This window comes from Rosa chinensis, chromosome 6 (assembly GCF_002994745.2).
Source record: "Rosa chinensis cultivar Old Blush chromosome 6, RchiOBHm-V2, whole genome shotgun sequence".
Taxonomy (NCBI): domain Eukaryota; kingdom Viridiplantae; phylum Streptophyta; class Magnoliopsida; order Rosales; family Rosaceae; genus Rosa; species Rosa chinensis.
Genome location: NC_037093.1, coordinates 14,502,651 through 14,629,785, shown reverse-complemented (window position 1 = coordinate 14,629,785; position 127,135 = coordinate 14,502,651). Strand labels below are relative to the sequence as shown.

Genomic DNA, 127,135 nt, shown 5'->3' with positions numbered 1-127,135 from the left:
AATTGATATATGATTAGCTATATGATTGTCTGGGTTTACTACTTTACTATATGAGTGTCTCGTGTTAATTGATATGCCATCATTATAATAGTTGTGTTAATTGAGTGATTGTCTCTTGTGTATGAGTCAAGTACACATTTTGAGCTGCAGGGGAGAGAGATCAAAATAGGAGATTTTTCTTTTTCTTTTGGTAAGCTGCACATTAGGAATTTGAGCTTTTCGATACATGCATAATGTATAATGTATAATGGCCTTTTGGCTGGGGGCAGTAGGGATCTTTTCGCTTCCTTGGCTCATTGTCTTTCGAAATATGCCAAAGGCCATCCCTTTCTCATTTTTAAATCAAAATCCCAAGTGTCCTAGATTTTGACTCTCTCGTCTGTCTCTATATATAAAGCCCTTCATTTTGTTGCTGTGAACTGTATTAGGTTCATTATTGATGAACTGAGTAGTATTATGAAGTCTTGGTTGGTGGTATCTAGGATTTTTATGAATCTCATGTTGTTTTAAGGCTCTCATGGACCTTGTTCTATTTTAAGGCTCTCATACATTGCTCTATATCATTGACTGAATATGTTGCTCTGTATCATTGAATTGCAGACAAGATTTGAAGGTACAAGATTTCAAGATTGTTGTTCTGTATCATTGACTGAATATGTTGCTCTGTATCATTGCTCTTTATCATTGCTTTGTATATGTTGCAAATCTCAACAATATTCTCGCATTGTATGTCCAGGTACTGGATGCAAAGCCTCTTTTGAAGGAGGCCCTTCAAGCCGAGGGTAAACAAAAGGATGTACTTAAAGCTGCCGGTGCATTGTTTTCACATATTTGTGAGGTTTAGGCAAGGTTAATGTGCATCACATTTATGGACAAGTATTGTGGGGGTTAATGTTGGGATAGAATGACTTTGTTGGATATTTGGATGAATGTATCGAATCTTTACATAAATAAATGTGTTTTGGGTTGTCATTTGGATCCCATATATGCAGAATGTAGGTCTTTTGAATGTCTCTTGGACCATTCTATTCCAGCTAAAAACTATTGTCCAATAATTGATCATCATAAAATGCCTAACAAAAACTGTTGTATGAGTCCTCTAACTATAATACTCGAAGGACTAAAAGAACGAGAAAGTCATTGTCCAGCAAAACAACAAACAATGGTTTTGTTTAGAAATCTATAGTATCAATAATAGATAGACAATGGGATTTGCAAGTACATATTTTCTGATCAACCTTCAGACAACAGCAAGCATATAAGCCCCTGTTGTCTGGCACAGCCTTCAGACAACAGTAAGTATATAAGCTACTGTTGTTCTTCGTGGTATTCAGACAACATATATGATAGTAGCTGCTGTTGTACTAAACTTTATCAGACAACAGTAAGTATATAAGCTGCTGTTGTTCTTCGTGGTATTCAGACAACAGACATGATAGTAGCTGCTGTTGTACTAAACTTTATCAGACGACAGTTTTCTGGTATTGTCTGATTATGTATCAGACGGCATTGAGATAGACAACAGCAATGCCTATAATCAGACGACAGTGAAAAACTGTCGTCTGATTGAAAAATTGGTGTAGTGCACTCAATACAACACAAAGCACACAACCGTTTTAAAGTTCGAAACACGAGAATTATAAGCCGAATGAAACGTCAATCGAGACGAAACCCCATCGGAGACTACCTAAGGCCTCAAAAACACTTCTAGGATCAAACCATCCAACCATAAGGATGATACATTAGTCGGATCCTCACGAATCGAAAACCTAACAAACCGAAATTGCAGATAATTCAACTTAACCAAAAAGTCTAGCAAACACAAAAGTAAACATACTCACATGTTTGTATCGATGAATGGAGGCTAGCGGAGCAAAGAGCTACCCCTAGAATGGTCTGACGCGCCACTGCAGGCGGCTGCACATGAAGCCCACGCACTGCTGAGTCAAAGTCGCTGTCAGGACAATCAACTCCGATCAACTTCAAGATCTCAACACGACGAACAACATTCATAACTAGCACCAAGGCCGATTCAGCCTAGATCAAGCTAGATTGTGCCCGAAAAATCATAACCATTGACCTTCAAACTGTGATTTCTCGCTCCACACTTCGAATCGATCTTCAAGGCTTACATGGATTGAACCAGGAGGAAGAGAGTTTCAACATTACCTGTTTTAGTTGCCGCCGTGGCCGGAGGAGAAATTTCAATCTGGGTCAGTGCCGCCTTGCTTTCGCCATTCGGTCTGCCGTTTGTGATTTGATACAGTGAAGCTACTACCACGGGGAGGAAAATTTGAGTTGGTTGGTGGTGGTCTCGCCGCCGGAAGAGGCCGAAAACGCGAAATGGATTTGGATAAGATCAGTTCTTTCCTTCCGGGTCGAGGTTTTGGTGAAAAATCCTATTTATACTAAAATTTTCAAAAATAGAAATAACTTCCACCGCACATAACTTCTTCATACAATCTCCGATTTTCGTGTGCCACATGTCCACGAACTCGTATCAATGTGCTCTATGACTTTCCTGAAGGAAGTTTTCAAAGAAACCTAACAAATAAAAAGTCAACTCTTGACCCCTCGAAAATAAAGCGTTTCGAGTAAATATTCTTTCGAAATTCTTCTACTTCTCGAACCAACTAATCACAAACAACCAACAAAATAAATTCCAGAAAACACTCAAAAATTAATAACTAATTTTCGGGGTATTACAAGAATGACTAAGGTTTTAAATATCGGTATCTTCATATATATCGGTGCTTTGAAAAAGGGAGATATCGGAAATGTCGGGGATATATCGGGGATACAGGGTAACAAAATGTCGTTTTTGAAAAAAAGTCAATTTATTAGAAATTTAGAACTACATATAAATACATATGAATGTCAAATTCATTTACATCCAAAAAGAGACTAGGCGGTTGAAAAGCCGCTCGCTAGTCTACGAAAATGCAATAATCAGACCAAGACATATGACCCATAGAGTGCGAATTGTAGTGATGAACATGATAGTTATAGATCTCTTTAGAGCTGCTGACTGTTTCCCCTATAAGGAGATAATAAGGATGAACCCAACTGGATGACTGATCATATACTTCTCCATATTGATTATATCCATAAGCATCATAACCAAATTGATTGTTGCCTTCATGAGATTCATTTGAGATCCCACTGCGCTCTGTGCCTAAACTGATAGAGTCAAAACTTAAGGCAATTGAAGAAACATCAGATGAGGTACTTTTATCATCAGTTGCACCTCTAGTCCTCCTCCCATATCTGGTCTTCTCTTGAGCACCATGACCAGCTGTTCTCACTCCGTGGTCTTCATCTTGGGTAGTATGATCAAAATTACCTTCACAGGTTAATTGGAATCCTCCATCCACAGAAGATTGTCCATATTCATATCTTTCACCTCCACCACCTGTTCTGCTTCCACCCTCTCTACCATCATCAGAACTATTTGGAGTTGCTGTACCACCCCACGCATCATCACTATCTGAATTATCTTCTGAGTTTTTAACAACTTCTTCAGATAAGACTCTCTCTACGTTGATTCCAACATTAGTTGCAGTTTCTACAACTTGTGGAAGAGGTCTTCCAGCTTCATCATCGAGGTGTGCAGGCATAATCCTATCATGAAGTGGATCAATGCCATTATCAAGCGGCTTGCTTGTAACATGAAGTAGATCTATATAGTTGTTTTCATTGACCACATTATTCTTTGCATGTTTATCTCGCAGCCGCAGCTTCATGTTGTAGTAGCAGTATACAAGCTTTTATCTTCTTTCTATTATTCAACTACAGAGTTACAAACTACATATAGAGTTACAGACATAGTCACAGACTACACAGTACCAAATCTCTCCTCACACAGATTTGCATTTAGACTTTTAGAGAATTACTTCTCACCCAAAATCGCTTTGAGGGTATTTCTCCTCACCTAGATTCGCCTTGAGGGGATTTTTTTCCTCACCTAGATTCACCTTGAGGGAATTTTCTACTCACCTAGATTCAACTTGAGGGGATTTCTCCTCACTCAGATTTGCCTTTAGGAGATCTCTCTTCACACAGATTTTCATTTAGAGAATTACTGAGTTTTTTTTTTTTTTTTAACATCAAATTTTACAGATATTTCTTCACTTTATCGGGGATATGTCTCAAATATCTAATATATCGGGGATATTTGACGTTGTCAGAGAAATTTCACAGAAACGGTAAAAGATAAGATATTTACCCCCTAAATATATCGGTCGGTTGAAAAAAGGAGATATCGGGAGAGATATCGGAAATATCGCAGATATTTAAAACCTATGACCACCACCGACTAGAAGACTTGAGTTCACGAGCACCATGACTTGCAACCCTGCTGAAAAGAGACAAAGCGAGGACAGAGAAGGATCCACGATGAAGAACAGAACCACCACAGTCACTCGAAGAATGAACAGATAAGAGGGAAGACCTAGCCTTTTCGGTCATAGGTATAGCACCGCCACTAGGTTTAGCTAGCTGCAAACGAGAATACTTTCGCAAGGAATCAGAGAGGAAAAGACGGCATTGAGGTTATAGAAATGAGTCCTTAATCTACAAGGAGAGTGAAATTCACACTCCTCATTTTACAATCCACACTCCATGTTTAATTTTTTTAGTATATTAATTTTTGTCTTTTTGTGGTATGGATTGTAATAAATGTGATGTTAAGATATTAAAATACGAAATATAGGGTGTGAATTTCATTCCCCATGCCATTTTCAATTTCAAGGAATAACAGTCTCATATGTTTTACCTTCTAATGTTGTTCATAATTTTTTTATTTTGTCTATTATAATGGAAAACTCTATATAGTTTTTTTTTTTTGTATGTAGAATTTCCACTAATATATAATGAGAAATTTTATATACACATCCCTTTATACTAGATACACACCCCACTTTTTTTTATAAATTTTTATATTCCTATTTCAACCCTCTTCCCCATTCTAATCGAAAAAAAACACTACTTAATTGGCGGCCCTGCTCCTTATTCAAGTTTGTTCGGCTTGGGTTTCGCGTGCCAACGAATCGACGATTATGGCCTCTCCAGAGATCAAGAAAGGGACCGTAATAAATGGTCCACAAGGACCTACTCCAAATTCTGAGTTTGAGCATTCTTCAATCCTTGCCACAATAAAGAAGATGTTTAATCTCTCCTCGAATTTATTGACTCATAGGGATGCATGCCTGCATGGGTTGAGACATTTGAACAAGTTTTTGGACTATTAACTTCTTTGAGGACAGATTTCCCAGTGATATTGCTGGATATGACGCTTGAGGACCACAGGGGCAAAAGAATAACAGTGGTCTATCTGAGTTTCAGGGGGTGGTAGACCAGTTAGCTGTAGTGCTTAATGGAGATCACTTCTTGAGCAGCTTCCCTTATGGAATGAGCAAGAAGATGAGTGTGAAGGAAGCTCATGAGTATGTAAAGGGTGCTGTTTCAAGGTTCATCAAAGCAAACAAAGAGGCTATCAAGTTAGGAGCAGACAAATCAGCAATAGTAGATATAAGATCTTCCCTCACAAATAGTCACAATAAGGTCCAAAACTACAAATTAAAGAAATCATCCCGTGGTCTTTATACCTTAGCTATATTTAGATTACATCACTGAAATCATGTTCCACCTTACGAACTTGGGATTTCTGTTCTGGTTGAATTTTGTGATAGTAGAAACCAATATGAGAAGCAGCTATTTCTGCAAGAAAAAAAGTGAAAGGATATAAAAGGAAAAATGTGAAAAAAGAGATAAAAAAAATTAAGGGATGTGCATTAATAAAGAAGAATTGTGTATTTAAAATTATTCATATACAATCATTGTACATCCGATATTATTACACAAGATAGCTAAAATGACTTATCTACAACCCAAACAGTAAAAAAATAGAAAACATAAACGCATTTTTTACTACCGCCTAAATTTAATATCTTTTCTTGAATTTCTCCTAGTAATTTCACTAATTTCTAAATACTCAAAGATTGTTTATTTTCTGGTCGACGGGGACTAACGTTGGTGTGGGCTTGGGCCCCTCCATATCCCCCTCTTTGTCCAGATCATAACCCGAAATTTCCAAATCTTATGGACATTGTAACGCGTAGCCGTTGGCAATTTGAATTTGTTGTCATAACTGCCTTCTTCCATCTCTGACCAAAATGCCCCCACAATTCAAATCCCAATACCGCGACTCTCCCTCAATTTCAAATCCAGATCAAATCTCAGCCGTCCCTCTTTAGCTTTTCCCACACTCCCAGTTCAAAACCCCAAAACCGAACCACAGTCACAGTCAAACTCTCAGAAATGCTCAGAGCTCAAAACCAAGCTGGACGGAGAAGAAGACTCGAGATTCATCACCAAATTCAAGTATAGGACTTCGCCCGCTTCGGATTCTGTTTCTCAATTCGTCTTTCAGGTTTGTAATTCCATCCACAAATCCAAATTTTATATCAATCTGCTTCTTCAGAAACCCTAATCTCTTTGTCTCTGTGTTGGATTTGTGTGCATCAGGATGATGAGGGATTTTAAATTGTTGCGATCGAATTCGGGAAGAAAAGAAGAGGCGGAGAACGTGCCAGTGAACACTAAGGAGTTAGCGGCGACGGGCCGAACAAGCTCGGAGTCGTCGAGAGCTCCGTTTAACCCGATTCAAGACCCGGCTCAGAACCCTAAGCCGGAACAAGAGTCAGGAGTCCGGAGTAGGGTTGAAAAGACGCCGACTAAAGCTTCCAAGGCCAAAGCTTCCGATCCGGGGTTGCCTCTCCGGACACCGGAAAAGCACGGTGCTGCGTTTTCGGCTCGGAAACGGTTCGGGTGGGCTCAGAGGAATGATTCGGGTGATTTTCATGAGGATGGGGGTACTTGTACGGCCCAAGTGAGCAGAGGAGGTGGTAATGGAAATGGGGGTTTGGCAAATTTGACTCCTCGGATAGCCAGGACGGTTGGGAAATGTGGTTCGAGTTATTCGGAGAGTAATTCGACACATACTACGCCAACTAAGAGTGTTTCGAAGCCTCCGAATTCGGGGTTTCGGAATAAGGTGGATGGAAGTGTTGGTGGTCGAGGTGGGAGCTTTGCTGCATTGTACAAAGGGATTCCCATTTCTAGTGGTCCTTCTACTACGGTGGTGAATTCGGTTGAAGTACCTCACTTTGATCTCAAGGAAGACACATCTTTTTGGATGGAGCACAATGTACAGGTAAAAAATCATCTTTGTAATCCAAATTTTCCATTTATGTCGAGTCTAATGAATATTAGGACTTTATGTTGTGTTATTTGATGATCAAAGACAATAGAATTTGCGCATTTTTGAGTAGTATATTGCAAGTCAAGCTAATGTGTAAGTTTGTTTTAGGTTCTTATACGTGTGCGTCCTCTGAATAGCATGGAGCGAAGTACACATGGTTACAACAGGTGTTTGAAGCAAGAAAATGCTCAGACCATTTCTTGGATTGGCCAACCAGAAACTCGATTCACATTTGATCATGTAGCATGTGAAACAGTTGACCAGGTGTGGGTTGAGTCAAGGTTACAATATGATATCCATTTTTATGCCTTTAAACTGTTAGCTTTGGTTTGAATTTTGAGAGTTTCGCAGGAAATGATTTTCAGGACGGCTGGTTTACCAATGGTAGAGAATTGCTTGTCGGGGTATAACAGCTGTATGTTTGCCTATGGTCAGGTAAAGAATATAGTTAGGTGCTGTTTAGCACCAAGTACTGTTATGAATTTATACTTTGAGATCCATGAACTTTCTCTACTTTTCTGGACTTAAAGTTTGATGTTGAGACAATTATTTTAGGACTGCATGTGACCCAAATTGGTTTTACATACGTAATTACTTGAGAATATGCCTTACCAAGTTACCACCTAGCAGACAATGCAAACTTTTGTACCAATATTAAGGAAACTAATATGGCTTAAGTTTGCTTTTCTCACTGCTTGAATTTCATATTTTGTGCCACTAAATGGAAGCATAGATATATCTTTGAAGCCAACCTAGTACAATATGTTTAATCTAGTTACTCTATAGAGTACGTTATTATAGTATATCAATTTCTTTTTTTGAGTCTACCCTATTGGCCTATTATTTATATTATTACTTGGAATGATCATGCTAGTATGAATCATATAGCAGACATGTTCCAACTAATAAGACTTAACACGGATGTGTATGCAATAGCATTGCCTATGACCCTCGAAACTCAATGACTTTCTCACCGTTAGAGCTTCTTGTAATCCTAGTTGCTTCGTTTTTCCAAAGTGTTCATACTGTGGGCTTTGATCATGCAGACAGGAAGTGGGAAGACATATACCATGCTTGGGGAAATTGATGATTTAGAAGATAAGCCCAGTCCTCATCGTGGAATGACACCGCGCATTTTTGAGTTTTTATTTGCAAGGATTCAAGCGGTAATATTTTATGTTTGCTAGTTTAATTTTAAGGTTGTGTGAGAATGTACAAGTTTTTCACTATATCCTTCTACTTATTCTGTGTATATTCAGGAAGAGGAAAGTCGGAGGGATGAGAAACTAAAATACAATTGCAAGTGCTCTTTCCTAGAAATTTACAATGAACAAATTACGGATCTCCTTGATCCCTCTTCTTCCAATTTGCTTGTAAGTTGATTCTTCTACAAGTGCCATGACCTTTGATTGTCTTGTAGTTTTTTCTCATTGTGTTATTGTTTGTTGTGTTTTAAGCTGCGGGAGGATGTGCAGAAAGGTGTTTATGTTGAAAATCTCTCTGAATTTGAAGTTCGTACCGTGAGTGATATTTTGAGGCTACTAATCCAGGTTCACACCATTAATCATAATCTTGCTAAGATTGTGACATGAATCTCTCTATTATTTGCGGCGTGCATCACTAACTGAACTAAATTGTAATTTGTTGTATGTAGGGTTCTTCAAATAGGAAAGTTGCTGCAACAAATATGAACAGAGAAAGTAGTCGTTCACACAGTGTCTTCACTTGTGTAATTGAGAGCAGATGGGAAACGGATTCAACGTCTAACTTGCGCTTTGCTAGGTTAAACTTAGTTGATTTGGCTGGTTCAGAAAGGTATGGTATCAATCCCAACCTTGTTTAAAATCAGGACTCATCTGTATAACATTACCCCTTTATAAAAAAAGAAGAAGATCTGTATGACATTAACCCTCCGCCCTTTTACTCTTTGTAGGCAGAAGACTTCTGGTGCTGAGGGTGAGCGGTTGAAGGAAGCAGCTAGTATTAATAAATCATTATCTACACTTGGGTATTTTTATTTTTATAATTTACATTCCTTTGCTTTTCTTATACAATATTCATGTGTTTCTTGTTTAAGATCTATTCGGTGATAATGGGAATGTGCCTTTTGTAGTCATGTCATCATGGTTCTTGTGGATGTGGCACACGGGAAGATAAAACACATACCTTATAGAGACTCTAGGCTAACCTTCCTTTTACAGGTTAAGTGTAATTTCATCTATTCTGCCTTAATCAGTCTTAGTTTTCGTAGACATGATTTTAATCTTGGTACCAAATAATTGCAGGACTCACTTGGTGGTAACTCAAAAACAATGATCATTTCAAATGTCAGCCCTTCTATCGGGTTTGTTTTTCATCTATAGTCATTTGGTTAACTGCTTGGACTTCATTTTCATTTATACACTTGGCCGCAGAACTTGAATGAACCTTTTTTAACAATTTGACTTATTCTTCGTTTGGCTACAGTTGTGCAGCTGAAACGTTGAACACGCTTAAATTTGCCCAGCGAGCAAAACTTATTCAAAACAATGTAAGCTTCACACAAAAAGCAGTGTTGATAAGCTATATCATTGAATCTGTTGAGCATCAGTCGATTATTGAATTAATATATTTTCTTGTTTCAACATGCAGGCTGTGGTGAATGAAGATTCTATAGGAGATTGCGTTGCTCTACAACACCAAATACGACTTCTAAAGGTGGATCTGGTTGTCTATATTACATGTGTTTTCACGTATCAAATAATTATAGTTAATACAATGGGTGATTTCTGGAACAGGAGGAGCTCTCCATTCTTAAACGTCATCATGTCTCCCGGTCGTTGTCATTTGGTTCCACCAATTTTGAAGACAGTCAAGTCCAGAAAATTGATTATATTGGAAACATATGTAACATGGACCTACAATGTCAGGATGATTTTCTTGATAATGATGTGAAAGGAACTGTGAGAATGTCCACCAAACAGGTCTGCTTGCTTTGCTAGAATAAATTTTTCATATACAATAGCAATTTTATGTGTTAGAAGAATGTTCTGTTATTGATTAGGAAAATTATATTAGCATATGCTGTCTATGTTGTTTCTTCTTTGGCATTAAGCTAAATGTTGCTGTTTCATATTAATGACCTAAAAGACGTGCACTCTGTAGGAAAGCATCAGATATTCGCATTCTCAAACAAAAATAAAAAAATAATTCATCACCCATTAGCTTCACATATTCCTCTTTATTTCCATTCTTTTAGTTGTAGGACTGCAAAACTGCGTCTACTGTGTTTCCTGGTAATACAATCTGAACTTATGGCTGAAAATTATGGTGAATCAGTTAAAGTCTTTGGAGAAAACACTTGCCGGTGCCCTTCGCCGGGAGCAAATGGCAGAAGCCATCATCAAGCAACTTGAAGTGGAAAAAGAGCATTTGAACCGCTTGGTATATTGGGAACCTTTTTTATTTTATTTTTTCTTAATTGTAATTCTTTTTGAGTGTTTCCTCTAAACCATGGCTTGACTCTTTACATTCATTGCTTCTTAGGTTTGTCAAAGAGAGGAAGACACTAGATCCACTAAAATGATGCTTAGGTTTCGGGAAGACAAAATTAAAAAGATGGAGTCACTACTGAATGGTTCTATTCCTGCGGAGGCTTATTTACTTGATGAGAACAGAGCACTCTCAGAAGAGATTCAGCTACTTCAAGCTAAACTTGATAAGAATCCTGAAGTGACCAGGTTTGCATATGAGAATATAAGGCTTCTGCACCAACTTAGAAGGTAGTATCTGTTGACATGAATCAAGTTAAGACCTGTTCTGTTAATTATACCCATCCCTTAATTGTGAACATGTGGCATTCATAGGTTAGAAGAATATTATGAGGAAGGAGAGAGAGATTTACTCTTGGATGAAGTATCGAAACTGCGAGATCAGGTACTTACAGATATATAACAAAGTATCTTTGGTTCTCTTCTTGAGATTTTATTTTGGTTCAATACACTTGAATAAATGAGGATGTTCTTTTCAGCTCCTTCAATTTCTTGATGAACCCTCGAAGCAGCATAGCAATCCAAATTTTAGTATGGAAGCTCAGGTTGGTTACTTCAGTTGAAGTTTTTACCTCTTTATATTTCACATTTCATCCATTTCCAGAATATATGGTGGTAAATGGGGAAGGAAGATGGGAGTGGCTTTCTATTTGCTCCTCATGCATTTTATGTACCTCAAATTTTTCAGGAGTCAATTGCAGGCCCAATATTTGTTTATGTTTGGTTTGAAATAACTTTTTGTTGCCTAATTATATATCTTTCATTGAAGCAGGAAGCCATGTGCACCAACAAAGAAAATGATCCTCTCAGTCTGAAGGTTCAATTTAGTCCCATCTTAGTTTTCTACAAAACATCCAAATAGTACCTTAATTAGTTTTCTCATATCCATATGTATGATTTTCATTCGTTTCAGTTAAAAGACACTTGTGAAGAGTTAGATGGATGCAGGCGCAGTTTAAATGCTTGTTTGGAGGATAATGCAAGACTCAGTCGGTTAGAACATTCTTTCCTCCTGTTTTTCCAATTCTGGCGGTCTTTGGTTCTCTTGGTTATTGCTGTTTTTCTTATGTAATTTTCTTCTTTCCAAATTGTTGCAGAGAAATTGATGATCTACGCAAAATGTTGAACTCTCTCAGATCTACACCCATTCATCAAGATGGTGATGCGGCTTCAGAGGTATATGCATATATGACTTGGTTGGTTTCCTTGACTGTTTGTAGTATGGAACATTAAAAGAAGGGGAGACCAATATACTTAATAAAATGAAGAGAGAACATAGACTTAATAAAATGAATCCTGTGGGCCTAATTGTATAGTTCTTTATGCGACCAATAGATTGTGACTACCTGGTTTATATGGTTTGTGTGTGTTTTGCATTCTTCACATGCTTTAGATTCCTGTGTTCTATGTTAATATTACTTTGACTCACTAAAATCTACCCTTTGATTTAAGGTGCATAATGCTATTCACATTGAGGAGATAGAACGGGAACATGCAGAAGAAATACTGAGTTTGCAGCTGGAATTGGACATAGTAAATATCATTTTAAAAGAAGAGAGGACTTCTCAAGATGAAACAGTATTTTTCTTAAATAGAGATCTTCAGCTCGCAAAAGAAGAACTCTCTCTCAAAAGCAAACAACATGATGATGCAAACAGCAAACTGCAAGAGGCTAAGTGCATCATTGCAGCTTTTGAGACTCAGCAAATCATGTCAAACAATGGGATGGAAGACTTGAGGAATAGTAACAGCCGTTATGTGCAGCTTTTGAGTAAACAGGAGCTTGAACTAAGGGTTCTAAAGGAGCAATGTACTTCTAAGGAGTTTTCAGACTTATCACCTTTAAGCAGTTCAAACAATCATGACTCTCCACTACATGGAAAATTGAAGCGGATGCAACATTCCCTTGAAATGGCCAAAAGAATGAATATGTGTTACCAAAGTGATCGTGCATTTCAAGTGTCTAATGCAGAAGAAATGGAGGAAGTCCGCAGGCAGGCCGAGGCTGAAACTGCTGAGGTAATTGTCTGTATGCAGGAAGAACTTGGCATGCTTCAGCAGCAGGTCCAAGACAGCCAATTAAAAGAACTGGAGGTGAACAAAAATGTATTGATGCTGGAAAATGAACTGAAAGTGGTGAAAGAGAAACTGCACAACTTGTATGCAGATAATGAAAGGTTAAGTAAAGAGCTTGGAGAGAAAGATGGAGAAATAAGAACATTATCAGAAGAATGGACATTATTGTCCAGTGAGATTGAAGAAGTTCTTTCTGGTGGATGTGAGGTGCTAGTTGATGCTTCTGATCAGCTTAACCTAATATCCAACTCCTTTCCAGAGAAAAGAATTTGGATTTCTGAACAAGTTGGCAGGGTTGTACGGATCGTCTCGGAAAAGGAATCTTTGATTGAAGACCTGAGGAAGTGTTTAGAGGATGCAAATAACAAGAAAAGTGATGTTGAGTGCATGCTGAAGTCTCTGAGAGGAGCAGCACTGGCCATTACCGAAGCACACCAGCAGGAGTATAGTGAAAAAGAGAAAGAAATGCTCCTTTTGTCAACTCAGTTGAACACAGAGACATCTACTGTGGAAAAGCTGGAGAGTAGAGTGAAGTTGCTTGAAGACCAGATCAATAAAACGTCAGTCTGTGCAACAGTTGCCTTCATTGTTGTGAATAGCTTAGCAGAGACGAATCGTAATAATCTTGATGCATTAGAGCGTAATAATATTCAGCTTAATGAATCAGAAGAGTTGATCTCAATGAAGGTTTCCCTTCTCAGTGATCAGGCCACTGTGATAGCAGAAGCTGAGAAAAAAATTCAGTCTCTAAGTGGGGAGCTTGCTGAGTGCGAGAGAACCTGTGATAATCTAAGAAAGGAGCTTTTTGAGGAGCAGGAACGTGCTTGCACCATGGAACAGAAGCTTGAAGATATTGAAGAAGAAAACATTTCGAAGACAAAGGAGAAATTGGCTGAGCTAAAAACTGGTGTATCCACACTCAGGTCATGCATGAACCCACATGTGGAGCATCATACAAGCTGTGAAAAGGATTCACAAGTAGTTTTTAAGAATTCTGAAGGAGAAGGTGGAGGAAAGGTAAGTTATATTTTTTTGGCTTTCTGATAGTTTCGTCTTGAGGTTCACTTCTAGGTTGTAGAGGAAATCTTTAGATTGTTCTATTTTCTAAATGCTATACCTCGATACTGTTGCAGATAGCTACAGAAATTGTGCAAGACCACAATGGAAGTAAACAGTATGTCGAAGACCTGAGTGCTAATATTTCTGGGTGTTCTCTTGATGTGGAGAAGAGTATTTGCTACAATCCATGCACTCAGGAATATATGAAGCCTTCCAAGGATGTGTGTGGTAGAGAAGTGACCATTATACTTCTGAAAAAGGAAATAGAAGCTGCCCTTGATAGCTTAAAACAGGTACAGGCTGAGATGGACAACCTACGTGAAGAGAACAAAGTGTTGTGGATGTATGAGAAACAGAGTCGGGATAGCATGAAAGTTATTGGTTCGCAGGTTCTTAATCTGCAATCAACCATGAATGAAGTAGAAGTGCAATTCAAAGTGAAGTTGGAAGCTCTCAATCACAGACTAGAGGCATTTGAACAGATTGTGCAGGAATCTGGCTCTCACTGGTGCCAAACAAAAGAAGTAAGTTATATTAGTTTTAGATTAGTTATTTTTTTCTTTCTCATGGGTTATACCCTACTCTATGACAATAATTTCCTATAGCCTATGTGTATCAAACAAACAATAACTTCAAGTGACAATATCGTACGGTTGATCTTAGTCTTTCTCTTATGCTTCTTTCCTGTCATAATTGTAAACATATGCATACTCAGTTACTCAGTCATGGGTATATTTTGGTATGACACAACTTTATCAACTTCTTGTTTTCTCCTCACAGTTGATTAAACTAGAAGTTGATGATGCAAAGTTAGTTTCAGCCCAGAAGTCTGCTGAGGTCGCTTGCATTCTTGCTAAGTTTGAAGAGGCTCAAAATACTATGAAGGAAGCAGATGTAATGGTCAATGAACTGATGATATCCAATGAAAAGATGAAGCTTGAAATAGAGAGGCTGAAGAATCTAGAAGCCTCATTAAACAGTGAGAGGGATGTATTACTGAATGATGTCCAAAGCTTGCAATCTATCAATGATCTGAGCAATCAGAAATTGGAAAATGTTGAAGAGTTGCTTGCATCAGATGTAATGGAAATGAAGGCTTTAGTTGTAGAGTTGGAGGGCATGCTTGCAGGCTTCCAGGGTGCTTACAAGGAAAACTTCATGCTTTTATCCACTGATTTCTGCAGTGTGAAGTCTTTGCTTGCAGATTCCTCAAAGTTTGTTCACTCATTGCTTGAGGACATCTGGTCTGACATAATTGTGAAGGATTGTGCTGTGTCAGTGCTACACCTCTGTCACATGGGAATTTTTCTAGAAACAGTGACTGGGCTGAATGTAGAGAATGGTCTGCTTCAACACGGACTGTGTGAATCTAGTTCTGTTGTAGCTGATCTGAGGGAACACAATAATAGGTCAAAAAGAGAGCTTGAGATGTGCCAGATTCTGAAGGGGAAATTACTGGCTGACATTAAGACCAGTCTTGATCGCATCTCTAGAAAAGAAGAGGAAGCTGGGAAGCTTGATATGAAGGTGACCACTTTTGAGAAACAGATATCAGAACTACAGGTTCAGGAGGAGTTAATGTTGCAAAGGTCTAATTATATGGGATCCCAGCTTGATATTTTACTGAAGGACTTGGACTTAAGTAACTCAAACTTTGGCACATTGATGCTAGATCAAGAGAAATTGCTCAAAGATAAAGAGAAGGCACTCGAGTCTCAAGCTGAGTGTCTAATGATAGATTGGTGTGCGAAAGACTTTGAGTCACTTATCTTGGCATCAGAACTAGAAGAGATGGCTATTCACAAAGCTGACATGGGGAGAGAGAATATAGCTTGTTTTGCGATGCTGGAAGATTTCAAGAAAGAAGTGGTTCTTCTGAAGGTTGATGCAATTTTTAAAGAACAGTTCTTACTGGATGAAGAAGTAGAAGTTGCTTATCTCCAAAAGAAAGTACAAAAGGAGAGGGAGGACCTGTTGTTACAGCTGGAACAAAGTAATTTATATATTGTACGTATAGATAATGCAAACAAGGCTCTTGAACAGGACATTCAGTTGTTGAATGATGTTGCTCGTTCGAATGATGCTTTGAAAGGTGAACTTGGTGAAGTTAAGAAATCAGAGGTGAGTTTGTTGAACCAGGTTCACGTACTTGAAGCTGAATATCAAAAGCTAAAAGAAGATTTGAACATCAAGGAGAGGAGTTCAGAACTATTTTCCAGTCAGATTTCTGCCCTGGATCAACAAAACCAAAGCTTGCAGAATGATATTAACACGTTACAGACCTCATCACATGGACTTCAAGATGCATTAAAGAAGAAAGATGCTGAGCTTAGCAGAATGAACTGTTTGGAGATGGAAAATGACTCGCTTAAGATTGAGATAAGGAAGTTTGAGACAGATACTGATACACTGAAGCGGGAGAATGTTCTCTTCAGAGAACAACTTCGGTCTCTCAAGAAAAGTAGGGAGGAAGTCCTGACCATGTGGAGTGTGACAGTTAAGAATTGTGTTGATTCTATGGAAACAGCTGATTCGATAGGTGATAGACTGCGCAATATTATAAAGGAAGATGGTGCCATGATTTTGGACAAAATGTCTGAAGAAATATATGAAACTGTGGACAGTGTTATAGAGCAGTTTGATTTCTTAGAGTGCCATACTGAGGAGTTGGTGTCCGAAAATCTGTCTCTTCAGGCCGAGTTACTGAGGAAGGATGATGTTCTCAAAGGTTTGTTATTTGATCTGAGCTTATTGCAGGAATCTGCATCTAAAAATAAAGATCATCAAGATGAATTTAAGGAAGTAGTAGCTTCCTTGGAAGCTTTAGAGGATGAGCTTTGTGTAAAATCGTGTGAGCTTGATGAGGCCAATTCTAATATCCAAATGCTTGAAACTCAATTGCAGGAGAAGACTGACTTAATCTCTCGTCTTGAGTTGGGTATATTACAAAAGCATGAATCTCTGAATGTCCTATCCAGTGAAAATGTGGAGCTGAGAGCTCGTATTGAAGATGTCTCAGCAGCACATAATTCTGGTGAGAAGGAGTTGACAGAGAAGCAAAAGATTATTGAGAGCTTGAAAATGGAAGTCCTGGAAATGAGTAATGCTCTTGGCCTAATGAATGACTCCAATGAATCCCTGATGAGCAATCTGAATGAACTAGCTAGTGAGAGGGATCTTCTCCACGTTGAGATGCTAAATTTGAAAGAGAACCTGGAAAGGGAACAGGCACGGGCTGATGAATTTGAAGTGATTGCAAATGAAACTCAACAGGTGCATGCTTGTTTAACGCAAAATGTTTATTTTTATTTAGCTTTTTATTTGACATCTTCTGATTCTAGTTTGCTGCCCTGATTTTCAGATAGCCGAGTTAAGAAAGACCTATGCTGATGAAAAAGAGGCAGAGGTAAAGCTCTTAGAGCAGTCTATAGAAGAGCTCGAACGTACTGTCAATGTGCTACAAAATAAGGTCAATTTCAAGTGCTTTTAAGTGTTATGAATCTTGTTCTAGTTTTCTAAATTATTTATCCTCACATGTATTATGTATTCTCGCTTATTTAGGTTGATATTGTCAAGGAGGAGGCTGAACGGCAACGGTTGCATGGAGAAGAGCTTGAATCTGAACTTCATGCCGTAAAACATCAGATGCTGAATGTTGAAAATGCTAATGCTGACATGAGCAGGTTTGTGGATGATCCTCCCATCAAGTTTACTTATAGACCACTGTTTTAATAAATAGAAACTAAAATGTTTTAATTTTACATAATAGACATATAGATGAGAAGGAGAAAAGCATTCAAGAAATCCAACGGAACGCACAAATCCTCGAGAGGGATATAGCTGAGAAGGATGCAGAGGTGAAGTTCTTTTGCTTATACTACATTTAAGTATTTAACTCTTAACTATGATCTAAGCTGCCAATGTTGAACCAAACTTTCATGATATGAACGAGTACCCAATTGTATCATGTTATCATTATGTTGAAATTTCATTGCTGTTTTTACTTGACAGATTGCCCAATATAAAGCACATATCTCTGAGTTAAATTTGCATGCAGAAGCACAGGCTTGTGAATACAAGCAAAAGGTATAGTAAAAGATTGCATTTGTTTTTTTGTTGTAATAATATTGCCTGGCAGCCTGGCTTATGTCCAATTATGTAACCCTAAAATTTGGAAACAGTTCAAGGCATTGGAAAACATGGCTGAAGAAGTCAGACCCGAAGGCCATACGACTCATGCCATAAGTTCTGCACCTAACAAAACAGAGAAATATGCCACAAAGTCTAGAGGCTCTGGTTCCCCATTTAAATGTATTGGATTGGGCTTGGCACAACAAATAAAATCTGAGAAGGATGAGGAACTTACGGCTGCAAGGACCCGCATTGAAGAGCTTGAATCCTTAGCATTATGTCGACAGAAAGAGGTAGGTCTATATTGTTCTATGCAGTGGACATCAGCTTCACTATAAGCATTAGTATTTGATTTAAGTTGTTCACATTATTTTATCATAATTTTATTCTTTTGTGATGCAGATATTTAATTTGAATGCCAGATTAGCTTCTGCCGAAAGCATGACCCATGATGTAATTCGGGATTTACTGGGAGTCAAGTTGGATATGACCACTTACGCGGTACATCATATAGTTCCAAACTGTTGTCCTAACCAACAATGCTATTAATATGCATTACAACCAGTATAACAAATATAAGAGATATACTATTGTTGCTTTGTAAGGAAATCAGCATGCAAAAATGAACTGCCCTTACGCAAAATGATACAATGGAAACAGAAAGAAAAGGATCTTTCCTTGCCATATTTAACTTCATAACTGAGCTTGAACAATTACGTTTCCATTTCATGAAATATGCTTATCTCACCGTTACCCTTCTTTTGTTAATGCTAGTCACTATTGGATAATCAACAAGTGCAGAAGATCACAGAGAAGGCCCGGATTCATAGTTTTGAATCTAAGGAAAAGGTATTCACTTTTGAAAATATGAAATTTGGCAGGACGATTTTCTCTTCTTTTTCTTTTTGGGTGTTAATGTATAAACTTTAATCTATTATTCAGGAGCAGGAGGTAGTTAAGCTGAAGAAACAGCTTAATGAATTCATTGAGGAAAGAAGAGGGTGAGCACGCTTCAAACTACCAGACTTAAAAGTCTTTATTTATCTATCAGTTATTATTATCATTACTATTATTGTTATTTTCTATGTATCTCCCATGTGTCTTAAGTTTCTTTGAGCTTCACATTCCAGATGGCTAGAGGAAATTGAACGAAAGCAGGCTGAAACCATAGCTGTGCAAATTGCTTTGGAAAAACTTCGACAGCGAGATCAGTTACACAAAACTGAAAATGAGGTGCTCAAGGTAGAGATTGTATTTTGGAAATAATATACTTAAGTAATGTGAATATTCATTCTTTTGATATCTTAGCTTACTTCATTTAATCCTTGTAGATGGAGAACATAAATCATAAAAAGAAGGTGAGGGAACTTGAAGGAGAAGTAGATAAACTGTCTGGGCAGCAAAACATCCAACAAAGAATCCATCATCATGCAAAAATCAAGGCAAGATACTACCAGTATAAATATACATGCCAATTTAGTCTTTCTAAAAGCACATCATTAAGATTTTCTGTAACTATCATTCTTTTTCTAGTCCATCTAATTATGTTATATGCTTATATCTATAATTGAACAGGAAGAAAATCACATGCTAAAAACCCACAATGAAGAACTTAGCACTAAGCTTCGACGGACAGAGGTTCTTCTATCACGTTGCAAGGAAGAGCTTGCTCGCTATCGTGCTTCCATTGGGAGAAACCCTTATGTTGATTTTGATGAGGAGCAACGACTGAGTAACAAAGTGAAGGTTAGTAGGGTTTTGTTACTTTATACTGTTTTGTAAGTTGTAACAGATAGAGAAAAGGTGCAATTTCCACCCTTTTATTATGATTCCTGACAATATATGTGAATTTGCTACAGGAAATTGAGGAGGAGAAGTTGCAGTTAGCACAAAAGTTATTAGGCCTGTGTACTAGTGTTCTAAAGGTATGTTAATTCACACTGAATAAGGAATTAAAAACCAATGGAGTTATGATAGCTCCGTTTAAAACCAGGACTGAATTATGTTTCCTTTTGAACTAACTTTCAGGCTGCTGGAATAACAAAACCAATACCCCATATAAATCCTTCCATTGCGGAAGAGGCACTCGAGCAACTCAAGACCAAAGTTACTTCATTGGATAGAGAATTGCAAGATTTAAAGTTTAAGGTATGTACGTCAGTTTATCTTTGATAGTGTCTTTTTTTTTTTTTTTAAGTAGATGTACATTGCTATGATCTGAAAAACTGTTTTGTTTCCAATTCTTTTTGTTACAGAATAAGATAACCAGTGAAAGACTTCGATTGTCAGAGCTCATGCCACAAACTTCGCCAAAAAACTCAAAACCAGATGAGAATTGCCAGACTCCAAGAAGAATGTCCCAAGCTCCATATTTTTCTACTTTAGATCGATGACTGTATTCTTAATGTAAAGAATCATATATCTGGTTAGCTTTCTGCTAACAATTATAAGAATGAACACAACCAAAAGGTCTTATTTGGTAATTAAATACCGCCCAAAAGCTTCAGTAGTGTATGTATATCTTGTGCAGTTGTGTAAATAGATACCCTGTAACCCTGAGTATAAGTTAATGTAATTTTTTTTAAATTAAATTCTGTTCCTCTCTTTGCATGTTCTACAAATTCCACTGTTTTTTTGTGTGTGGCCATTTTAGGCCTCCATGTAACCAAAAATAGGCCACCTTTTTTTTATTTTTTATCTTTTTTATTGGATAGATGGGATCCCAAAATAAACAAGGATTAACTGATAGTGTTATGACAGATTTTCCCGAATTTCACTCAAATCATGAAGAAGAGAATTGATAACTTGAGAAGGAAGTTGCTCCGTATAGATGATGCCTATATCACCGTCCATGTTATATTTGGATAGAACGTCAGCAATCATATTAATTTCTCTATAAACATGTGAAATTGTGCATTCTTCAAAACCAATCTGCATTTGCAAATAGCTACTAGTAATGCTTTTTAAAATATATAAATTATCCACACTAGAATCAGCATTTGGACTAAAATTTCAAATTCGCATTCAACCACAATTTTGGAGACTTTTAACTGTATAGTCATCTGCAATCCAATGAGCATCCCCCAAGACTCAGGCTGAAGAAGTAGAACATATTAACCCCCTTTATCCATGTCCCATTTTGGTATTTAAGTACACCCCCGGAAAAAATAGGCCACTATTTCCATTATGGCCCAAAGTAGAAAGTTGAAAACATAGGGGGATTGGAAACCACACCTCATTTCTTGAGTAATTATTAGTAATTGTTCAATAGACATGTGAATGAGAAGAGTGTTGTTTGTAAAGAACCAAAAAAAAAAAAAAAACAATTGAAGCTACAAACTTAAACTTAATAGGTGGTTGAAAATTTCGATTTCAATGAAAATTTAATACTCTATATTTGTTTTCGAGTACTTGGTGCTTTTTTTTTTTTGGTGGGGGGCACCCACAGAGATGATAATGGGCTAGTCCACTGAGCTGATGATTCGGTTTTAGACTTCGATTGTCATAGAGAAGAGGAGTGGGTGTCATTATCTGACTTGACGAGCCACCCGTCGACGGGTTAAAAGTTAAAACGGAAAAAGGCGATAAAAACTTGGGCTAAAAGCCTAAAGCCTAGTCACCTTCGCTTTCACCCATTTGTGTTTTGACCACTTAGGGATCTCTGCCTGATTCTCAACTCTAAACAAGTAAACAGAATCATACCCAACAAAAGAAAAGAAGCCTCTCTTTTTCTCTGACGCCTCCAATTCTCCATTTAAAGCTCTTGGGGGTTTAGGCTTCTTATTCATATTGAAGCTTCTTCAGGGTCTGGTGCAATTTGCGATTGAAGATGAGCTCTGCAACTCTCAGCTCCAATTTTCTCCAAACTGGGTGCCAATGGAAGGTCTTTACCCATTTACTTCAAGTCCTGCATTGTCATTATTCTGTGAATGGGGAACTTGGGTTTGCTGGGTTCAGGGTTATTCATTATAAAGTTTTGAACTTTATTGTTAAAGTTTGGTACTTGCAGGATGGAGTGAAGAATTTAGAGAGAAATGCAGGGAAGGTGTTTGTGAAATGTTCTGTGAATTCAAAAACGCACAAAGCAGAAAAGGAAGTTCGCCTTGGTGTTCTTGGAGCCAGTGGCTACACTGGTTCTGAGGTAAGTGCTCAACTTGTTTTTCATATGGGGGATAAGTTTTCAAGCAAAAAAATTGTATCTTTGTTAAAGGACATGCATTGATTTCTATAAGGCTAGAACTGTGGAATTGCTACTCTTATGCAGTTGCTTTTCAGATGAAAAGAAGCATTAATTTTCTATAAAAGAAGACATTAATCTAGGGGGAAACCGGAAACATATAGTGAACTACAGTATAAGCCTGAATTGCTGTGAGAAAAGAATGTGCTTATGGACTGGATGCTTTTCTATATTTTCCAAAGTTTCTGAATTTACATCAAAGCAAAGGATATATGAAAGGTTGACTGGGTGAGATAATATCGTCTGCATGTTGTAGTAACTGAAAGTCTTTACTGGATTAGAATAAACTGAGGTGATCCTTTCTTTTATACTTTTTTTCTTTATGGAAGATTGTTCGGCTGCTGGCAAATCATCCTCACTTTGGCATTACCTTAATGACTGCTGATAGAAAAGCTGGACAGTCAATTGCATCGGTGTTTCCTCATCTAATTTCCCAAGTAAGAATTTCTATGATTACTGTGTTTCCTTTTAAGTGTCAACACTGGAATATATGATAAATTATACTGATGGATTGGGGTTGTTACTGAGTAGCTATGTGTCTCTTCATCATTATATCTTTCCGTAAAGTTTGGTATGTGTACCCCAGTAACTGGTATCATGGGTAATTTGAATTTAACGTGTTTCATCATGTTTTTATGTACTTTGGAATTACAATGCTCTACTTTCTCAATGTTTCCAGAATCTACCAAGGATGGTTGCTATCAAGGATGCCGATTTTTCTGATGTGGATGCAGTATTTTGTTGTTTACCACATGGAACAACACAGGTTGTTTATTCTTTCCTTTATATACTTGATCCTTTTCTTCTTTACTGAATTCCTTCCTCACAAATTGAAATGTATATGCTTGATTTTTTATTTGCAGGAAATTATCAAAGGCCTTCCAAGGAGTTTAAAGATTGTTGATCTGTCTGCTGTATGCTTTGAGTAACAATACTACGTTTATGATTTGGTTGTTCACATTCTACAGTATATTTGAAACATGAAGTTTTTCTCATCATAAAATTTATGGGATGGTTCAGGACTTCCGTCTACAAGATATATCTGAGTATGAAGAATGGTATGGTCAGGCACATAGAGCGCGGGATTTGCAGGTATGTTGATTATTGTACATGCATATCTATACTTTATGGGTATACTAAATATCACCTAGCATCACTTTTGAAATAAATTGCTTCTAATAGAAACGCTTGCATTCTTAGTTTGTAGAAAATGTATCCTATAAATTTACTTGGACATGGTCATGTTCTTATTCTTTTAGCTTTTTGTTTTCCTGAATCCAGAAAGAAGCTGTGTATGGTTTGACAGAGATTTTGAGGGAGGAGATTAAAAGTGCGCGTCTAGTTGCTAACCCCGGCTGTTATCCGACTTCTATTCAGCTTCCCCTTGTTCCATTGTTTAAGGTGTGTGTCTTATTTATAAGTTCTCTGCAAATTGGATGATTATGATGAATACTTGAGGTAGCCAGGTGACATGGACTATGAACTGTTTTTTTTTTTTTTTGAATTAGGCTTCATGAGTCACTATAATAATAAAAATGTCAGTTTCGAGTCACTGACCTGATGCTAGTTAGGATTTTTTATTTTCTATGGTCCTGGCACATGCTTTATATCCTGAGTTTGTTTTGATTACCCATATTAGTCAATCACAACATCCTGGTTTTCTTAATGGACTTCCTTTGCAGGCTAATCTCATTCAATCTAAAAGTATTATTATCGACTCAAAATCTGGTGTTAGTGGAGCAGGTTAGGATGCACTGGCAGTTTCTTACAGTCCATGCAAAATCTGGCTATATATATATTCTTCATCTTACTTTTGTATAGTAACATGTGCAACCTGGTTAATTGTGCAGGACGTGGTGCCAAGGAGGCTAATTTGTACACTGAAATAGCTGAAGGCATATATTCTTATGGCATTACCCGTCATCGTCATGGTAAAATTTTGAATTTGCTGGAATTTGGATTGTTCACTTCTAGGTATCTACTTGAACGAACTTGAGAAATTAACTCTCTGTTTATGTCTCAAATTTTTTGTATTACCATTGACGGGAAAAATATGCCTCAAAGAATTTTGAAATGAAACTCACATGCTTGTAAGGTCTTCCCATTAAAAAAACTGTATCTTGCGTATCAGATCCCATATCTGAATTTCAGATGCTTTTAAGGAATCTGGTCAAAATGGGGAGATACACGTGATGAAGTTCTTTTCTACACTTTGAATTTGTGATGCTTACAATCGTTAAATTGTTGAATAAACATGATGTTTGGGATTGTAGTCTTACTTTAATTTGGAATATATAATGGCTTTTTTTTTTTGTCCTTCTGCTGACATGGCTGAGTTGGTCATCTCTCAGGTGACATAGTTCTGTTATATTCTGGGTGATCTATTTATTTGATCTTCAACCTGGATGTCTATGCTTCAACAAATTGTTTACCCTGTATTTCTTGGTAGTCATATTACGTTACAATTTTGGGATAATTCACATGAACTTTTGAAGAGTTATCTACCTCTTTAAGAAGTAGAGAGCATTTGACTCTTTTGTTTGACTACCAAAGACAGTGACCTGGATTTTATCTTTGAAATTCAGTTCCGGAAATCGAGCAGGGACTATCTAGTGCTGCCAATTCAAAAGTAACCGTTAGTTTTACTCCACATCTAATGCCAATGGTACTTACTGCACCCATATGCATTCATAGCTTTCTTATTTTTCCAATTCAATCTTTGCTTATATGACAAAATTATATTACTTTTTCTTTTAGAGCCGTGGCATGCAGTCAACTATTTATGTGGAAATGGCTCCAGGGGTAGAAATCAAGGACTTGCGGCAACAGTTGAGGTTATCCTATGAGGTACACTAGTTTCATTTTTGTGCAGATGGTTTGCTACTTCTCCATCTCGTGTAATCGGTGGGAATGAAGCAGTTAAGTTTAGCATTTAAGTGAGCACTACAGACATGCACACACTATCATCTAGTAGTTTGGTTTAATAAATATAAGTTTCTTAAAATCTATGCCTTGGAATGAAGCAGCTTCCTTTCTTAAGTTCCCATTGAATATTTTAGACAACAATAACCTGAATCAGTTAACAATTATAAGCAATGAAGGAGCTATGCCATCGTTGCTTGACTCTCTGCCAGAGTTATGTGTTACTAGGAAGAATGGTTAGTTTAGTTTTTTGTCGTCACTGAAATGCTCCTCTGTAGACACCCAATGGTAATTCGCAAGATGTTGAACTGTGTAATTTCTTCTTGGCAATGCTGTTTTGACCATAGGAAACATACATTCATGTGTGCATATATCTTATCTGCTCATTGACTACTGTCTTTGATGATGAGTTTAATATTATTCGCTTCTATTTCTTTCTACTGTTGCAGGATGAAGAATTTGTAGTTTTGTTGGAGGAAGGTGTTGTTCCTCGCACGCATAATACTCGAGGTTCTAATTATTGTTTCATCAATGTCTTTCCTGATCGAATCCCCGGAAGAGCAATAATAATTTCAGTTGTATGTTTACGTTCCCCATTCTTGCTTTTATAAAGTTGTCTATCTCTTATATGAAGAAAAAAGTGTCCAACTTGTGCTGTACACTTCTTTCTCTCTTCAATAAATTATTTATATAAATGTCAAGAAAGTATAAAGTTTATGCTTTCCATGCAATTGTGAACTGCTATTCTTGTCTAAGCTTTTGAACTGTTGGTGCAGATCGATAATCTTGTCAAGGGAGCTTCAGGCCAGGCTCTACAGAATCTTAATGTGATGATGGGATTTCCAGAGAGCACAGGGCTTCTTTATCAGCCATTGTTTCCTTAACGTGCTCATCACACAAAGCAAGCAGGTTTTTAAACTAAAACTTTCTTTTTGCTTATGTATCTCATTTAGAAATTTCAGATCTTAAGCCATCATTTACTTCCATTCTCATAATTTTTTTTTTCCCACTGCTCTTGTAGTTCTAAACGTGTAATACCACCATAAATATTAAAGACTACTTATATGACTTCCTACATTCTAAAACACCAGTTACCGGCACAGCTGGCTTGTCTCTTTCCTTTTTCGCTGCCTGTTCCAAAAGTCCAAAACATATATTTGTCTATTGGCAATATGCTACTCATCATTATTGTTTGTTTCTGAACATCTGATTTAATATTTGGCTCCATTGCTTGTAACAGCGTGCATCTAAGCATCTGAGTTTCTGATTACCTTCTCTTACCAAGGCTGATAAGTGACATTTTACTGATTGTCGAAGGTAATTAAGGTGGTAAGCAGCTATTTGCAGGAGCTGCTTGGCAAATTGTAAAAGTTTGCTTTAACAACGCAATTTTAGAATCATCCTTTCCATGTTCCAGTTAAAGATTTTGTCCTCTTAGATGCTACAATGGTTGATTTAATGGCATGAACTAAATTTACACCCCTTGGATTAGTGATGATGAGGATCTCAACTTTTTGGATTCGAATATTATGTTATTGATGTAGTATTCTTCATTTTTACCTTTTATTTTATTTTTTTTCTTTAGAGAGGGGAGATTTGAATTTGGGACTTTATCCAGAATGCTTCATCTTTTCATGAAAGATTGCAAATATTGTCCAGAGGAGTGCATATAAACAACATATTGTTTGAAGTTTGAACGACTGGAATAAAAACTGTCCATGGAAAATCCTAATTGTTGTCTTTTTCTTTTTTCTTTGGTCTGGCCTTATTATTGTCTTCGGTTGACGGAAACAATACTATTCACATAAACAACAGCTTTTATATCAGATGCTTCGGCACCATTAATGGGAAGATACTTGGATGTTTGGGTGCAAAGATTGTAGGAGACTGCACTTGCATTATTGGTAACCACAAGAAGCTCGTCAGTCTTCCAAAATACCAATGGAATCTCAATGCCTTCTAAAGGTCCGATGGTGACGTATTTGGTCCAAAAATCCTTACCAGCACCAAAACCTTCCGTTCCCCATACTTCAAAAGTTTTAGGAACTCCATATCCTGCTTCGTAGGACAAAAGAGCAATGGATTCTCTCAACACTACGAGGCTCCTGTAACATCCATCTGTGACATGGAAACTATCTGGAACTGATGTATGATGAAATAACTCGTCACTCATATCAAATGAAAGGATGAATTCCTTGTGATATTCTGGTTCTTCTTGCTTAAATGCATACCAATAATAATTTCCCTTGAAGTACAGACCTGAGCCAGGTGTACTGTAAACTCTAGTTCTGAAATCAGTTTTGATTTCTCTCCAGGAATTAGAACCCAAACTGTATATTTCTCCTCTAGTAGGATGTTCACCATACGAAATAGACAGTGCAATTCTAACAAGCTTGTAATCTTTCGCTTTAGAGTCGTATCCAAATCCGACATGATAAACATATGCTACATTCGGCGGATGGATGAGACAAGACTTGGGAAGAAATTTGAATTCCTTGATTGATGGATTGCATAATGCAGCACGATCACTACCGGCGTGGGTGCTTAGACAAATGATCCCATCGCAATGACCAACGATCTGCAGAGTAAAAGCTAGACCCATAGGAGGTGGAACAGTAAAGTCTTCAACAACAGATTGAAGGTGTGGACCATCACCAACAGTATTGTTGCAAAGATTGAGTAATGACAGTAAAACTTGCTTCCTATCACTGCTATCCCTGAGGACATGATATATTTCTTCTTCTGTAAGCTTCTTGTCCTTGAGTATGGTAAGCTTGAAAACAATGGAAATGAATGAATAAAATTTGTTGTGCATGGAATTGGACAGGTGCATGGTCAGAAAGCTAGGACTACCGATTACCTTGTACCACAATTTACAGACGCATTTGAATCTCATCAAAGACTTGGGAGGCAATCTTGACACTATCTGTGTCGTCACCATCTCTTCAGACAATATACAAGACTTTGCCATTTCTCCTGTTCTACTTTTTTCTCTTCAATCTCTTCGATCTGTATCTGTGCGTATGCATTTATCGCATTACGGACATATCAATCTTCCATTGTCACGGGACCTGAGCTTTCAATATTAAGAGAAAAAGTGGAAGAGAACAAAAATGAGGTGAAGGATCCTAGTTGAGTTTGGGGTTGAGAGAGAAACCAGGGGACATTTGGAGTAGATTACAAGTCAATCCCCTTAACTATAGGGTTAGTCCAGTTTGGTATTCAATAATTTACTCCATAATATTTGTTATGTACATGCCTTGTGATTTAAGCACCCGTCACCTTTTCCTATCCAACTTTTAATTTCACAAATCACGTTCTAAATTGTCATACTGATGTTGCCAGTGCCTCTTCCATTTTCTTCACTACACAATGCACAACTTGTTTTTGTCATCTTAAGCTCTCTATAGTAATTCAAGGTGTTAAGTTGTTGTTGCCGCAAATTCATATTCTTGTCAAAGAGCTTCAGTTCAAGCTCTATCTACAGAATGAGAAGATATTTTCGAGTTTGAGAGCAGAGGTTATGGGACAATGCATGCCCCTCATCGGCAACCAAAAGAAACTCGTTACTCTTCCAAAATACCAAATGCATGGGACATGCCCTTCTAAAGGTCTGATGGTCAAGTATTGTATCGATCAATGTTTCCAGAGGACAAAATAGCAATGAATTATTTCCACTCTACAACGCTATAACATCCATCTCGACCTTTGAAAGTAATTGATATACGATGAAACGTACAGCTCATCACTCATATCAAATGAAAGGACGAATTCCTTGGAATCCATAATATTATTTTCTGAAAAGATCCAATTAATACCAAGGATCCTATGTTAAAAATTAGGGCTGTCAATTCCAACACGACTCGAAACTCCACGAAATAAAGCGGGTTGAACCCGTATGATTAAAAAGTGGGTCAGCCGTGGGTCGGCCACAGGTCAACCCACTAACACGAAATGAACCTGTATAACCCGATTATGCTATACTTCTTCTTGAAATTTTGCACGTTAGGAGTATTTAATATTTCAATCATAGGATTAGACAATTTGAAATATTTTGCTTTTATAATTATTGGATTTAATTATTTATGAATATATATAATTATTTATATTTTTCGTCTTGTGGAGTTTTTAGTGAATTTAATTAAGTTATGCATTTTTTTAGTCAAATGGGTCGCATTATTAACCCTTAACTAAGTCATTTTGTCTAACACGACACAACATATTTGTTAAATGGGTTAAGCAGGTTGGAAACGGGTAACCTTTTTAATAAATAGGTTGGGTTTAGGTTTAAATTTTTGACACGATATTTAATGTTTCGGTTTGTATCTTGCGACACGACAAATACCTTGACCCGACACGACCCATTGACATCCCTAGTTATTTTATTGTTTTTCATTATGTATTTATAATATATAGTATTTTATAACTATGCTACTATTTCCACTCATATAATTATTTTTTGATCAAATGTTATTAATTTTTTAGATATGATTTTATCGTGTCACGTACGTTGTAAGTAATTATTCAGATTCTTGATTAGATTTGTTTGTGTGTTTATCCCGATGTCATCTTGTCAAAATATTCAGATTGGATTTTACGTGCCATATGTCAAGATATAATTCATTTTCGAGATTTTCGACTAGATTTTATGTCCACTTATCCCGATGTCATCTTCTCAAAATTTTCAGATTAGATTTTTCTCGCCACGTGTCAAGATATAATTCGTTATCGAGATTTTTGAGCAGATTTTATGTCCATATGGCATATCTTATCTTCCACTCTAAAACTCAATAAAAGGCATGTCTTGGGTTCCATTCTTCACCATCTCAACTACTTCCTCTTCAATCACTTTATTTTGTAGATATTTTAATCAAATTCTGCAATGAATTCCAATAAGGCTGCCAAGTGGGAGGAGATGACCTCCAAAGAAGAGGAGGAGATGCAAGAAGAAGAGGAGGAGGAAGAAGTTGATGCAAGGCTCCAAATTGCAAATAAAATGATGGCTGATGCTACAAATTGATGGGCTTATGAGCAACTTCACCAACAACAACAGTGGGGTGGCTCAGTTGCAGGTCGCACTTACAAAAATCGACAACGTGGGCTAGCAAACCAAAGGTTGTTGAATCACTACTTCATGGATAATCTGGTGTTCAATGAGTTCGAGTTCAGACAACGCTACAGAATGAGGTGCAAACTTTTCCTTCGCATGCTAGACGATGTTCAAACTACCAACCCCTATTTTAGGCAGTCATATGATAACGTCGGCCAACCCAACTTCTCGCCCCATCAAAAGATAACATACGCACTTCGTATGCTTGCCAATGCATGCTCAGCAGATTCCTTAGATGAATCTTTTAGGATGTATGAGTCAACTGCGATCGAGAACATGAGACAATTTTGTCAAACCATTGTCACGATCTACTAGGGACGTTACCTCTGGGCACCCACCTTAGATGATTTGGATAGGCTTCTACAACGAGCTGAGAAACGAGGGTTTCTAGGGATGATTGGGTCATTAGACTGTATGCATTGGCGGTGGAAGAATTGTCCAACAGGGTGGCAGGGAAGCTTCAGCGGCAAAGCAAAAAAACTCACCATTGTTCTGGAAGCTGTGGCAGATTTTGACACATGGATATGACATGCAATTTTTGGGATCTCAAGAGCGCAAAACGATATCATTGTTCTCGGGCGTTCACCATTATTTGATGACCTCACAGCTGGCAAATCACCACACCTAGATTATGAAATCAATGGTAAGCATCACAGTGTTGGTTATTATCTTGCTAATGGTATTTATCTAAAATGGGCGACGCTTGTCTAATCAATTAGGCGTCCTGTAACTGAAGAAGTGATGCGCTCGAAAGCAAGCGCATAATTTAACCCTGAAATGTCATTAGTAGTATATAATAAATAGGGATCGTTCTATTCCGGGGATTGAGGGTACACCTGTCAATGTAGGACAAACAAACAATTAAAATTAAAACAAAGTATAATATTTACACAATATAGACATATTTACGAAAAAGGGGGAATATTTTTGTCTTTGGTTTTCTTTTTCGAAAATAAAACTAAGTTAACAAAACAATTAAAATGCAAAAACATAAAAACATAAATGGAATGAAAGAACAAAGATCAAAACTGAAATATATGATTAAATCGATTCAAGTTCTAACATTGTTCATCAAGGTCATGCAAGAGGAGTTGATCATGTGAAACGTTAAAAGCAAACAATTTCCCATATTTTACTTTTCAATGCTAATTAATCTAAGTGAAAGCACAAAGACTAATCCTATCAAACATGCATGCAAGCCCTAGAAAGCTAGTCAAACACAACATATTCGACGCAATAAGCACCTAGAAAGGCTATCAACTCAAGTGTGCAACTTAGTATGAAAAAGTCCACCTAATTGCAATTCTCTTTGGTTAAATTCGATCTTTGTCCAAAACCTTTACTACTTTGATTCAAGTTTACACAAAACGAAAAGTCGATTTCATGTTCTTAAACCTAGCACCAATTATATCAAAACCCTAAGTGTTTGCAACCACATAAGATTAAAATACAAAAGTTATCTATCATGCAAATTTAATCAAACACTCACACAAAAGCAACCATAAATCGCAATATATGAATATGAAATTATCAATTAATCATAAAAATTTCAGAAATAATACTTTGTTCATACATATATGTCAACTAGTTCATAACCAACGAAATTCAAAGCAAAGGTTACAAAGGAGAATCGGATTACACCGTGGATGAAAATGAGATGAACAAATTGAGGAGTTGGTCTCTTGAATCTCGAAAGCAAGCTTCAAGGATGGTGATGGAGGATGATGCTCACGGCAATTCTTCTTCTTCCTTTGGCCTTGCTTGAACTCGTGGAGATGACTAGAGGGTGGTAGAACTCATGGCTAGGCTAGAGAGAGTTTTCTGATTTTTTTCTAAAGTGTAAAACACAAAGGAGAGGAACCCTTGACGTTGAGAAGAATGGAGAATATATAGGGAACGGCCGGTCTCCAAGCCGTGCAAACCTCATGGAATTAATCTGAAAATTCCACATAATTTCCTCCAATAATATCTTGCCAAATAAGCCCTATGAGGTGGTCCAACCAATCACAAAATTCCAATATTAATTCCCTAAATAATCTTGCCGAAATATATAGAGATATTTTCTGATTTTATGCTTTTAAATTCGGCCAAAACTCTTTAGGGAATGTAGGAATGTATCTAGACTTCTTTTGAGCTTTTCTTGGTCTCCACCTTTTTCTCTTTCCTTTTATTTTTCCCTAGAATATCTCTTGGCGTCATCTTTGCTAGGGTTTCACGTTATTCCTCCTTTATCTCATAGCTTTGGACGGAAAATCCCCAAGATAATCTCCAAGTGTATTTTCCTTCCATAACAATTACCCTAGAAAATCTCAACCGAAATTCTCTTTGATAATTTCTGATTTTCACGCCACTTCCTTGTTTCTCTCTTGACTTTGGACGGCAAACATCTCTAGGGTTTCTTCATTGCGTCACCCTAATTGCATGGGCTTTTGTGGGCCTTTGATCCATTTGCCGAAAATCCACTTCATTCTTGAGAGTTCTTGGGCCTCCATGCGTCACCTTTATGCCATGTCATCTTCCAACGTCATAACACTTTATTTTTCCCTTTCTTTTTCATAGTAACGTTGGAAACTTCATTGGTGAGCTTTCCTCCTTTTCGCAGGGTTTCCTGGTTGGACCAGGAAAACTTCTTTTCTTCATTTCTGCTCATTTCTGTGGCTCATTGTTCTTCATCTTTGCTCCCCTTAATGTTCGCAAGTTCCTCTTTCCATTTGTGAGCTCATTTCCACTTTTTAGCTCCGAGGTCCTGAAAATAGAAACTAGTGAGAAAAATAGAAACTTTCCAAAAATGAAAAATGGCAACTTTCCTAAACTGAAAATGGGAAACTTTCTAAAAATGAGAAATAGAAACTACCGAAAATGAAAACTTACTAAAAATGACAAATAGAAACTACAGAAATAGAAACTTTCTACAAATAGGAACTTTCCCAAACAGAGTTTTATTAAGGAAATAACGCAGAAAATGTAGGGAAATGCAGTTAAAACGTCGCATTAAAATGCTCCTATCAAGAAGAAATATATTTTTCCACTAAACAAGAGGCATACCGAAAGGATGTTGAAAGGGCATTTGAGATTCTACAAGCACGGTTTGCAATCATTCGACAACCTGCAAGGGGGTGGAGTCTCGCAAAACTCAACTCAATTATGCTTACATGCATAATACTTCATAATATGATATTGGAGGAGGAGCGTCATGACTATTATGATGGTGATTTCAACGATGATGAACCTGATCCACATAGGTCAAGAAGAACCCAGGCAAGAATTTATGATGATCCAAATTTACCTCGCAACCCGAGAACCGGCCAAATCTCAATGGAGGAATACATGCATCGTTATAGGCTAATACGCTTTAGAGCTGCAAATAATGATCTACAACAAGATCTTATCAAGCATCTTTGGGCAACTAGAGGCCAATGACATCGATGAGCACCTACTTATGAGTGTGGTATTTTTTCTTTGTTTTGTTTTTGTGTGTGGTTGCAATAATTGACAATTTATTGTCATAATTTGTAGCTTTTTTTCTCATTGTTATTTTGTTCGCCGGCTTGTTTAATTATGATGAATAAAAGTTGTTTCAATTACGTAGGTATAAGTTTTGACCAACTTGATATATTGGCATTCCCATACAAAACGGTGAAGTATCTTACAAATTGATCTCAAGAGAATCTCAGGTAAATGCATCCATGCATACATGCATAAATTGGTTGTTGGCCTAGGAAAGTATCTTTGGGGGTTTAATGGGTTTAATATCTTTTATTTATTTAAAGATATTTTTCTGTGTGTCAAATTGGATTATTGATTGCCTAAATTTTTTCGGTTTTGGTGTCCTTAATTATTTGTTAAGTATCTTTAACACAAAAGAAGGTTTCCTTGTGGAAGTGGAATTAGGTTACAAATATGTTTTTATTAGGTGTTGCACGACATCTATTGATAGATATATATATAGAGAATATATCCAGCCATAGGGGTGGGCATCTAGAGACGCAAGAATTATGATAGAGTCTTGCATGTTAGTTTGAAATTGAGTCTTCACAAAGAGTCAGACACTTGGTCCATGTATAAGTGTCATTGATTGTGTTCTCATATGCATAAAACTCTCTTGAGATCAGTAGAGAGACAGTGAAAAAAGAAGAGCGAGATTTGGTGATCGTCAAGTGAAGGAATTCTAGAAGGAGGACAAACTTTTAGTTAGATTTTGTCTAAATCTTATAGCCGAGCTAGTGCTATTCAAGTTTGTAAAAGAACATCTCATTTTTAATATGATGATCTTTATTTTGGGTTCTCAAGAGTAAGAGCTCCGCAGTGTTTTTAATCTCATACTTGAGGTTTTCACTGCGTAACCAAAATCTGGTGTTCTGTTTGTCATTTTGGTTTTTGCTGCCCAGTGAGGATTGATCCGTGCACTGCAATCCCCATTTTTCAGAAAATCATATTCTGTCCTTGTATTTTCAAATTATCATCTTTTTTTAATGTATGACCCCAATGTACCTTGAATATAAATATCAAATAAATTTCTTACCAATTTATTTCTTAACTTGAAAAATACATCTTTATAACCTACGACAACTTAATCTTCATAACCCAAACACTTAACCTAAGCAAAAATTTAAATTGATTAAATAAATTAAGCTTCATCTTCATCGGATGACATTTGTGGACAATAGACATCGGATGTCTCACCGGAATTTGGAAACAATTCATGTCATTGGAGTTGGTGGAGAGTTTCTCTTTTCTTCCCATCAAAATACTCTTTACTCGTTGGAGTAAAATTGATGGTTTGCATCATTAAAATAGACTCCAACCTAGCAACCTCTCTTCGATCCTCCCTTTTCTTCTCTCTTATCTTCCTTTCCTCTTCCGCCTCTTTCATTTGTACAACCATTTCTCTCATTCCGGCAACCATTTATTCTCCAATGGCTTTGACTTCTGCCTCTTTGCTCTTTTGCCTCGTTTTTCTTGCTGCATTTCTTCCCATAGGCCTAGGAATTCTCGTTTGAGATGAAGTAGGAGAATCCTCAATGGGATCCTCATCCTCCTCCAAAGAAATTGAGGTGTTTCGTTGAACCGGTGTTAGACCAAATTGTTCTTGAGGTGAATCTTGAACGTCACCCAATCTTTGCACAAATTATAACAATTACCAAACCTAAATGGTTGTCCTCCGGAGTCGTCCCTATAGAAACTCTCAGCTTGCCGTTGCTATCAAATTCAATCAATAACAAAAATTGTCACAAAATTAAATTACACAACAAACACTAAAAAAATAAAAAAATATATGTTTACAATTTTTCTCCCTAATAAATAAAACAATAAATTAATAAAAATAAAAACTCACTATATCTTGGAGATTAGCTCTGCTTTGATCCCTCATTTCGGAACGCTTAAGACATTGGTGCCATTTGTTCATGTTTGGAAATATATGTTTTTTCCATCGAGAATTACAACTCTCTTCCGTTCTTGCCTGCGGAAGTTTGGTGCCTTCATAATACTCCAAGTATGTTTGTTGGATTCATGCCCAAAACCCTTCTTTTGATTGGTTGGTACTTGGTACCCTTCTCCATATCTTCCGAGACTTTGATATAAGCAATAGTAAGAGCTTCATCTTCTTTTGGCATCCAATTTCCTAATTTTTTTGTGGTAGAGGGCATTTTTGAACAAAGAAGATATGAGAGAAATTGTACAATGAGAAACAAGTAGTATTGGAGTGAGGAGGTAGAAAAAAAATATGAGTGAATGTGAGAAATGAAAATGGGAGTGGGGAGGTATTTATAGGAATATTTAGCAGATTTTTTAATTATTTTTTGTCAAAATTAACCGTTGCATTCAAACTGAAAAAAAAAAAAAATACTCAATTTTTAGTCTTTAGCTGACAAAAAAAATAATAAATAAATTCCCAAAGGCTAGTTTTTAGCTGACAAAAAAAAAATTCCAATAGCTAGACTTTAGCTGACATCAGCCATTTAATCTCAGCCATGAAATTTGGTTCAGATTGGATTTTTAGCCACCAACGTGGTCCCCAATACAGTATAAAATGCAAGTTCTAGTATAAAATGCAGTAAATATCTGAGATTTTAGTTCAAACAAAAAATCCAAGTTCTAGTATAAAATGCATACATTTTCATCAAGAATCCATCCACATATGTGGATTGTGGAAATATGATGGAATTTAGGATTCCTAGGAAAGAAGCGAAAATATGTAATAGCAGCCATGCAAATAATATCAAAATCAGGCTCTATCTCTCCAGCATCTCTGACTTTATTCATTTCCTGCTGGACATATTCCACCATCGTCAAGCCCCAAGTTCTATCTCCACCCAAGGTTGCAAACACTCCATCAATGATTGTAGCAAACTTCTCATCTGTTTCATTAACCGAAACCTCAAACTTCCTCAAATTCTTTGGGTCATCAGCTGAAAAAAGAACAAACATAAGTGAACAATTATAAAAAATAAATATTTAATCGCACTTACTCACACACACAATGCAGTTTAAAATGTTGTACGTACGTATCCTGTTCACAATAGTAAATGAATCCATTCCAACAAGCAGCTCAGTTGCAAGCTGAATCCACACAATTGTTGTTCCATGGTGCGAACCCAAATATGAGTAGAACTGATCTTTACCGACCAGTGAACTATCATTGACTGTAGCTACCTAAATCATTCAAATAACACTCAATTATATCAATTACTAAATTGTGAGTGGCATGGTTAAACAGATCTTTAATGGCCAGAAAAGTAAAGGTTAGCTGTACCAAAACAGATATTAATTGGAGAGTTGTGTAAGACATCTGATGAACTTGCGACTGACGTTAAAGCTGCAAATGCCCATATCTTTAATTCCTGACTCTTATTCTGGATAGCACATACAAGAATATTAGTGTCATCAGCTTTGAAGTGACCAATAAAGTTGCATATATTATTATGAATAGATTCCAAATGATATCACCTATAAGTTAAAGACATGTTGAGATGCAAAAAGGACAATGAAAAGAATGTGATTGAAATCATAGACGGTGAGCTATACTTAAAAACGGCGTTGATGGAAAAATATTAAGTTCATCATCCAAGTTCAAGATGTCAGCTCTTTTTGTTTGAACAAATTAGAAGTTTGTAATATGGAAGACAAAAACAAAGTAAAATAAAGGTTGACCTGCTTACCGCATAATAAAAATCGTTTCCAATAGTGATTGCCAAAGTTGGGAACTTGGGTTTGAACTGCTTAGCATTTTCTTCAGCTCTATAGTGTTGGTAATCTTCTTCTCTTCCGTAAAGCCCTATGAGTAGTTTTTGGATGCGTACAAAAATGCGAGATAGTCATGACCATGCCACTAAGTATTAGTACTAGTATGTATCAATGAGCAACATCTGACCACATTATATACCTGAATTGTAGCAAAATTCCGATTTTCATCACGTGTCTCAGTATCAGGAACGTCGACCCTCTCAACATGATTCTTGTCAAATATCTGCATACTAAATTGCATACATCCATCATATCTGACTATCAAAAACTCACTGTCACCAATGGAGTGATTTTCTAAAAACTCCCTCCAACCTGCTTCCTTTAGATATATAGAGCTTCCAGTTTGATGTACTCTAATATTCCATGAACAAATATCTCCCCAGTTGATTTGACTAGCACGTCTAAACTCTGACCACCCTCCAGAAAGTTTAAGTGTCGTATGTCCAGGAACAGATGACTTTCACTTTCCATTTTTGTCCCTTTGAATTTTTCAGCACAATGTGATAGTAGCCCTTAGGAAGATGCTCCCTACTGAAGTCCACTGGAACAACCTTCATGGTTTTGAAGCCCAAATTTCAGACAACACCAAACAGATCTAGAGATTAAGGATACATAATATACATCGGATACTCAGCTCAAGTTGATGGTATTAAAAAGGTAGAGAGAGATAACTGTGTCTAGATTCTATGACATGAATAATGTCTAAACTAAGTCTAACATGTTGCTGGTTTCTTTGCAGCTTAAACATTAAAGATAAAGTATAAGGTTGGCTTGCTTACCACATTATAAGAGCTTTTCCCCATAATACTTGTAAAAGAACGGAACCCAAAACTGAGCAATGTGGCGGCTTCTTCTTCTTTAATCTCTTTCAGTTCAGTGGATTGGTAACTTGGAATGTTTTCACCAGCAATTTACATACAAAGAGGAAACATAAGTAGAGACATAAGGTTATTTCCAGTAGACTAGTAGAGTAACATGTATTTAGCAACATGCATTTTGATCCTGTACCTGAACGATTGCACTTTCTCGGTCTACCCCGAGGCCTCTTAGTGTTGTCAGCCCTAGGAGATTTTTCTAGAAGATTGTTTCTCATGCATGTCGTCTTGTCAAAGATCTCTATAGTAAAATGCATAGGTCTCTCATACCTAAATATTAAAAACTCAAAATCGCCCAAGGGGTTATCTTTTATAAACTTTTGCCATCCATTCTTGATATATTATAGGTACAAGGTTTGATCAACTTGGTATGTTGGCATTCCATACAAAACGGGAAAGTATCTTTGGGGTTTAATGGGTTTAATATCTTTTATTCATTTAAAGATATTTTTCTGTGTGCCAAATTGTATTATTGATTTTCTAAGTATTTTAGGATTTGGTGTCCTTAATTGTTTATATTTTGTTAACACAAAAAGATTTATTTTTCCTTGTAGAAGGGGATTAGGGTAAAAAGGTTGTTTTGGTTGTTTGGTTTGTGCGGCAGCTATTCTTAGAGCTTGGAAAAACAAACGGCATATAAAGAGGACCTGGAACGCAAGAATATTTTGTGATTCTTGCTTGCTTGCTTAAAATTGAGTCTTCACAAGAGTCAAAACACTTGGTCCATGTATAAGTGTTCTTGATCATATTTTCATATGCATAAATTCTCTTGAGATCAGTAGAGAAGCTGTGAAGAAAGGAGAGCGATATTTGGTGATCATTCAAGTGAAGGAGTTCGAGATGGAATACAAACTTTGGATAAGTTTTTGTCTAATCATTGTAGCCGAGCTAGTGCTATTCAAGTTTGTAAAGAACATATCCTTCATCATAAGTTAATTCTTATTTTGGGTTCTCAAGATTAAGAGCCCCACAATGTTTTTAATCTCATATTTGAGGTTTTCACTGCGTAACCAAAATCTTGTGTTATGTTTGTTAATTTTAGTTTCTGCTGCCCATGAAAGATTGATCCATGCATTGCAATCCCCAATTTCCAGAAAACACATTATGTCCTTGTATTTTCACTTGGCATCAGAGCAGGTTCTAAAGCTTTTTAGTTGATCTGTGGTCAAGGATGGAACATGAGTATAACAGAGCCTCCAGTTCGATAAATTGCCCCTCTTTGTTTGATGGTGAAGATTACTCACAATGGAAGATCATGATGAGGGCATTCTTATACTCTCAGGATGAAAATATGTGGAATATAGTTGAGATTGGATGGGAACACCCCACCAAGGCTGAAGACTCAAAGAAAGTAGAAGGGACATATGCAAGAGTTCTTAAGCCTAGGAAGGAATGGACAGAAGAGGAGGTTCGGAATAGAAGTTGTGATTTCAAGGCATAAAATTCCTTGTACATAGCTTTATCCAAAAAGGAGAGGGTGAGAATCAGCCACTGTGACACGGCTAAACAAGCATGAGATCTTCTTCAGGTCACTTCTGAAGGAAATAAAAAGGAAGAAGCCGGAGAAGCTGGCCGGAGAGGAAGAGAAGTGATGGCCTAGGGTTTCGGAGAGGGATAAGCATTCGAGGAAGCGGAGTAGAAGCAGAGAGAGGGAGTCGAGGCGTTAGAGTAAGAGCAGGGAGAGATATAGAGATTGACCTGTACTTCTCTGTTTCTCAACCATAAACGTTAGAGTCGAGGCGTTAGAGTAAGGCGTCATTCCTACTTCCTCTTCTACTGCCTCTTTTGCCTTGTACCTTAAAGATTGACCTTTATTCACTCACCCAAAGGTCAAAAATCTGCACTTTTGCAATAGTTTCAGAGAGATTGCTGTGAAACCCACTGCCCAAGAATTTAAATTTCTTGTTTACTTGCAGCTATCTCCAGTAAGTTCAAATTTTCCACCTTCTAAAATCCATTCATTCTGTTTCAGCCTTTCTATGAATTTGGGTATGATTTTGTTGTAAATTTGGTTTAGGTGGCTGGAATTGCTGATTATAGAGTTGGTGTTAGCATTTCAATTTGGTTTTGCCGTTTGTAGCAGTTGATTGGCTTTATTACCTGCTGAAATCTAAGGCTTGAGGTAGGGAAAGCAAAATTTTCTTTATAGCCTTGATTCTACTTTGGTGTGTATTTAGTGTGATTGTTGAGATGCTTTCTCTATATTTTTGTACGAAGTGTTCATATACGAATGAACAATGATTTGTCAAGTTTGAGTTTTGATCAAACTCTTATTGGTAAAAGTGGTTGCCTTTGGAATATCGGTTTCGTTCCTAATCTGCAAATTTGAATTGGTTGTCAGCCAACTATAAACATGGTTGACGTTCAAATACTCAATTTCATTGTTGTGATTTTACTTTGACATTCCTTTTACCCAGATCTTTAAAATATGCAGCTGAACTATATCTTTATTTTGTCCTTTTCACACAGTTTTACAGCACATAACTATCTCATCTTGTCCAAGTTTCATTCCTATTAAAAAGCTTGAATCGATACTTATTAAACATTTCTTTAGCAAGTTTTGAAAAGAATACCTACCTGTGAAGTTCCTTAAAGCTAAGTTACATTGTTAAATAGCCTTGCTGAACATCTTCCAAGCATATATATTGATAGCCTTATCCGTTTCATTTTGTTTTCTTCTTCTCTTAGAGGATTTGATTGCAGCAAAGAGACTTTTTACTTCATTAGACTACCATCTCTAGTTTTGCTTAATGAAAAGATTGTGTTATCTTCTTTTTCATTCTCTTCTTGTCAAGTTATAATTGTAGTCGAGAATCCTAAAAATGTGATGTTTACCCCATCTTTAGTGTTGCATTGAAAAGCTGATTTACTTTACCTGGTTTCAAAGCAATGGACTATGATTTCAAATGTTATTAAAACTTTTGTATGGTTGCAACTGAGCCTATTTCTAGTCTTTGCTTGCTGTCCATTAGCAAAGCTTCTTCATGAAAACTTCCTCAAGTTAGTATCTTTACTCATCTCCATTTATTTACTACTTATGTCCTATAGTAAGGAAAGTAGAAGTTATTCATGTGCTTACTGTTTTGGTTTTCTTAAGGAAAATATACAGACTATGACAGATTCCTTGCTCCTAGTAGTTTTACTTTCTGTTTTAGTTTTCTTACGAAGCTATTCTATTCGAATTCAATTATGATATTCCTTAGGGGTGCATCTGAAGCCACATTAAGTTATTTGTTAAGGTCTGATTTGTATCAAAAGAATTGTTGTATGCTTCTTTTTAATGTCAGGTTCAGTTTCTCAATGAAAAACTGAGTTACACTGCTCTGCCACCAGCCTTATTTGATCATCTGCATATTGATATTTTGTTAAGGTCTGTTCATCCCATACAATATACAAATAAGGTATGCTTGGAAACAATGCAAGTGACTGAAGAAAATTTGTTGTGCATGGAATTGCACAGATGCATGTTCAGAAAGCTAGCACTATTGATTACCTTGTACCACAACTTACAAACGCATTTGAATCTTATCAAAGACTTGGGAGGCAGTCTTGATCTTCACACAATATACAAGACTCTGCCATTTCTCCTATTCTACTTTTTTCTCTTCAATCTCTTCGATCTGCACCTGTGCATATGCACATACCAATCTTCCAATGTCAAGGGACTTGAGCTTTCATAGTTATGTGAAAAAGTGGAAGAGAACAAAAATGAGGTGAAGGATATGATCCTAGTTGAGTTTGGGTTGAGAGAGAAACCAGGCCACATTTGAAGTAGATTACAAGTCAGTCCCCTTAACTATAGGGTTACTTCAGCTTGGTTTCCAATAATTTACTCCACAATATTTGTTATGTCTTGTAATTTAAGCACCGTCAATTTTCCTGTCCTGCAACGTTTAACTCACAAGTTATGAATTTTTTTATATTATTCTTAAAATAATTTCATAAAATCTTTTTCTAAATTGCCACGCTGAATTTGCCAATACTCTCTTCCATTTTCTTCACAACTCAATGCACAGCTTCCTTTTGTAGTCGTCAGCACTCTCAAGTCTTCAAATCCCAATTTTAGTTAGGATTGGCCTAAACTTAAATTTAAGGTGTTCAATTATTGTTGTTGAAAATTTATAATTTCAGGTCAAGCTCTACACAATCTTAATATGATGTTAGGATTGCCAGAAAGCAAAGGACTTCTTTATCAGCCATTGTTTCCTTGACATAATCATCACAAAGAATAATTGAGGTAATGATCTAAAGTAACTAAATTAAACTTCCTCTATGGCCATGGAAACCCCATCTTCTCATCTAGGAATTTTGGAATCCGAATCCATCGTCTACTTCCATTCTCATAATTTCGTCTTCAGGTAGTTTTTGTAACTGTTAAACTGTAAGAGTCCCAGACCGCCATAAGCATAAAATTAAAAGACTAATTTACATGACTTCTGCATTCTAATTAAAATACCATTTGCTGGGTTGGTTGGCCACTTTTTCCTTATTCATGGTCAGGGCTTTTAAGTTACTTCTTCTTCCAAGGTTGATAGTGATTGTTGTAGACTTGGAGGACAATATAATTAAGGTGGTAAAAGACCATTTGCGGGAGCTGCTTGGCTAATTCTAAGGTGTACTTTGACTATAGAATTTTAGAATCATCTTCTCTCTTCTGTTCAAGTTAGAGACTTGTATCCTCTAAAATGCTATACAACCTATACTGTTTGATTTCAGGGCAACTTGATTAGTGATGATAATGAGGATTGATCTCACCTTCTTTGTTCTAACTATATGACCCCTGATGTTCTTCATTTTTATTGTTTATCTCTAGAGCACGGTGGAATTTGAACTTGAGACATCGTCTGCAAAAAATTTTGTTTCTGCACTCAAAAAGCTTTGTTTCTTCATGAAAGAGTCCATGCAAAATGCTTATTATCGTCTTCCGATGACTGAAACAGTACTATTTACATCAATAGCAACGTTTAATTGTTTAAAGAATCTCGAGCTCGGCTTTCTGCGATGAATAGGAAGATACTTTCCAGTTTGAGTGCAGAGGATGTAGGACAGGCGCGCCCATCATCGGCAACCAAAAGACGCTCGTTACTTGTCCAAATTAAATAATAAATACCAATGGAACATGCCATCTAAAGGTCCAATGGATCATTTCTAAAGGACATTAATTCTTTCCACTCTACGTACAATGCTATAATTAACTTCCATCACGACTTTGAAAGGAACTGATATACGTACGATGAAACAACTCATCCCCCATAACAAATGAAATGGCAAATTCCTTATGATATGTCGGTTCTACTCGCTCAAATACATACCAATAACTTCTTCCTTTGAAGTACATACTTGAACAAAAACTACTGTAAACTAGAGTTTTGAAAATTTTGATTAATTACTCTCGAAGAATCATCCCGTAAGCAGCATGTACTTGTTCTTTAGTAGGAAGTTCAGCAAAGAACCCAGGCAATGCAACTCTAACAAGCTTGTAATCTTTATTAGCTTTGGAGTGGCATGCTTGAATAGGATGGAAATGAATGAAGAAAACTAGCTTTGCATGCATGTCAACTGAACACGTTTTTGGCCTCGAAGCTAGGACCTTGATTGTACCACAATTTAGAGAGACACACATCTTAGACTTGGAGTCAATCTTGACATCCACATTGTTCTACTTTTTCCTCTTCCATCTCTTTGATATATGTGCATGTGCCACTTAAATTGGAAATCTCAACACCACAACTTGAATTGCAAAAAATGAACGAACTTAGAGGGTGATAATTGTAACCTTGTAATTCAACGCTAAACCGGGTCCGGGCCGAACCACGTCCTTTTGTTTCTGCGGTCGGGCCGGTTTTTGCATAAAAAATATGATAATGGCGCGTATACGCTTACAATGTGGCGCGTCAACACCAGATTGCGGCTCCATCCCTTAAAACCCTCCTGCTCGCACCCAAACCCGTCTCCCCTGAAACTCTCCGAACTCCCGAATCTCTTATCCAACAATCCAATCAATGGTCTAATTCTTTGAATTTCGCGGGAAAGGTCTCGACTTTTGAGAATTGTAAGCAATGACGACTCTCTATCCTTGTCACTTGTTCTCTGCCTCCGCCCACCTCCAGGCCTCCGCCAAATTCGCCGCCCTTAACAATAAGCCTCCCAATTCCACTCATGGCTTCAAGGTGACCTTCCAATTTATTATTAATTTTCTCTTTCTTTCGTAATTTACACACTGTTACATAATACTGGAATATCTGGTAGTGAAAATTTCGTTGGTGAATTTGAATTCTTGTTTGAAAGTTGCATATGCTTGGTTAATTACATACATGGATGAAATGGGTAAATAAATGGGTCTGAAAATTTGACTGATAATGGCACATGTAGTAGAGTTGGATGAGGAGTTACTTTCTCATGGAATACCAGCCTCAATATGTTGATACGTATAAGTCTTAATTGATTTTAATGGTGCATCCCTTGAGCTTGGACATAGCTTCCTTTGAGCTTGGGCATAGAAAAACAATGATGTTTTTCGGTAGTAATAGATGTTCTTTGGTTTCTGAACTCTCATGGGTAGTTGGTTTATTATTGGTTAAAGTGGAACTCTTGGGTCGAAGTCCACTATTCCAAATGATGCATAAAACTTGTCTGAGGCCATTTGCATTTAACCAAAACAAATTCATTGTAACTCCGTAAACTCTTTCAAATACATGTAACTGTGGTTTAATCATTTTTTGTGAATGATGATAATATTGAGATTGTTTTCTCCTTTAAACTGTCTCTGAAATGTTCACCGATTAGTATCTTGGTTGAGACTGGCAAAGCTGATCTAAGTTCAATGGGAAAAATGGGAAATGAATTGCCTTCAATTTTAGATAGTAGAAGCATTTTGAAGTTTCGTTATAGCATGCTCCGCTGTCTTAGTGTTGTACTATTTCAACACAATCATATTCTGATTTAAAGGATCATGTTTTAGTTTTTCCAAGGGAATAGATTGAGAACTCCCCGCTCATATAATTTCTGAATTTGCAATTCCTGACTTTAGAAATAAAATTTTCTAGTCTCCAGCTTTGCCAACAGATGTCAAAGCTAGTTGTTATGTTGCTTTAGTTACATGGAGTTAAGTCAGATTATGTTTTTTTTGCTTTCTCTTATAACAAGTTTCTTTCTGTTGTAGAAGGGTTTGGCACAGTTTAGTGAAGTACATGCCTTTGGTCTGAGTGTTAAGCCTTCTCGTTTGCTTCAGAATTCCCGGTACAATATCTCATGTGCTGTGAACATGACTGCTGGACAGTCGGATGACCCTGGGCAGATAAAATTTGATCACCTAATCGCTAAAGCAAGAAAGTTATGGGAAAGTTCTCCACAGCCAGTCAAGATGTTCCCTTGGAAAAGAGCAGGGCTTAACTTTATTCAACTCATCCTTGACCTTGTACTAGCAGTTGCTAAATACTTATGTGTACCTCTGCTAGTAGTTTCATCTCTTAGTGAGATGTCCTACTGTGCACAGGAAAGGAAGTTGTTTTTCGTTCCTGTACCTGTCATCATTGGAATGGCCATTGCTGAAGTTTTGAAACTGGCAGCCTTGGATGTTTCTCCACTTCTGAAGGTAAAGTTGTTTCACTTTACTATTTTTCAATGTTATAGAACGTTGTTTGGTTAAACCATTTGTTATTGCTCAGTGGGAGTCCCCTACATATGGAAGATAGATTTCACCAAAGTTTGGGTGGGTTATTTAGTAATATGGTTCTCCTCAATAAGTGTTAGTAAGAATGACGGACTGGTGATTACACCAAGCTTTTGCTGATTCGTCTTTTGTCTTGTTTTGTCCTATTTTTTTGTTTGCCAAATTTAAAGTTTGTATATGCTTCTGTATTTCCTACTGCAAGACTAAATCACTACAATTAGTTCATTTTTCAGTAGTTTTTCTGATGTCCCGCATTTTTCTGATCTCATTCTATTGGAACAATTCTTACACGGGTGAAGCATGTTTGTTGTCTAGCTTATATGTCTTTCTTTAATTGTCAGGATGCAGAAATTCCCTGGCATCTGTTTGTCATGGCAATTTTCTTCACACTGCTCAAATTGCCAGGTCCATATTACCCATTCTGGGGCCGAATAATAATCCCACACATTGCCAATGGGGGTTTGGTAAGGACATTGTGGTTTGCATTTCTGTGGTACAGAAGACCTCGGAAGGCATCAACAACAGCATCATCACACCATTCTGACAGTGGCAGTCAATCTGAACCAAATGAACTCTAATTGTTTCGAGCAAGGCCGCACTAGGTATTTTTTAACTTTCTCAGGTTTCTCTTTTAGTGTTTACATTGTTCTCCTTTCCCCTCTTTAAGTATGAAGGACATCAAACCCTTCTGATTATGTTAAACTGCAACCTTCTTTGGTTCTTGATTCTGTCTCAACCGCTGATTTTTATTTATACATGATGATCATATCCTCGTGGTTTTTTCTTTCCTTCTTTCTATTGTTTAGTTGATATGATTTGGCTCTTTATGTAACCTGAGTTCATTGTTTTACTTGTCCCTTTCAAAAGAAAGGGATTAGTTTTGGCTGCATTAAATAACCGTGCTCTCCCTTTGTTTTAGGTGAAATGTTGTCTAATGAAGCGATCTTTCTATTGATCAAGAAATTACTCAAAAGCGGCACTGATCTGGAGCTAATGACTAATGAGTGGTTCTTGGACTGCTTTGGCTACTCATGTTTGCCTAATTACAAGCCTTCGTTTTATATTGTTTCCCTCAATTTTTGTTTTGTTCCCATTTAGTTGGAGGGGAACAGTTGCAGGTATTGAAATATTCATGTTGTTAGGTTATAGCAGCCTAGAATGTCGATCATGCAGCTGGCATCAAAAGAAGGTTTCAAGCAGTTTTAAATCAGTGTCAAGAGTCAAGACTAAAGTTGTTATTACTACATTCATAGACTGTCGTAGCTCTGATTTTGTCGGCCCGAATACAAGTCTGCTTCTGCTTGGCCTCTAGGCTAACCAACAGACATTGTGTATTAGAGAGATCAGTTGAGGAATTCTGCTTCATTCACATTGCCATTTTGATATTCAATCCCTTGTTTACCATTTCCTTCCATTTGGATTCACTTTGTACACCAAAATGGGATATATTCCAAGAAATACATGTTTTCTTTGACAAATTTTGAGATGTATATCAGAATATTAATAGCGGAAAATATATGTATTTCATCTCAAAGACGCCATAACACGTCGTCGAATACTAATCCAATCTTAACAACTTCTTACTGTAATGGTCTCGATTCAATTCTTCTGTAAGTAAATAATTTTCCTACACTAACAAAACGGTGTGTTTAGGGTCAAAGAGGCCCAGCCAGTGCGGTATTCGAATTTCACAACTTCGTGGAGAAGCCAAAAATTCGAGGAGAAGCAAAACGGCGCCGTATTAGAGGCGATCTTACATTCAATCAAATCAAATCAGAGCCCTATGTAATCTACCACCAAGTCTTTTCCTCCTCTCCTTCTCTCTCTCTCTCTCTCTCTCTCTTCTCTCTCGCTCAGGGCTTTCTCTCTCATCCAAGTCGCCGGCGAGTCGTGACTCAGCGAGTCAGAGACGATGACGGATGACAAAGATCGACAGCCGGAAACCGCCAGCGACAGTGCGAAGCGGAAGCTGGAAGACCCCGCCGCCATTAGTATTCTACTCGCGAAACAGAAAGCTCAGGAAATCGCCGCCCGACTCGTCACCAATGCCGAGTCGAAGCGCCCCCGAGTCGACGACGAGTCCTTCCAACCCAACCCCGTCTACACCCCTCCCGCTTACCCTGGTACTCTTCCATTCTCCCAATTCGCTCTGCTTTCTAGGGTTTTCAATTTTTTTAATTTCTTCTAATTGATTTTTGCTGTTTTTTATGTCCGAATTAAAATTGAAACTGAGAGAAGAGAGAATTAGAGTTGACCATAGCTCAAGATTTATGGAGATTTTAGGTTTCGAGTGTGTTTGAATGAGAATGAGTACTAGTTACAATGCGGCCCCTTTAGTCTTTGAAACTTTTGGATTTGGGATTTTAGGAGATATTAAGAACTAGGTTGAGACTTAGGCTCCGAAGGCTTAAGCCAGCTCCGTGACAGCTTGAGCTTTCGAGGAGCATTAGCTGGTTATTTAGATAATTATTTCAATCCTTTTTAGATAGAACAGTATGAAGCCATTTTCTAGTCTTTGGTTTCCAAACTAACACATTACTTCAGTGTTCACTGCACAAACAGGTCACTCTTATGGTTCAGGCACCAGCAAGAAAATAGATATTCCAAATGGGAAGGTACCTCTCGTTTTCTTGCAGCTCTTCAGACTTTTTTCGTGGTATAACACCCATATGTTTTTTTTTTTTTTCTGTAATACCAAAATTGTCTTCTGTTATTCCATTTTACAGGTTGGTGTAATTATTGGAAAACAAGGAGAAACAATAAGACAACTACAATTACAGTCAGGGGCCAAAATCCAGATAACCAGGGATTCAGAAGCTGATCTTAATTCTCTAACGAGGGATGTGGAGTTGACGGGTACATCTGAACAGATTAGTAGGGCAGAACAACTTATCAATGATGTAATAGCTGAGGTAAAAATACGTTCATACTTTTTGTAACAGCATTAAGTTTCTTGCTATTTTATCCTTCAAAAATTTGCATTCTTTCTAAAAATGGGTCCTGCTGTTTATGTTTTACAGGCAGATGCAGGGGGCTCTGCTCCATCTACAAATCAGGGATTTAACTCGATGCAACCTGGAGGGGAACAGTTTGTCATGAAAGTTCCAAACAATAAGGTAGGAAATTCTTTTCCCCCCTTTTCTCTTCTTTCACTATGTTGAGGCTGATGCTAATGATTGAAGTTGGTGCTCATGGTTTTTGTAGGTTGCTTTGATAATTGGCAAGGGGGGTGAGACTATCAGGAATATGCAAACCAAGTCAGGAGCTCGTATTCAGGTTGGTATTTTAAGGGGATTAAAATAGATTCTTGGGACTGGTATTTGTGTGATACTATGAACTGAAGCTTAAGTATTCTGTTAAATCCATTGGTTATTGGTCACACATATTATTGAAGTAATCTGCCAACCTTATGAAAACTATAAAGATAATATGGACAATGGTTTCGTCATATTTTCAATGGTGCTACTTTAATTTAATAGGTTTAATGGTTTGCAATAATTAAGAGTTTACATAATATACATGTGCTATGGGGCTGTTGTGTTATTAGAATTCAATATCACTTATGGTTCTGAATAGAGGATTGGAGTTGGTGGTCCAATCTATATAACTGGGAACCAGTTGGTTTGGTTAATTGCCTAGTTTACTTTGTTCTGCGGCTGAGGAAGTCTGAACTCAGGACCCTTTGACAACATATGCCTTTATTTATCTTTCATTGAAAATCAAACAAAACATTACGACTTTACAAATAGAGGACCAGGAGTTCGCTGTATAAGAGCATATGATACACCAAAAATAGATGGAACAATCCTTGCACACATTTCGTTTACATCTTCTTATATCTTATCTTAATTATATTTAATACATTGTCATTATTTTCAGATTGTACCATTGCACCTTCCTCCTGGTGATATGTCAACTGAGAGATCAGTATACATAAATGGAGGGCAAGAGCAAATTGAGGCAGCCAAAGAATTGGTGAACGAAGTAATCAGTGGGGTGAGTCATCATGGTTACCTCTTCTGACATTCAATTTTATTTTCTTTTCTGCTCCTTTTAGTTCAATAATGATCTTATGAACTTTGCGAAATAAATGAAATGCTTTATTCCTAGAAAAATGGACCTTCTCATCATATGGGCAATCTCTTGTTCAGAATGCTGTGGTCACTTTTCATCTTCATCTGGTCTTCTTCTGCATCCCTGTCTTGGTCTGAAACAATTTGAAATTTGTACTTAAACTTGTCAGTACTTTTGCTTGCATTCTTTTGGATTAGAAAAAAATGGGGGTAAAGAACTAATTTGAGTGAGAAATATACAGACCTTATCAAATAAGTTTTGTATGTTGTAAAAGATTGACCACTAATGTTTGTGTCATCTGGGGAAAAATCCTAAAACAATAGTTTCAGGGTCCCAAACCATCTTTTACACAGTACTTTGTTATGCGTAGAGAAGATAGTTTGGAAAGCTTTGCTTTGGGTCAGTTTGAGCAAAAAATATGGTAGTTTTCTTTTTTAGTGGAAATCAAGAGGTTCACGGAAGAGAAAAATGTATTTTGATTCGTTATGGGTTTCAGTTACAACTGCTTTGAAAGTAGCATTGCAATTAGAACTGTTATGAAATCTTAGAAGAAAAAAATAAGAACTGTTTGAAAGAAACTTTCTGATTTAGGGATTGGAAGGGTATTTGGTGGATTCATTTTATTCTTTCCTAGTGTTCTAACGTTTTGACTACTTTTAGTATGTTTTTATTTATATTTTTATATCTGTCATCATTTCTGGATGATTGCTTACATTAGTTCTACATCTTTGAGCTGAGCACCTTTGTATCACTCCCTGCAGAAGCGTTTATTAAATGCCTCTGGAGCCAATAGCTATATGCAGCAGCCATCCTATCCCCCTTCTGGTAATTGGGCCCCGCCAGGACAACCTCCAATTCAGCAACAGCAGCCTCATTATGGGTATACACAACCTGGAGGTTATGGTACACCTCCGGCACCTCCCTCGTACTATGGTAATTATCCGGCCCAGGCAGCAGGTTGGGATCAGTCAAACCAGGTACCTTCTCAACCACCTCAGGATAGCAGTGGGTACAATTATTATGGACAACAACCACCGATGGGGTCAGCTCCCCCAAATCCTGGCTACTACAATCAGACATCTCAGGGTTATGCTCAGCAGCCACCAAATTATGATCAGGGTTATGCTCAGCAGCCACCAAGTTATGATCAGAGTTACGCTCAGCAACCTCCAAGTTACGATCAGAGTTATGCTCAGCAGCCACCAAATTATGGACAAAACATCTCTAGTCAGGCTCCAGCATCTGATCAGCAACAATATGCAACTTCTGGATATGGGCCACCTGCAGTGTCATCAAGCCTAGATGGAAGCTCTTCCGCACAAACGACTCAACCATCTTCTGCCTATGCACCTCCTTACGGCCAGCCAACGGATAACCCTCAGTCTGGGTATTGGTCTCATCCGAGCAGCACAGGCCAACCACACGCTCAAGCAGGCTATTACCAACCAAGTTACGGAGGGCAGCAGCCAGCTGAAGATGCTTCTGCAGCATCATACGGACAAGGTGGGTATGCTCAGCCAGACCCTTCTGCCAATGGAGAGTCACAGCATCAGCCAGAGCAGCAGTCACAGCCACCTACCAATGGATATGCAGACCAGTCGTCAGCTTCTGAAGCTGAAAGGACTGGTGAGAGGAATGTAGAAGGAGATGGATCAGCCCCTCCAACAGAACCTGTTGGTTCTCAAAACTGAAGTTGTAGCTGATCAAGGATGTCATCTTCTACTATTGCCCTGTTTTTATCTTTATCATTTCTTTCTTGGACTGAATTTTCTCATTTGCTCTCACATACCATCTGTGTGGTTGCATAGCATCATATTTCTAGCCTTGAAATATAAGAATATCTTGTTAGACACCCTTTTTGATCTATGTTCATATCTGATGATTAAGCCATCAACAGTTGAGCCATGGACTTGAAGGTTTTGGGAGAGTTATCTTGTTTGGTATTGATTAGTTTCTTTTTTATTCTTTTAGCGTAGGTCCATGAAGTATTGTAATCGATTGGCCCTGGTTGAAATGTGCTGTTGATTTTTGTTCTCTAATATGTTACAGATAATATTTTGCTTGAACTACAATCGCTGGTAATTGGTAAAATTGCATGTGATAAATTTTGAAACTTCGAGTGCTTTGGTCCTACTAATAAGCAGCAGCTCGGTTCCTCTGGTCTACACAACAATGGAAATCTCGGTTTTCCATGCTGCAGTTTAGACATGATCAAATTAATCTTTACTCGGATTAACTATATCTAGCTTGGGTTAATGATGTTACCTTGTTCATTCTCTATGTTTCATACTTGGACTTGAGTTTCTAGCATGGAAGCTGCGCGGCAGTAGTTATTGGATCTCTATTTTCAAACTTTGGCTTGAAAATATAAGGGTTTCATGCTTGCACTTTCTTATTATCTTCTCTAGTTGTATGATACAAATCTTGGATGCTAAATATACCAATGCTTCATCCTAAACCATTCCATGTACATAATTTTAGGATGATAAGACAACTCTTGGTTTATTTTGTTGAAATTTTTATAAGATGACAATTTAAGTTGCTAAAAACTAAAATATGAAGTGTGCATTGTAATATGAGGAGTGAAATAAATTTGAAAATGAAAATAAACTAAAGTCATATATTAATATTGTTCACCTACTTGGTAATTGAGCAAAGAAATTATGCTATGTGATCTTTAGATCTAGATCTGACATTGCAAACAAATATTTTTAGATTTAAGTCATTTCATTTTCTATCGTTGGATTTAGATACATCATTTAATACCTAATAACATTTTAGAAAGAATAAAGAGAAAATTGAACCGAAAAAGATGGCTTTTTGATGGCGGGACTCTTCGTTCTCGCCTTGTTGCTTGCTTATCCTCTTGATGGCGGCAAAGCAGATAGTGTTGACGGCATTGCCCTGCTTCAAGCACCCGGGAAATCGGATTTTGGTGTTATGATATTCGGGCTTATTTTAGCTCTCCTGTTCATCTGAGGAATAGTTAATTATTTAGTTGTCCTCGTGCCAGGCACGTGACCTGCTGATTAACCTGTTTAGCTTAATTATGCAATTAGGATTCCATTAGTGAACGTCCACATGGCCACGTGGCCTTATCTCTTAGCTGCTTCTGGGCTTATATATATACCCTTGTAATCCCATTTTCTCTTCATCGATCAATATATCACAGTTATTTTCCAGCTTTACTTTACTTTTCTCCTGCTTTCCTCTTTGTTAGGGGTTTGATCCTAACAACTCTGGTATCAGAGCCCCTCCGATGGGGAAACTCAAGTGGGCGGGGAAACCCACCTCACCAACTCACCCTCACTTTTCCGACGAGCTTTCTCATATTGAATTTGAGCTTCAAATTCACCGAGATGAAACTAATGCTCATTTGGACGAGATGCAAGCGAGCTTACACGACTCTCTAGCTAGCTCATTTGCTAGTTTCAAAGCTACGCTGCTCGAAGATATCAAGCAACTCACTGAGCTGTGGCAAGCCCACTACCTCCTCCTCCACTGCCTGGAGGCACCGCTATCCCTCAACCTGATGGATATGTACGATTTGGATATCTTCCATCTCCAACAGCACCGCAGATTGGAGCGATTGTGAAATATTCGTCATCTTCATCTACTATGGCTAGATCTGAGGGTAACTCTGCTCTAATCACTACTTCGGTTGCTCCAAATTTTATTACTAATGAAGTTTTACTGGGTTTTTCTAGTATGAGTACTTCTAATCCTGTGAATGCTATGAATGAATTGAGTACTACTGGTATTGGCATGACTAGCAAGGATGTGGGGATTATGGATAACCTGTGTTCAAGGGAGATAAATGATGGGGGCTTTATGGGTCAAACTGATCATGCTATGAGTGAAATGCAAATGCAATTCCAGCCTAATTTGCATTCATCAATGGGCACACAATCCTTCACTGCCTGCACTAAACCCATATTCAACAAGCACTTATACCCTATCCACCCACAACCCTCTCAGGCAACCCACATGGATTCTAATCCTTTTGTTATGACATACTCTGGTCCATACTCTCACACGGTGCATAACTTTGCAGCATCACAAACCTCATTACCTACCTATACAGGCTCCAAAACTCTGCCTTAAAACACCATTCCCACTTTTGCTACTACCATCACTACACATACCCTGGCACCACCATATCCTCATCATACTGCAACTTCACACCATCAATCTTCACACTCACACTACCAGATGCAACAACCAAGTCCTCCAAATAATATGGCCTATGCTCAACCCTTTATGCATCACCCACCGTTCTAGGATCCTAACCTACCAACTATAAAGCAAATGCGGTTAGAGTTTAGTGTTTTTAGTGGGGGTGATCCAGTGGAATGACTTAACAAGGCCGAGCAGTAATTTGAGTTCTATCAAATCCCTGAGGATAGGAAACTCTCCATTGCCACAATGCATCTGTCTGACAAAGCTTTGGATCGATGGTACATGTTCCGCCATAAATTTCCTCCTAGTTGGCAAGGGCTAGCTGACTTGCTCATGAGAGAGTTCAGTGGCTACAATAGAGTTGAGTACCAAGCTGAGTTGGCTAGGATGAATCAAACAGGAAGTGTTGAACAGTACAAGGAGCAATTTACTAAGCTTTCGAGAAGGGCACCAGGGTTTGCTCCAGAAGTGCTCCTCTCTTATTTTATAGGTGGCTTGAAGGAAGACATCAGAGTTGACGTCCAAGCTCAGAAACCTAGAACTTTGTATGAAGCTTGTGAATTAGCTCGAGTGTATGAAACAAGAAATGAAAGTTACAGAAGCTATGCAAGAAGTTCTATCAATAAATCTTCATTTAGTTCCCCAAACATGACTCACGGCAGACAACCATCTGTTAGCACAGGAACTAAAGTCCAGGCACTCCCATTTTCCTCTAAAACTGCCCACAATACTATGACTTCGCCTCATACTTCATCTAATGGCAGCAGAAGGCTTTCCCATGCCGAATATCTGGAGAGAAGAGCCAAGAATCAATGTTTTTTCTGTGATGAACCCTTCAAACCGGGACACAATTGCAGGAAGGGACAGCTAATGGTTATGGAGGTTACTCAAGATGAAACTAATGCTACATTTGAGACTCAACAAGTTCCTCCTATAGTGGACCTTGAGGAACCACTCATCAGGCTACAAGTGATGGGAGATGGGAACAATTATCCTGCCACTATGCAGCTCAAAGGGATTTTTCATAACAAATGTGTGCATGTACTTATTGACTCAAGTGCCACACATAACTTCATACACCCTCAACTGCTCAAGGGCACCAAAACTCAAGTGCATCAACTACATTGAATGTGGTTTTGGCCAGTGGTGCGAAGATGAAAACTCAAGGTGAAGTGAATGTGACTTTGCAATTGCAAGATTTTCCATTTTCAGCTGATTATTATGTGTTGCCTGTAACTGGATGTGAGATTGTGTTGGGAGCTAGCTAGTTAAGGTCTCTTGGGGACATCTTATGGAACTTTGAAACTATGAGGATGAAATTCACAGTACACTGGTCAGACTTTCAGCTGCAAGGTGAAACTGAAGCTAAAGCTAAGGTCATTAGCTGCAAGGCTATGACTCGGCTACTTAGAAAAGATAGAGAAGCTATGCTCGTGCAAATGCAACCAACACTCCAGGCTCAATCACTAACACCACTGCACCCAGACTTGCAAGCTGTGATTAATAAGATCCCTGACTTGTTCACTCCTCCCACAACTCTACCTCCATCTAGAGCACAAGACCACAAAATTGAGCTGCTACCAAATACACCACCTGTAAGTGTTAGACCATATAGATACCCTCATTCCCAAAAAGCTGAAATTGAGAAAATTGTGTAGGAATTGTTGGCCAATGGGGTTATTAAGCCAAGTGTGAGTCCATTCTCTTCACCAATTCTCTAAGTCAAGAAGAAGGATGGAACACGGCGAATGCGCATTGACTATAGGTCTTTAAATTATGCAACAGTTAAGGACAAGTACCCAATCCCTGTGGTGGATGAGTTGCTAGATGAGATTCATGGTTCTAAGGTCTTTACCAAACTAGACTTAAGGTTAGGGTACCATCAGATCAAGATGCATGCTGCTGATGTAAGTAAAACAACCTTTAGGACTCATAATGGCCACTATGAATTCTTGGTCATGCCATTTGGCCTCACCAATGCTCCCTCCACTTTCCAATCTGTGATGAATGACGTTTTGAGAGATTTCCTTAGAAAATTCACTTTGGTCTTCTTTGATGATATCCTAATTTACAGCCCTTCTATGGAAAAACATTTGGAACATGTGGAGAAAGTATTTGTCAGATTGCAGGAACACTCTCTTAATGTCAGGGAAAGCAAATGTAGCTTTGGTGTATCACAAGTGGAGTATCTAGGTCATATCATCAGTGCAAGTGGGGTGGCCGTCGATCCAGCCAAAATTGAATGCATCCAAAATTGGAATAAACCTAAAACAGTTAAGGGACTCTGAGGCTTCTTGGGATTAGCCGGGTACTACAGAAAATATGTGAGAAATTTTGGCATCATTGCCAAACCTCTCACCAATATGCTGAAAATTGGAGGTTTCCCATGGACTATGAAGGCTGAACAAGCGTTTGAAGATTTGAATATGCCCTCATGCATACTCCTGTTTTAGCTTTACCAGATTTTACAAAAGAGTTTGTAATAGAATGTGACGCTTCTGGGATTGGAATTGGGGCAGTCCTATCTCAAGATGGCCCTCCAATTGCCTTCTTGAGCAAAGCCATGGCTCCCCGGCATATTGTACTCTCAGTATATGACAAGGAAATGCTTGCTGTAGTGTATGCAGTCAAACACTAGAGGCCCTACTTACTAGGCAAACATTTCAGAATCTATACAGACCACAGAACCATTCAATACTTCTTGGATCAGAAGATTACCACACCAGCCCAGTAAAAATGGTTGTTGAAGCTCATCAGTTATGACTATTCAATTCACTACAAACCAGGTAAACATAATGCAGCTTCTGATGCTTTATCAAGGAAAGAAGACTTGAACTATGATACTGCCACCATTACTAAGTATGGAGCTCTCTCTGCCCTAACTGGAACATCCTCTCTAGTCCACACGTACATTTTTGAAATCCAACAATCTTGCTCCTCGGATCCGGAGGCTAGTGCTATCATGCAACAACTCTCTCAAGGTACAACCCCATCTCAGCATTACACCATCTCCAATGCACAGTTGCTATATAAGGGTCGGATCTATGTCCCAGTCCATAATAATTGGAGACACAAGATTTTAACTGAGTTTCATGGTGGCCTCAGTAAGTTCTTAATTAAACTCATGACTGCAACGACAAGGGACTACAGCTCCATCACGTTCACCCTAACCTGCAGGATAGACCCCTACACCGTTAAATAGTGCACCAGGTTGAAACAACAAACCCGGTAAGCTTATGAAAGCTCGTGTGAGTAAACTCAAAACAACAAAGAAGAAGCACATGCTTAAACCAACTCAACCTAACAAAATAGTTATACAATTATTACAACAAAAACATCAAGTTCATATCATATCATATATACTCACGTACGTTAATTCAAATCTAAAACCCACATGCTCTGACTCTCAACTGGTGCATTTAATTTTACAAAGGTTCGCTAAACAATCAAACTCAAATAACATTTTAAAACTTTAAAACTCCAATAATCTAATAACATCCTCCATTTATCTCAACCGAATAATTGTCACCTCAGTGATAATTCAAAACATTGAAATCTCAACAACCACTTCTTGAAAATATAAAGCACTTATAAATCAAAATCAAGTCAAAAGTAATCCCTGCATGTGAATTAGTTCAGGAGATAACATCAAAAGTACATCAAGTAAATCATAGTAATCTCTACATGTCGTTTAGTTCAGGAGATTACATTAAAAACAATCAATTCAGAAAACAGTAATTCCTGCGTATAATTTAGTTCAGGAGATTATGAAAGACAACAAGTAAGTCAATAATAGAAATAAACTAAAAATCAATATCATCCATCTACTAATAACACCAAACACCAATCAACAATCTCAAACATCAATCACTCAACAATAATCCATAACCTTTTCATAACAATCACCACATCAACTATCACCACCTTGGTACTACTGTATAGATTATCATCACCTTAGTTATCGCTACTTTGGTACTACTATATAGATTATCACCTTGGTTATCGCCACTTTGGTACTACAGTATAGATTATCACCACATTGGTCACCACCTTGGCTATCATCACACTGTGTATAAACTCACCACTCTCAAAATAATATCGAAAACCTTTTCAAAATATTATTTGCACACCTCAACATTTTCACAAATCGTACATATTACTTTCAAAACATAAATCTAACAACACCGTCATTTCCCTTTTTAAATTCATTTATTTTCTTCAAAATCACCTCTCAACGCAATAGTGATAAAATCACGCAAAACAATGTTTTTCACATCTCCAAACAATTCCAACTATATTTCACAATCTACTCAAACTGAAAATCATTTGTAACAATCATTATTTTTACTTACCCATAAACCGTTGACGATCTAGTTGATATAATTTAAAACAAATATTAATTTTGTGACAGATATGATTTTACAACTAACAGTTTACTCTACTAACTATCACTCAACTAATTTATCACCCCAAAACAATGTGAGATTTACTCACCTCCAAATCTCGCTGCGTCTTCACACGCCATACAAGATAACACAAGCACAACAATTCTTCCAAAACAACCTCGCCACGTATTTAGTCACAACTCACAACAAGGTCACATTTTAACACACGAATCACAATGCCATTAAAGTTCGAAACCCCCATTTCAATTAAAACTCGAAAGTAACTCCAATCAAGGCGGAACTTCATCCGAGATCACCCAAAGTGTTCGAAATAGTCCTATGATCAATATAACAAAATTACAGATCGATTGGACTACCGGATCCTCACAGATAAAAAATCGAGACGATCGAAAATGGTAAAAATCCTAACAAACTCATACAATCTCCAAAAATCATGTGTTATATATCAAAATGCTCGTATCAACGAGTAGATGATGATAAATAATATTAGGAACTGCCTCTAACATGGCCGGAAACTCCGCCAAGCGCCGCCACAGCGCTGCGGGACCAAACTCAAAACCACCCTAATCAAACCATCCAAAATGGAGTTTATACCACGAGGATCAACTTTAATACCTGAGGTTTTGGCCAGTTCGGCCTATATCGGTCGAAATCAAGCCTGCAAGCCAGGAAAACCTCCACCGTTGACTTTTAATTCACGATCTCGGCTACCACACTTAAAATCGTCCTTCAAGGCTGGTATGGATGTGATCTAGAGGAGGGGGAGATTCCAAAAAGGTAAGGATCGGACCTAGACACCGCCGGAATCAGAAAACCCGACCGAGTCTTATTGTAAAATCTTCCTTGGCTCCGATATGCTATTTCTAGAGATATTTGGTGACAATCGAGCCAGCAGGGATGACGGCGACATGGCTCTGAGATGAACTCTGGTGGTGGCGTTGCCGGTGGACCTTGGACAGAAGAGATGCAACCAGGTCGGAACGCCGAGTTTTGCGTCAGGTCGGATCGCGCGGAGGAGAGAGAATAGAGAGAATCAGAGGAGAGAAAAATGAAAAAAAAATAAATAAAGGAAATTCTGGGGTTTTATGAAAAAATCCAGGAATTTTTCCTATTTATTGAAATTTCTTAATTTTCAAACACATATAACTTTCTCATACGATCTTTGATTTGCGAGTGTCACATATCCACGAACTCGTGTCAACGCGCTCTACAACTTTCGTGAATGAAGTTTTCAGAGAAACCTAACGAATAAAAATTCAACTTTTTCAAACCTCGAAAATAAAACGTTTCAAGAACTTATTCGTCCAAAATACTTTCACTCCACCCCTGAACCACACAATCGTCTTAACAATCAATTTACTAATCTCCAAAAAATCATCATACTCCAAAAAATCATCATAAATTAATAATAAATTTTCAGGATATTACAGATTTGCTTTAAGTTTTTCATTCATGGCTCAATATTGTTGTAGCCCAGCTATTTCGGTGAGTCATTTTGTAATGTTCCATACTTTACATCTAATAAATTGACACCCACTTTGATAATAATAATAATAATAGTAATAAAAACTAATAATTTTGCTTTCCCACCACGAACAACAATGCATCTCAAACAATCCATCCGCACCCAAACTGATGTCGGACTATAACTTTTCTGCTACTATTGGTATCTCATGTAGTTCTGCTACCCCTGCGGCTAATTTCAGCTGGCTGATCACCCTCATTCATATTTCTCATCAGGATCTAAGTACTCAAGACATATATACTTTGATATTATTTTTATTTCTCTGCAACATGAATACTGGAGCATGCTAATTAGGTTTTTGCTTATGTTTCCTAATCCTATAGTTTGGATGATAGTTTGCAAATGTATTTTTTTATATCGTTCCTATAAATATTTCCAAGATGGAGAAGTACTGCTCTTATGCTTTCTTTTCTATGCATCAATGAAAACAAAATAATTTTTCTTCAACTACATGTTGTATGATGAGTAGTGCATACCTTTGTATCATTTCCTGTACCTAACGCTTGTTGTAGAAGTCAAATGCAGATTATCATATTCTTAACTGTGACACATTTTGATCAAGATGTGGTGGTTGAAAAACCCGTTCTCCTTTTAATTTAATTGGTGATCACATTCTTCTTTCTCTCTCTCAGTCTCTCTGTGTCTCTTTTTTTTTTTTTTTTCTTTCACATACCAAGTAATATGACAATGACATAGTGGTAAACCGGTCATTAAAGTTTGCAGTTCAATCAAATCTCGCACTTTCTTTGAGGCTATATAAAATAAGCTGAAAAACTTTCCCGATAAAGTACTTTCTGATCAGTCAAAGAGTAATAGAAGAAGCTCAAACACTGTAGATAATAGAGAGGAGACACTGATTCTTTGTTCTCCTTTGTTTTCTTTTTGGAGATTTGCTTACACCGTGTGTGAGCTCGTACTTTTTATTGAATTGTACCTTGGAGTTCTGCAACAAACAAGATGTAAATATCTCCACATTGAAAATGCAAATTTTGATGAAATATGTGGTGCTTAAGAAAATCCATTTTCATTTTTGCTATTATGGAGGAATTCTTAGGTGGAGGCAAGGTTTGAAAAATCGCTAGGCGCTAGTCGGGCGGTGGCCAAGGGACTAGCGCCCAGACGCCTAGGGGGGTGCCCAGACGACGCCTAGGCGGTTTTATTTTTTTAATTTTTAATTTATTTTTATAGAATATATATATGATATATAAAGACTTATTATATTTTATAAATAACAATAACTTATAAGAATATATTTTATTCCTAAGTTCCATAGCAATCGAACACATGACCAATTGGTTCCCTATTCAACGCAAACCCAAAAGACTATATGGACACCAGCAAACTAAAAATCCGAGAACAAAGGCCAGAACTGGACTTGGGTATTCCTTCCTCTTTCAGATCTCATCCCGATTCTTCGCCAGAGAGACCTCGGGGATCATGATCTAGATCGACGCCGTCAGTTGCCTCCATCGACGAGCTCGTTTAATTCATCGCAGCTCTAGATTCGCCAGCCGTCGGAGGGGCCAAGGAGCTCACTTCTGTCTGATTATCTTGTCTTCTCGCTCTGATCGACCATGATGCACAAAAATCGAGCTTCAATCCTCTCTTTCTCTTACCCTTTCACACTTCTGGTCAAGTTTGAAGCTATCTTCATTGCGACCTCAGTTTCGCAATCTAACCTTGTTTGATTGGTGAATTAGATTTCTAAGGTTTTACGACGATGACTAATAATGCTTACTATTAGCTAAATTCTCGTGTTCTTTAGGTTTACGGTGGGAAATTGGACCCTCGAGTGACTGAAAGAGATCTTGAAGATGATTTTTAGATGTTGGGAATCCTTCGCAACCCGCCTAGACAGTGCCGCCCAACCGCCTAGACAGTGTCGCCCAACCACCTAGTCGCTCGCCCAACCGCCTAGGCGTCGCCTAGTCGCTCGCCTAGGACGCCTAGGCGGCCGCCCAATCCCAACGACTTGGCATTCCTCGAGTCGGACACCTGCCGCCCAGCGCCTAGGCGGCCTGGGCGGCCGAGTTTTAGAACACTGGGTGGAGGTTTCCCCACCATGTGGCTTTAGGACTAACCAATCAGAAGAAATTAAATCTTTTTTCTGAAACTATCTCTGCTTCCTAAAGTGCAATACCCAAAACACGACAGTGAATAGTTCATCCCACCACGTGACTTTAGGGCTGTCCCACGCAAGATTCTCTCTGCTCTCATGAATAATGGGTGCTCTCTAGAATTTAATATTACATATGTGTTGAATTTGCATTTCTCTGATTTCTTAGAGTTATGTATGGATGGAATTAATAGTTCTGAGTGTTGGCTACTAGAACAAGCAAGCAATTATAGTGCCAGCCTTTTCTCTCTCTCTGCCGCATTTCACTACTTTCCCAACCTCTCTGAGGAGCTTGTTTGGCTCAAACCTCAAAATGGTGATTCAAATTCATTGCCTCCTGCTCTGAAATCTTCTAATCTGGACCGTTGATTTGCCCAAGTGAGTAGTCCTCCGCTTTATATTTTTGCATCTCTTCCTTTGTCCAAGACAGTTTGTCCTTGAGTGAAAGTTTGAGTCTCTCAGCATTTCTTTCTTTGCTGCCCAATTTAGTACTTCTCTAGGTTAGTACTAGTTGGAATGGAGGGAGCATCCAAGGAGCCTACCTTCTTCAAGATAATCAAAACTGGGTTTAACACTGATGATCTGGTAATTTCAATCCCTGCTACCACCATATCTTAATATCTGCCATTTTATTTTGAATTTTGTTGAGTCACTGCTAAAGGGGATCATGTAAACTTGGTCATATCGACATATATATGTCTTGGTCTTTGTTTTAGATGTATAAAACAAGGTTATATTAGGATTTTGGAGGCCATATATCTGACCCAAAATAAGTTCCATCCATACAAGTTTACAGTTTCTGTTAATGTTTTTGGGTGAAAAAGGAAAAACTGGTTTGTTTAGTTGGGATCCTTTTTTGTTTTTGTTTTTACTAGCCATATATCCATGCATAGGCTCTCGGTATCTAGATTGTGATTAATCTCTATTCAGAAACTTGTTTGACATTGCTCTGGTAGTATGGTTGAATATATACAACAAAATCTGAGCCAGACAATATTAGAAGAAAAAGATGTGGCTTCTCTATTATTGTTTTTGGGTTTTATAGTTTTAAAATGGGTTAACTGATATTGGCTCATTTATTGGATAATTTGTTTCTCTTTTATTAACGTAGAATTTTAAAGGGCCACCTTACTGTATAACTTGTCGCTTCTTGTGTAAAGTAATGCTCAATTGTGAGTGAGCCTCTGTATATTAGGCCTAATCTGCACATTCTGTCCTCATGTTTGCTATTTGCTACTGCCTATCCCCTATCAATTGTACAATCTAAAATTTTAGTTTCTGTTTTCTTTTCATTCACTTTTATAGAGAATCCCCCCAAAGTTCCGGAGGCACATGTTAAATGAACTTTCTGAAACGGCAACTTTGGAGTTGAAGGGTTCTTCAAAATGTTCATGGACTGTTCAAGTGAGTCAAATAGAAAGCGATATATATTTCAAGAATGGATGGCAGAAGTTTATAAAAGATAACTCCTTGGGCGATTTTGAGTTTTTAGTATTTTGGTATGAGAGACCGATGCATTTTACTATAGAGATCTTTGACAAGACGGCATGCAAGAGAAACAATCTTCTGGAAAAATCCACTAGGGCTGACAACACTAAGAGGCCTCGGGGTAGACCAAGAAAGTGCAATCGTTCAGGTACAGGATCAAAATGTTGCTAAATACATGTTACTCTACTGGAAATAACCTTATGTCTCTACTTATGTTTCCTTTTTGTATGTAAAGCTGCTGGTGAAAACATTCAGAGTTGCCAGTCCTTTGAACTGAAAGAGATCAAAGAAGAGGAAGAAGAGGAAGCTGCCACATTGCCCAGCTCTGGGTTCCGTTCTTTTACAAGTATTATGGGGAAACGCTGTTATAATGTGGTAAGCAAGCCAACCTTTTACATCATTTTTCTTTAATGTTTAAGCTGCAAAGAAACGAGCAACCTGTTAGACTGAATATAGACATTATTCATGTTATAGAATCTAGACACAGTTATCTGACTTATCTCTCTCAGACTTTTTGATACCATCAACTTGAGCTAAGTATCCGATGTATATTATGTATCCTCAATCTCTTGATCTGTTTGGTGGTGTTTGAATTTTGGGCTTCAAAACCATGCAGGCAGTTCCAGTGGACTTCAGTAGGGAGCATCTTCCTCAGGGCTACTACAACATTGTGCTGAAAAATTTGAAGGGACAAAAATGGAAAGTGAAAGTCGTCTGTTCTGGTAAAACAGTTAAACTTTCTGCAGGGTGGGTGGAGTTTAGACGTGCTAATCAAATTAACTGCGGAGATATTTGCACATTTGATCTTGTGGGAAGAAGGACCATGGTGGTTCACGTTATTCCAAAGTGATCAGTATGTTATTCAAGATTTTCTAGCCAATTAGACATACTAGTATTTGTGGCTTGTATAATGACCTCTCTTGTTCTGTTGGACTGGTTTGTTGCTGTGCTGTTTAATTAAGCAGTAATCTTATTTTCAAATACTTTAGAAGGGAGGATTAAAATGAAGTGTTAGACAAAAACAAATATATGGATCCCTGATCTGCCCAAAAGCCAAAGAATCCTCGTATAGACAAATGGTAGTTGATTCGACTGAGACTACTTGGTACTTGCACATTTTAGAACTCACCGGAAAAAAAAAAAACACACCCTTTTTCTCTTGGTCTCAGGAGTTTATTCAGACATTTACTGGGGAAATTCCTACTTTAGTCTTCAAACTTGCATGTTACCGAAGAGTCTAAGACATCATTAAATTCCTCTAGTGAAAGATCAGTATTTGAAGCCAAGAATATATCCAAGTATCTAACATTTCCATGTCTTTGTTAAGACAAGAACGGCCAACAAAGGCCATCATCCCCAAAAAAGTGAGCTTTAAACCACCGTTTTCTTCTTAGCTATATGGATTCTCTTATAACTCAGAACAAGATCAAATTCATTAATCAAATAAAGGTCATCATCCCAAACAAACTAACAGAGTGAGATTGTAACTTGCTACTGTTGCAATAGCTACAGTAGCAAGTTACCAGCTTTATTTTTTTTTATCACGTGGTTTTACTTGCTGATAATACAATCTCACTTCTTGTTATAGGCTTATAGCCATGAAGTTGAAACTTAGAAAACCATTAGTTGTAAAGCGGGCTAGCTAATAGTTGATGATGAACAGCTGAAGTCTAATCGCTTTGTATGCACACAGAGATTAGTTATGAATTTGGCTAATACATGCATCTCTGTAGTTTTGCTAGGCTCATTGTCAGTCCAAAAGGGAAAAAAAAATGGTAGGCTGATTGATATCTTCCAATGGAGAAGTATATTTCATTTTGCAATATTTATTGTCAAATTGTCTAAATTTTTTATTAATATGGTAAATATGTCATATGGACTACCATGGCTGATGGCTCTGTGGTTTACAAATATAGCTGGTGGCATTAAATCTCAAAGTTCAAAGCTCAAATCAAACCAGCTGATGATTGATCCTGACAAGAGCAGCACAGTTTGATTATGACTGCTCAGACTTGAGTCAAGGAGCCTCTGAACATCAGAAAGCACTTGAATTATTTACCAGGAAACGAATAAGTGAATAACCAAACAAATTAAGTATCTGAAGCCAGTGATACTGTAACAGGGCAGTAACTGTGAACATTTAATATTTTCCAATCTGTAAAAGAAAAGCCTTATATGGCCTTTTAATGCTTATATAAAATGGAAAATATAAGGCTTTTAAGGGTTTTCTTTTACACAATGAAAAATATTAAATGATCACAACTACTACTGGTTTACAGGGTAGTTTGTTATGAACTTATGATCATTTAAATGTATCATTTAATATTTTCCCGTGCCGTAGTTGATGTATAAAGATTTTTAATGCAGTCCGTCTGTCCTATAATAATAACTCTAAAGAAACAAACAAGTATCCACATTCTCAAAGGGCAGGTGAAACCTTAAGCCTCTGAGAAGCATCACATCTCATTTCTTTGTTGCTCATCCAGTTGTTCAGAGAAGCACCAGTTGGTAAAAATGGCAACAAGAACATTTGGGAATGGTGTTGAGGAGAAGAAGGGGCCAACCTTCTGCACATTTTTATCTCCTGGAATCAGCAACGAGATTTTGGTAACATCAACTGCGTTTTTTGCCTTAATTTCATGAATCTCTCTCTCTCTCTCTCTCACATTTGTTTGTTTGTTTTTTTTTGTTTTCTTTTCTTTTGTACATATCTGTTGTATGTTACTCTGCAAAGTGGGAATGTGGAAATAACTGGCTGGAAATGAACCGAGTTAGCTCTGTCTCTGTTTAAGTGCGTTTCTTCAATTTAAAGGCATAATGAAGATTGAGTTGGTAACAACTCACTAAATCTATTTAGTTTTGCCTGAAATGCTTGGAAAAAGTAATTAAATTTATGGGATAGGAGCTATATTGTTAGAAGGGCTAGTCTATAATGCACTGTAAATATTACTTTTTGCATAAATTCATTTTGAACCTTCATTTTCGATACTGTTGTTGACTGCTAGCGGGTTTTAGCTTATTAAAAGACTAACTTAACAGTAACTAATGTTGTTGGTCGAAGATTATCATCAATGGAATTATGGAATGGTCTGAAGTTTTAATTTTCCCTTACTTTTTTCTTGAAGAAATTCCCACAAAATTTCCAGAAGCATATATTGAATGAGCTCTCAGAGCTGGCTCTTTTGAAGATAAAAGATTCCTCACATTGTTCATGGAACATTAGAGTACATCAAACTGGAAGCTGTATTTATCTGAAGGAAGGATGGAGAGAGTTTTTAGAAGATCACTCAATTGGTGACGGTGAGTTTTTGATAGTCAGATATGATGGACGTATGCAATTCAGTATACAGATATTTGACAAGAACCATGTTGAGAGGGTCAACTTTCCTGATACTGAAACACATGATAAAAATCAGACTTTTGCTAACAATTCAGGTATATAATGTGGTCAGATGTTGCTAATTGATACATACTAGTAGTCTAGTACTACTAATTACTGGAATAACTCATGATTATTTCATTTTTGTACGAATCCAATAACTCATAGAGCTCAATGGAGGGGAAGAAGATTACCAACACTATAGAGCTCGGGAAAATGCTAAGCAGTTCACATCCAAGTTCCCAACAGTGGCAATCACTATCGGAAACTCTAGTTATTATGCGGTAAGCAGGTCAACCCTTATTATACTTTGTTACAGACTTCTAAGTTGTTCAAACAAAAACAGCTGACATCTAGTCATCTTGTACTTGGACAATGAACTTAATTTGATGCCATCAACGCATTATGTATATAACAAGCACCATATGTCGCTCGTGCAGGTATTTCCCACAGAATGGTGTAGGAAGTATTTACCAGCAAACCGCTACAAATTTTTGCTGAGAAACGCAGAAGATTTAGAGGGAAGAACATGGGAAGTGAATGGTGTTCCTACCAATGATAGGGTCATGTTATCTGCAGGGTGGGCTGCTTTTCTACAGGGTAACCAAGTCAAGAAAGGAGATGTTTGCTGGCTTGAGCTCGAGAGTAAAAGCAAGATGGTGGCTCACATAATTCGGAAGTGATCATGTTCAAGCTGTTAGCAGTATGAAGTCATTTAAATTGTGAGCGTTAAGTATCTACTTTCATTGGCGAGATTATTATGCATTGTGTTACTTCTTATTATGGTATTATGGATTGCATTTGGGTATTATGGCTGTATGCCTAGCCTGCATTGTATTTACTAGGAAGAAGTTGGGGATGCATTATGTAACTCATATTCTGATCGAAGTTTAGAATCTGATTACCATAAGAAGCCTTGTGACTGAATGACCAACAATGTTTTTCTCCAGCCACCTGAAATTGGACAAATTATCTTGTTTCCTTGGTCAACCAATTCAAAAGCTAAGTCTTCGGTCATTAGCAATTAGAAGGACAAAGGCCTTCCTAATAATCACATAATTTTTTCATGTATTTCGCGAACAGTGTGCTAATTAAGTAAACCAGTGAAAGTATATGCCCAGGTGGCACATTCATCTGGCCTTTTTTCATTCTGCCAATGTAGAAAGGGCTGCCACAGTTGGTTATGTTGATGCTGATCTAGCTGCTTTATCTACTGAGGCTGGATTTCAATATACATCAGAGAGAAGATGGGTGTAATTAACTTGGAAGTTGACACATAAGATGCTGAGATACTAGACTCAATGGGGGTTACAACGAGCACTTACAAACTTGTCTTGAACAAGCAACCTGTCTGCTCTTTGTGAAACGGTTGTTGAAATGCCAATGTTACTTGGGATGTTATGGGAGGTCTCAAAGATGTTAAGAGAGACTTTAATAGATGAGTTCTGTATCCTGTATGAGCATCCGGAAATTTTTTTTTAGAAATTTGGAATGTCACCCTTAAAGGGAGTCCTTTTCTATGGCCCTCCTGGATGCGGTAAAACTCCTGGCCGAGGCTATTGCCAATGAGTGTCAGGCTAACTTCATCACTATCAAGTGACTTGACTTGCTCACCAATGTACAGGAAATGTTTAACAAGGCTCGTGTCTCCTTTCCTTCCATGAGCTTGATTCACTTGCTAGTTAAAGAGGTAGCTCGTAGTGTAGGTGATTTGATCAGGAGCTGCTGAGAGCGTTATGAACCAACTCCTTACGGAAATGGATGGAGTGTATAGCAAGAAATCTGTTTTCATTATTGGAGCTACCGCAGTTGCTTTACATCCCTCTCCCTGATGAGTTTCAAGTATTCAAGTCTTGTTTGTGGAAATCTCTGCTTTCCAAGTACGTAGACCTCAGAGCTGTTGCCAAGTATCCACCAGGATTTAGGGGTGCTGATATCACAGAAATCTGCCAGCATGCTTGCAAATAGGCCATTAGAGACAAATAACACTGAGAAAGATATTGAAATGAAGAGAGGAAGTCAGAATCCTGAGGTTATGGAGGATGAAGTTACAGAGATCACTGCAGCTCACATTGAGGAATCAGTAAGTGCGCTAGTAGGAGTGTTAATGATTCTGATATCCTCAAGTACCAGGCATTTGCACATACGTTTCACCAAGCGAGAGGATTCGGAGCAGATGATCGAGTTCAAATTTGCAGAGAGTGCTTCTAGAGCAGCTGTTGGATCAAACCCTTTTGCAACTGCTATTGCTAGTGATGCTGATGAAGACACATGTACAATTAGGAATGTGAGGATATATACTTGCATTTTCATATTTTATAACCTTAATTTAGTGATTCTGAACATAATTATCCTAATCTTATTATGGGCCTCACCACCAAACTGGTAGTTCCAACTCTGTTGTGTCTTTGATTTCTTTAATTGGTCAAGATGTCTTTAATTTCATATTGCTTGAAATTTGAAAAGAAAATTTTGTTATTCTTGCGGCTGGTAATGTGATAAACTGGCTCAAAATTTTTATACTCTGAGTTTGAATTAAACATGCTTAAATTGTTGGGCAATTACTCCCCTTCTGAACTTATACTCTAAGAAATTGATGAGAACAAAATATTTACATGTTATTCTATTCTAGTCTGTCATTCGAGTTAGAAACTCGACTGAAATCTGATGTTGAACCATTAGGAAAAACAAATTAATATGTACGGCTTCATACATATGGAAGCATAATGGATATAACTTAGGATCCTGATAGCTGTTAAATAGTTACAAAAATTTGGTTTACATTCTTTTGCTTCTTAGGTTAGTCATGGTGTTCTCTCTTAGAGTGGGGAATAGTCTAATTCCTAAACTCTTATCCCTTATCTAATTTCAAATATCTATCTTGTTAATATGCAGAACAAGTAATTTGGTTCAAATATGGAGGAAGCTGTCTTTTAAGAAATGAAAGGAACCTCCTCTAAATCAAAAAACTAGCCCACACTCTTTCAGGTATTCCTTGTGCCATTGGTTCTATACAATTTGAGGAATCTTTTTATGGAAAAAAAGAAGAAGAAGAAATTGATAAATGTGGAAATAAGTGAAGTGTTTTAAAGCAGATGAAAATAAATAGGGGTATAAAGGAAAATTGAAAAGTTGTCTTTTGAGTCCATTAATTATCTGACTTTTATGGATGGTGGAATTTACATTTTTTTTTTTTTTGAAATAGAAGTTGAATTCATTAGATCAACAGCCAAATGCTAGAGTCTACCATAACTTACAGAAGCCGAACTCAGCAGAAAAAACCGAACTAACTATCTAACCTAAAGTAGATCATTCAAATCTCTGGGACGCTCACTTTTAAGCAAGCGTATCTAAGAATGTAAGAACCTCGCCTTCTACGGAAAGGAAATCATTCAAATAACTCTCCCTTGCCAATCAAACAATTGTGGTACAAGCAAGGAACTAGAAACGTCATAGAAGACTCATAGAAGTCCATGCACTCTCACATAAGCTTCACCCCAATAGCAAAAATTAAGCAATAACTATCTCCTTCCCTTTCAAGTTGGAGTGTTTACCCACAGATTGCTTCCTGTTGGGAGACTTGTGATGTGTATGACCTTCCTCATGCTTTGAGGTCATAGCCTTGTCACCAGAAGATGACTTATTCTTACTACCCGTAGGTCTTCCTCTCTTCTTCTTCATCCTACTAGAACTATACTCTACCTGCAAGACCGGATCCAAACCAAGCTTTTCAGAATCCAAAATGAGGTTTCTCTTACCCACAGCCAAACTCAGTTTCAGCTTCTTAGGGGATATGTTCAAGACATCTTCACGTCCACGACGTTTGCCAGTGAGGCTCTCTGGAGTTCCGGCGGTTTGCTGGAGGTCACGCACCATCACCTGTCTCTTTTGCTTCGGAAACAAGGCACTCAAAGAAGGCTCGCCGCTTGGACCAAGCATTGGAGTCCGAAACACCAAAGATGGGCACGGGGTAGAAATCGTAGCCCTCATACCAATGAGAGCCCCGCCAGTGCTTGCGGTGCCAGAAGATGATGCCCCTACACTCCCCTGCATTGGCATGCCACCCCCATTTGCCTTCGAAGCCCAACCCTGGGATCCCAAAATAGTCCACTCAGCAGCATCATCGTCCTCATCCAAATCCGGCCCCAAGCATGACAATCTAATGTGCGTTACAAGGCCACAAGTGGAACATCGCCCAAACAGCTTGTCATACCGGAACTTGCACCGAAACTCAACTTCGTCCTCCACTAGATATCATCGCTTAAACAACAATGGCTTATTCAATGGGATCTCAACCCTAACCCAAAGCTTCCCAACCTTCTTGGCATTCTTGTCGATCTCCTGAAAATCCCCCAATGTGTAGCCAATCATAGTCATAACTCTTTCCGACCGAAACGTCGGCAGGATCTCCTGGAGGGTGATCCAGTAAGACGTCATGATTAGGGGGACCTTTGCAACTGGCATGATGCCATCATACCACGCCAACGCCACTGGAGCATGATTATAGCCCCATGGCACACGGATCTAGACCCAAAAACGATCTACAGGGTCTGACAAAGTGAAGAGCACCCTCTGCTCCTCCGCTTCCTCCACTTGCAACGCTCCATGAATCCTCCAGGCGTTGCAAAACATCCCCATGAATGACTTGATCTTGTAGTCACGGGCTGTGAGAAGTTTGCCCACCAAGAACACATTTGCTTGTCGCAAACCTTGGCCCTGTGTTGGGTGCAAAGCAATCTGCCTCTTACCTTCAGCAATAGCAAGAGAGGTGGCTAATCTAGCAGCCATGGCATCAACAGAGCTCATCTTGTTGACAAGGAGAAGCAAAGAAACCGAAAACCCTAGCCCTAGGTTGAGAGAGAGTTGGCGGCTTCTAACTAGGTTTTTTAGTGGTATAAGTTTTTTAGAATATATTAATGTAAGCGGAATAAAATGACTGTCTACATCAATACCTGTCAACCATGTATTACCAATTAACCATAACCATATGACTGATTTTCATGTGTTACCTGAACTAGGAACAATTTATTGTGGATGCACTCCTCAAATTTTTTAGAAGCCACTACAAGGTAGTGCACAAGCCACAAGGTGTTTGTGAAATGGACCAAAGAGGGGCATCGAGAAGAATGCATGCTGCCACTGTATTTCAAATGCAGAATGAAAGCTATTTCCAACTTAGAATGAACGGCCTTCCTCTTCCTTGAGAAAGCCTTGAATTTGTTCAAGCGCCTCGAAAGCAATAACATTAGGTGTGATATTGGATGCATCTCTACACCCCATTTTGGCTGCAACATTTTCCAACGAAACCCTACCATCGGCATTGCCATATGCATCCCCCCTCTCTTCAAAAAGATTTCTCAGACGCACAATGGTTTCTCTGTGATGCAAAAGGGGCCGAGAATCAGTTCCGGCAGCTGCGAGTCTCTGAGCTAAGGCCTCCAAGGGCACATCTAACCACAAACTAATCTCTGTCTGCATATATTTCCAGTTCACCGGCCGAACCACCACACCTCCATGGCACCACCAGTAGAGACAACCAGACGTTGACTAAAGACAGCTTATGCAAAACCTCGGTCTCCTTGTCTCTAAAGAAACCATCCCCATACAGCTTGAAAATTTCAGCTACAGATTTTCCACCAACTTCATCCTCCACCAATTATCAATATCAATAAAAGAATAATCATGAAGTGTTTCTGATAAAATATTTCTAACAGTTGTTTCCCAGAGCCCATCATACCAACAAGAAATATACAGCGCCCATTTAGGGCTTCGTCATATTTTTTAGAGGGGAGTGCTAGGCTCACACTCACCTTGAGTGTGGATGAGCCACACTCACTTCTCAGATTACCACGTGTCTGTGGAGAAAAACTCATAAAAATTTGCTTTTCTATTTTCCTTCTTACTCTCTTTAAATTAAAAATTCACTCCTCAAAAGAGTCTGATATGGCTTCTCTGATCCCAACTACGACCACTCACCCCGCGGCGACCGAGTCTTCATCCAAGTCTCCGGTCGACCCAACGAGGAATCTGGATCTTTGCCGATGCAACCCGCAAAATGCATCAAACCCACCTCCAACATCCTCTTCTCTTCCAACTCTGTCTTTAATTCCTCCGGTGATTGCTTTCACCTTGGTGGTAGTGGTGATTACAAGCTACATTATTGCAACAATTGCATTGGAGTGGCTTCGATCTGGGGATTTTCCCATGTTGAGGTCCTCAGCTTTTGCCAGCATCGGCTCTGTCCATTTCTTTGATTGCACATTTACTGCTCTATTTCTTCATATACATCCACCCATGCTGGCGGCAGACCAACAGTAAGTGCAGCCAAATTAAAGAATAAAACACACCGTCATACATCTACAACCAAAACACACAAAATTGCATATTTGCACCATTGATTGCTATTATATATGCGCACAAAATTTAGGGGTGCACTTTCAAAACTATCGACATAGCACTCCTTATTCAAAATAAATTATAAGGCTTTTCCATAGACTTCACATAAAAGCAGGATCTTAAGCCATTTCAATAGCTCATATTGCTAACTTGTAGAAACAGAAAGAAATTGACAAGAGAAAGACTTTGAAAAACAGAGAAGATAAAGATAATAACTACTCTTGTATAATTGCTTGATGTGTTCATGTACAGTAGGATGCTTATTTATACAACAATTGATGAAGACCAAGCTACTACTAGACAGTAGATCACATGTGCTATCTGAAGGAGTTGTCTGATGTACAATTGAAGTGTGTGGTTTGGGTGAAGTCTGAAGCTGACATATAACAACAAAGAACTTACTGGTTTCTTGTACTATAGATACAATGCAAGAGTTGTCTCCTCTTATAGGGAAGAATTCCATATAGTTCCTTTGAGTAAGGATTGCATATGTGCATCCTCATTGCTGAGGCTACTGTGGTGATCATCTTGCTGTGAGATTATAGTGTTATTAGAAATGAACTCAAATCAATGACAATTTCCAACGTCAAATCCTAAAGTCTCTTGCTCGTTACAAGATTCCTTGAACATTCAAACAACCAATGCCGAAATGTTAACAACTCTGATCTACCAATCCAGCCTTTAATTCCAATCTAAATCTTATAATTCAACGTCACCTAATCTGCATTTAGTTCAGTTTGTTTAATTCAAATACAGAGATAGGGATAGAGACCTTGAATTACCGGGATCTTCAGTACTGAGCGGAGCATAGGATCGATTCTTATTCTTAAGCGAAGACAATTTGATGACTGGTCCTCCAACGCCGGAGCTAGTGGACGCCGAGGTGGAGGAGCTGACAGTCTTCAACGCATCCCGGTATTTTCTATAAAAGCGAAGTCCGAAACTCGATAAAGAGTGACTGAGATATGATGGATTTCCAGTCGTGGTCGAGTTATTATTTTGACTTATTGGATACAAAGAGTTTTAATTCATTTATTTTTTTATTTTTATTTTAACGCAAGGAGGTCAGCCCTTTTTATTGATAAAAGAGAATTCAGCTGCTACAGCCGCCACAAGAAAACTAGGAGTAGAAAAGCACTAAATCATTAAAAAGTATCTACATTAATTTTGCATATACCTATCGGAGGAGCCACCCATGTTGCTACCCTGCCTCTACGAGTACTGTTACCCTGAGGTTTGGAATTGTGAAACCTAAACTCCTCAAGTCGAGAAACCGACTTAATGATCACAGCATAGGCCATGCTAGCCTTAGTCTTGTCCTCCGAAGCACGAGAGTTCCTCTCTCTCTCCAAATGCTCCACAATTGACAGAATAACTCACCCAAATCCTTTTGGGACAGTCTACTTGCACAATAGCTCAACCAAAGTAAGAGGTTCAAATTATTCGATTGTGGATGAAAATAAACCTGACGCAAAATACCATTTCGCTTCAGAACTTCCTGTGTGTAAGGGCAGTCCCTACAATTGTGCAAGGTACATTCATTCCCCTGACCACACAACAAACACATTTGGGACTCCAACTCAACTCTCTTTGAAGCTAGTCGTTCTAGAGATAGAGGGTAATATATTGTGACACACCCTCCAAATGTAAATCTTGGCTGCATTAGGAATCAAGACTTTCCAAAGTTTCTTCCAAAAACCACCATTTACCATTAGTTCAAAAGGCCTACGACATGGAGACGTAGAGAAAGAAAACCGATAGGCAGTTCTGACTGAAAACTGGCAATCTCGCTCAAGTTTCCATACTAACCTGTCAGAGACCATTCTCGAACTGAGAGGAATATGTAGAATTTCTTCTGCCTCCCCTATAGGAAATAATCTTCTGATCAGATTCTCATCCCAAACTCCTGTACGTAGCAGATATAAGATCACTGACCATATTAACTTCCTCCACCGCCAGGCTATTACTAGAAGGCTTCCCACCTAGCAACTCTGAGACCCAAGAAGCAGACCAAATGTTTACTGAAGTACGACTACCCACTTGCCAATAAGAACCTGTTCACTTAAAAATCGTCTTGTCCACGTGTCACTGGGCCGAGGGCTTCTTTGGCTTACATGTGTCCTTCTGGAGTGGTGACGTGTGCGCGAGCGTGCCAACTCACGGCTGGTAGGCCAAGCGAGGTTTTGTTCTAGATTGTAGATCTTGCGCCGATCTGACTTCTGATCAATTGATTGTGGGCAGAGGAAGGATCAATCTCAACCGCGGGATTCTCTCTGCCTTGAATGTAAGGACTTTAGCACAGATCGGCCTTAACTAGCCATAGTCTTCGTGCTGTGTAACTCGGTGATTGAGGTGAAAGTGAAGTGATGATAATTCTTTTTGTAATTTTGTATAAAGTAAATGACGTAAAGTAAAGAACAACAAATAAATAGCATAAAAGAAAGTGCAGGTAAAGAAAGTGCAGCAAACAAAGTGCAGGAAGATAGAGAACAAGAATGTAAACCGCGGGGAATAAAGTGCAGCAAAGTAACAAGCAAAAAGATAAATTGCTGGAATGTAAAGAACGACAATGTAAAGTGCGGAAAAGATAAATACCGGTAAAGAGAGCGATAAGATAAACACGTAAAGATTGATAAGTGTTTCAGAAATGTTGAAATGTATTGAGATAAAATTTGAGTAATTGCGTAGAGCATTTGGTCGAGGACCTCTAACAATGAATCCTATGGCCCTTTTTATAGTGAAGCTAAATTACTAAATAAAGGAAAACAAACAATCTCAGCCTTTACAACTAAGACCGCATTGATTACAAATAGAATAGTATTCATGTTTGTGATATTTTGACGTTTTATCAATGATTGATTCTTTCATGAGAAATCAATCAGGTTTTGTAACTAATGATTGGGAATAACACCTCCTGATGCTCATTCATGTTAATTGCCCCAAACTTTGGTAATGTTTCTCCTGACAATCAATCTCTTTGAATTAGCTGCGGTCATTCATTATAATTTGTGGGTCCGCGGTCATTCATTACGACTTGTGGGTCCGCGGTCATTCATTACGTCTTGTGATTCATTTAATCTTAATAACGGCTCTTTGCACAAGTTATCTTCGGTCATAAATTTGACAATATTACGCTTTGTGGGTCGGGCCCACCTATCTGCCACGTGAGCCTTGCCAAATATTGGTTCAAAGAGAACCTTCTTTCAACAAATCCCGTTTTGAGAATATACTTCTCCAAGAAAAAGAGGGACAAGAACGAGGAGCAGCATTCCAGAAAGAGCCATTTAGGAAGTATTTTGCCTTATACATATGAGCAATAAGAGAAGATGGATTATTAACCACACGCCATGCTTGTTTAGCTAGCATGGCCGAATTAAAATTTGATAAACTCCTGAACCCTAGTCCACCCTCCTCCTTTAGATTACATAATGCTTTCCAAGTCATCCCACCAAAACCTAGCGCACATTTGTTCTAAATTGTCACAAAAGTTCTTAGTCAATTGGAATACACTCATATATAGCATAAGAAGGCAAAGCTTGAGCAACAACAGAATGTCTTTACCCGCACCACTCAACATCTTCCCTTGCCAAGCCTCAAGTTTCTTAGCCAAGTTATCCTTGATATATTGAAACGTAGCTGTCTTCTTCCTCCCCACATAAGTTAACCAATTTATTTTTTAATTTAAAGAGGGTAAGAAGGGAAATAGAAAAACAGATTTCTATGAGTTTTTCTCCACAGACACGTGGCAAGCTGAGAAGTGAATGTAGCTCATCCACACTTAGGCCTCGTTTGTTTCGCGGATTTGTGGACTTGGGAAAGGAAAGTTATTCCTTTCCTTTGTTTGGTAACCACAAAGTCCGGAAATGTTTTCCTGACATAGGGGAAAGTTGGGGGTAAACTCATTCCACTCAAACTTTATGGAATTGAGTTTCCCATCCTATTTCCCAGAATATTGCAATAATTTTGGACAATAATATCCTAGCATTAATTGCTTGAGTACTCTTGGTAGTGTTGAAAATTCATTCCAGGTTGTTTTTATTTTAAAATAGAAGGGTATTATTGAAACATTGATATATTTTTACTTTCCTTTCCTGCACCAACCAAACATCGGAAGGGAAATCAAATGATCTTTCTTGGATGTGAATGTGAGCCTAGTACTCCTCTTTTTTAGATGGAAAGTTGTTTTGAGAGCACCAAACCTCGAAACTAACATGTCGACGATGCCAGCTAGATTTTGGTGCTGCAAAAATTGGCTTGCTTTGCTCCAACTTTAGTCTACGAGAGAACCACGCTGAGCCGCTCGGTGGTCTCCTTTTAACCTTTTTGTGTGGATCAATCCATGTAGGGAACTGAAGTCTCTGCGTCGCAACGCTGGCCTCCATAGGTTTTAATTAAAAACTCTTAGTATCAAACTCATCTCCTAGCTAAGAAGTCCTGATGTATATAAAGCACTGACAGATCGAGCCTTGGTTCTACTAAAATGGAAGCTGAGTATTTGTTCATTTTCCCTAGTCAACCCTAAGGCATTTAAGGAATAAAATTCATGGAAAAATTATTCATTTCCTCTTCACCGTGATGATGGAAAATGAACATTCTCGTTTTTATTAACATTGGGAAAGAAATCAGAATTTAAGAGAAGATTGGTATTTAGATTTTTCAGTGTATGTAATTAATGATGGGAAATGGCAAAGGAAACTACATATGAAAGAGAACGGAATAAATCATTTTCCACCATATTTTTATTTGCAACAGAAATTATTTTTCCTACCTTCCACCTATCTAACATGGGAAATGTAATGTTCCCATTAAAGTCCAATTCTGCGACTAACTTGCCTAAGTACTTAAGTAGTGGATAGGAGAATCACAAAATGGTGCTTCTGGGACTGGGTCTACTTTAGCATGGTTGGCTACCTAAGCCTATCTGGAACATAAAATTTAATTGGTGAACTTTCAAATGATCTACATTATTTCAAGACTCTAGTACAACTTCAAAATTTATCCAAGTAATTACACTTTACATAAAATTCTAACAACTATGTGAAAATGTGGATAAATATTTATGATTGAACAAATCAAAGAGATACCAACTTATACTATAAAATATTTATTTTAACTAATTGAAGACAGTAATCAAGAATATCAAGACTTCAAATACCTTTAATTTTTTTTATCATTTTGTAAGCGTAGTAGAAAGTAAATGAAAAGACAATGATAAGCTGATAACAAGGATGGAACATTAGTACATTACTTTCAACAACAAACTCATCCGCAAAACTGTTCCATTATTGTTTTCTTTGGTTATTTTTATCAAATAAGTAAGAGCATTAGTAGTGGAAACTCTTTTTTTTTTTTTACTCAAATTTGGGTCTAAATAAATTAAAATAGTGATTTACTACAAATTCTTAAGGAGAACTGGAAAAACCTAATATGACTCCGACGAGAGAGAGAGAGAGAGAGAGAGAGAGAGAGAGAGAGAGAGAGAGAGAGAGAGAGAGAGAGAGAGAGATATCGCTGGTCTCTTTCTTGGGAAAGCGGCGGCGACAAAACTACTCGTCTGTTTCTCTCTTCGGGTTGCGACGGCGACAAATCTTTTCGTCAGACTCTATCTTCTGTCAGGGGATGCATATTTGCTGTATTTGATGGTAATTGGGCTCTAGCTAACCGGATCTGGTTGGGTGGAAGAATTCCAAAGGGCAGTGGTCTCGATCCGACGAACTGTGCTGGAGGTTGGCATGCGCAGAGCGATGGACTGATTTCCATATCTGTTGGAGGTGATCTCTGTGTCGATGGTGGCAATTTGGTTTGGGTTACCGACAGCATGGTGCGATGCCCAGATGGCTTTGCTGGATTGCGATCGGCTTTCGGTCGGGGATGTGACCGGATTTGGTTTTGTGGAGATGCAGAGAATCCTGATCTTGGTGGCGGGGCTGGGGTCGGGATTTTGGGATGGACGGAGATGACAGCTAGGGATTGGGTCGAGGAAGGCTTCGTTTCTCCTACAAATACGGTGATGGCTTGTCCTGCTGGATGGCTTCTAGCAGAGTCTGTCCATTGCGTCGGTGTCCGAATTGGCAGGGCAGACGACCTTGACCTGTCTGTGTTGGGTAGTATTGACATCGGCGGCGGCTACATGGTGTTTCCCTCGACTGGCGTTGACAATGGCGACGCTGATAGTGGTTGGCTGGAAGGTCATTTGTGGGCTCATTGGGCTAGGGCTTTGGTTTACCCTACTCTTTGGGCCTGCTTTTGGTGTTGTTGGGCCTCCTAGGCCTTGGACTGGCTTGTGGCCCTTTTGCTAGGGGGTTGGAAGGATTGGGTCTCTATGGCCCATATTGCTGTTTAATTTTTTTTGGGTCGCAAAAACCAGTACCTTAGTTGGAACTTTTTTATATAAGTTTCGAGGTTTCTAGGTTTTTGATATAATAAAAGTGCGTGAATTTACCAAAAGGTGGGTGTACTCGGGATTTTATTCTTCTAGAATAGGGTTTCATGAGGTTCTAAGGAACGATTCAACATGTCCCAAATTAAGGATAATTTCCTTGAAAATTTATCCACATCACTAGCATTAATAAAAGTTATGCATCAGAAAAACACATAACTAAGAATAATATAAACAAAATGTTGACAATAAAAACATCCACTACTAATGAGACATCAAAACTACTTTTTTTAGACATGTATATCTTTATCTATTTGAACATTTTCTATCTCGATCAACAATTCATGACCATTTCGTGTCTAAATTAACTGGGTTAAAATAATCACTTTGGGGTTGGTAGGCACGAAAGTTCCTCAAATGCAATCAACTTGGCTCCTTTGCTTTTTGGTTGTTGAAGACGCCCAATTTTTTACATATGCAGCTCCACTCACTTGTGAATTATTTAAAGAACTAGGGCTGGGCATTTAAGCCCGAAAACCCGGAGATTCGGACCGGCCGGTCAAAGCCTAACCCGTACGGGCTGGGCCCTATTTTTTTTGTAAGCAAAAGGGTTCGGGCCGGGCCCTGACTTTCAGAAATGCAAAAACCCGTTAGGCCCGTTTTAGATAACAGAAACATGTGTCCCTATATTATTGGTCATGAGATAAGACTCAAAAGCCTTATCATAGGAACGATCTCACTGTTTTACAATCTTCAACCCTAAAAGGCCCAAACCTAATTTGACTACTTCATTCCACTCCCACTCTACACGATCTGCTGAACCAAACCTAGTTGCCTCTGCTCCTTCAGTCATCCCTCAACACTCATCACGATCAGCATAATCGCCTAGCCTAGCCGCGCCGCCTGCCTCTCCTCCCTCTCCTTCTTCTTTCTCGGTTTCTCCTTCTCCGATTCTCCTTCTTTTCCGCCTCTCCTAGCCTAATCATCAGTCATCACAATCGCCAAGGCTAGCCGCGCCGCCTGCCTCTCCTTTCTCTGATTCTCCTTCATTCTTCGTCTCTCCTTTCTCCATCATAACAATAGCCGAACGACCTCCACAAAATCTAGCTCAAAGAGTCAGAGGCTTCTTACCTACAGCGTGATCTCGGCGCTCGTCGATCCGGTTTCTCCCTCTCCGATTCTCCTTCTTTCGCCGCCTAGCGTAGTCATCAAGACCAAATGACCTCTGTAAAATCCCCGAGAAGCCAAGACATTAAATCGGTGATTGTTCTGGTCTTCTAGCCTAATCACCAGTTGCGATTGTTCTAGTAATTATTCGAATCTTACTTGATTAGCTACGAATGGAGGGTTTTGGAAATTATGTCCCTTTGTTATTGTAAAGTAAACTGATTTGAACTCTTTGTTTGTTTGTTTGTCTATAGCTCTCAATGCGAATGTGCGAAGGATCGTGCTACTCTTGTTAAGGCTCTGGAGGTTTGTTTCTTATGCCAATGTTACTGAATCAGTAGTTTAAAACTTTAAAGGAGACATGATTGCTATTTTTGATTGGCTTCATCATATGAATAAGGTCCAGTTTGTTAGTGGAATTTCGGTGGGGCTCTTGAATAATTTTTTTGTTTTACTTACTGGTTTATTGTGTGCATATGCTTCAGACCTTGGTTGGACAACATTTTGACAAACTGGAATCACCCGAGCTGAAGAAGGCTGGAAAAATGGTTGTGAAATTGGTGTAGTTGAATTAGGACTTTCTATTTCATTGCATATTTGTATTTTAATTTGGACTTCGTATTTAAATTTGGACACTTTGTATTTGAATTGTAGCTTTGATTGTTCTTGATGAGTATTTGAATTTGGATATTATGTATTCTGGATATTCCAATTTGCAGCTTGAACATTGGATCTTGATATTGTGTTTTGATTCAAATCTTCAACAGGTTGATATGAATGAAATCTGGATATATAGCAAAGTAGATATGTATATATATAGGCATATAGCAAAGAAAAAATACAGGTTTTTGGGCCCGAAAGCCCGGCCAGAAATGAAACGGGCCGGTCCCTGTTTGTGCCAAAATGGGCTTTGGGCCGGAACCGTAAGAAACAGGCCGGGCTCGGGCCCAGTGAAATTTAAGTAGGACCCAGCCCGTGCCCATCCCTATAAAGAACGCATCTGAACTAATTTGATAAATAACAAATAAATTGAAGAGTGTTGAGAATAATTTGATGAGAATAACATGAGAAAGGACCTCTATATATAAGCCTTGCTTTTCCTTTCCAAAATACAAAGAGGAATTTTTAAGAGCCTAGGAGTAATTAACATAGCAGGAAATAATAAAAGTATTATATCCAAAAAAGGAAAGGGAATAGCTTCAATCCACATCATAATAGGAAAGTTAATTAAAACTAAAAAAAATTAATAGTTACCACCTCGTCTTATTTGACCCTTTCCTTTCCACATCACAATGGAACTCATTTTGGATCACTAGATTTCCTATAATCCACATGCATCAATATAAAAATTAATATGTTCAAGAGGAATGCTAGCAACCTTCTCCTCTAACCTTTCTCTTTCTACATTCCCCATTCATTGAATGTCATGTGTATTTCACTATCTAAAAAATTCAAATATTTAATACAATTAAAAGACAAGTTTTCACTTCCCCTTTTACCCTTATTTAATTTCACATGCATTTAATTAAGTAATTAATTTCAGTTTCTCAACTTTTTTTTCTTTTGTGAATCCTTTTTATTTAAAATTTATATTACTTTGTGGGCTTACGTACGTATTTACATTAGAAATACATGTACATATATATTTAAGAACATATTTCAAAAAATTTTCAAAAAAAAAAACAGAATTGAAACTAAAAAAATAGCCAAACTTTGCTTTTCTTATATACATATATCAAAGAGAATATTAAAATATAAAATAAAAATAAAAAAGAGAGAGAAAACTTATATAATCATCTAACCTAACATGTATTCTAACAAAAAGGAAAAAAAAAAAACGTTTGCAGTTGCCATGTCAGTAAGCTTTACCATTTTTTTTTCTTTTTGTTTTTTGTGGGTTTTATATAAAAAATATGTCAAAAAAAAAAAAAAACTCAATATTATGGAACATGACCAAATAAATGAAAGAAAAATTTTGGTTGAAAAACTTAAGAAATATAAGAAATGAAAAAAAAACATTAGAAAAAAATTAGAAAAGCAAAAGAGTCGAGAGTTTTTTTTTTCATATTAATAGAGAGCATTTAATAAGATCAAACATAAATAATGGAAATTATTCTATGCACCGACGGTGCAAATGACTCAACACTTATAAGATGATCTCAACCCTTGATATTTATAATTGATATTTTTATTAATAACCTAAGAGTGTATTTAATATAATCTAACCATCCATTTATGTCGGTACACTAAATCCTCCTCAACATAAATAAAGAGTAAAACATGGAATGAAATTAGTTGGTTTTTCAAGATAGTAAATATACTAATATATAGATTGTAATCATAAATGAATCCACATGGCACAAGATAAGTGAGGAAGATAGAAAAAGAAAGGTTGGAGGGGAAGATTACTAGCATTCCTCAATAAGACATCGGACATCTAGTGAAATCTGGTCATGACACAGTTTGTGTGATTCCGCAATAAAAGTTTTGAGAAATTTTGTAAAAATGACCTAATTTTAAGACTTGAATTGACTTTTACTCCTAGCTTTTACATGGATTGAAATCTAACCCAAATGATGCTTGAAAAGGCTAAAATATCCTCCAAAACAGTAAAATCTCTAAATTCCCAGAACACTAGCTCACAGTGCTCTTCTTCAATTTTTGCATTGTCTTTTTCGTGGTTTTAAACTCTTCTGGTTTAGTGCCATTGTTAGTCATAAACTCATAATTGTTAGTCATCTTGTTCACGTTCACGTTGAGGGAAATATGAGAAGGAATATGCAATGAATGAAGATTTCCTACGTAGATCGTTCTTCACTTAAGGATACTCGAGTCTTTTTAACATACTAAATAATTATATTTAACTACTTTCTACATATAAGTTAAAAATCAACTTGAAGGCTCAAAAATGGTCATTTATCAAAATTTCTCAAAATTTTTATAACAAAAATTATTTATAAAAAAATTTAACCTCGAATTTTGAGACATTGAACACCGATATGACCCATTGCCTCAATACTTTTTCTAACCTTTCATAAGTTTAATGTAGATAGTAGATGAACAAAATTATATATAATAGCAGAAATGAAGTATGTATGCTGCTACAACGACTTTAGGCCGTAAATCCCTATGGCAGGAGCTGCTGGCTCTTCGTCAAACTACTACTGTACCTTGGATGGTAATCGGTGATTTTAATTCTATTTTAGGAGCTCATGAGTCCATAGGAGGAGGTTTGCCTAATCGCATTTCTTGTGAGGATTTTCGCAGTGTCACAGAATTATGTGGTCTTACTCACTTGGACACTGCAGGTTCATTTTTCACTTGGTCAAGAACTTGGCTCAATGGTCGGTTGGAACGCAGGCTTGACCGGTCTTTATGTGATGATCAGTGGTTAAGCTCTTGGTCTTTCTCTTCATGTACAGCTCTGCCAAGGGTGGTGTCTGATCATAATTGTCTCATCTTTTCAGCTACCAACATACTTTCGGATGGTCCCAAGCCTTTTCGATTTCAGTCTATGTGGACCCTTCATCACACCTTTAAAGAGCTTGTGGCAAATTGTTGGAAACATGCTGATGTTTGTGGTTGTCCCATGTTTGTTACAGTGCAAAAATTAAAAGCTTTAAAGGCTTCCTTACGGATGTGGAATAAACAAGTCTTTGGGGTTGTTCATCGTAATCTTCACGGTGCTCGTCTTGCTCTTTCTGATATTCAACATGAAATTGCCTCATCTGGTATTACTTTACAACTGTCTGAGATGGAGGTTGCTGCTAAACAAGCTGTTCTGGAAGCTATGCGGCATCAGGAGTACTTTTGGAGGGATCGTGCCCGTGTCAAGTGGTTAACTGAAGGTGATAGGTGCACTTCATTTTTTCATGCTTATGCTCAGGTTAAGCGTACTAGATCTCGCATTAATACTTTAATGGATGGGGATGACGTACTCACTGATTCAGCTGCTGTCTCTAGTCACATAGTGCAATTCTACAGGTCTTTGTACAATTCTAGTGCTTCTAGTGTCAGTTCATTCACTATTTGCGAGGTTATTCCTTCCTTGGTTTCTGATGATGAAAATATCTCTTTAACAAAATTGCCTTCCATGGAAGAAATTCGGGATGCAGTCTTCTCTATGGACCCGTCAAGTGCGCCTGGGCCGGATGGTTTTCCAGGCTTCTTCTTTCAGCACTGTTGGGATATTGTTGGGGAGGATGTTGTTGCTTTTGTGCAATATTTCTTTCGTCATAACTGGTTGCTTCCCAATGTGAATTCAAATTTTATAGTTCTTATTCCTAAGGTTGATGGAGCTAACACAATTTCTCAATATCGGCCAATTGCTTTAGCTAATTTTCTTTTTAAGATTATTCCGAAGGTTCTAGCAATGCGGCTGGCTCCAATAGTTTCTCGGATTATTTCTCCTGAACAATCGGCTTTCATTAAGGGTCGCCGAATCTCCGACTGCATTGGTATGGTCTCTGAAGGGTTCAATCTTCTTGAGAAAAAGATACGTGGTGGGAATGTTGGGATAAAGGTTGATATTGCTAAAGCTTTTGACACTCTCAGTTGGCCTTTTCTTTTCCAAGTACTTCATGAGTTTGGTTTCTCTCAATCTTTTGTGGATTGGGTCCGAACAATATTGCACTCTGCTCGGCTTTCTGTGCTTATTAATGGGTCTCCCCATGGTTTTTTCTCTTGTGATCGTGGTGTTCGTCAGGGCGATCCTCTGTCTCCTATTCTTTTTTGTTTAGCGGAAGAGGTTTTAAGCCGGGGGCTTGCCAACTTGTTTTCTGCCGGGCGTATTCGTTCTATTTCTACTCCAAGGGGTTGCTCTCCAATTTCTCATGTCCTCTATGCAGATGACCTATTTATTTTTTGCAGAGGTGATGGCTCTTCTCTTCGTTGTCTCCATCAGTTTCTTACTCTTTACAGTGAAGCATCTGGGCAACTAATTAATAAGAACAAGAGCACTTTCTACTTGGGTAATCCTTATCTGCATCGTCAGCGTTACTTCAAGCGGTTATTGGGGTTCAAGAGAGGTGTGACCCCATTCACCTATTTGGGAGTACCAATTTTTCGCGGTAAGCCTCGACGTATTCATCTCCAAGCCTTGGCGGATAAGGCTAAATCTAAGCTTGCTGGTTGGAAAGGTAAGCTTTTATCTATGGCAGGCAGGGTACAACTTGTTCAATCAGTGTTTCAAAGCATGCTTCTTCATACTTTCACAGTGTACATTTGGCCTTCCTCTCTTATTAAGCATTTGGCTGTCTGTGCTCGGAATTTTATTTGGTCTGGAGACCTGGCGATACGAAAGATGGTTACTGTATCTTGGAGTCAGGTTTGTACTCCTAAGATTGAGGGGGGGCTCGGCTTACGGGACCCTAAGGCTCTTAACCAAGCAGCGCTCCTTCGGTTTAGCTGGGGAACTCTCACCTCAGCCTCTCCCTGGGGTCTCTTTGCTCGGCGCCGTTTTTTCGTTTCGCGGTTTATGAGATTAAAGTTTTTTACTTCTTCAATCTGGCATGGATTGAAAGTTTCTCTCCCTTTAATATATCAGAACTCTAGATGGCTTATTGGCAATGGTTCTATGGTGAATTTCTGGTCGGATAAATGGTTGGATGTTCCAATCTTAGAGGAGTTGCAACGTGTTTCACTTTCTCCACAACTGCATGCTCTTGTCTCTGACTTTATTGCTAACCAGCAATGGTCCTTGCCAGCTCGGTTTTACTCTCTGTATCCACATATTGCACAAAAGATCCACAACATTACTCTCCCCCTCCAAGCTGAAAGTGATTGTCTCATTTGGGAACACTCCAGTTCTGGGGTCCCTTCTTTTTCTGATGGTTATGAGTTGGTTCGTCAGAAGTTCAATAAAAAGGTTGGGCTACTAGCATTTGGAATTCTTTTATTCCTCCCCGGTATTCCTTATTAGCTTGGAGGATTTTCTATGATAGGTTACCCACTGATTTGCAGCTCCAGCGTCATGGGGTTACCCTTGTTTCGAAATGTCCCTTATGCTCTCTGGGGTGTGTGGAAGATTCAGTGCATCTCTTCTTCAATTGCTCATTTGCTCAACATATTTGGCAGTGGTTAGCTTGTTGTTTTGGCACTTCTTTGCCTTCTCAAGGGTCGCTTGACGACTTCTGGAATGCTTTTATTGGTAAGAGATTCTCTTCTCAATTAGCTAATGTTTGGTTAGCAACGGGTCTTTTTACTCTGATGCAGATTTGGAAGGTGCGGAACAAGCTGGTCTTTGATAATAAGCAGCCCTCTCTCTGGCGTGTTCTTTGTTCAATTAAATCTTGGGTTCATTTTGCGGCACCCTACTTTCCAGGTAGTTCGAAAGGATTACTGGATGTTAATATTCTTAAGGAATTTGGAGTTCAGCCCATTATTCAACAGGTGCGCATCCCTCGTATGGTTAGGTGGCTTTCTCCGACTCATTCCTGGATTAAGCTCAACACTAATGGCCTTGCTAAAGGGAATCCTGGGGCGGCGGCATGTGGTGGTATATTTAGAATTTCTGGTGGGCGTTATATTGGAGGCTACTGTCAGAACTTGGGTTTCCAGAATGCTTTTTATTCGGAGTTAATGGCAGTGATTATTGGAGTGGAGTTTGCTTATCAGTTTGGTTGGCATACTCTCTGGTTAGAGTGTGATTCTATGGGTGTGATTGAAGGGTTGAGGTCTTCTACCTTCAAGCCCCCTTGGCCTCTGCGTGTTCATTGGCACAATTGCTTATCTCGTCTTAATTCGATGCAATTTTATTGCAGTCATATTCATAGGGAAGGCAATTCAGTGGCAGATTGCTTGGAGGGGAAGATTACTAGCATTCCTCAATAAGACATCGGACATCTAGTGAAATCTGGTCATGACACAGTTTGTGTGATTCCGCAATAAAAGTTTTGAGAAATTTTGTAAAAATGACCTAATTTTAAGACTTGAATTGACTTTTACTCCTAGCTTTTACATGGATTGAAATCTAACCCAAATGATGCTTGAAAAGGCTAAAATATCCTCCAAAACAGTAAAATCTCTAAATTCCCAGAACACTAGCTCACAGTGCTCTTCTTCAATTTTTGCATTGTCTTTTTCGTGGTTTTAAACTCTTCTGGTTTAGTGCCATTGTTAGTCATAAACTCATAATTGTTAGTCATCTTGTTCACGTTCACGTTGAGGGAAATATGAGAAGGAATATGCAATGAATGAAGATTTCCTACGTAGATCGTTCTTCACTTAAGGATACTCGAGTCTTTTTAACATACTAAATAATTATATTTAACTACTTTCTACATATAAGTTAAAAATCAACTTGAAGGCTCAAAAATGGTCATTTATCAAAATTTCTCAAAATTTTTATAACAAAAATTATTTATAAAAAATTTAACCTCGAATTTTGAGACATTGAACACCGATATGACCCATTGCCTCAATACTTTTTCTAACCTTTCATAAGTTTAATGTAGATAGTAGATGAACAAAATTATATATAATAGCATAAATGAAGTATGTATGCTGCTACAACGACTTTAGGCCGTAAATCCCTATGGCAGGAGCTGCTGGCTCTTCGTCAAACTACTACTGTACCTTGGATGGTAATCGGTGATTTTAATTCTATTTTAGGAGCTCATGAGTCCATAGGAGGAGGTTTGCCTAATCGCATTTCTTGTGAGGATTTTCGCAGTGTCACAGAATTATGTGGTCTTACTCACTTGGACACTGCAGGTTCATTTTTCACTTGGTCAAGAACTTGGCTCAATGGTCGGTTGGAACGCAGGCTTGACCGGTCTTTATGTGATGATCAGTGGTTAAGCTCTTGGTCTTTCTCTTCATGTACAGCTCTGCCAAGGGTGGTGTCTGATCATAATTGTCTCATCTTTTCAGCTACCAACATACTTTCGGATGGTCCCAAGCCTTTTCGATTTCAGTCTATGTGGACCCTTCATCACACCTTTAAAGAGCTTGTGGCAAATTGTTGGAAACATGCTGATGTTTGTGGTTGTCCCATGTTTGTTACAGTGCAAAAATTAAAAGCTTTAAAGGCTTCCTTACGGATGTGGAATAAACAAGTCTTTGGGGTTGTTCATCGTAATCTTCACGGTGCTCGTCTTGCTCTTTCTGATATTCAACATGAAATTGCCTCATCTGGTATTACTTTACAACTGTCTGAGATGGAGGTTGCTGCTAAACAAGCTGTTCTGGAAGCTATGCGGCATCAGGAGTACTTTTGGAGGGATCGTGCCCGTGTCAAGTGGTTAACTGAAGGTGATAGGTGCACTTCATTTTTTCATGCTTATGCTCAGGTTAAGCGTACTAGATCTCGCATTAATACTTTAATGGATGGGGATGACGTACTCACTGATTCAGCTGCTGTCTCTAGTCACATAGTGCAATTCTACAGGTCTTTGTACAATTCTAGTGCTTCTAGTGTCAGTTCATTCACTATTTGCGAGGTTATTCCTTCCTTGGTTTCTGATGATGAAAATATCTCTTTAACAAAATTGCCTTCCATGGAAGAAATTCGGGATGCAGTCTTCTCTATGGACCCGTCAAGTGCGCCTGGGCCGGATGGTTTTCCAGGCTTCTTCTTTCAGCACTGTTGGGATATTGTTGGGGAGGATGTTGTTGCTTTTGTGCAATATTTCTTTCGTCATAACTGGTTGCTTCCCAATGTGAATTCAAATTTTATAGTTCTTATTCCTAAGGTTGATGGAGCTAACACAATTTCTCAATATCGGCCAATTGCTTTAGCTAATTTTCTTTTTAAGATTATTCCGAAGGTTCTAGCAATGCGGCTGGCTCCAATAGTTTCTCGGATTATTTCTCCTGAACAATCGGCTTTCATTAAGGGTCGCCGAATCTCCGACTGCATTGGTATGGTCTCTGAAGGGTTCAATCTTCTTGAGAAAAAGATACGTGGTGGGAATGTTGGGATAAAGGTTGATATTGCTAAAGCTTTTGACACTCTCAGTTGGCCTTTTCTTTTCCAAGTACTTCATGAGTTTGGTTTCTCTCAATCTTTTGTGGATTGGGTCCGAACAATATTGCACTCTGCTCGGCTTTCTGTGCTTATTAATGGGTCTCCCCATGGTTTTTTCTCTTGTGATCGTGGTGTTCGTCAGGGCGATCCTCTGTCTCCTATTCTTTTTTGTTTAGCGGAAGAGGTTTTAAGCCGGGGGCTTGCCAACTTGTTTTCTGCCGGGCGTATTCGTTCTATTTCTACTCCAAGGGGTTGCTCTCCAATTTCTCATGTCCTCTATGCAGATGACCTATTTATTTTTTGCAGAGGTGATGGCTCTTCTCTTCGTTGTCTCCATCAGTTTCTTACTCTTTACGGTGAAGCATCTGGGCAACTAATTAATAAGAACAAGAGCACTTTCTACTTGGGTACTCCTTATCTGCATCGTCAGCGTTACTTCAAGCGGTTATTGGGGTTCAAGAGAGGTGTGACCCCATTCACCTATTTGGGAGTACCAATTTTTCGCGGTAAGCCTCGACGTATTCATCTCCAAGCCTTGGCGGATAAGGCTAAATCTAAGCTTGCTGGTTGGAAAGGTAAGCTTTTATCTATGGCAGGCAGGGTACAACTTGTTCAATCAGTGTTTCAAAGCATGCTTCTTCATACTTTCACAGTGTACATTTGGCCTTCCTCTCTTATTAAGCATTTGGCTGTCTGTGCTCGGAATTTTATTTGGTCTGGAGACCTGGCGATACGAAAGATGGTTACTGTATCTTGGAGTCAGGTTTGTACTCCTAAGATTGAGGGGGGGCTCGGCTTACGGGACCCTAAGGCTCTTAACCAAGCAGCGCTCCTTCGGTTTAGCTGGGGAACTCTCACCTCAGCCTCTCCCTGGGGTCTCTTTGCTCGGCGCCGTTTTTTCGTTTCGCGGTTTATGAGATTAAAGTTTTTTACTTCTTCAATCTGGCATGGATTGAAAGTTTCTCTCCCTTTAATATATCAGAACTCTAGATGGCTTATTGGCAATGGTTCTATGGTGAATTTCTGGTCGGATAAATGGTTGGATGTTCCAATCTTAGAGGAGTTGCAACGTGTTTCACTTTCTCCACAACTGCATGCTCTTGTCTCTGACTTTATTGCTAACCAGCAATGGTCCTTGCCAGCTCGGTTTTACTCTCTGTATCCACATATTGCACAAAAGATCCACAACATTACTCTCCCCCTCCAAGCTGAAAGTGATTGTCTCATTTGGGAACACTCCAGTTCTGGGGTCCCTTCTTTTTCTGATGGTTATGAGTTGGTTCGTCAGAAGTTCAATAAAAAGGTTGGGCTACTAGCATTTGGAATTCTTTTATTCCTCCCCGGTATTCCTTATTAGCTTGGAGGATTTTCTATGATAGGTTACCCACTGATTTGCAGCTCCAGCGTCATGGGGTTACCCTTGTTTCGAAATGTCCCTTATGCTCTCTGGGGTGTGTGGAAGATTCAGTGCATCTCTTCTTCAATTGCTCATTTGCTCAACATATTTGGCAGTGGTTAGCTTGTTGTTTTGGCACTTCTTTGCCTTCTCAAGGGTCGCTTGACGACTTCTGGAATGCTTTTATTGGTAAGAGATTCTCTTCTCAATTAGCTAATGTTTGGTTAGCAACGGGTCTTTTTACTCTGATGCAGATTTGGAAGGTGCGGAACAAGCTGGTCTTTGATAATAAGCAGCCCTCTCTCTGGCGTGTTCTTTGTTCAATTAAATCTTGGGTTCATTTTGCGGCACCCTACTTTCCAGGTAGTTCGAAAGGATTACTGGATGTTAATATTCTTAAGGAATTTGGAGTTCAGCCCATTATTCAACAGGTGCGCATCCCTCGTATGGTTAGGTGGCTTTCTCCGACTCATTCCTGGATTAAGCTCAACACTAATGGCCTTGCTAAAGGGAATCCTGGGGCGGCGGCATGTGGTGGTATATTTAGAATTTCTGGTGGGCGTTATATTGGAGGCTACTGTCAGAACTTGGGTTTCCAGAATGCTTTTTATTCGGAGTTAATGGCAGTGATTATTGGAGTGGAGTTTGCTTATCAGTTTGGTTGGCATACTCTCTGGTTAGAGTGTGATTCTATGGGTGTGATTGAAGGGTTGAGGTCTTCTACCTTCAAGCCCCCTTGGCCTCTGCGTGTTCATTGGCACAATTGCTTATCTCGTCTTAATTCGATGCAATTTTATTGCAGTCATATTCATAGGGAAGGCAATTCAGTGGCAGATTGCTTGGCGAATTTGGGATTGGCCTTTCTTTCTCTTTGCTGGCTCCCTACGCCTCCAATGGAGATTTTTTCTAAGCTTCGTAATGATGCCTTAGGAGTCCTCCATTATCGTTGATTTGGTTGGATTTTTCTCTTTTGTTTTCTTTTTATGGGAGAGGTTTTGGTCTAGTCCCCCTTTCCCTTTTGTAATTTTTCTCTTTTTCATTAATTAAACCCGGGCGTGGGGCTGAGCCTCCCAGTTAGGCTGGGTTCCAAACCCCTTCAAAAAAAAAAAAAAAAAAAAAAAAAGTATTACTTCTTCCACGGTCCAATCGTCCGTGATAGTATTCCATCATTTTTTTTTTTGGGTAATTTAATTAGGTCCATGAATTTATAGAAGGTATAAGTACGAACCAGAGTTGAGTCATACCTTTAATGAAGTCTCTCTAGCTGAACTCATATATATTTGTAATGGAAATGAAGGATGATCGCTAAAGCATTACTGTATGTACATGTATGTGTGTGTGTGTGTATATATATATATATTTTAAAATTAATACATGTACGTATATATAGCTAGCTCTAAATTGGAACTATCATGCTTTTGGACAATGATGTAACAATAAAGATGATTGATCAAATTGCCTTTTCTTCCTTGTTTGAGTTTGCTCTTTTTAGACGCTATGCTCACTGGGGCATTAGGATACATAGTTAATTAAATATCTCCATTTCTTGTTGCTTTTGCCAATCAATCATTCAATTAATCAACCATTCCCCGATTTGTATCTCCCATCATGCAAATTTGTTTCTTTTCAATGTTTTATATCAAATTATTGTCACCATTTCTTGTTGCTTTTGCCAATCAACCTATCATTCTCCGATTTGTTCATTGCATGAACAAATTTGTTTCTTTTCGATAGTTATATATATCAAATTATTGGCGAGGTCACCAGTGTGACACTATCAGTACGTATGATGCTTTTTTCCTTCTTGTTTTTCCCTCTTAGACAAGAATATGATTGTGAAGTGAATCATGTGGATACAGGGAAATGCTGAAACCCCGCGTTTTTCACGCCAAAGATTTCCCCATCATCTTAAGTTTTTTTTTTTTTTTTTTTTAATCAGGTAACTCACACACCCATGCAATAGTATCCCAGCGCCAGGACACCTGCACCGACATTGCGGCGAAACTCAGGCAAAGCCAAACTAATCTACTGCACCACAGACTCACGAACCCAAAGGGTCCCACAAATCTGCGGCCACGAGATGGAGCTGGGATTCGAACGCTAAATCTGGGGGTTCCAAACCAGCCCGTTCAACCAGCACACCACACCACGTGGTTCCCATCATCTTAAGTTGAAATGTTGAACCAATGGTTTTAAATATCTTTTTTTAATTATCGAAATTTTGTGATTCATAAATCATAATATTATATCTTAATATATCTCCGAAACTAGTTTATATCCATCGATCTTCTTCTCTCAAATATCTATATAAATCCCTTTCCAAAAAAAAAAAATTCTATATAAATCCCCGTTAGCTACCACATGGTTTACTCATAAGCAAAACAAACAATTTTCGAAGCAGTGATTAGTCATTGTGCGTCCCATCATGGCCTTAGTAGATGTGGGGATGTTTGTTATGCAAGTCTCATTGGCAATAGTAGCAGCTTCAATAACAACCACCAGCACCCAAGTAGCAGCTGATCAAGCCAGCCTCTTACAGCCTCAAGCCAAGCCTAACTGCCCCGACCGTTGTGGTGACCTCACAATCCCATACCCATTTGGCATCGGTGACGGCTGTTACCGACAGTTGCCGGAACAAAATCACCAATTCAGCATCACTTGTGACCAGTCCACCAAACCTCCATCAGCGTACTGGACAAGTGCTAAACGCTGGACAAGTGCTAAAGTCCGGGTTACAAACTTCAACATTTCAGAGGGTGAGTTGCAAATTATGAGTTACATAGCGAAAGATTGTTATGACGCCCAGGGTAGTCGAACATACCGAACCACCCCTTTGCTCCGAGTTGATCCTCCTTTCACCATCTCCAGTCGCAAAAACAAGTTCTTTGCCGTTGGTTGTGACACTTACGCAATTTTTCGAGGTTTTCGAGGGGAAGAAGAGTTGGTAACCGGGTGCATGTCTGTGTGCACCACCCTTGGCGGTGTCGATTGGGAGTCTTGCACTGGCGTCGGCTGTTGCCAAACTCAAGTCCCGCATGGACTGAAAAACCGCACCGTGAGATTGAGTAGCTATAACGGCCACAAGGAGATATGGAGCTTTAACCCTTGTAGTTACGCTTTTATTGTGCAAGATGGCCTCTTCACATTTAATACTACGAGTTTTGAACTACTGAACAACATCCAGGAGCTTCCCATGGTACTTAACTGGGACATGGGAAACGTGCCATGCGAGGTAGCTGGAAAGAGAAGTATGGATTATGCATGCAAGGCTAATAGCAAGTGTGCTAATCGGAGAAATTTCACCGGCGGCAATGGTTACTATTGCCAGTGCTTGCCTGGCTACGAAGGAAACCCATATCTCGGTTGCCAAGGTTATATATCTTTACACCAATATATACAGATCTAATATATAGTTATATACGTATATTTATTTGTGATTCACTATGATACACACACGTACACACACATGTATTTTTTTTTTTTTTTATTGAACTTACTTATCCTTTCAGATATTGACGAGTGCTCGGCTGAAACTAACCCCTGCGAGAATGGAACATGCCTAAATTCACCTGCTGGCAATTACTCTTGTAAATGTCATAAAGGGTTCCGGAGTGATGGTCCATGGAAGTGCGTTCCCTCCCCCAAAGTTAACAACACTTCCTTGAAAATTTTATTGGGTATGTTTCTAGATCACGTAGCTATAGCTATTTATATATGGAATTACTACGTGACTGAAGATTCGATTTGTAAATGAAATCTATTTTATCAGTGTTGATGACCTAATTTATTTGAACAAATTATCTAAAAAAACTCGTATGGAATATATGCATGTACGTGTACCGTGTACGCATGTGGTTCTATATATTAAATCACGGGTTCACCAAATTTGTTCACTAAAATACTATTAAATTTATTTTACAAAATAATCAATGTTAATTTCAATATATATAATAAATGTCGTGTAATAGTAAATTCTCAATGAGTTAGGGTTGAATAAATAGATTACTAGTACATCTTTAGTAAACTAGATTTAAGCATGTATTTGTATAATTATATACCTTCGCCTTTATGGTAACACACCCTAACCTTATTACCTAGCTACCAAGAAATAACAATAATTGGATAAAAGATAAATTACAATGGTTAAATTTGGTTATGATTTCTCAGCTATGTACATGCAGGTATCAGTATAAGCGTCTTTGTATTGATGACTGGAATTTTTGGGATATATTGCGGATTCAAGAGGCGACAATTCGAAAGACTTAAAGCAAAGTACTTCGATGCAAATGGCGGCCCAAAGTTGCTAGAAAAATTGTCCACTCAAAAAGAATCTCTTGAGACAAAAGCCCAAATCTTTACTGCAGAAGTACTTAAGAAGGCAACAAACAGTTACCATGAAAGTGAGAAGCTTGGTGAAGGAGGCTATGGAACAGTCTACAAAGGTATACTCAAGGATGAAAGAGTGGTTGCAATAAAGAAGTCCAAAAATACTGCCCAGATCGAGAGTGACCAGTTTGTTAATGAGGTGGTTGTTCTCTCTCAAATCAATCATAAAAATGTGGTGAGGCTTATAGGTTGTTGTTTGGAGACACAAATGCCTTTGTTAGTCTATGAGTTTGTTGGCAACGGCACTCTTTATGAGCACATTCATAGAATAAATGGGAGAGAACCACTTTCGTGGGCGTTTCGATTGAAGATAGCCGCAGAAACTGCAAGTGCACTCTCATACTTACACCACTCGACATCGATCCCAATCATTCACCGAGATGTAAAAGCAACCAATATACTACTAGATGAGAAGTTCACCGCAAAAGTGTCGGACTTTGGAGCTTCCCGTTTGGTTCCCGAAGATCCAAATCAACTTCCAACTATAGTGCAAGGGACAATGGGGTACTTAGACCCTGAATATCTTCAATCAAACATACTCACAGACAAGAGTGACGTTTATAGCTTTGGAGTTGTCCTTGTAGAGCTACTCACAAGCAAAAAGGTGGTTTCATTTGATAGATCCGAGGAAGAGAGAAACCTCGCAAATGTCTTTGTTTCCGCGGCCAAAAAGGGTATGTTGAATCCAATTCTTGATGATGAAATAGTGAAGGATGGAAATTTGGAGATCATTGAAAAAGTGGCCAATCTCGCCAAAAATTGTTTAAGCTTAAAAGGAGACGACAGGCCTTCCATGAAAGATGTAGAGAGGGAACTGGATGGAATATTATTGCAAACTCTGGCCATAGAACCAGGGGTAAAGTCTCATTCCTCTGCCAAAGAGATAGACCACTCTCTTGAGTCGTCTTCAAGCGCTTTCGTTGTCAAGGTTGGTGGTGAAGATGAAGGTGATAACACCACCAATGTTACAAGTTACGACGTCAGCATGGAAAATCAAGCCCAAATGTTGAAGCCTTTTGATGATGGTCGGTAAAGATTCATTGGCGTGTTCACGATATATTGGATTAGGAAATCTAAACCAACGTCTGTCTAGTAAAATAAAAGTACGCTGTATTACAAGGTTAAGATGAAATCATGTAAGGGTGATTAATTAAAATTTACCCGCCAAATCACAAGGGTCTTTTTCATTTTATACATAAACTCTCGACTTTTTTCTTGATAATCATGTGATTTTGTAACAGTGCTAATTTTCATGGCCCGAGTCCAAGTGGTTCACCCGGCCTTTGATGATAATCAGTGTTATATTTCTGAACCAAAAAAATTAAAATTAAAAGAACCAAGAACTTTGTTTCCTCACAGGAAAAGGAAAACAAATAGGTTTTGGAACGGTTTTCAAAACCAATCGGGAAAAGAAATCAGTAGCCAAAACTTTTCCTTTCGCACAGGAAAAAAAGTTGTCCTGGACCTTATAAATAAGCCTTGTTCCAACCCCAAAGCCTCTCTAAATTGTTTTTGCACCATAAGACACTCAAAAACTGTTCACGATGTCGAACCAAGATGAGGGAACGAAGAAGGACTTCAGCACCGCCATTCTCAACCGCAAGAAGGCTCCAAATCGCCTCATTGTCGATGAAGCTGTGGTGGATGACAACTCCATCATCCAACTCCACCCGGCGACCATGGAGAAGCTCCAGCTCTTTCGTGGTGACACAGTCTTGATCAAAGGAAAGAAGAGAAGAGACACAATCTGTATTGCTCTTGCTGATGATACATGTGAGGAACCAAAGGTAAGGATGAACAAGGTTGTGAGGAACAACCTTAGGGTTAGGCTTGGTGATGTTGTTTCCATTCACCAATGCGCTGATGTTAGGTATGGAAAGCGTGTCCACATTCTCCCTATAGATGACACAATTGAAGGGATCACTGGAAATCTGTTTGATGCCTACTTGAAGCCTTATTTCCAAGAGACCTACCGCCCGGTGAGGAAAGGTGATCTTTTCCTAGTGAGAGGAGGAATGAGGAGTGTAGAGTTTAAGGTTATTGAGACTGACCCTCCTGAGTACTGTGTGGTTGCTCCGGACACCGAAATCTTCTGTGAGGGAGAACCTGTTAGAAGGGAGGATGAGGAAAGATTAGATGAGGTAGGGTATGATGATGTTGGTGGTGTTAGGAAACAGATGGCTCAGATTCGTGAATTGGTTGAGCTGCCTCTGAGGCATCCTCAGCTGTTTAAATCAATCGGTGTCAAACCACCAAAGGGTATTCTTCTCTATGGTCCTCCCGGAACCGGCAAGACTTTAATTGCAAGAGCTGTTGCTAATGAAACCGGGGCATTCTTTTTCTGCATCAATGGACCAGAAATCATGTCCAAGATGGCTGGAGAGAGTGAGAGCAACCTCAGGAAAGCTTTTGAGGAAGCAGAGAAGAATGCGCCATCAATCATATTTATTGATGAGATTGATTCCATTGCTCCCAAGAGAGAGAAGACTCATGGTGAAGTTGAGAGGAGGATTGTTTCCCAGCTCTTGACTCTTATGGATGGACTAAAGTCCCGAGCACATGTCATTGTTATGGGGGCTACTAATCGTCCAAACAGTATTGACCCGGCTCTTAGGAGGTTTGGAAGATTTGATAGGGAAATAGATATTGGTGTTCCAGATGAAGTTGGGCGTCTTGAGGTCCTCCGCATTCATAGCAAGAACATGAAGCTTGCCGAAGATGTCGATTTAGAAAGAGTTGCCAAGGATACTCATGGGTATGTTGGTGCTGATCTAGCTGCTTTATCTACTGAGGCTGCACTTCAATGCATCCGAGAGAAGATGGATGTGATTGACTTGGAAGATGAGACAATAGATGCTGAGATACTCAACTCAATGGCAGTAACAAACGAACATTTCCAGACTGCTCTTGGAACAAGCAACCCTTCTGCTCTTCGTGAAACGGTTGTTGAAGTTCCCAATGTTACTTGGGATGCTATTGGAGGTCTTGAAAATGTTAAGAGAGAACTTCAAGAGACTGTTCAATATCCTGTTGAGCATCCAGAGAAATTTGAGAAATTCGGTATGTCACCCTCAAAGGGAGTTCTTTTCTATGGTCCTCCTGGATGCGGTAAAACTCTTCTGGCCAAGGCTATAGCTAATGAGTGTCAGGCTAACTTCATCAGTATCAAGGGACCTGAGTTGCTCACCATGTGGTTTGGAGAGAGTGAGGCCAATGTAAGAGAAATTTTTGACAAGGCTCGTGCATCTGCTCCATGTGTCCTCTTTTTTGATGAGCTCGATTCCATTGCTACTAAAAGAGGTAGTAATGTAGGTGATTCTGGAGGTGCTGATAGGGTTTTGAACCAACTCCTTACTGAAATGGATGGAGTGTCTGCCAAGAAAACTGTTTTCATTATTGGGGCCACCAACAGACCTGACATTATAGACCCTGCACTTCTTCGTCCAGGACGTCTGGATCAATTGCTTTACATTCCTCTCCCTGATGAAGAATCCCGCTATCAGATATTCAAGTCTTGCTTGAGGAAGTCTCCTGTTTCCAAGTATGTGGACCTCACAGCTCTTGCCAAGCACACAGAAGGTTTCAGTGGTGCTGATATCACTGAAATATGCCAGCGTGCTTGCAAATATGCCATCAGAGACAACATTGAGAAAGATATTGAGAGGGAGAGGAGGAGAAGTGAGAATCCTGATGTTATGGAGGAGGATAAAGATGAAGTATCAGAGATCACCGCAGCTCATTTTGAGGAATCAATGAAGTATGCTCGTAGGAGTGTTAGTGATGCTGATATCCGCAAGTACCAGGCATTTGCAACCACATTGCACCAGGCGAGAGGGTTTGGAGCAGATGAGTTCAGGTTCCCCAGTGGCTCCGGCGCTGCTGTTGGTTCTGATCCTTTTGCAACTACTACTGCTGGTGAAGCTGATGAAGACCTTTATGATTAGTATTTTATTTTCTTATGTTGTTAGTCTTTTAATTTTCACTTTTTTTTTTCAAGTATCAATAAATTCCAGACAAATAAATCTGTAATCACATGTTAGAATTTAGTGTATTTTAGTAAAATAAAACCATGGTAATTTCAACTCCGTTATGACTTCGATTTCTTACATACATTTTAGTTCTTAATATTCAGTTATTCTGCAACACCTCCAATGGAATGTGAAAAACTGGTTAAAGTTTTTGCAAAAGCATGCTTAATTCTTTTGGAAGTGCTCATCATTTGATTATTCACTTTACCATGACAAATGGATCTTTAGTTTTTAGTTATTATTAATAGATAAAACCTCCCTTGGTTGACTGCTTTCTAAAATAGCTGTACGTTTCTTTGGTAACCCATGCTGTATGGCCCATAGTCAATACTGTTATAGTATAAGAAGTAAATGCATCACATGCTTTCACAATTTCAGGTAACTCGCGCGGAGTGTGACCATCAAGTGCTGGTTTGTCACTTTTCCCACACCGGAAACTCTCACACATGCAAATTATCAAGGGAGTCTATTATTATCTCTCTGCCAACACCAATGACCAATCTACTCCAATATGTTCTCAAAAAGTCCTTTTGGATTATAGACCATTCAATATACAAGCTTTTCTTGTTTTTTTTTTTTTCGCTCCAAAAGAAGTTAAAATTTATTAAATGAAAGAGAGATCAACATCAAAACTTGTTTGACACTATCATTTTTCACTTAATCAGCATACCAATGGCTGTATTTATATGAAGGGGCATCAGCTTTTGGGGATTGATTAGAGTAATATAGAGGGAGAGAAAGAGAGATGGAGAGCCATTGAAGATGGTGTTAGTGGTTTTCTTTGTATTGGTTTTGGAGATTAGCACTAGAACAGTTGATGGTGCAGTTTCTCAAAGTACCATGAAAAAGATTGATAGGATGAATAGGAAAGGCCCATACTTGGGTATTATAGTACCAAATTCCTTTGAGCTCACCCCTCTTCTTCAATCTGCAAGCTTTGTGGCTGATCAGAAGCTTCCCAGTTTGGATTTTTCAGGAAGAAGGTTTCGATTCGGTAGATTGGATAATCAAAGTGTTGTAATTGCTATGACAGGGTTGAGCATGCTTAATGCAGGAGTAACAACTCAAATATTGCTTACCCTATTCAAGGTGAAAGGGGTTGTGCACTATGGAATTGCAGGAAATGCAGATCCTCAACTCCAAATTGGAGATGTCACTATCCCTCAGTATTGGACTCATACAGGACTTTGGAATTGGCAGAGGTTTGGGGATAGTCCTGATGATTTGTTATCTTTGGAGTCATTCGGAGACTACAGCAGGGATGTTGGTTACATAAAATTTTCCGAATTCAACAACAAAACAGAAACTGAGAAGTCTGTTGATAATTTTCTGAACAATGCGTGCAACCGGAAGAGATCTTCCCAGTTTATGGCACTCCTGAAGTTCGGCAGCACGCCTTTTGGGTCCCTGTAAACAAAAAATATTTTGCTCTTGCTCAACAACTACAGGATTTGAAGTTAGAGGGTTGTGTGAATACAACTTGTTTACCAAGAACACCAATAGCGGTGAGAGTGCAAAGGGGGATGAGTGCCAATGTGTTTGTTGACAATAGTGCATATAGACAATTCTAGAACTCCAAGTTTAATGCCACTGCAATTGACATGGAAAGTGCTGCAGTAGCTCTGGTCTGTAAGCAGCAGAAGACATCCTTCATTGTGATTAGGGCGCTATCAGATTTGGCCGGGGGAGGTTCCTCTGTGTCGAATGAAGCCTCTACTTTCGCATCATTGGCAGCTCAAATTGCAGTCATTGTCGTGCTCAAATTCATTTCCTTGTTGTCTTCCTAATTTCACCAAAACACGATAGCTCCACTGATTTTTACACAGTATCATCATTCATCAAGCAATTGATATTATTATCTGTAATTCAAGTTGTTTAAGCATCTTTTCGCGACAATTTTTTATCGCAACCTGTCTGCTGCGTCTCCTAGTAACAAAGGAATAAACTCTGCACATGAGAGCTAAAAAATAAAAATAAAAAATAAAAAAAGGCTATATTTTATACCTTTAAATCATATTGACTTGGTTTCTCTGTTAATAGCAAGATTTGAAAACTTTTCATGAATGCATTGGTTAATTAGCTGCACTTACCCTTTGAAATTCTGCAATTTAGTACCATATCTCATTAATCTCCCACTCACCGAAGTTTGATGTACAGCTGCAAATGTGATTTAACCCCTGTGTCTATTACGGTGATGGTAGCTGTGGTTAAGTTCGATCAGATCATATAATTACAAAGCTGGCGTATGCATAACAATAAACAATAATATTAATTCTCAGTTTCTGAAAGAAATTAATGAATTTGACATGTATACCTTCCATAATAGTGTATACTTTCCATTTACTAAACGTTTCTGTAAATGTCTTTTCCCTTTTCTTTTTTTGTTTTCTCTATTAAACAGAACCCAATGAATTTGACATTTCTGTGAAAATGTGAAAAGAAAGGGACCATTTTGAACATCAATAACAGGAGTGAAATTTCAAATACTAAGTCCAAGGCTTGGAGCTCCAGGTCTTGCTTGATTGGAACCTCCCATCTCAGCTCTCAGGCGCTTGTGAGGTCTGTTTTCTCCATGACATTTTTATAATTTTTTTTTATAGAGGACCTTATTATGTTTTTGGTCCCCTGGTTTGTTCTGCTAGACATTTTTTCTCTTTTGTTCTTTTATTTCAAGTAATCTGACTTAGCTGTACTATTAGCTCTTTTTTGGATTTCATGTCAAAACTGTTCTAATGATCACAACTATCATACGACCCTGAATTAGCTAGGCACTACTCCATGAGCAATGGTAAGGAAAATTTCACCAATTGTATGTTAAGACTTAAGACTGTTCAATCTACAAAATTTCCATCTCGGATGATGTCAATAATTTCTGCTTAAGAATTTAACTCAATGGGTGGAAAACAATAGATCTATAACTTTTGTTGACAACATGTACTAGAAACTTTCTAAAGGATGAAGTAAATGATTAGTGATTTTTCTCTTTTATCTTCTTTTGATCCAGGACTCAAGCTGCATGTATTCTCTTTTTTTGTTGCCTTGTTGAATCTTTCAATTACCTCGTTTGCAATTTTGAAATGTTAGCAGCTTCAGTGATTTACTTTTGCTAAATCAAACAGGAAAACCTATCACCACATGGTAGCTGCCAGCTCGATTTTTCACATCTTTCTTTCTTGTATGTCTGCTTGCTGTTGAGTTATCTTGCCACCATCGTCTTTTTCTTCTATTAATTTATTTTCTTCTTCTTCGGGTGATTATAAACATTGAATTAAACATGAGGAAGAAATTTTGCTTATCTATTGGACCATAAATAGTATCTCTTTATTTTTTTTTTATGGTGTTTCCCCTTTATATCTCATTATTTCTGCTTGGCAAATTTCCGTTCACTTACTAATAGTAATTTTCTGTAGAGAGATTGACTCTGGAGTAGGAGAAAAATGGCGAGGAGAATAGCCAAGAATGGTGGTATCAAGGAAGAGAGACCTTCTTTCTTCAAGGTCATTCTTCCTGGTTACAACACTGAACAGTTGGTAATTTTCCAACTACAGATGTGTCTTAGTTTCCTACGTTGTCTTGGATGCTGTTGTTACTCTGTGATTGTTTAGAGTAGTCTCTTTTTGTGTGCGCCTAATGTTATGTGCACTTATAAATTATCTATGAACTACATAATTCTGAAACTTCAGTTTCTGTTTTTGTATGTGTTCTTGAAGAGGATTCCACCGCACTTCCTAGAGCATGGTAGAAATGACCAACCTGAAAGGGCAACTTTGACATGGAACATGTCTTTAGAGCGTTCGTGGACTGTCAAAGTGTGCAGAACAAAAGAATGTGTGTATTTCAAGGATGGGTGGCGGAATTTTTTAAATGATAACTCAGTGAAGGAAGGTGACTTCCTAGTGTTCACCTATGAAGGGGAGATGCATTTCAGCATACATGATTACGAAAATAATTGTTGCAAGAGAGGCGATTTTCCTACTAATAATGAACCACACGAAGAATCTGCCCCTGCTAAGAGTACTAAAAGGAATCCTGGTAGTCCAAAGAAAGATTATTCAGGTATCCAGTCAGATGTAGCTAACTATATCCATATTACTACTGGAACTCATTATCATATCATTTCTGATGTTTACTTTGGATGTGAACATAGCTGAATCTTTCCGGTCCAAGTTTCCTCATTACACAAGATCTATCAAGAAAAAATATTGTGTGGTAAGTAAGCCAACCTTTTAGTTCACTTTCATTTTAGTTTACTATAGCTATCTTTAGCCAACTAATAGATATACTTTGATTGATTCTACATTGTAGCCTTCAATAGGGTCTATTTAAGGTGATCAAATTGTACTTGAAGTTAGGAACGCTTATATGAACTTTCTGCTCTGACTTGATGCTCACACCTACATTTTATTGATTGGTTGTCACTCTTGCAGTACTCAATTCCCACAGCCTTCTATAGGAAGTATCTTTCTGCACGCAACTATGAAGTTGCTTTCCTGAAGATTTCAGGGGGAACCAAATGGTACAAAGTGAAGCTTGTCCCTTCCCTTCAAACAGCCTTCATGTCTAAAGGGTGGTCTGTGTTTGCGCATGATAACCAAATCGTGGTTGGAGATGTTTGCGCTTTCGAGCTCTTGAAAGAGAACAAAATGGTGGTTCACATTCTCCGGAAGTGATCACTGTCAAGCAGTTGGGATGTGAGCGTTAAGGGTTTCTAACTGATCAGACATATGCAAGCATTGTAGCGACTTGCTGACTTCTATTACTTGTTAAGTAGTTATATTGAATTGGATTGTTTTGCATTGTATTCACTATTATATCAGACATGTAAGGAGTTGGAATTGCTGCAAGCTTATGCTAAAATTGCACTGAATTTTCTAAGTAATTGGCTGCAGACATATGCAAGTATTGTAGTGACTTCTGTTACTTGTTAAGTTGTTATGTTTGATAGGATTTCTTTTCATTGAATTCAGTATTATATTGGACATCTAAAGGGTTGGAATTGCTGCAAGTTTATGCTAAAATTGCACTGAATTTTCCAAGTAATTGGCGGCTTAAAGATTAATCTCCATTTACTACAGTCTACTGCACAATACTCGCAGAAAGAAATGGATTTATATTTTTCTTTGGATTTAATCATCAATAGATGAACAGACCCTTAATAATTTAGCAAGTTTACACTTTAGTTGAATGCTTCTAAAATAGCTGTGTATGTAGTAAACCATGTTGGATGGTCCATAGAAGAACTAGGCCTCTTATATATAAATCTGGTATATGTATGGTAAATGTATCACATGGACTAGGATAACTTTTTCCAAAGTTCTCACGTTTTCTGGTTCCTCAAACACGCAGTAGTGTGACCATAAAAGAAAAAGGGCGAACATGCATTATGGTAAATTGTCACTTTTCCCAGAAAGGAAACTCTTCACACTCATGCAAGTTAAAAGGGGTAGTCTATTATTATCTGTCTGCCAACACCAATCCCTCCAATATGAATTTTCCAAAGATGTACTTAAAGTTGATCGAGATGGGTCTTCTTCTTTTTTTTTTCTTTTTTTTTCTGTGAATACTCTTCAATTTGCAAGCTTTTCTTGTTTAACCCTAGAATTTTTTACTTGATCTGCATCCCAGTATCTTATTAGCCTCCTACTCAACTGAAGTTTGATAACATGTGTGACGTGATTTCCGTGTTATTTATGGCAATGGTAGCTGTAGTTAAGTTTGATCATATACATTTTCACTCTGCATATGATAGAGTAGATTCATTACTCTTTGTCCATGTATCCGTATGTGGACTATTACAAAGCTAATGCTTGCATAAAGCCATGAACCATAATAGTAAGGCTGTAAGTAATATCCATTAATTGTATTAGGTGCCAGTGGAACCAGTTCAGTAAATGCCTTTTTCCTTTTTCATTTTGTTTTCTTCATTGAAAGGCACCCAATGAATTTGACATGTATGTGTAAATGAGAAAACAAGGGACCATTTTCAACATCAATATCAGGAGTGAAAACTAAAGATCACACTCTCAAGCTTCAAGCTTCAAGCTCCAGCCCTTGCTTGACCATTTTGAACCTCCCATCTCAGGTGCCTCTGAGGTCTGTATTCTCCATATATATAACATAACTCTCAGTGTTTTCTCCATGAGATTATGTTTCTTGTTTTTTGATTTCAAATGTTTGTGTATTGTAGTTGCTTCTTGACTTAGAGGTAAACTGATTAGGCTTTTTGGATTTCATATTTCATGTTAGAAGGTACTAGTCCATGAACAATGCCTCAACAGTACGAAACCTTTTATCTTCTATGGTAAAAGTCACTCGTGAAAATATAGATCTTCCATGTTGATAACTTCTGCACAAGAATTAAGCTTAATTCGAGAAATACAAACAATCTATAACTTCATTATTGGTGTTCTTTGCCGTTGGTTATCATGAACTTCTGTTGTCAAGATGTACTAGAAATTTTTCAGAAGTTTGAAGATTGGTGATTTTCTCTTATATCTGCTTATGAGCCAGGACTCAAAATTTTGCTTGATCTGACCATACATTGTACCTCTGTGTTCTTTGCTGGTGATTCCCCTCTGTATCTGTGTATTTCTACTTTGATTCCGCTCTGGTCAGAGAACTTCGGCACACCAATTAAGCCTACTTCTTGTGCAGATTTTTCAACATCGTCGATGTAGTGTATGTAGTTGCTTCTAACATGATATATGAAATCCAAAAAGCCTTATCAGTCTACCTCTAAGTCAAGAAGCAATTATAATACACAAAACCATTTGAAATCAAAAAACAAGAAAAACAATAGAGGAGCCGGATCCTAGTAAATTCTCAATTAGTTACCAATATATAGTACTTTTCTGTACAGAAACTGACTTTGACATATTGACATAGGAGAAAAATGGTGAGAAAGAATGGTGTCAAGGAAAAGAGGCCTTCCTTCTTCAAGGTTATTCTTCCACGTTACTCCACTGAACGTCTCGTAAGCATGTTCACTACATCTCTGTCTTTAATTTCCTGCATTGTCTCAGATTCTGTTGTCACTCTGCAACCGTTTAGTGAAAAATCTTTTTGTGTCTGCCTAATGTTATGAGCTCGTTTATATTCTCTTCCATTTACACAATCCTCATACTTTAGTTTCTGGTTTCCTTTGTGCTCTTGAAGATGATTCCACCGCAGTTCTTGAAGCATCTTGGGAAGGATCTATGTAGCAAGGCAACTTTGAGCTTGAACATGTCTTCACAGTGTTCATGGAATGTGAAAGTGACTAAAACAAAGAAAGATGTGTATTTCAAGGATGGGTGGCAGGAGTTTTTAAACAATAACTCAGTGGATGAAGGCGACTTCCTAGTGTTCACCTATGAAGGGAAAATGCATTTCAGCATAGCGGTTTTCGACAGGAGTTGTTGTGGAAGAGTTGATTTTCCTAATGAAACATTCAAAGAATCCATAGTTGCTATGACTACTAAAAGGCCTTGTGGTAGACCAAGAAAAGATAACTCAGGTATACGATTAGATTTTGCTATATATGTACATGCTGGAACTCATGATCATGATCATGTCTGATCTGCTACTTTTTATTTTGCATGTGAAGCTGCAGATAACACAGCTAAGGAATCTGCTATATCTTTCAAATCCAAGTTTCCTCATTACAAAAGTACTATTAAGAAAACTTATTGTGTGGTAAGCCAACCTTTTACTTGGCTTTCATTTTCATTTAGTATAGATTTGTGAATGATTATATGAACTTCCTGCTGAAATTTGATGGCTGTTGTTGTGAGCTTCTCTTTCTTTCCCCTACATTTTATTGATTAGTTGTCACACTTGCAGTACTCAATTCCCACCACCTTCTACAGGGAGCATCTTGCTGCAGGCAAATATGAATTTGCTTTCCTGAAGATCTCAGGGGGAAACAAATGGTACAAAGTGAAGCTTGTCCCTTCCATTCGAACAGCCTTCATGTCTAAAGGGTGGGCTGCGTTCGCGCGTGATAACCAGATCAAGGTTGGACATGTTTGCATTTTCGAGCTTGTGAAAGAGAACAAAATGGTGGTTCACAATTTAACATTCTCCGGAAATGATCAAGTTCAAGCTATTAACAGCATCTGATGAGAGCTTCAAGGTTTTTTGACTTACTAGACATGCTATTATTGTAGTTTCCTGTACTATTGTTATGTTGGATTGCTTTGCATCTATTCAGTATTATGTTGGATTTCTGAGACACTGGTGCAGAACTTATATTGCACTGAATATTTCTTCTCTACTGTTGCTTTAGTCGTTTAAGTCATGTCATTGGCCGGTCAAGATACTCTAAGCTCTTAAAATTCTTTCAACTTTGCAGCTGGAATACTGAAAATCGTGGCTACTAATAGCCATTTGTCTGGAACTCTTGGCTGCATTTTACCATCACGGAATAACACCACCCCGTTCCTTAACTAGACTAAACCGTATACCAAGATTTCAAAGACTATGCATTAGCTGTTCCTCATGCTTTTGATACATTGATGGAGAAGGAACAGGGTGGTGCGATACCTTGGATTCACGGTGTCTTATTTCCGAGATAAATAAAATGGTTAATTGCACTATACAAATTTTCAGTACATGGTGTTTTACAGATTGCACCCTACTGTTTAAGAAGTTCGAGTCTTTCGACTTGTCCTCAGAGCTACTTTAATGTTGAGATAGTATGGATTATACCAAGTACAGAAAGGGTCGGGCAATGATACAATTTCAGCAACAGTAGGTACCACCTGTTACATTTCTTGTGACGCGTACATAAACATTACACAACCAGTGGCAGAACAAAACATTATAGATGAACTGATGCATGTCACTGAAAAAAAGAAGATGAGAAGAACAGAAACACAAGCCAGGAGGACGGACTCTAAAAACTGAGAGAAAACTTCAACCAGACAACCCTCCGCGGCCACGGAAGGTTAAAAACCCCTTAGTCCAATCCCATATCTGCAACCTTGTGACTGAAAATAATATCAAATTGCATAGACTATTTCCCCGCTGCTGTCAATGTCAAGGTCGTCAGGATCTGTATCAAGATCCTCCTCCATGTTGTCGATGTCCAGGCTGCCAGCAAGATACTGGTTGAGATTGTTGGTCCCAGCCGCCGGTATTGTAGCCTCAGCAATTATCTGCATGATCTCATCTATGCTTTGCATGGGTTGATCAGGCTCTTCAAACTGGCTGTTCATCGTGTTTTCAACCATGAGATCTGCTGGAAGGTTTTTTAGAAACCACTCATGGTTCCTAATTTCAGGAATTGTTATCCTCTGTTGCAGACAATGACATTCAACCAGATTCAAAATTAGAAAATTCCTGTGTCCATACATATTTAGATGTTGAAGAGCAAGATAATGAAAGCATAAATTCGGTAGGCATATAGAGATATTTAAAACAGGATGCAGTCTATAGTTCTACAAATATTCTGAAACGAGATCCTCGCATGCCAGAGACACAGAGAAGATGATAATAGTAAGTAAATACATGACCTCACTGGAAAGGGGAGAAAAAAAAAAAAAATACATGATCATAACTAACTGTTACCAGACCTCAAGAATAAACAAGAAGAATGTAGATTTAATTGGAATATAGACTAATGTATAGGTGCAGGCAGGTAACACATATACAAAGAATGTCACCCACCTTCTCCGGCTCAGCCACAAAAATTCTTGAGATCAGATGACGGCACTCTGGAGATATATGAACATAGTCAGGAATTGAGTACTGGACACTCGTTATACGCTGCAAAGAAATCCAATTATCTTAGTCAACACAGTAGAACTGCCCAGGCTCGATATTAAAAAAGCGCGAGGGCGGAATTACTTGTAAGGTGGAAAAAATTACATGTATTGTCTTGCGGAAGTTCTTAGGCTCCCCAGGATCCTCAAATGGGTATGCGCCCACCAACATGACATATAAGGTCACCCCACAAGACCACACATCTGCAATCTGAATGACATATCAACACAGAGAACTATTAGCACGATGTATTCAATTTTTCTCAGACCAAAGAAAATGTAATCAAATAATTACGTCATAGCACGGATACAGGAAAGAATGTCCTTCATCCATGACTCTATAAAATTACATGCATCAGTCCCCGTACTTTGCCTTCTGACACCAACAAAATATTACACTGATTATTGCATTTCAAGCCTAGGAATTTTAGTTGATGTTTATAGCTTCATATTGCTTCAATACAATGACTAAAATACATAGAAGAGTGTATTTGTTTGGAACACAATGGAAAATCTAGGATTTCAAATCAATCATTCACACCCAATTTTTTACCTTGCCATCATATTCTTTCTTAAGTAACACTTCGGGAGCAATATATGCAGGGGTGCCAACAGTTGATTTTGGTTGGGAATGTAGCACCGAAGACTGAGACAAGAGACAAAGCCTAATTAGATGGATATAAGAAATATAAACATTACAAACAACGAAGGTAACAAAACAGATAAGAAATGAAGGAATTGCAGACACCTAAGCAAATATCACAAAGTAATAGATACTTCACAATTCTGAAGTCTCCACCATTACAGAAATTACAGAACATGCATATAAGCATTCAAACAGCCATGTAGTACCTTTGAATAGCCAAAGTCGCATATTTTTAAACGAGGAGCAGGACTTCCATCTAACAATGTGTTCTCCAACTTCAAGTCCCGATGGCACACTTGCTTCATGAAGAACAGAAAAACAAATCCACTTTGAAATCTAGTTGTATATATCATGTACTAAAGAATCAAAATAAAGATGAATGACTTGGTTTGCATACCATTGCATGACAGTAACTAACTCCTGATATAAGTTGTTGAAAGAAGAAGCGTGCCTGCAATAGAAGTACATTACAAATTGGTTGGAGGCACTACTAGAAACAACATAAATGTTGTGGATAAGTACCTCATCCTCACTGAACCGCCCTGCATTGCATATCCGCTCAAAGAGCTCTCCTCCAGATGCATATTCCATCACAATAGCCAGATGAGTCGGTGTCAATATTACCTACAGTCAAGTAGTGATATTATTGAACTCTGTGGAGGACAATGTGTAATGTGATGTTAAGATTTAACGAACCTCTTTGAATCGGACAATGTTAGGATGCCTCAATGACCTGTGGTTTATAATTTCCCTTTGTACATTTTCATCTATCTGTTAGAGAAAAAAGAATATATATAATTAGAGAGAATCAATATTGAAAGGACAATATTTGAAGCTACCGAGAACAACAGTGGGAAATCACCCTGACAGGACAATGAAAAATTAAAAACTCATCTGGTATCAATGAAGATATCTTGGCTGATCAAATGACAAGTTTACTATTGGTATTGACAACAAGTTTTATTGACACTCAAAAAATAAAAAATAAAAAAAATACTTTTCAAAATAATTTAAGGATTTACAAATGAATGCAAGAATAAGATTGTTAAAACCGACCAAAACAAGTGTTTCTAAGTTAATTTCTATTATAGTAATGAGAACCATTAGTCTGCAGTCCACAAGAGTTATCAATGCCAACATCAAACTCTTTGGCAAATCAACTGAACTGTTCACAATTTGCTAATTATCATCAGGCCAGACCTCAGTCAGTTGATAGAGTTGAAACACAAAATCTTTTTTTTTTTTTTTTTTTTTTGAATAATAAGGGATTAGGCGATATTAGCTCCTCGGAGGCAAACGATGTAGGGAACAAGTCCCACCCTCTATCCCAAAACACAAAATCTAAATCACTAGGTGTTTACTGTATACTTGACAGCCATTGGGCCTCGGGTTCTTCTTAGTTCAGCATTTCTATTTCGCAACCATTGGCAGGTCACTAATTCTTCTAGGATTTAAGTTTTTCTTGTTCTAGGTCCTAGCTTTGTTCTCTTCTGTGAGCTTTCAGTTTCCATGAGGTTTCTTTTAGTGTGATTTTCTTATCCACTGCTGTATAATTTCTCCTTATCCTTACCAATAATGTCTTATTTCTATTCAAAGAAAAACTATGTACATGGTTATACAAAAGAAGAACAACGCAAACTCCTTTACAGTTTACAAGTAAGAAAAGTAAGGTCAAATTTCATTTCTTTCTTTTTTTTCCATGGTAACCCCACAGTTTGCCAAATGGCAGATGTTTTACTTCCATCATCAATTTGATTGCTGAGTTTCAAGCTTTTTCACCAAGAACATCCCAAGCAGCCAGAATGTCCACTAATGATACTCAACTACAAAACCTCCCTGATATAAATGGTATTAACTTAAATAATTGACAAAAGGGCACTCAGAACTCCAAAAAGAGGTTGTCATACCAGCTCACACCCAAGCTCAACAATCAAACAGCATCAAGTTCAACATATTTGACAGAATCACCTCCAAAGATAAACAGTGAAGTCACATTGAACAAAACACTTCATATTAACAACAAACAACCAAAAAAAAAATCCAAAAATTTGAATCTTATATTAGTCCTGTATCTGTAACTTCCAGAAAAGGAAAAAAAAAATGGCTCAAAACTGGAAAGACAATATTCAAGTTTCAAATATAAACAACTGCTTGTATTTGGAAACTTACTAAACACAACAACCATGAAAACCAATGCCTTTTATGAACAACAAAACCAACTTGAACCCCAAATCACAAAATGCAATGAAACAAGAGAACCCATCAATCCCAAAACTACACAAAAGCCAAGAAAGCCTTCAATTTCCTAAAATAGACAGAAACAGAGGTAAAAAGAAAAAAGGAAAGTGAAAAAAATAGATAGATAGAAGTGAGTAAGTGACTAACCTTCTCACCTCTCTCTATGTATTTCACAGCAACAAGCTCCTCAGTCTGCTTGTCCCTCATGAGCCTCGCCACCCCAAAATTACCCGACCCGATATCTTTAACCAGCTCGTACCGATCGCTGTCATGCATGATCGGCATATCCATACCGGGCCCAACTGTGAGCATAGAACGATCCATCCCTCACTATATAAATACACCAACAAAGATCCCCAACTTTCCCAAAACAAACAAATCCCAAAAACCCAATTCAGTCCCTTCTCTGCTCTGAGAGCTCTCTCTATTACATTATAGACAGTGACGGTGATGCTGACCAATTGATCGAACACGGTGGTGACGTGGAGCGAACTGGACCACTGGATTGATGACAGCTTTGGGTGGGTGGTGAAGATAGAGACGGAGATGGGTTCGACCCCGTGAAAAGCTTCACCCACCTCAAAAATGGGGTCTTTGGATCAAAGAAGCAAGCTTTTTTCAATTTTTCTTCAAAAAAAAATTCTGGGTTTTTTTTTTTTTTTTTTTTTCAGGGGACTAGTTGCAGAGGGCTTAGGTTAAAGCTCGTGAACCCAACCATCTTCTTTATCTCTCTCCCTCTCTCTTTCTCCGAGTACTTGTGCTCCGTTTTTCTGTGTGTAAAGCTCCAACACGAAAGGTCTGAGTTTTTTTTTTTTTTTTTTTTTGGTGGGTGATTTTTTTGGGGTTCTTTTTTTGTCAGATGGTGATATTTATATTATCGACTGCGTACTCCAGTTTTGGACAGATCATCTATTCATTGTGTCTCAAAGTCAGTGAACTCTGAGATGGAGTACAATTACATGTATGCCCATGTTGTGTTTCGTAAATAACGAGGTTGTCCGCATTAGGATAAGGCTTTTTTCTGTTTCTTACTTTCTTTGGGTTCATGACTGTTTCCTTGCATGGAATAGGGATGATGATGGTGGCTCAGCTCTGGATGTGTTGCCGAAATTGGAAGCAAACAAATCTGAAAGAGAAGGTTGGGGAGGTGTGGACAATTTAGCACCATGAAAAATTAGGACAGTGGAGTCCAGTCTGGTTGGCCTCTACCAATGATTGGATTTCACATCTACGAGTTTTTATCGACTTGATCAATTCCAACCATTTTTCCATATTTTAATTTTTCTCTATTTTATAGAAAATTGAGTTTTTTTTACTCCAACAGATTCCTTATAACTATCTATATTTTAGGGATAGTGAGGAAAGAGAAAACAAAATTTCCTAAATTTACAGCAATCTCTAAAATTTTAGAGAAAAATTGTGGAGATTTTAGAGATTGCTGTAAAATAGGGAATCTGTTGGAGTTGGAGAAAAAGCTAAAACTTTGACTTTTGTTTCCCTATAATACAGAAATTATAGGGAAGCTGTTGGAGTTACTCCTAGTCACCTTCATTATGGCATCATGATGACTAAACTCGATGAAACACCAAGTTTCTAATAGTGGTAGAAGTAAATACAAAGACATACCGCACAAGCTATGCTTTAAAATAAGTGAAATAAGTAAATTCACTAGTGCAATCAAATAAATAGTTAGCAAATTCTTCTATGCACTGACAGTGAAAGTGAACTAGCAATTTCAACATATCTCAGCTATTGATATTTATAGGCAACTCTTTTTCTTTTTTTTAATAATAAAAAATTATACTTGATATCATCTGACTGTCCATTTCTGTTTGTGCAAGTAAACGTTGATGCACTGAATACTCTAAATAGTGTGCTAGCTAGTGATGATAATTCTTGTAAAATAAACTACACAGAGATTGACAAAAATAGACATTTCAAAGAGATGACTACCGACTACAAATACCGCCAATCACCTGACATAGCCACTAATTATATACCAACTCATGACAGGTCGACAGGACCACTGCTACCCAAATGGATGGATGTACTCTCACCACCAACAGCAGTCAATGAAGCTCGATAAGATCGAAAAGAATCGAGCCACCATCACTCTCTTGAATCCTAGATCTCTTCTCTTTTTTATCTTTCTTTACCTGATATAAATGTAAGTATTTGTAAATTGTTTTTTATTTACCAAATTTAACGATAGTGTTAAAAATATAAACTAAATACATAGACATACCTATGCGTTTGAAAAGTAAATTCACTAGTACAATCACATAGATAGTGTGCTAGGACGTTACAAGGAGATGACGAACAACTGCAAATGCCGCCAATCACCTGACGTAGACGCGAATAATTACTCAATACCGACTCATAATAAGACCACCGTTGCTCAACTGGATTGACGCACTCTCTCAAAAAAATTTAAAAAAATTGAGCCACCGTGTCTCAAAACCTCGGTCTCTTTCTTCTTTTTGTTTCTTTATTTGATGTAAATATAAAGTAATTAATTTTAAAAATAAAGTATTCGTAAACAGTTTTTTTTTTTTTATAATTTGATGATACAGTTGATTCTCGTTACACCTTACTTTAAGGATTGAACTATCGATGTTATTCTTAATTTACCTCCATAAACTCAACTCCACCTCTCACAATCAAAATAGTCATTGCTAACCTCAACTTTGACCTAAAAATTGTCAAGCTAAATCTAAACATTGATGGGTATTCGACCGTGAAGGCGATCTTTGCCACTCACTCAAACACTGACATCGACTTGCAATGTCGAGCCTATATTGCACTGCCTCTACCAACTAGCAAGAAGATCAATGAGCTCATCTTTCACTTCTGATTATAGTTTATAGTAACGTGTTGGTAAAACTAAAAATACATGCTTTTTCTTTTTAAGTCTAAGGCTATTTTAAAGCAAAAAAGCATAAACTCTCTCAGCTTAACTAATCGAAGCAACTTATTTCTTACTGTAGCTCTTTTAGTTTCAAGTTACCAAACACTTTGTTACTGTTCTTAGTACTATAAGTATTTATAAAAATTCAGTTTACCAAACACTCAATTATTTTACTTATTAGTCACTTATTTTTATGTCATAGCACAAGTCAGTTTATCTTATTTGCATAGCCATACCAAACTGGCCCTATATCACAAGAGAGGAGATGTTTATTACTCTGTTCATGCCATCTTGAGGTGCAGCTTGCCTTTTATGACAGTTCCTTACTGTAATACGATCCCAACTCATTTTGAGAGACTTCTGAGAGTCTCTCAGAGAGACTGTTTTGTAAGTAGCTGATCAAATAATTCTCACACTTGCTATGAGACAAGGTTGTGTAAAATTTAAGAATAAACTTTTCATAAAACAGTCAAACCAACAAATTTGTCTGACTATCTAATAGAACATAACAATGTGTATGATTGACTGTATGATTAAAAAGAAACTTATGGTATTTTGGATTTTTCTTGCCTCAAAGTGTTTAATTTGTGATTTATATGTTTTTCTGAAATATGATTGGTGAGATTAGGGCTGTCACTCGTTCGGTTCGAATCGGTTATAAATATTACCAACTTCAAAACCAAAGCTTTCGGTTTTAAAATTGAGTTACCAATTACCAACCAAAATTTTCTGTTTTTAATCATATCTACCAAATTTAGTATTTCGGTTTTCGGTATTACCAACTTTAGAACAACTAATTCTTTGTAATAAAAATTAGAATGAACAAAACTAAGTTTTTCAATTTTATAGACGTAAAATTTGTATTCATCTACTAATTCTAGCTTTATATTGTATATATGACATCAAGTTTTAGCCAGTTTCATTAAAACTAGGTTATTTGACAATCTTTGACTAGGTTACTTAAAATACATGTACTATTAATGTAGTAGATGTAGTAATGTTCATACTATTATGAAAATTTTTATGTTAATTTCTTAATATACATGTATGTGTATTGAAAACTGTAGTCTATAAAGCTATTATTTATATTTATCGGTAGATTTGGTATTTACCAAAATCAAACCAACTTTTTCAGTAATTTTTTATTTCGGTTCTATCAGTCTCGGTTACCAAAAAGTCGATTTACTAAACTTAAAACATCGGTTGGTATTCGATCTGTTTAGTAATTACCAAATCAAGTGGCAACCCTAGGTGAGACACATAAACAGCTCAACTTAAAACTTTCTTTTGTCTACAGTATTGAGATAATATGGGTACAATTGGAAATTTGTGACTAATCTCCAAATAGCAACCATATGCAATCATCAAGCCTTCCACTTCCCCCAGGTAATTGAAAAACCCTCTCATCCCCAAAACCCTCCTAAATTTCACAGACATGCTTCTGAGCACAGCTCCTGACCTCACCCTTTCCACTGTCACTCTAACCCACTCCTCCTCCTCCTCCTCCTCTCCCCTCCCCCTTTTTCGCTCCCTCACTCTCTCCCCCACTCCCCACCGCCGATTCTCCTCCCCACCCATCATCTCCGCCCTCCAATTCCGCCGCCCTCACGCCCTCCCCGCCTCCACCGCTCTCCTCCAACACCTCCCGCCCGAGCAAGACGACCAGGATTGGGATTCCAGCAATGTCGCCCAGAGCGACGCTTTCGATTTCGAGAGGTGCTTCGCCTCCACCGACCTCAAGCACCTCGCCTCGCCCAACCTCGAGGTTCGCGAGCTCGATGAGCTGCCGGAGCAGTGGCGGAGGTCCAAGCTCGCTTGGCTCTGTAAGGAGCTGCCGTCGCATAAGTCCGGGACTTTGATTCGGATTCTCAATGCCCAGAAGAAGTGGATGAGGCAAGAGGACGCCACCTATGTCGCCGTGCATTGTATGCGAATTCGCGAGAACGAAGCCGGATTCCGGGTAAGTTTCGGCGCAGCTTTCGCTTCCGCAATTAAGCTAAGTAGAGATTTTGTTTGTGGCATGGAGGTAGTTGAGTTTTTTTTGTGTTTTTTTGAAAAATGTGTGTAGGTGTATAAATGGATGATGCAACACAAGTGGTACCGATTTGATTTTGCTCTTGCTACCAAGTTGGCGGATTACATGGGGAAAGAGCGGAAATTTGCGAAATGTAGGGAGATTTTTGATGATATAATTAAGCAGGGGCGTGTGCCTAGTGAGTCTACATTTCATATATTGGTTGTTGCATACCTTAGTGCTCCGGGTGAAGGTTGCTTGGAAGAAGCGTGTAGTGTTTACAATCGAATGATTCAGCTCGGAGGTTACCAGCCGCGGCTTAGCTTGCACAATTCTCTGTTTAAGGCTATTGTGAGCAAACCAGGGAGCTCTGCGAAACCTTACCTCAAACAGGCCGAGTTTATATTTCATAATTTGTTAACAACTGGACTTGAGATTCACAAGGACATTTACAGTGGCTTGATTTGGTTACATAGTTATCAGGATACTGTCGATACAGAGAGGATGGCATCGTTGAGGAAGGAGATGCAAGAAGCAGGGATTGAAGAGGGCAAAGAAGTGCTTGTGTCTATCTTGAGAGCGTGCTCAAAGATGGGGGATGTGGAGGAAGCAGAGAACACTTGGCTCAGACTTCTCCGTCTTAATGTAGGTCTTCCGTCACAGGCGTTTGTTTATAAGATGGAAGTGTATGCAAAGGTTGGAGAACCCAAGAAGTCTTTGGAGATATTCAGGGAGATGCAGGAGCACTTGGGTTCAGCCAATGTTGTGGCATATCATAAAGTCATAGAAATTGTCTGTAAAGCTAAAGAAATTGAACTTGCAGAATCCCTCATGGCAGATTTCATCAACACTGGTTTGAAGCCTTCCATGCCAGCTTATATAGATCTAATGAACATGTACTTCAACTTGAGCTTATATGACAAAGTGGAATCAGCCTTCTCCCAATGCCTTGAGATATGTAGACCTAGCAGAACGGTTTACTGTATATACTTGGATTCTTTGGTGAAAGTTCGTAATCTTGATAAAGCTGAGGAGATATTTGACTACATGCAGAGTAATGGGGCAATAGGTATTAATGTCCGTTCCTGCAATACCATATTAAGTGGATACTTGTCAGCTGGAGATGATTTCAAGGCAGAGAAAATATATGGTCTGATGTGTCAGAAGAAATATGATGTTGATCCTCCATTGATGGAAATAATCAACTCTTTCTTGAGTTTGAGAAAGAAACAGGTTAAGAGACATATAAGCATGACGCTGAGCAAAGAACAAAGAGAGATATTAGTAGGTCTACTGCTGGGTGGTTTGCAGATCGAATCAGATGATGACAGAAAGAATCACATGATCCGTTTTGAGTTCAGTGAGAATTCTAGCGCACATTCTGTTTTGAGGGGACATATATATGATCAATACCATGAATGGCTCCATCCTTCGTGCAAGCGCAGTGAGAATACTGAGCACATACCATATAAATTTTCCAGCATCTCACATTCTTATTTTGGTTTCTATGCCGACCAGTTTTGGCCCAATGGCCGGCGGATGATTCCCAAACTAGTCCACCGATGGCTCTCACCATGTGTTCTTGCATACTGGTATATGTATGGGGGCTACAGGACTGCATCGGGAGACATATTGCTGAAAATAAAGGGAAGTGAGGAGAGTGTTCAGAAGATTGTCAGAACCTTGAAGGCAATGTCTCTGGAGTGCAAGGTGAAGAGGAAGGGGAGAGTGTTTTGGATAGGTTTCCTGGGAAGTAATTCTACACTGTTCTGGAAACTAACGGAACCTTACATTCTAGATGACTTGAAACATCTTCTAAAATCGGATGGGGAAAGCTCAGGGAACAATACAGTTGAAAATGAAAACATCAACTTCGCTAGTGGGTCTGACACCGATGAGAATGCCTCTGATAATAGTGATGATGATAGGAATTAAATAGTAGTGCATCATTAGTCATTCTGGTATTCAATTCTGCCAGCATTAGGGCTTTCCTTGCCCCCTACTGGAGTTGTATATACAAGGTTCACAGAGAATAGATGAGTCTAATGATTTTGTAATGCAACTAAATGATCTCTGTTGGATCCTTTTGTTCTAGAATGGCTTGATCTTTTCTGCAGTGATTGCTTTTTTTGCTAAGCAGGCTTGGATGTATGACAACTTTAGGTTTCTGAAGGCATTTCCTTGTTGATTGAACAGATAGATTCTTTGCTGCATACAATGGTTTTTGACTTTACGTTTGGATATATGACAAAAGTTTGGGAATGAGTGTTCTTCTCTATTAACTTGGGAATCAGGTTTCTTCATTAGTAACTTGGGAACCAGGTTTCTTCTTAGCTTAACAGATCTTTCCTGAACATACGTTTTTGTATTTAAATTAAATTGAAGAGGGCCGATCCGCTAGTGTGCAAGCGTAGATTCAACATGTTATGTGTCCCATCTTAGTTTTGCCATTTGGCTCTAGGATATAGTGATTCAAGCTCGCAAATCAGTTGGTATACAATTCAACTAGTATGATGTGTGTGTGTGTGTGTGTGTATTAGAAGAAAAATACAAAACAACAACCGAAAACCTATAGAAACACCCACAACTAAATTGGTCAAGATTAAAAGCCGAGGATGCCAATAGAGGAAAACTGTTCCTTCAAATGAACTAGTATGATGGTATGAAACCTACTATTATTCAGTTCATTTTGACGATACAATCTGAATAAAAAATAGCTAGAAAATGTGTTGCATTCATATTTTAGCTGTTCACCTACATTGTTCTTTAGCCAAAGAAAAATATTTGGTATGAGCCTACCAAAGTTGTCTATAAAAAATAAAAACTCATAATAAATCATCAAAAAAGTCGATTATGATAAAACCCAAAACATAAATATAAAAAAATTGAAGAAGTCAGTGTGCGGGAACATTTTTTTTTTTTTCAACAATAGCACATGCATCGCAATGATCGCACTGATGGTATGATGCTAATAGTAAGAATATTTAGAAATTTTAGAGGAATTGAAAAATAAAAAACAAAGACTTCAATGATTTTTTTTTTATTTTTTAACAATAGCACATGCATCACATTGAAGGTACGAGGCTAATAGTAAGAACATTTAGAAGTTTCAGAGGAATTGAAAAACAAAAAACAATGGCCTCAATGAAAAAGTTTCTAAACTATAAGGAACCTTAAATTTTTGTATAGAGGAACCCTCGCGTTGCAATTTCAAGTAGTACAGGGGCATTACTGCAAGGATAGAGAATAACCAAATAGGGAAAACCGAAAGAAACCACCAACAAGGATTTTCAACCAAAAACTAACCTAACCGCGAGGGACAAACTCGTCATCTGAAAATAAAAAAAAAGGTGAAAACTTCGATGAAGTCCATCTGAAAACAGAAAAGTTATACTGATGAAGGAGAATCAAAGAAGCCTAGCTAGTTTCTCCCCAAAGTTCACACCTACCCATCATTTTCTCTCCAATTAATCTTTTCCACATGATTCATGCAAAGATTTGAATTTTGGGAGAGAGAGAGACAGAGAGAGAGAGTTTGATACGACAATAATCGACATGTTGTATTTTCTTTGTTTGGATAAACCGATAAAGCGTCCTAGTTGGATTGTTGACGCCCTAGTATTCCTTTTCGAGTCATAGATTTTGGCTCTTTAAATTAGGGCCTCACTTCTTCATGTTTCTTCAGTTTTCAGTTTTCACCGGTTTGGGGGCTGTACTCTAAAGTGAGAGCATATGTCCAAAACGGTATCACAAGGGCACAAGTGTCCAAAGTAAGCAAGGGTTTCACTTCGATTCTTCCAAAGGTTATGGTGATTTTGGAAGCCTTTGGTTGGAGTTGCTTCTACAATCCCCACTCAAATTTGCTTTACACCTTGTGTTTCATATGTTAAAGCTTTGTAGCTTGAAAATATGGGTTTGTTTAGTTAATGACTTTTTAAACATACCCATTATCATTACTCGTTAGGTTTAATTTTGCTCGATTACAATAAACTTAGAAGCTGTCAAAATGGCCAGGCATTGTGCTGCAATGCACAGTTGGAGCATTTCACATGCGCCGAAGGGGTTTATCTTGGGCCTAGGAAACCTTTGGGTTCCCCTTGACAAAGTCAAAAAAAAAAAAAAGTTTGCTTGTATATGTTTCTTTTTAACTGCCACACACTTTTATGTTTAATTTAAGTGCATTTTATCATTTTTCCCTACTATCTTCGTGGATTGTAAATTTTTATTTAGGACACATAAATTGGTAATGGTAATATATATATATTTTTTGACATAAAAACATAATAAAAAAAGACTAAACAAAAAAACCTAAGGCTACCAAAGTTGAGGAGCCAAATCTATTAGCATGATATGCGACAGTAAAAAGCCTTATGGTCCAAAAATCATAAAACCATCATTTATTGTTTACTACAAAAATTCAATTCTATTGTATGTAAGGTTAGTGAGTTATTTCAATTATGTTCTTGACCCTCTTTGATAGGATTTCTAGCTACACCTCTGGTAGGACAATAGTATCTCTTATTTTGGTTCTTTTATTCAGTTATTTGGGTTGGTAGCAACAATTTTGCTATAGTTTGCTTATTTTGAAGTTTTAAACTTTCGAAGTAACTATTTAGTTATTTACTAATTTTTTGGTCTATTAATGATATAGAGTTCCACAAAAGATTTAATTTTTAAGCTAATGAGAGTCGAACTTCAGACTTTTCATTTATAAAGAAGTTTGATGTCACTAGACTAAATAGTAGAAAATAGTAAACCGGTTTAGAAAGAGACTTTTGATTATATAAAAAAAAAAAAAAAAAAACTATAAAAATGGGTTGAGTGCAGGGAGTAACCACTAACCAATACTAGTGTAAAGACCTTGGACCAAGCTTTTTTCTCAATTCCAGAAATACCCTCCACCAGTCTGCACGCCACGCTTTTCTCTCTCTCCACCCATATTTACCGTTTTTGGGTTCTTTCTTTCTTCCTTTTCTTTCTTCTTCTTCTGCATTTCTCCTCTTCTCACAGGCTCCACTTGCATGAGAGACGCCATTTTCTCTCGACTCAAAAACCACCGCCGACCACCGCCGCCGGAAACTGAATCCCATGGTATCGGAATCGGACCTCCTGACCCGGCTCCGGGAAATCCTCAGCTCGTCGGACCTCGACACCGCCACCGCCGGCAGCGTCCGCCGCGAGCTCGAGAAACATTTCGGGGCCGATCTATCCGACCGGAAAGCCTTTATCAGGGACCAAATCGACATTTACCTCGAGAGCCACGTCGCCGATCCCCAGGACGACGAAGACGATGCGGCGGCGGCGCCGGAGGAGGTCGGTGAAGGCTCCGAGAATGCCGAGCAAAACGACGACGTTAAAGTAGAAGATGATGTTGAAGAAGAAGAAGAAGATGATGAGGAACCAGTAGGCAAAGCTAAACGGAAAAAAGCGTGAGTCTTTATTTACTTATTTAATTGTTTTCATTTTAATTTGAATTTGTTAATTGCATTGAGGTTTCTGTAATTTGGGTTTTTTTTTTTTTTTGGTAATTTGGGTTTTTTTTTTTTGGTTGCTGGGAAAATGGGGTTAGCGGGCAGGAAAGAAATTTTGATGTTTGGGCGAATGAGGAAAGGAGCTGACTTTTTTTTTTAGTTGGATTTATTGGGTCCCGCGTGATTAGAAATGTGCCTTCTTTTCTTGTTTTTTTTTTTTTTTAATTGAAAGAAGGCTAGTGAATAATCAGTTGGAGTAAATGCAAGATGGGAATTCGATTACTTTAATGATATTGTGTGTGTCCAAATATAGGTTTTCTTTATTGCCTTATCTATTGGTTGGCTGAGAATTTCTATCGAATGTTTAGTTTTTTTTGTTCACACGATGAATGTAATTAGTGGTCTCTTAACTGATGTCAAGATTGCATTGCATTTGTTAATATTGTGTTGAAGTTTGTTCACTGTTTCACTAGTTAGTGCAGAATTACACTGAAAAGAGGAGCCATTAACATTTGCTTCTGAAAGTTGTACATTAAACGAGGATATGACCCTGCATATTAATGAACTTTTCATTGTTTCTATCAAAGGTGTGTGTGTGTGTGTGTGTGTCAAGCCTTAAACCTCATTGCTCACAAACTCACAATTATTAGATTCTAATATCTAAAAGTTGTAAATTTACTGCTGTCTGTCTTGTGGTCTCATTCAGCTGAAAGGGTCCTAAAATCTTTGGAGTAAACATTTTTAAACAGTGTATATCTAGACTTTAATGATTTTCTAAAAAAAAAAAAAAAAAGACTTTAATGGGGTAGTGAACGACAAGCCACTGGGTTGGAGAGACACTTAGTGAAGTTTATTCTAGACAGTGAATTGGAGAGGACACTGCTGTCAGTTCAGATTCTGTTGCTTTCTTTGAAGAATCCACCGTCAGCCCCCCTTTAGTATCAGTGACATTGTTTATTGAGATATGGCCCTTAAAGTCCACCTGAACATTTGTAATGAGTTCTGCTTGATTGTGCTCTTGCTTGTATGTCCAGAAATCTGCTGATACTAAAATTTAGCTTTTACTATTACTATTATTTATTCAATCACTATATGAAAGGAAAGGATTTGAACCTCCTAATGTGACTGACAAGTTGATTATATTGTGCTTTATGCACAGGGCTAGGACTACGTTGACAACATTAATCTGCAACACCAACAAACCTTCATTCCTATTGTTCGAAGAAAAATATATATTTATTGGGAAAGCCTTGATGATGGTATTTGCATTCATCTTTAAGCTAATCGTCTGTTTGTGGACTTTCTCAGAAAGAAAGTGATAACCTTTTAGAAAACAACAAAAAAAATTTAGATTTTCAATGAAATACAAGTTTCACAACCTTGTTTTCTACTTTGCTTTGAGTTTCATAACTTTGCTTTGAGACCTAGAATGATTGCAATTTTTTGATTGGTTGCCATTAGAATCAATTTGCAACTATATGGTATCTGTTGTTTCTTCAAAAGAAATAAGATATGGCTGATAAAAATTTATGATGCAATCTAAGATAATGGTACCGTCACTTTTCTAAGTTATTTTACATTGCCAAATAGACCCAAGAAGGTGGACAAAGGAGGTGCAAAACGAGGTGGGTTTAAAACAGTATACAGCCTGTCTCCACAACTTCAAGTAATTGTTGGAGAGCCTGAAATGGCCAGACCAGAGGTACAGTATATTAAGTTCTTGAAATTTTCTGTTATTGTACATTTTTGCATTTTGTTTGTGGCAGAGATTCTGGAATCACAATGTGATACTTAGTCCCTCCTTCGGTTTTAGGTAGTGAAGAAACTTTGGGCTTATATCCGGGAAAAGGATTTGCAGGACCCAAAGAATAGGCGGAACATAAGATGTGATGAATCACTACATGCCATTTTTCGTGTTAAGTCTATTGATATGTTTAAAATGAATAAAGTCCTGTCCAAGCATATATGGCCGCTAAACAGGGAAGATGGTATGTCCAGAATTCTCTACCCCAACCTTCTGGTGACATCTAGATGTGACTCAATTATCTTTGTTCACAATGTTAACTTATCTTTATTTTCTTGGTACTTTGAACATTCAATTGCATATAGCTTTCTGCTCAAGCATATACTATACTAGGTTTAGTTTTCTTCTGGTACCTTAAATGTGACTCTATTTTCCTTGGTTGAATTTCATTGTTGCTCTTAGCTTGATCATGAATATGGTTATAAGTGTGTGCATATATATTGTAACTTGACATGCATTTCAACGCCTCTAAACTTCTAGGTGCATTCAGTTAAAATACAGAAAAAATTACCTTTTAAAGAACACTTTTCTTCCACTATTACTAAAAAAGGACAGGTAATCTCACACACCTTCTATTCTCTAGTTTAAGACTGATTTTATATTTATGTATTTACAAGAAATCAACTTATGATAGGATGGATCCTTCGCTTCTATTTGTTTTTCTTTGGATCATATCCATTTCAGTTGTCAATGGGAATGTGATTAGGTTTTTATTCAATAAACAGAGTATATTCATACTTTTCTTCTTTCTGTTCTCTCTTCCAGCACATTCCATGCATCTTTTGAAACTTGGTGGATGGGTTGTCATGATAATTTACTTGGCAAGCAATCCCTTTCTCCCAAATTCATGTCATTTTCCTGTAGCTGTTTCAAAACAGGAAACCTCTGCTGCTACTCTGTCACTAATCCTACTTAATGTTCTACATTGTTCTTACTGGAAATTTGCTTTTTGGGGTTTTAGTAATGTAGACGTCGATATTGTTCTACATTGTTCTTCCTTGTTTCCAGATAGATTCACATGCTAATATTATGTTGACTTTTGTGCACACTACCAAACACAACTTCGGTTATACATACAAGGCAGAGGCATAATTGTATTTGATCATGCAGGTCAAAATGTATGAAAAATTTAAATTAGAAATGAACACACTGGTAATAAATGTTCAGTACAGTATTCTTAGTTTCTTACTAAGCATTGGTAGAGTTTGTTTTCTTTTTTTGTCCTTTTCTTATTTCAGAGTATAGACGGTTGCAAGCTACAACATGAGTAATGTCTTAATTAAATATTGGGTCTTTTATTTTGTGTTCTTTATGTTTTCTATGGAGCATGATTTATTTTTGTGTTGTAGGTTATGATGAATTTCGTGGCTGGGATATGATAAACTTATCCCTGTTCTGAATACCATGGGGTATTTGATATTTATATTTCATTCCCCTAATTGCAACTTCATCTGCTACAAAAAAGGCTTCAAAATCGAATCTTTTTATGTAATTAGTGTTCTTTTCTTTCTAGTAAGTTGTAATGCTCTTATCATTTACCTTGTATATTGTCACACTGATGTTGCATTACCTAGTATATGTCTGAGAGTTTAACAACATAACATCATTAAACCTCAGAACCTTTAAAGAAAATGAAGAAAGGGGAAGACAGTGATCACTCTATCTCCGAAGGAGATGTAAGTAATGTAGAGGAACAAGAGGTTGAAGAAGAAGAAGAAGAAGAAGTGAAGAAAGAAAAAGGCAGTAATCGAAAACAGACCAAGAAACGGAGGTTAGTTTAAATAACGTTATGTCATGTCCTGTCCTGTCCTGGAAGAGATTTTCTTGCATTTGACCTTCTCATTGTGTATTATATATTTTATATTTTTTTATTAAACAGGTGAAAGGTTAGTCTTTGATTTGGAACTCTTAGGGATCTAATTATAAGTTAGTCTTTATTGATTCAGTGAGTGAGACTTAAAATTGTAACTCTATGTTAGAGAGAATAAATCATTGGCTACAATCAAGTCATAACCTAGCCTTCCGTTTCTGATTTTTTTTGTAACTGCTGTAATAACATCAGTTTAGGATCTGCTGTATATTTGTTGTAAATGCACTTAATTCTCTCTATGTAACAGTAGCATATCTGCTGCTATATAAGCTGTATAAGTTGTTCAAACAAACTCAATGAAAATCACATCCAACACTCTAATCCAAACAACAAATTTAGTATCATATTATTTACTTGCTCAGAAGATTACACTTGTAGAGTTGTTTTGTGATGACTTGAATTTGAGTATCATATGAATTTAAGTATCATATTGTAT

General features: G+C 38.0%; 14 protein-coding genes, 1 long non-coding RNA gene and 3 pseudogenes across 26 annotated transcripts in view; 15 read left to right on the top strand and 3 right to left on the bottom strand.

Annotated features, from left to right (window-relative positions):
- Positions 1-6,233: 6,233 nt before the first annotated feature.
- LOC112171144 (kinesin-like protein KIN-12D) lies at positions 6,234-20,621 on the top strand. Its single transcript, XM_024308372.2, has 38 exons — positions 6,234-6,430; positions 6,526-7,213; positions 7,370-7,525; positions 7,613-7,696; positions 8,308-8,427; positions 8,521-8,634; positions 8,719-8,811; positions 8,916-9,076; positions 9,195-9,269; positions 9,375-9,462; positions 9,547-9,605; positions 9,728-9,791; positions 9,893-9,958; positions 10,039-10,224; positions 10,580-10,684; positions 10,787-11,022; positions 11,107-11,176; positions 11,271-11,336; positions 11,564-11,608; positions 11,705-11,784; positions 11,889-11,967; positions 12,244-13,884; positions 14,001-14,450; positions 14,707-17,199; positions 17,288-17,395; positions 17,488-17,609; positions 17,696-17,783; positions 17,938-18,012; positions 18,108-18,350; positions 18,460-18,558; positions 18,832-18,906; positions 19,000-19,058; positions 19,188-19,299; positions 19,389-19,499; positions 19,633-19,803; positions 19,917-19,982; positions 20,086-20,205; positions 20,313-20,621. Exons 2-38 carry the CDS (start codon positions 6,527-6,529, stop codon positions 20,448-20,450), a joined length of 8,805 nt encoding a protein of 2,934 aa, XP_024164140.1. The 5' UTR covers positions 6,234-6,430; position 6,526; the 3' UTR covers positions 20,451-20,621.
- A 1,066-nt stretch (positions 20,622-21,687) lies between these two features.
- Positions 21,688-26,948, top strand: LOC112172690 (probable N-acetyl-gamma-glutamyl-phosphate reductase, chloroplastic). 2 transcript variants are annotated; one of them, XM_024310141.2, is made up of 14 exons: positions 21,688-21,940; positions 22,067-22,198; positions 22,624-22,731; positions 22,974-23,060; positions 23,158-23,208; positions 23,315-23,386; positions 23,576-23,695; positions 23,977-24,037; positions 24,145-24,225; positions 24,880-24,959; positions 25,052-25,141; positions 25,666-25,794; positions 25,993-26,125; positions 26,534-26,948. In XM_024310141.2, exons 1-13 carry the CDS (start codon positions 21,887-21,889, stop codon positions 26,098-26,100), a joined length of 1,173 nt encoding a protein of 390 aa, XP_024165909.1. In that variant the 5' UTR covers positions 21,688-21,886; the 3' UTR covers positions 26,101-26,125; positions 26,534-26,948. The 2 variants fall into 2 exon arrangements, with proteins under 2 accessions (XP_024165909.1, XP_024165910.1); XM_024310142.2 differs by having other exon boundaries at positions 26,457-26,948.
- Positions 26,917-28,392, bottom strand: LOC112170871 (F-box/kelch-repeat protein At3g06240). The gene is made up of 2 exons (XM_040507723.1): positions 28,077-28,392; positions 26,917-27,989 (listed from the first exon to the last, which is right to left on the bottom strand). Exons 1-2 carry the CDS (start codon positions 28,185-28,187, stop codon positions 26,985-26,987), a joined length of 1,116 nt encoding a protein of 371 aa, XP_040363657.1. The 5' UTR covers positions 28,188-28,392; the 3' UTR covers positions 26,917-26,984.
- Positions 28,393-40,216: 11,824 nt separating this feature from the next.
- On the top strand, positions 40,217-42,053 carry LOC112174375. Of its 2 annotated transcripts, XR_002925999.2 has the most exons (3): positions 40,217-40,371; positions 40,464-40,568; positions 41,817-42,053. It is a non-coding gene; the product is annotated as an uncharacterized LOC112174375 (long non-coding RNA). The 2 variants fall into 2 exon arrangements; XR_002925998.2 differs by lacking the exon at positions 41,817-42,053 and having other exon boundaries at positions 40,464-40,925.
- A 2,301-nt stretch (positions 42,054-44,354) lies between these two features.
- LOC112169772 lies at positions 44,355-47,604 on the top strand. Of its 2 annotated transcripts, none has more exons than XM_024306827.2 (4): positions 44,355-44,616; positions 45,609-46,040; positions 46,460-46,720; positions 47,038-47,604. In XM_024306827.2, exons 1-3 carry the CDS (start codon positions 44,506-44,508, stop codon positions 46,694-46,696), a joined length of 780 nt encoding a protein of 259 aa, XP_024162595.1. In that variant the 5' UTR covers positions 44,355-44,505; the 3' UTR covers positions 46,697-46,720; positions 47,038-47,604. The 2 variants fall into 2 exon arrangements, with proteins under 2 accessions (XP_024162595.1, XP_024162596.1); XM_024306828.2 differs by having other exon boundaries at positions 44,356-44,616; positions 45,612-46,040.
- Positions 47,605-47,903: 299 nt separating this feature from the next.
- On the top strand, positions 47,904-52,231 carry LOC112169771 (far upstream element-binding protein 2). The gene is made up of 7 exons (XM_024306826.2): positions 47,904-48,241; positions 48,663-48,733; positions 48,845-49,030; positions 49,139-49,234; positions 49,323-49,394; positions 49,998-50,114; positions 50,954-52,231. The coding sequence occupies exons 1-7, from the start codon at positions 48,031-48,033 to the stop codon at positions 51,881-51,883; spliced, it is 1,683 nt and encodes a 560-aa protein (XP_024162594.1). The 5' UTR covers positions 47,904-48,030; the 3' UTR covers positions 51,884-52,231.
- Positions 52,232-62,621: 10,390 nt separating this feature from the next.
- Positions 62,622-64,889, top strand: LOC112173152 (B3 domain-containing protein Os01g0723500). Of its 2 annotated transcripts, XM_024310725.2 has the most exons (5): positions 62,622-62,796; positions 62,908-63,003; positions 63,724-64,054; positions 64,142-64,281; positions 64,523-64,889. In XM_024310725.2, exons 2-5 carry the CDS (start codon positions 62,935-62,937, stop codon positions 64,754-64,756), a joined length of 774 nt encoding a protein of 257 aa, XP_024166493.1. In that variant the 5' UTR covers positions 62,622-62,796; positions 62,908-62,934; the 3' UTR covers positions 64,757-64,889. The 2 variants fall into 2 exon arrangements, with proteins under 2 accessions (XP_024166493.1, XP_024166492.1); XM_024310724.2 differs by lacking the exon at positions 62,622-62,796 and having other exon boundaries at positions 62,814-63,003.
- A 1,404-nt stretch (positions 64,890-66,293) lies between these two features.
- On the top strand, positions 66,294-68,215 carry LOC112174486 (B3 domain-containing protein Os01g0723500). The gene is made up of 4 exons (XM_024312262.2): positions 66,294-66,513; positions 67,032-67,341; positions 67,454-67,569; positions 67,726-68,215. Exons 1-4 carry the CDS (start codon positions 66,421-66,423, stop codon positions 67,966-67,968), a joined length of 762 nt encoding a protein of 253 aa, XP_024168030.1. The 5' UTR covers positions 66,294-66,420; the 3' UTR covers positions 67,969-68,215.
- A 183-nt stretch (positions 68,216-68,398) lies between these two features.
- On the top strand, positions 68,399-69,674 carry LOC112170870 (annotated as a pseudogene).
- A 2,786-nt stretch (positions 69,675-72,460) lies between these two features.
- Positions 72,461-73,158, bottom strand: LOC112170869 (annotated as a pseudogene).
- Positions 73,159-93,951: 20,793 nt separating this feature from the next.
- Positions 93,952-97,171, top strand: LOC112169373 (wall-associated receptor kinase 2). The gene is made up of 3 exons (XM_024306400.2): positions 93,952-94,962; positions 95,101-95,268; positions 95,773-97,171. Exons 1-3 carry the CDS (start codon positions 94,017-94,019, stop codon positions 97,008-97,010), a joined length of 2,352 nt encoding a protein of 783 aa, XP_024162168.1. The 5' UTR covers positions 93,952-94,016; the 3' UTR covers positions 97,011-97,171.
- A 226-nt stretch (positions 97,172-97,397) lies between these two features.
- Positions 97,398-100,068, top strand: LOC112169372 (cell division cycle protein 48 homolog). Its single transcript, XM_040509223.1, has one exon. It carries the CDS (start codon positions 97,522-97,524, stop codon positions 99,919-99,921), a length of 2,400 nt encoding a protein of 799 aa, XP_040365157.1. The 5' UTR covers positions 97,398-97,521; the 3' UTR covers positions 99,922-100,068.
- Positions 100,069-100,643: 575 nt separating this feature from the next.
- LOC112170868 lies at positions 100,644-104,966 on the top strand (annotated as a pseudogene).
- On the top strand, positions 103,443-104,675 carry LOC121049948 (B3 domain-containing protein Os01g0723500-like). The gene is made up of 4 exons (XM_040508439.1): positions 103,443-103,535; positions 103,689-104,061; positions 104,153-104,214; positions 104,433-104,675. The coding sequence occupies exons 1-4, from the start codon at positions 103,443-103,445 to the stop codon at positions 104,673-104,675; spliced, it is 771 nt and encodes a 256-aa protein (XP_040364373.1).
- Positions 104,967-105,787: 821 nt separating the features above from the next.
- On the top strand, positions 105,788-108,259 carry LOC112171978 (B3 domain-containing protein Os01g0723500). Of its 3 annotated transcripts, none has more exons than XM_040508667.1 (5): positions 105,788-106,098; positions 106,865-106,978; positions 107,161-107,500; positions 107,591-107,679; positions 107,827-108,259. In XM_040508667.1, the coding sequence occupies exons 2-5, from the start codon at positions 106,898-106,900 to the stop codon at positions 108,103-108,105; spliced, it is 789 nt and encodes a 262-aa protein (XP_040364601.1). In that variant the 5' UTR covers positions 105,788-106,098; positions 106,865-106,897; the 3' UTR covers positions 108,106-108,259. The 3 variants fall into 3 exon arrangements, with proteins under 3 accessions (XP_040364601.1, XP_024164885.1, XP_024164887.1); XM_024309117.2 differs by having other exon boundaries at positions 105,795-106,098; positions 106,891-106,978; XM_024309119.2 differs by having other exon boundaries at positions 105,801-106,098; positions 106,891-106,978; positions 107,597-107,679.
- Positions 108,260-108,548: 289 nt separating this feature from the next.
- LOC112171977 (serine/threonine-protein kinase SRK2E) lies at positions 108,549-113,481 on the bottom strand. The gene is made up of 9 exons (XM_024309116.2): positions 112,780-113,481; positions 111,091-111,165; positions 110,917-111,018; positions 110,792-110,845; positions 110,601-110,693; positions 110,302-110,394; positions 109,855-109,959; positions 109,654-109,752; positions 108,549-109,280 (listed from the first exon to the last, which is right to left on the bottom strand). Exons 1-9 carry the CDS (start codon positions 112,954-112,956, stop codon positions 108,987-108,989), a joined length of 1,092 nt encoding a protein of 363 aa, XP_024164884.1. The 5' UTR covers positions 112,957-113,481; the 3' UTR covers positions 108,549-108,986.
- Positions 113,482-116,877: 3,396 nt separating this feature from the next.
- On the top strand, positions 116,878-119,798 carry LOC112168795 (pentatricopeptide repeat-containing protein At2g15820, chloroplastic). Its single transcript, XM_024305714.2, has 2 exons — positions 116,878-117,500; positions 117,609-119,798. Exons 1-2 carry the CDS (start codon positions 116,976-116,978, stop codon positions 119,487-119,489), a joined length of 2,406 nt encoding a protein of 801 aa, XP_024161482.1. The 5' UTR covers positions 116,878-116,975; the 3' UTR covers positions 119,490-119,798.
- Positions 119,799-122,431: 2,633 nt separating this feature from the next.
- Positions 122,432-127,135, top strand: part of LOC112172205 (upstream activation factor subunit spp27) — a 7,780-nt gene continuing 3,076 nt past the window's right edge. For 3 of the 6 annotated variants that reach the window (XR_002925243.2, XR_002925244.2, XM_024309457.2), the window contains exons 1-4: positions 122,433-122,983; positions 124,616-124,727; positions 124,839-125,013; positions 126,447-126,600. Coding sequence is in view for 3 of the 6 variants with exons in the window: in XM_024309457.2 (XP_024165225.1) it covers positions 122,643-122,983; positions 124,616-124,727; positions 124,839-125,013; positions 126,447-126,600 (782 nt within the window). In the remaining 3 variants the exon portion in view is untranslated. Of the gene's footprint in view, positions 122,984-124,615; positions 124,728-124,838; positions 125,014-126,446; positions 126,601-127,135 lie in introns of all 6 variants that reach the window. The other 3 variants (XR_002925245.2, XM_024309456.2, XM_024309455.2) reach the window with 3 other exon arrangements.

Coding starts and splice junctions, on each gene's coding strand:
- LOC112173152 (XM_024310725.2), top strand. CDS start 62,935: ATGGAGGGAGCATCCAAGGAGCCTACCTTCTTCAAGATAATCAAAACT. Junction 63,004..63,723: donor GGTTTAACACTGATGATCTG/GTAATTTCAATC, acceptor TCACTTTTATAG/AGAATCCCCCCAAAGTTCCG. Junction 64,282..64,522: donor GGAAACGCTGTTATAATGTG/GTAAGCAAGCCA, acceptor AAAACCATGCAG/GCAGTTCCAGTGGACTTCAG.
- LOC112172690 (XM_024310141.2), top strand. CDS start 21,887: ATGAGCTCTGCAACTCTCAGCTCCAATTTTCTCCAAACTGGGTGCCAA. Junction 24,226..24,879: donor CATTACCCGTCATCGTCATG/GTAAAATTTTGA, acceptor TTTGAAATTCAG/TTCCGGAAATCGAGCAGGGA. Junction 25,142..25,665: donor AGTTGAGGTTATCCTATGAG/GTACACTAGTTT, acceptor CTACTGTTGCAG/GATGAAGAATTTGTAGTTTT.
- LOC112171977 (XM_024309116.2), bottom strand. CDS start 112,956: ATGGATCGTTCTATGCTCACAGTTGGGCCCGGTATGGATATGCCGATC. Junction 111,166..112,779: donor ACATAGAGAGAGGTGAGAAG/GTTAGTCACTTA, acceptor TTTCTCTAACAG/ATAGATGAAAATGTACAAAG. Junction 109,753..109,854: donor ACTTCCGCAAGACAATACAT/GTAATTTTTTCC, acceptor ATTTCTTTGCAG/CGTATAACGAGTGTCCAGTA.
- LOC112171978 (XM_040508667.1), top strand. CDS start 106,898: ATGGTGAGAAAGAATGGTGTCAAGGAAAAGAGGCCTTCCTTCTTCAAG. Junction 106,979..107,160: donor GTTACTCCACTGAACGTCTC/GTAAGCATGTTC, acceptor GTGCTCTTGAAG/ATGATTCCACCGCAGTTCTT. Junction 107,501..107,590: donor ACCAAGAAAAGATAACTCAG/GTATACGATTAG, acceptor TTGCATGTGAAG/CTGCAGATAACACAGCTAAG.
- LOC112169771 (XM_024306826.2), top strand. CDS start 48,031: ATGACGGATGACAAAGATCGACAGCCGGAAACCGCCAGCGACAGTGCG. Junction 48,734..48,844: donor TAGATATTCCAAATGGGAAG/GTACCTCTCGTT, acceptor TCCATTTTACAG/GTTGGTGTAATTATTGGAAA. Junction 50,115..50,953: donor TGAACGAAGTAATCAGTGGG/GTGAGTCATCAT, acceptor CACTCCCTGCAG/AAGCGTTTATTAAATGCCTC.
- LOC112174486 (XM_024312262.2), top strand. CDS start 66,421: ATGGCAACAAGAACATTTGGGAATGGTGTTGAGGAGAAGAAGGGGCCA. Junction 66,514..67,031: donor GAATCAGCAACGAGATTTTG/GTAACATCAACT, acceptor TTTTTCTTGAAG/AAATTCCCACAAAATTTCCA. Junction 67,570..67,725: donor GAAACTCTAGTTATTATGCG/GTAAGCAGGTCA, acceptor TCGCTCGTGCAG/GTATTTCCCACAGAATGGTG.
- LOC112169372 (XM_040509223.1), top strand. CDS start 97,522: ATGTCGAACCAAGATGAGGGAACGAAGAAGGACTTCAGCACCGCCATT.
- LOC112169373 (XM_024306400.2), top strand. CDS start 94,017: ATGGCCTTAGTAGATGTGGGGATGTTTGTTATGCAAGTCTCATTGGCA. Junction 94,963..95,100: donor CCCATATCTCGGTTGCCAAG/GTTATATATCTT, acceptor TTATCCTTTCAG/ATATTGACGAGTGCTCGGCT. Junction 95,269..95,772: donor TTCCTTGAAAATTTTATTGG/GTATGTTTCTAG, acceptor ATGTACATGCAG/GTATCAGTATAAGCGTCTTT.
- LOC121049948 (XM_040508439.1), top strand. CDS start 103,443: ATGGCGAGGAGAATAGCCAAGAATGGTGGTATCAAGGAAGAGAGACCT. Junction 103,536..103,688: donor GTTACAACACTGAACAGTTG/GTAATTTTCCAA, acceptor CTGAAACTTCAG/TTTCTGTTTTTGTATGTGTT. Junction 104,062..104,152: donor TCCAAAGAAAGATTATTCAG/GTATCCAGTCAG, acceptor ATGTGAACATAG/CTGAATCTTTCCGGTCCAAG.
- LOC112171144 (XM_024308372.2), top strand. CDS start 6,527: ATGATGAGGGATTTTAAATTGTTGCGATCGAATTCGGGAAGAAAAGAA. Junction 13,885..14,000: donor AAGGAGAAGGTGGAGGAAAG/GTAAGTTATATT, acceptor ATACTGTTGCAG/ATAGCTACAGAAATTGTGCA. Junction 14,451..14,706: donor ACTGGTGCCAAACAAAAGAA/GTAAGTTATATT, acceptor TTCTCCTCACAG/TTGATTAAACTAGAAGTTGA.
- LOC112169772 (XM_024306827.2), top strand. CDS start 44,506: ATGACGACTCTCTATCCTTGTCACTTGTTCTCTGCCTCCGCCCACCTC. Junction 44,617..45,608: donor ATTCCACTCATGGCTTCAAG/GTGACCTTCCAA, acceptor TTTCTGTTGTAG/AAGGGTTTGGCACAGTTTAG. Junction 46,041..46,459: donor ATGTTTCTCCACTTCTGAAG/GTAAAGTTGTTT, acceptor TTTAATTGTCAG/GATGCAGAAATTCCCTGGCA.
- LOC112168795 (XM_024305714.2), top strand. CDS start 116,976: ATGCTTCTGAGCACAGCTCCTGACCTCACCCTTTCCACTGTCACTCTA. Junction 117,501..117,608: donor AGAACGAAGCCGGATTCCGG/GTAAGTTTCGGC, acceptor AAATGTGTGTAG/GTGTATAAATGGATGATGCA.
- LOC112170871 (XM_040507723.1), bottom strand. CDS start 28,187: ATGGCAAAGTCTTGTATATTGTCTGAAGAGATGGTGACGACACAGATA. Junction 27,990..28,076: donor TCTGTAAATTGTGGTACAAG/GTAATCGGTAGT, acceptor ATTGTTTTCAAG/CTTACCATACTCAAGGACAA.